The sequence below is a fragment of the Porites lutea genome, chromosome 5 (genome assembly GCF_958299795.1).
Source record: "Porites lutea chromosome 5, jaPorLute2.1, whole genome shotgun sequence".
Lineage (NCBI taxonomy): Eukaryota > Metazoa > Cnidaria > Anthozoa > Scleractinia > Poritidae > Porites > Porites lutea.
In genome coordinates this window covers 25,880,576-26,022,458 of record NC_133205.1, presented here as the reverse complement: position 1 = coordinate 26,022,458, position 141,883 = coordinate 25,880,576, and the positions used below count along the sequence as shown (strand labels likewise).

Sequence of the window (141,883 nt, the reverse complement as noted above, 5' to 3'; positions counted from 1 at the left end):
ATTGTCGCTTTCATTACCCATTACTCTGAATTCCTTGGAGAGTTGTAGGTCTGAATTCGAGCTCTACATATAACCATAGTCATTATCTTGATTTTCAACCTTCACCGCTTGCAACACCACTTTAATCAGTACTGTGTACTTATGGAACACTGTCACGGAGAATGAAAAAACCCAATAAACTATTTTATTTATTTATTTTCTTTCACCATAAAGAAAATAAGTAGAAGGAAAACAAATGGAAGAAGTTAGGTAAAAGTGACCTCATGCTGTCTCGGAAAATTTCTACAAATAGTACTTTACTGCTTTCCTTTCATTGATTCACCTGGAAACTACATGTATCCCTTTGGTGTTGCACCTTTAACAACCCTTACAGAAAGAATTACCCTGACAATGCAGTTGTAACTGTTTTAAGTGGTACTTCTTTTGCTGTATGTAACTATTAAATTATTTATTTTTCATGCTACACAGTGGCCTGTAAATAAATCCCCGCCATCCACAAGCCAGTCCAGTCTCACGCTGGGTCTGATGCTTGACTCTGATCATGCGCAATCCATCCTTGACACAGGGCCCCAAGCTGACAGTTTAGAGGTTAGTGGGTTTTGTTTGTGTGTTTGTTTGTTTGTTTGTTTGTTTGCTGAATAACATCGCTTCCTTTGGTAATAATATCGCATGATATGGAAGTAGTTGAACAGTGATGAAAAATAAAACTGATCATTTTGTAGTGGGGTCTTTGTTTTTCTTAAGTGGAAAACTACTTTTTAACCAGACCGTCGAACAACGTCAACCTGACTTTCTTCTGATTAAAATCGTACTTTTGAGAATCAATGCTTATTTCCCGCTTTTTATTTTTCTATTCGTTCGTTCTTTTCCTAGGCGAAGTCTTTCCGTGCGTTTTGGGGCGAGAAGTCAGATTTGCGGCGATTTCAGGACGGTTCGATTCTCGAGGCTGTTGTGTGGCCTTGTAACAGTATTGCAGAAAGAAGAGTCATCTGTGAAAGGATTATTAAGCATCTTCTACACAGGTGAGGTCTTACAGCTACGTTGAAGTCGCAGCAATTACAAAGACTAGCCGGAAGTCAGGTGTTGCCTTTTATGGCACGCTTTTTAAAATACTCCTCGTAACTCTCCGTGTCTGGCATATTGACATATTTGTATGATGAAGGTTTTTGTCATTTAAAAGGTATCGCACCCGGCTTGACATAATTGTCGGAACATCTCTTTAGATAATCAGTGGAATTGATATTGCCCGAAGAGCCTTTATTTGTTCGCTCATGTAGTGAACTTTGAACGAGAGGAAGTACTGGAAGGTTTTCTAAGACAAACTCTCACGGTCTAACATTTGGTTTTTGACCTGTAATAGAATCCATGAAAAGACTAGCACAATCAAACCCCGCTTTACAGACACCCGCTTCACGAACACCTCATTATTACGGACAGTTTGCTTTGTCCCTGGGGAAAGAGAGCCCTTACATTTTCTCTAAATTCAACCCGCTTAATACGGACACTTTCTACGGCCCCCTCAGTGTCTGTATTAACGAAGGTTTGACTGTAACATCATCCTTATACGCTTCTTGTCACTTTTGTCACTTTGGAATTAACCCTAACTTATATCTCAAACCCAAAATAAAACTCATTTCCTAGAAATCTTCACAATTCGTGGTTTATTACGGTTTATTTCGATAAGACACTTGATTTTCTTCTTTCTTGTGTTCACGTATTAACAAAAACCATTTCATCCTTCCAGACATGGCGGAGTTGATCCAAAATCACTGACTTATGTAGCAAATCAGCTGGACTGTGTGCTACAGACCGCTGACTCCAGAAACAGTGGCACGGGTGATGAGCATGCTCAGAAGGTGATCCAGGTGTACGACGCATTATGTAAACAAATCCGTGCGTTGGATTTGCCACTCAATGTTAACACGCTTCAGGGAATAAGTCCTGTTTTCAGGGGTGCAGAGGTATGGAAAAAAATTTCTTCAATCTATAATGCAAGTGTCAGATTAATTATTTTTCTGTAGTACCATTAAAAAGAGATTTGAGATTACTTCGTGTCAGCGTTGACAAAACGTCAAATGATTGAAACCTTAGGATGTAATGTTATTGGTTTAGCGAAGGGGAAGGCAAATGCAGGCCGCGTTTGATTGGTTTAGTGGACGAAGACAACGTTCGCAAGCGTGTCCGATAGCTTTGCCCAAAGCCTTCCGCTACAATCGAACCTCCACTAACGGTCACCTCTCCACATTGGCCACCTCTCTACAATGGCCACTTCCTTGCGGACAGTCCATACATTGACTCAACGGCCACTTCCTTTTGTCTCCATGGTTGAGAGGTTCAACTGTAGTAAAAAGCGAAAGAGTATTCAGTTCTCTGCGCGCTTTCTTCTTCTCCCTGTCCTGTCTTCTAGTGGCATAATAGCGGGCCTATACGGGGGATAAAGCGCAAAGCGAACGGATTTCGAGCTTAATAGTTATGGTGTTTTTGACGTCAATCAAGCAGTTATCTAGTGTTTGGGGTATCGGGCGGGTATCCCCCGCGGGGGGGGGGGGGGGGGGTACTCCCATACATTACCTATACGGGTATGTGCCGCCCAACGGGGTCGTGATTTTGAAGCTCCTGATTTAGTACAGGGTATCCATTTCAGAGGCGTTTTCTAGAACGGGGTATAATATTTCGAACGCACGAAAGCTCCAGTTTTGTAAGCAGTCATTTGAAATTATTCAAGGACAGATTGCTTTTATTGTGTTTTAGCGTGCAGGGCGGGCGTATTTTGGCGCGAGCCGCGAGCGCTGACTCCGCCATCTTGGATAAATAGGCGCGCGGAAGTCTGGAACGAGTCCATAATGTACCCGAGGGAGATGGAGACGGGCTCAAAAGAAAGGGACGGGGGAGAAGAAGGAAAATCGTTAGCTTACGAGCGTGATTTTGCGTCATAATTAACCGCATTGTATCCACATGCACAGGAAACGTACTCCGGATGATTATAAAGAAGCATTTATTTGATGTATAAGTCGAACAAATAAAGAAATATCTTTTTAAAAAAACAGGGCTATTTCAATTTACAAACTTTCTAGAACGGGGTAGAAAAAATTGGCCCATTTCTAGAACGGGGTATCAATTTTAGGGGAAATGTTTTTAGAACGGGGTGCCAATTTGGAGTCCCGGGCCAAAATTTTAACGACACTCGTAAAGCGCAGAAGAAGTTATAAGGTGCGTATAACTGTCTATATATAAACACTTGGAGAGTTTTCCAAACACGAGTTCACAAATCTTTCATTGGAAACCTTGCCAGACACTCTTTCTCTCTCTTTGACCGGAATAAGACTAGCAGAACGATGGACGATTACAGAAATTCGCCGACAATCAAATTCTGTGCTGACTTATTCCCTGCTCACCAGGGCGGATAAAGGTTGGGCGGTGAAACGAGCGCTCCGCTCTTCATTTAATGTGTGATGCGGAGTAGGACTGGCACGAGCGCTCTTTCCGCGCTTCCGGTGCGCTTGAAGGCCGGCGAAATTTTCCTCTTTGCGAACCGGAAATCCCATTTTCTTTCTGTAATTTCAGGCTACAATGTTAAAAAAATAAATTCGTTTCATAACAATATCAATAAACAGTTCCATATGTTTGTGTCTGTACGTCTATAAGTCAAACTTGTTGGTCGTATAATGCCAAAATTTGAGTTTAATTTGAAAGTGTTGAATACCTCCTCCTTCCACTGAATATCACCTAATCGTCTTTCGCCGTTTCGTTTGCAAAAGCTTAACACTTCTTAACCTCAATTTTTACATATGTTAAAGGGGGATAAATTTTATATAACATAACAAAAAATTAGATTGATATATATTGATATAGTGGCGTTGTACTTCTTCAAACTTTGCTTCTCAGGAGCAACGCTCCATGGCGATTCGCGCAATGCGTTGCAAATCCGGCAACCGCATGTAAACAAAATTTATTGAGGTTAGTTGTAAGATTTTTTCTCCGTTTTTCTCTCTAAAACAAAACAAGGTAAACAATAAAAACTGAGGGGAAACTAATTTTGAAGTTTCGAAGAAACAGAAACACGTATGAGATGTTTTTTTCAAAATTAAAAAGAAGGATGATGGTTTCACCTTGTACAAGCTGCACGCATTTATAAAATACACGTCATCTAGTCAGTGAAACACGATCTGCTGTCTTTTAGTTTTGCCATGGATGAGATTTTCCTTCGTGTTTTAGACAGTACTTAGTTGTTTTTGTTTTGGAATAACATCGACATTGGCGAGTAGCAGAACGAAAATATAATTCAGTGGTAGAGTCATGGAAAAAATAAAAGAAACCTTTTGAAAGAGATGTTTGTCTACTCCAACTAAACTTCCCGCAAAAAATAGCAACATTTGCCTCTCGGAGACAGCGTACCAGCACAAAGGAACGAGGAAGAAGTGCAAGAAAACAAATCAAGCCGCCATAATTCAATGACAGCGGCAGTGTGTAATGTACAAACCACATCGCAAGCCCTGACCGAAGTCGAAAACAGGCGACATTTCTAAGCAGAGCACCAGTCCACTGCATCACACCTTTTTGCTCGGACGCGCTCGTTTCACCGCCCAACCTTTATCCGCCCTGCTGCTCACAGATGTCCTTCCGCTATAAAATTTAAAATAAGACTAGAATGCGCGGGTGTGAATTGATCAAACGTCCTTTTAATTTCTAAGGCCTTCCGGCAAATAAAATGAACTGAATGTAAAAAGTGAAAGAGAAATAGCGAAAAATTCAACTTCTATTTAAATCTTTTCTTATGGTTTAGAATAAACTATTCTCGAAACAGAGAATGTTTTGATCAAAGCTGTGTAAATCGAGCTGAAACTGTGCATGGAACCTTGCGTTTCCTGTATTTATCTCACCGATTGTATGGAATATGTGTGAAAATCTTCCTTATGAATCGGTATATTTCAAAGAGCTACACAACGAGCAAGAATGCTATTGACCGACAATATACAGAGCGGGGGCAGCTGTAGTGTCAACTATTGCCATAGGCGTACGGGCCGGGGGGGCGAGGGGGGCTGCAGCCCCCCCAAAGTTCGGGCAACTCAGATTTTTTGGGCAGCACGAGAAAATTTGGGCAAAGCCAGTTTTTAAAGACGTCTCCATGTTTTTAGTATTATTTTGAAGAGATAAATATATTCTATTTTAACCTGAAGTCGGCGTAATAATCCAGTTACATTGACACGAGAGTGTCTGCCTAACACGTGACGAGTTTCTGGTTGTAAGAGAAAGGTATCATATGCTGATTTTTTTTATTGTTGGGCACTGTACTGCAGTGGGCTATTTCCACTCGTGAATTTATTAGAATAAACTTCCGCTTAACTTTCTAGAATCATCTCCGCTCGTAGAACAGTGTATGGCAGATAGCATCAGCAATGGGTCTTAAAGCGAAGAAGTGGCTGACTAATTCTCAGTTTGAATTGCGAGAAGAGTCTTGATTTTTTTAAAAATTCTATCGAGCGGTTTAAAAATTACTCAATAATTTGTTAAAGTAGACTGAAATGTTTACAAAACCGCTAAAAAGAGTGCCATGATACATACTAATCAAATCCTTCTTTGTAGCAATTGGCCGGAGCTATCTCCATGATCTATCACCCACGTTTTTGAAAAGATTGAAACTACTATGAGGTGAAATTGCATGTCAAAAGTGCATCGTTTTCTACAGATAACGGCCAAACATCAAGATTTTCCTTTTTTTACCGTATTTCCAACGATAAAAACTTTATCCCAAAATATCTCGATAACGCTCTTACAGATTCCATTTTAACGTCACGAACATCGAGGCGACTATTGGAGAAAAAAGCTCCTGTGATCGATTTTAGAAGAACAGTTCCCAGAGAGAAATATTGCTGCAAGTATAATAGGAAATGGCTTCATTTCGTTGCTATAACAACTCCGACGTCATTGCAACCCTGATCACAACAAATTTTCATCTTTATCTAATACACCTGTGGTGGTAACTTTTCAAAATGTTTGTTTATGGCGACGTAATTTATGCTCAAACTTGGCAGGTGTTGACCCTGAAAAACTGTATGGAGCCATTTTCATATGCCAGTACGGCCTATCTTGTTGCATCAGCCCTCGTTTCTGTTCGACTGTTTTGTAAAAATTTGGGCAACTTGCTAAATTTTTTGGGCAAATGGTTTACCGCCCCCCCTGGCAAAAAATAGCCCGTACGCCTATGACTATTGCTAGTAATAAATCCCAGCCCGGGCAAATGCTACGGTTAAGAATCCACCCAACGGTTCAGATGAGAAAAATATCCCTTATCCATCAATTTTCTGGCAAAGTTGAAACTTTTTATTTTTACACTGAAAACGTGACTTCGTTTTCAGCTTTTAAAAAGAACACCAACTTGTCATCCAATTAAAAAAATGCATACATTGAATCCGATGAATAAAACTGCAGCCGGATACCCGCGTGCGTTTAAGACGCTCAATAGTGAAACTGTTAACCTTTTCTAAAACAAAAGACCCTTGGACCAATACGGCCCTGTTCAGTGGTATGTTTCCGTTTGGTCCAAATAAAGAAGAACCACCACTACTAAAAACACAGAGTTTTAAGAGAACGTAGCGTCGTTAAAATGACAAACTAATATATGACAAAAGACAGAATTGGTCACTATGAACCGCTAATTAAGAATAAATGTTTCAATCCATTTGAAATTGTCCAAATATAAGAAAAACAATAAAGCAGTCTTGAAAGCAAATTACAAACCAAGATATTAAAGAAATAACAACTGCAATGACTACAAGCTTAATCAAGATTATTATCATCATTATTAAATACACTAACGGAAAGAAAAATAGTCTTGCTTAAGCCTTCCTTGCCTGCAGACGGAGACACAGTTATTGGTTATTCAGTCAATAGATAAGAAACACTTGTTAAGGCAAAACCACGACGACAAACCAGTGAGGATCAGCCGGATCTTTTATAGTCATGTTTAGTAGACCTGGATCAGTAAAATTTGGAGTACCAAATTTTAAAATTAAAACAGTAAACTGATCCTTAAGAGTGATAGAAAAGATAAAGAAAGAAAACAATCTTCCTGCTGTAAGGATCGGTTTACTGTTTTAATTTTAAAATTTAGTAAACAGATCACCTGCCCAAGTCTGCCCATATCGTTTATAAGCGACCGCATTTATCAAACCAATAAGGTGGTTGTCATTTCGTTGTTTTATATTCGGACTGAGGGTTCGTGCATTGAACGGCTATCTTAAGATACTTAATCAAACAAAGAAATTTTCTCCTAAATTCAACAATCGGCATACTCAGCTTCTTAGGTTAGGTTTAGCTCGTAGAAACAACAGAAAAATAACTGAACAGGATACGCTAGTAGTTCAAAGACCACTGACCAGTATGTAGTAAAATCATGCAGTTCTAAACGTGACAGTCATTCTGTTTAGCTCAGAACCAATTAAAAACATCCTGTTGTCATAATCTCTTTAATTACTTTTAGTAACTGTTTATAAAGGCTTACAGTTCCTGTGTTGTTTCCAAAAGCAATTACTAAAATTAGAAGGAATTCTTTCCATACATATTAAACCGAGTGTAGTTCCTTTGCAACAAATGTAAAGACATGGCAAACTCAACTGAATATGAAAACAGCACAAGTGCGACTGAAGTAACATCATGGAATGCTTTTTCAACGAGCATGGCAATTCTTGCAGGCCTCAATATTTTTCTTGCTATCACCGCATCTCTTGGCAACGCTCTGATCCTGATTGCTCTTCATAAAGTGACGTCCATTTATCCACCAACAAAACTGTTATTTCGATGCCTGGCAGTCACCGATCTCTTAGTTGGACTTATCTCTCAACCACTGTATGTTACTATTCACTTTCCCCGGTTCACAACTTGGACTGTGAATGTCGCAATTCCGCGTGCAGACCCTTTTTTCTTTGCTCTGCTTCCTGCAGTATCACTCCTTACATCAGCCGCCATCAGTGTGGACAGACTTCTTGCCCTGTTTTTAGGGCTGAGATATAGATACACTGTAACATTAAGGCGAGTTTGGGTGGTCATAGTTTGTTTTTGGTTGATTAGTGCTCTTCAAGCTACAGGTACTATAATCTTTGAATATCCAAAACTACCTAAAATGGCCTTTTGGTTATTCTGTGCTCTATTAACACTTTCCTTGTTAGTCTCAGTATTCTCTTACGCGAAGATATTTAGAACCCTTCGTTATCGACAAGTTCAGGTTCATCACAATACTCAACAAGGACAGCGGCCAAATGGAGGAGGGAATCAATTGAACATAGCTCGATACAAGAAGACAGTGTACAGCGTAGCATGGGTGCAGTTAGCTTTATTTATTTGCTATTTTCCATATACCGTATTAGGGTTTTTAAGGTTGTTTGATAAACTAAACAATTCGACCGAAATAGCTATCCTTTGGGAATCATTTGTAACTCTCGTTTACTTAAATTCTTCTTTAAACCCAGCGCTTTATTGTTGGAGGATTAGAGATGTGAGACAAGAAATGAAGAACATGATCCGCAAGATTTTCCACTGCTTTTAAAATTTTAATTGCTATAAAAAAAAGGAACTGTTAAAGTGAGCTCATTTTACTGCGGAAGTCAGAGCCTTTATATCTTTTGAGACCCATACAAAGTTAGAAAATATCTCGAGTAATTAAAACAGAAATTAAACGGGATGATTTGTTTATTTATGACATTCATGAGCAGACTACTCCATTTTGTTTCGAAAACTGATAGTTTTATCATGTTAGATGCAAAACTTTTGAAACCTCGATCTTTAATGTAAACGGCAACAGCTTACCGGGCCCGTTAATTATCGGGACTTTCGAGAAACGAGCCCCAGGGCGGGTGTATTTTGGCGCGAGCCACGAGCGCTGACTCCGCCATCTTGGATAAATAGGCGTGCGGAAGTCTGGAACGAGTCCATAATGTATCCGAGGGAGATGGAGACGGGCTCAAAAGAAAGGGACGGGGGAGGAGAAGGAAAATCGTTAGCTTACGAGCGTGGTTCCGTGCGATTGTATCCACATGCACAGGAAACGTACTCCGGATGATTATGAAGAAGCATTTATTTGATGTATAAGTCTAACAAATAAAGAAATATCTTTTTAAAAAAAACAGGGCTATTTCAATTTACAAACTTTCTAGAACGGAGTATAAAAAACGGGGTGCCAATTTGGAGTCCCGGGCGGCACATACCCACCCAAAAAAATACCCAAGTGCTAGAGCCTCCAGCGCAACCCGGTTAAGCCTGCGAGAGAAATTTTTCCCGCCCCACAGCTCGCTCTGTCGGCTCCGCCGCCAAAATACTTTCCGGATACCCCAAACAAATGAGCCTGCTCACAGGCTAGTAGTAGCATACAACGAGTATTTTAGTGGGAAAACGTGTAATGCATCCTTTGGACCCCTTAGCTCCTCTGAGGGAACGCTCCTGTCTCTGGCTACCTTGGCTGGTTTATCTGTTTTGACGTTACTGATATAAAGTGTGCTCAGTACTAGATTTCATGCTTGAAGAATAATTGCACGTTTATCTGTTTTTGATTTAGGTAATTCCTCCAATTCCTTGCTTCAAAAACAGCAAAATAAAACCATTTTCAGATGAGGGAAAGTTAGCGGATAATGTACTTGTTCCCTCGGAAACTAAAAACACTTTTTGGTGTCCAGCAATAGAAGGTAAAAAAAGGCGTTGCAGTGTGTTTTGGAGTTCCTTATCGTACCTACAGAACGTAAGTGCTTTACAGTACGAGTTGTCGATAGTCTGCCTAGCTCACGGAATTCTTTTTGCTTGCGTGGTTGCACAATAGCCACTGTTTGCCAACGCTGCCTGGGAGGGAACGGCATTTTCGTCACGCGGCTTACGTCACTTGAGAGCTAAATTGTACCGTCAGGTACAGCACTGCAGCGGGAGCAGTTTGTTGTTAGTGACCACCCGTGGTACTTGGAAAAAGTACTCGTTAACAGGGCTCGAAACAATTTTTATTCCAGCTTGTCCTTTGGGCAAGCAGCCCTCTAGTTTGCTTGCCTGGGCCACTTTTTGCCCGTCTTAGTTAATGATTTTGTTAGAGGATGACTCGCCTTGACCATTGCCCATTGGGCAAGTAAGCTTTAAAAGTTATTTCCAGCACATGAAAATCTTCTTGTCCAGGACTGCGGAAAGCATCTTTTCGAGCCCTGGGTAATTGAAATTATTGTCGATTTGACAGGGTTATAAACCGAGCAGTCACTGAGAGCAACTGGTCGCTTGCAACAGAAGCCCAAAGATAGCTGCGGAATTGCTGTGACAAATCTTAGCTGACGGAAATTTCCCGATTGACCATCTTTAGGCCAATGACACAGTGTAGCACTGCAAACTACTTTTGACACTCAGAGGATGAAATGCCTCGTGGAATAAAAATTTCTTGAAAAACAACCTCAACTTGAAATTGATTGAAAACTAACCTCATATCACAGTAGTATTTTATCGCTTTGTGAGGGTAAAGAAGCCTCTTAGTCTACAGACAAACACTTTTGTAATTGCTCTTCCTAACAGTTGTATTACAGTTCGAGACAAGTGGTAAATGGCCTGATGATGTGACGGCTATCCAGCATATAAAAGCTGCCTTTCACATCAGAATAGCCGAATTACTTAAGACAGAGTACTCATTGGTAACTGCTGTATCACCTAAACACGTGGATGTGCATAAGGTTAGCAAGTAATGATTTTGATGATGATGATGACAATCGATGACGATGATGGTCATGCGCGGTGCTGAACAACACATTTTCCTTCTTTGTGGCTGGGCTTGTTAGTCAAACAATATCCCAAGCAAGGCTTCTGGAAAGGACATCCCTTGTAGCTAGTATGATCTCTTATTTATTCGTTTCCCTTGCCTCCTCTGATAAACCTGATCTAAGAAACCTTGTGATTATGTGCCGATTAATCCCCCTTCCCTTACCTGTCTTGTCGTCGTAAGCTAGCGCGAAGTTGTTGATTGTCACTGGCTCGTGTTAATGTCGCACATTTGTGTATCCTTTTTCTTTTTTTTTTTTTCGTAAGGATGGGTTTGTATTCAGAATAAAGATAATGCATTACAGAGAAATGGTGCTGCTGCAGCAAAGTGCCGCCACTAAAGATGGTAAAGCACAAGACGACAAGGCAGCTAAAGAACTTGAAAGAGAAATAATACATCTACCAATCTTAACAAGTACACTCCATGGGTACGTAAATAATGTGCTATTTTTCTGACGATGAGTTCATAATGAGATGAATGTCGAATTCTCTTGTTGCTCTCCTTTTTTGAAAACCATCTGGAAACCAGTTTTAATGTTAATTAATCACTACGTGTTTCCAGTGCTGCTATTGGTCCAGTCAGGAAAATGGAAATCAAGTATCTTCTTATGATTGTACCCTTTTTTCGCGCTTGACACTTGTTACATGTTTTCCCGCGCTTTACTTACATACATATACATACAACGTTTTTTATATGCGATGAAAGTCAAAGCTTACAGCTTGTGTGGTCTCACTTCTTATTTTCCCGCGTTTTTTAGCGGCCGTTTTTTGCGGGTGGCATCTGTTGAAGTAGACCTTGTAGGTTTTATTTTCCCAAGCCAGACTAGGTGAAGTTCTCAAGGGACTTTGCCTTCTGTCTTTAGTTATGCACGAATATGCACGTGGATAGCGCGACTTTTGTAGAATACAGTTCCCAGAGGTAGCATCACATGGTCTGTAATGAGGAAACAAAACACACAAGCTAAAAAGATGTATTCAGCAAAATTTTGAGTACCTTTAGTTTCATTTGATTTTTGTTTTGTTTTTCACGCTTTAGCAATTTTTGACAAGATCGTATTTCACTGACGCAAATTTTTAACCGCTTACCTTAACCTTTCTCTTTCAGTATAGAACAACAGTTCACTGCATTTAGTGGAACGGTGCGCTTGGCCAAACGATGGGTTTCTGCTCAACTGCTATATGATCACGTGACTGAAGAATGTATCGAATTACTTGTGGCTTCCCTGTTTCTCTCTCCAGCCCCTTTCACTTCTCCAAGGTAACATACCAAATTTAACGAAACGGCAAATTTAGTGTGGTGATGTTTATTATGGCAGTTGGGTACTCTTTAAGTAATCGTCCAACAGAAAATAACTCCCTCCTTTATTTTCTTGGTCAAGTTTGCGATTTTCTGTAAAACTGTCAAAAGTGAAACCAAAACCAATCGTGCCTCGCTTGCACCCCGATTTTCTCGCGCTTAGCGCCGTCTACTCGTATTTGGTTCACGATTTGATTTATTCACCAGATGGTTATTGGTTCTCGTCATTGGCTCTTTGAATATAATTATGCTGACTTGGGATTAACAATAATGCTGTGTTTGAAACCGCCTCCTCACACAATTTATAAAATCCTTTTTTGCAGATCTCCTCTCGTTGGTTTTCTCCGATTCCTTCACCTTCTTTACTCTACTGACTGGCATTCCATTCCTATCGTCCTGAATTTCAATAACGACATCTCCGGTAAGTAAATCTTAGGTTTCTCTCATCAAATATATATATTTTTTACAGAATTTCCGTGAAAAAAGTATCTTATGTCTGCATTCATTGACATTGATCAGTTTTGTTCTCTGTGCTCAGCGGAAGAATACCAGGAAATAACCTCAAAGTTCTCAAATAACAGAGCACAGCTGCCGACTTTATTTATTGCAACTCCTAAAGACAAGTTTACTTCCTTGTGGACCAAGGATAAACCTACCACGCAGGTTTGTTTTTAAATCTTTCAGTTACCAAATAATTATACCGCTTTACCTTTCCTGGTAAGAGCTGATTGTTCTGTTTGTTATATCCATTTTGAAATCACTGGTGATCCCTGCAATCTGTTTGGCTCCAAGTAGTGTGATTTACTCACAAATCGCACCATATTTTTTGCTCTGAAATCACATCTGTTCTAAATGGAATTATATCTGTTCTAAATCGCAGTATTTTTGCACCATATCACATTATTTCTGTTTCAAATACCAAATGAGATGTAAGAGCCTTTTTGTGTCCACTTTTCAACAAACCGGCTACTACAGCAATAAAATGTTGGTGTTGACTGAATTGTACGGTTTCAAAATGGCTGTAGTAAAGTGGTAATTTAACTTTGTGTCGTGCAATTTTGGCCTGAAATCATACTTGTGATTTCAAATCGAATTCGCGCTGTGCGCTCGTCCCATTTTAAAATTACGCGCATGATTTCAGACCAAATTACACTCCACTCAGTTCAATTACCGTGATGTATTCTGCATAATACTGTTTTCTTGAAAAGTTAGTGATTCATATCAGTTTTCTCTGTTTTTGTTGTTGTTGTTGTTGTTGTTTATGATTTTTTTTCTTTTCCCAAGTTTTGTTCTCTCTTTTTTTTTTGTACAGATTCTTAACAGACTTTCCTTGCTGGCAAGGGAATCTCACTCGCTTTTGAAACAACAGATTGAAACATGTGCGCAGCAGACGACAGACTTTAAGGTAGGAAACGCATGGTACCCGTAAATTTCTACTGGGTCGAGACGGAGTTACGCGGGCTCATTTTCCGAACAGCGGCTAGTAATAAAGCCTACGTGAACGATGAGAGTCGGCTGTACTCGCAAGCCATGTCACTAAAACACTTGAACTTAAATTATAATCACTGAACCACTGATATTGTTATATTACTTCTCATATTGTTGTATTCATATTTTAGCAAATCTTCCGTCCTCCATTGGATCACTATGACGTCATCATTCACCTGCACAGCCGCCTCCTTCCTCGTGGAAACCAGGCGCTCGATCGCTTGAAACCGGTGACGGAACAAGCCTCTTTATCGCGTCACTCAGTTTTACTTCCGGTCGTGAACTTCGACCCTGTTCAGTTGTATATTAGAGAACTCAAGGTGAGCAATTAGTTTCTGATGGAGAACTAACCGAGTGACGTATGGGGTAATGTCGCCTCCGTTTAAGTTTCCAATTACAAATTTTTTACAGGAGACGCCGGAATAAGGTTCAGGCGCGGTCACTGAGCTCACTGAAATGTCAAAAATGTTTATTCTTCCTGATCAGCAAAGTACTCGTGTCAAGCCATTATTGAAATCACAACTTTCATTCTTGTAAAATATTGAATATCAATGTTACTAGGAAGGTGCTGTAGAGTTCTCTATATAAATATGGTCATACTTAGGTTTTATCCGCACATTTCAATGACAGAACTACGTTGCATGTCTTCTTAAGACAAAGGCTAAAACCTCAAAAAGTACCTCGACTCTTTTTTTTTTTTCGTTAATATGAAAGTTTAGATATAGATTTAGAAATCTCCAAAGGATGGGGCTCTATAATACGTTGGTTTCTGAGAAATGGAAGTTCAAATCTCTTCGATAGGGGCGCCATTTTGAGACGTCATATTGGATTCATACACGCACATTCTGGGACAGATTGCCTGTATACAGTATCCTTCTACCTGAAACAGCTGCACAGAATTTAGGGAAAGAAAGAGTTGAATGCCAAAAAAAACAGCTTTTGAAAACCCTCAGACGCCTGACCTTTTTCAATTTACTGTATTATTTTCGTTTTTCAGGAAGCCTTTTCGGACATCGCCCTCTTCTTTTATGATGTATTTGGAGGAGACTTTGTTGGAGTTATATGGAAGCCCCACAGTTTTGTTCCAGCTCAGTTTAAGGTATTAACTACACTAAGTTACTTTAGTATGTCGAACGCCATCTACATTTCATGAGTAGTGATGCAGGGACAAATATTGTTCCCCAGTTGTAGCCAACATGGGAAATAAGAGACGTGTGAAAACTTAAGTGAGTTAAGTCCGTGAAAAGTTCGACGTCTGGCTCAGCTAGGTTCGTCTGAATGAGTTTGGATCGTCCAACACGTTCTCTCCGTCTGCTTCAGACGGATAGAACATCTGAAGATCGTCTCCGGGACAAACATCGATGTTCACACGCGATATACTAAACTACTAAATCAAAAATTCGTATGATAGTGTATATTAAGCCTTTTTCGGTAGTTCTGATTCATTTGATTGGTTCGACGCGTCCCAAGTTCGACGTCTGACCTAACAGACGATCTTAACTTACTTCATGTCGACCTGAAATAGAGTTCGGTTCGTCTCATGAAAAGTTCGACGTTTGGCCTAGGCCTTAGGCTGCAAAAGACAGATGGTATAAAAAGAAATATAACAACTATAGTCGAAGCTCTCGTAAACGACAACCTCAGAAATTCGAAAAAGTGGTCGTAACTAGAGCTGGTCGCTTGCGAGAATGAGCTCTCGTGAGCGACTGCATGGCATGGTAAAACAATAGAGGATGGTCGCTCACGAGAGCTTCAGAAACTCATTAATAATTCATAAAGAAAAAAGAAAAAAATAATGTTTAATGAGTGTTTTTATATCTGATATAGACACGGCTAAACTTTGCTTCCAATTTTTTGATTGATATGAATAAGACTGTGAGGGATAGCTTACGAGCGCTTAAAAACAAAGGAAAAGTCCAGCTGGGTAATCCCAAAAGTGGTCGCCGTCGCCCATGGGAGCGGTCGCTTACGAGAGCTTTTCATTACAAAGTTTAAAGTTTAAGCCGCAGTTCAAACGGGCTTTCGCAAAGGTGTTCGTGACTAGAGCTCGGTCGCTTATGAGAGTGGTCGCAAGGAGAGCTTCGACTGTAAAAGGGTGAATAAAATAGAACTGTGTTCTGATGGTCTATTTTCTTGTCCTTGAATTTCACCAGGTGCTGCACGCTCAGTACAAAATGCCTTTAGACAACGCCAAATCAAGTGAAAAGGTTAGTAACAATTTATAATATGTTTAACGTAAACGACTACAAGTATGTGATTCTTATCAATAAAGGTTGGGTGATAAAGTAACCAAAACCTGTGATTGAATCCGACCGGTGATACTGATAAGAACGACAGACTTGTAGTTTATGCATGCAAGTCGTTAAGTGTTTACTCTTTCTTTGGCGCTATATAACTGAAGTACTACCGTAAAATTCCGCTGATGATAATCTCGGCGGCCTTGAGGGGCTTATATACGGAGGTTCTTATTGTAGGAGGGCGATTTTACGTTTCAAAATCTGCCAGGTTCATACGAATTGAAAAGGAGATTTGTATCAGCAATTTTGCAATGTGCAAACGATTATATTGGGGCATCGACGTCAAACCCAACAGCAAGAACTTTACAAAAACTAAAATTCTTTACATATTATAAATGACAACGCAAATGAGTAACCACTAATGGTGTCTGCAACACCATGAAGTACCCCGTAAAATTTAATCCCGTTGATAAATTTCATAAGGTGTGTCAAAGTTCATAGAAATCGATTACTCCTAGTAGTAGTTCCTATAGGTATTCCGATTTAGTGTGGCTTATTTTGTTGGTATATTTGCGGTTAATTGCCAAGTATAAGGCACTGGGGGTTATACAAAGGGGTCAATTTTCGGAATTTTACGGCGCTTATGGGATACTTTGAAAATTAAGGTCCTTAGTGTTGATAGTTTTCCTTCATTCGTGCAAAGGTGGTAATTTGTTTATTTTGTCTTGTTGTATTTATTTCAGTCCAAACATGTTCCCAGTTTGGTCGTTCCTAATGTATCAGCGGTCTTAACAGATTTTCAGACTATTGGAGAGGGTCTGGTAAAGAAGATTGAAGTGGTGAATGCGTGAATGGAGCGGCAGCCAGATCTACATACGTACAGTCAATTATAGAGAAAGATGCTAATAATAACTTTATTTCAAATAAAGCGATTAGACTGTTTTAACCTGTGATGATTGTAGTTTTCCCCTTCCTGTTTGATACTGTATGAACAGTTTTGTCCTCTAAAAATCCCGGCACATTTTGAGCAGTTACTTGACATGTTACTTTTTTCTAGTCTTAGGGTCCCAATAAAACTCCTCTTGTTTCGGAAAAGCGTCCGATTTGCTCCCCGTACAGATCCAAGTCCAATAAAGAGCAAGTGTTTTTTTTGTTGTTGTTGTTGTTTTTTTTTTTTTGCGACATGAACAACGAATTATTGCGATGCTTCCCGTGTTCCTCCGCCTATTAGGTGTTCTCTCGCGCGAGCTACTTTTGGATTTCTCGTGATTCTGGATTCTTCCTTCCTCCTTCTCTTTCCAACGAGTGTCATCTGTTCCTTTTCCTCTTGGGCAAGAGCTTTAGAAAACAAGGGTTTTTTTTAAGTTTTTGAAAAAGATTCATAGGAGTGGGGAAAATGCCTAGGGAGGGGAGAGGGTACTCTCGGGTAGTGGCGTTCGTCGGCGTTCGTGAGTTCGTGGGCTAATTAGAAGTACTGGGTCCAAGTTGGGCGCCATCTTGGATACTTAACGTTGTCCCACGCTGTACGTTATCCGTTTTTCACCTCCAGTGAAAGTATTTGAAAATGAGCAAAAAACAAACACCTAGTGACTTTTTAAAGCAAATCATAGGCCGTCCTGTAGTGGTAAAACTTAATAATGGCGTCGACTATCGAGGTAAGCAACAGCTTTCTGCTTGTGAGTGAAAAGCATGTGTATGAACGTTTGTTCGAAACTCGAACGTTTTGCATGAAATGGTCCTTTTACAGATCCAGAAAGTAAGGGAAATGGAATTTGTGTTGTGGAATCTTGTACCAGCCTGTACCTCTTTTTTACTCTACCCAGTAAAATGATGTAAAGTCTATCCTCCAAGTTTAATTATGCTGTCCCTAACAAACCTGGCACTGATACACATGATTCTTGGGTTAGAATGGGCTATTACATTTTAATATCCGTATCCCCCCCCCGTCCGGTTGAGGACCTACCTTTTCTTCTTACCCCTGAAGACTAAATAAAATTGCATTTAATTCCCGAAAACTTCCAAAGAATAGTGGTCCTTACTCCTATCCCTGAAGAATTTCATGAAAATGAAATCTCTACCGCCAAAGAATTCCATATTTTCTTACTTTACCCCTAAAGAAATCCTCAGTTTTTACAACTTACCCCTGAAGAATTCCATGGTTCCTCAACCAGGGGGGACGGGTATTAAATGCAATAGCCTGATAGACGTGGGGTTTTACTGATGCTGCAATCCCGGCCCCCAGTCCTCTCAAAGCAGCATAGTATACACTGTACCTACCAACTCTTTCTAGATCTGAGTCTCACAGTTGGAGATAGAATCTCATGCTAGCTCAACTTGTGGACAATGGTAGTGAGTTTGAAACAAAGGAAAATATAATATTTTTTGAACCAAGGATAAAATTTAACCGCAACATATACATAAACTGCTGTTTAAAGAAGGCCAAACATTGAATTCGGAGTCTATTTTTTCTGCATTTGTTTTACTTTCAACTAACTTTTAGGTATCATGAACCCTTCCATGGCGAAAAGCTGCAACAAGTATTTCTGTTTAGGAACTTATGCCTCAGCAGATTGAGTTGTCCAAGGGGTAACTGATCAGCAAATTGGTTGCCCCCTTGATATTTTTGGTTGCCCCAGACAACCAGACAACCATTAATTTCAAACCCTAGCACAAGGTTTGGACAATTCATCAACACTTATCTTCAGCTTAAAAGTGTGAAGCATCAGTCACTAGACACGTGGCAGCCTTTGTTTGAAGTTGTTTAAGAGTGTGTGCTGCATTAAAATTTGCCTTGTATCAGTGGTGTATTGTCACCATGATTCTTGAATGATGGTCATGATGATAATAATGATGATGTTGATGATGATATTCATCAGGCATCTGTTTTACTTGTCCTTTTAGGGGTGTTAGCCTGCCTTGATGGTTACATGAACATCGCTCTTGAACAAACAGAAGAGTATGCAAATGGCCAGGTGAAAAAGCCCTCTTTTCTGTTCTGGTCGGAAATTTTTGGTTAATGTTTTGTGCGGATCAGTTAGATTAGTGACAAAATTGGTCAGTAATAAATTTTACTATTGTTGATATTGATTTTTCAAGAATTTTTGGAGCCAATTGCAATAAATAGACAGGATGTGACGCTTTTTATTTTGCATTGTTTATGATATTAAAAATAAAAACTATAAACTTGTGGTATTTAAAATTTTTATCATCATTTAAAGAGACCACAGAAAATCTAAGAAAACTTCTATTTTTCTAAAAAAGAAAAAAAGGAAAGGCATTTAAGCTTAGGAAGGTACTTTTTTGGCCAAACTTTGTATGTATCAGATAAAAAGGAACAAACTCATCTTGAAAAAAAAAACTTCACCTCCATTAGTGAAATAAATTTCATCTGTGAATTTATTTTTAGCTGAAGAACAAGTATGGAGATGCTTTCTTAAGAGGAAACAATGGTATGTTGTACTTTCAGTGTCAACCTTTTGTTACAGGACTGGAAAAATATAGAACCATAGCACAACAAAAAGAGTTGTGCGTAGATGCACATAATTGCAGGGGTGTCACTAAGATAGTAGGCTGATTTAGCGACAAAACGGGAACGTCATTTGATGACGGTGCACACAAATCAAACAACTGGTTTGACCAATGGCCGAGTGGCAAATTGGGAACTGGAAGTCAAGTTTAGTACGTTCCTGCTCTGTTGCTAAATCAGCCTAGTATGGATACTTGAAGACAAAGAAAATATCATTCAATATCATTATCACTGGAGCAAGAGTGTTTGTGTTTTTGTGTGATTTTCAACACAAGTCAGGATTATTATCTTATATGCAAAGTTGAGTAAGAATTCTTTCTGGCTTAGGACAATGCTCGTTGCAAGTTGCCATGATGTTTTTCTCCTTTCTGTTACAGTGTTATATATCAGCACACAAAAAACAGGCCGGAGATAGAAGGAAAATTGAAGAGAACACGTCATCCACTTTAAAGAACTGCAATCTGTTACATAGCCTTTTGTAAATATCTCTTCTTTTGTAGTTTCCTTTTGAACAGTATCAGTAAGCTGCTGTATTGTATGCTTTACAAATAAATTCCTAAAAAGCCAAAGGCATCCTTTGTCTTCCGTGGGTGATCTACAGGGACTGAGATCTTATTACCAGTGTATAAGAAAAGCCCAGGAGGTGGGGAATCCCATATAAAAGTGAGGAAATGTTAATCGTCTCGCTTTGCAGTGTAAATTGCAGATTTTGGTCCCACATAGAGTGTTTAGGATGGAAAGTCGTTATATTTGCCCATTCAGGTATTGTTCCGTATTGTACATGAAGAAGTTTACAAAAAATGCCCTGACACTGACCACACAAAAATCTCCCTTAGGGTCGGTTTAAGCTTGAGCCATACCCACCTTGGTCTCCCTTTGGGGTTTCATTTGAATTTTCTGACAAGCATCGCCCTCACTTTTATATGAGAGTCACCCGCCCCCTCTGGGAAAGAAAGTGATTTATCCTCATTGAGAGCCCTGCCTGTAAACATTGTGAGAATGTATATTGAGATACCAAATCAGTTCCAGTTATCTATCTCTATTTTCATGTGTTTGCAATGTTCTTTTATCTGCATGTATCAAATTAAATGCCCTTCCCCTACCCCAAATAGAGTGCCCTCCCAGCCTCCTTCAAATTTTAATCTGTCTTAACGCACAACGCATTTTTGGTGATTAATGATTTTTTTATTACTTTGATTTCAATATCATCATTCTGGCCCCTCTCGAGTAAGACATTCTGTCGATCCTGGAATAAGCACCTGGGCCGTTTACCAACAGAGTTTTCGGGATGCGAGATTTCCCTTATTTGAGGGCCGGGATTCTGGATTTTAAAGCAAAATGGGTCGAAAATCGGGATTGAGAGTACCGTAAATCTTGCTTCCCCTCAAAAGGGGGGGGGGGGCGGGTATTAGAGGGTGGGGGGCTTAATGAAGGATTTACAGCATGCTCGGGATGCAGGATGCCGAAAAGGAAATATCGGAGCGAAAATTTTGGTCAGGATGATGGGATAATTGAAAAGCCCTATTGGGTACCGTCATCTAAGGGTGCTTGTTCATTACAATATTTATGCCCTCTCCTAGGGCGCTTGGTTAGTTTGGCCAAGAGGCTGGGGAGGGTTTAAGCTGGCTTTTTCTTATCCTAAATGAGTGAGGTCCAGCTTTCGCGCAGTTTTATCTGTCACTATACAAACTGACACCAAAAAACCGCCAGCTACTCAGGCTATAAGCTCAGTCTCCAGTCGTGGGTGTCTCGATGCACCCGCGATTCACCCGCGGTACTACACTAAGCCTACGCAGACTAGAGCACCTTCGATTTTTCGGCATGCATACACATTGCAGTCCCCTCCCCCCTCACAGTGTTGTTGAAAAGCGCAGAAAGCTTCAGCGATTTTCAACTTTGTGAAGCGGGAGGCGGGGGAAATCGACAAGCGTTCCAACTTTTTTCTAACTATTTTATCCGGGGTTAACGTTCAATAGGTGCCAAAAGTCAACCACATCCCGGGCCACGGCCCGGGCCACGTCCCCAGTAGTGGGGAGAAGCGTTGCGTGACGAGTGACGACCCTAATAACGGCTGCGAAGGAGACTACGTCCCCAGGGACTTCTCTCCTGCCGCCGCCATATTGGAAAACGAGGGGCGCTTTCCATTTAGTCAAAATTTCCGGGATTTCCGGTTCGGCGGTAAATGGAACACGTTTCGTCGGTTCGTCCCACTGGAAAATTCCCAGAAAAAGTGGAAAATCTAAAAAGGTGGTCCCGTTTTCCCGGTTAGAATTTCCGAACGGAATGTCGTTTTCCATTTACGTTTCTCGTAGTTTGTACCAGTTCCAGGTCCACGGTCGGGCACCGCCACGTACCGGGGTTTACCAATCGGAAATTCCACTTTTGCTACCACCGAAATTTCCGGGTTTTTTTCCAAAATGGAAAGCGCCCGAGAAGACCCTGGGGAAGATAGGTCCCTCCAGCAGGCTTGGTTACCCGTCTACTGATAGAAACCGAGAGAAGCCGAGAGAAACCGAATGCAAAAACACATGTTGAAACGTCAATACGAATCTTTCCGATAATGAGAAGAGCACTTCCGGCTAGCCAAATTAGGTCATAATCGTAGTGTTTGGGTCTATTTAGTAGACAGGCGCAGTGAAAGTTTCTTAGCGGATGTTGCTCACCGATGGGGAAGGAGTCTATAAGGTTTCGGGGGAAGAAGATGCGATGGCCATTGTTTTAAGTCCAAAGAGTTTGTATAACCTTATATCTCAGACAGAGCCAAGCGACAACAGGCTTCTAGTACATGTAAAATTGACAGATTCGTGCTTGCGAGCGCTCGAAGAATATCAATCAGCCGAGGTATGGTTCAACGAGTTCGATATTCTCTCTCACAAGCATGGCTTTGATTCTCCTCATAAGTGTGAAGCGTAAGGCATTATTTCAGAAGCAGTTCGTTTGCTAGATTTTTACTTATTGTCTCTATTGTCTTATTTCTTTCACTGTAACAGGTCTCGCCAAGAAGAAAACCTACCATTCAATTTTCTGGATATCAAGGAGTGAGTTTTTGGTTGATTTTGTGTCATGCCCCCTTCTAATTCTTCTTTAGATTTTCAATTTTTTATTTGTTCCTGGTATCGCCGGTTAATAAAAAGTGAGCCAGGTTGAAAATGAATAAATCATAGCACCAGATGTTAAATCAGGCATGATAAGAGACAGCCGGCAGAACGCAAATGCAGTATAACTTACTTTGTTTTCAAAACCCTTTGCCATAATATTTTCTTTCTCTTGCGCAAATGCTTCCTCATTTTCTATCCTGCTCTTCTCAACCGAGACTCGGTTCTTTTTTGCCCATACTAAAATTTGTGTTCATTTGTTTTTCCCGTTTTTAAAGTTTTGATATGTAGCATAATCGTTTTGAAACAATGAAAATGATTTAGTCAATTGCGTGATGATCGAGCCCCTTTGAGTATCTTTCAAAAGTTGGTTGTAAATTTATCGATTGATTTTAAACCAAAACCTTGTACAAAATGAAAATATGGTCTCGGTTATAAGGGTTTTTGTTCAAATCGAATTCTTGTGACCATATCGAACAAAAGCTTAACTCGTTATTTCCTGATCTCTTTATATGCAGATGAGTCAGCTCTTTAGGTAGTCAATCTTTTCTAAATTTCCAAAATGACTTGATCAGACTCTCTGTTTATTGTTGAATAATTCGCATCAATGATGTTATTAGTCACATTTTTAAAATGCTTGGATGCGCAGTTTGTGCTATAGAAGCCCCTGTTTTTATCACGTATGCAATATCTGAGTTTATCGTACTTGGTACAAAAATATAAAATTCAACTAACATCTGTGAAAAATTCTTTAATTTGTTTATTGGCATTGTTTGCCAGCCTCCAGTTGATCATTTCTAGAAATATTTCCTATTTCTTAGGGACAGTTACAGTGTAAACATTCATGTATGTTGTATTCTAACCAGTATATGTATTTATAGCCAGTCAAGGGTCCACATTCCTTTAAAAGTACATGTTACGATGGATTAGTAACTTTTACTCGGGAACCCTTAAATACATGTCGTGTCGCAAAGGCCGCAAAAAACCTCTGCAAAATTATTGTACATTGAATCTGTCAAACACGAGGCACATTGTTCTTTAAAAAATGATGGTGGTTTTTAATTCAAACCATTCTTGAATCGTTTCTCTTTCTGTGAAAACTAACTTGGAATATGAACCAGAGATAAAAACAAGTGCCTGTTAAATAAACTTGTGTTCCTGTAAGGTAATCGGAACTCAACTCCTAAAAATGACCACCCAGGCATGCTTTCAGCTGAACCAGCAAAAGAAACAAAACATATGAAATGTTAGACTTTGACTCTATTCTGATTAGGGGATCCATTTTCAGTCAAATGCTTAGCTCTTTTCTGAACAAGGTCAAGTGCCGAGATTTATGCTATGCAGCGGATCAAACCTCCTAGCAATGGATTTGACATGTTTCCTTAAATGCTATTGACTGCCATCTTTGCTAAACTGTGAGATTACCTCTTGTAGTTAAAAATTGGGATGGTTACCATACTCAATAGTTATTGGGCAATCAAATTTAACACACCATAGTCCACATTTCCAAGTACAGGAAGTTCTTGCGAAGTTCCATGATGAATAATGATTAATAGGTATCTCGTTATTCCCTTCAGTCAGTATCAATACCGCTGAAAGGAGATGAAAACACTGCAAAATTTGAACTTGATTGCTCTGTGCTGCAGTCACCAAGGCAGCAGGGTGGTATGGACTGCGTCCAGCAACCTAGTGGCAGTAAGGACATCAGAACTGTTGGGACAGTCACACACAAGATCAACGTTAGAGCTACTGATGATAGTTATCAGATGACACAACAGAGGATGAAAGAGGTTGAGGAAGAAAGAAAAGGTGTCAGGTAGAAACTCACAGAATTGTACAATGCACTCATGTGCTTAGTAGCTATAACTTATCTTCAAACTTACTCCACATGTGCTAAGCTTAAGACAGAAAGTAGACTTTCACAGTCTCCTATTTTTTTGTAAGATCATCAGGATCAATCACTTACCGGTAGGGGTGGCCATCTTGGTTTCATGTGTACTGAGGGAGCTGGCATTGTGCCTTAAAGCGGTAAGGTATTTTTCCCACCCCCTTAGTAGATTTAACGCTCATCCAAGATGGCAGCCAGTAATGCAAAGCTCTTGATCTCCATGATGTTACAGAAAAATAGGGGACTGTGAACAATCTAGACAGAAAGCAAATTCATAGTTTTTTTACCCAGTGCAGACATGTTGTTTCAGCCCAGCTTGTTATATCTTGCTTGTAGCTAGCCACAAAATGTTCTGAGCCAAAATAGCTTGTAATAATCAGACTAGGGTGCTGAATTTGTTTTGAACTCTGCGTGTTGTTAATAACACTTCTTGTCCATTGTCTGTTGCAGCACAAAAGTGATCAATATGCCAAAGAAAGGTACAGTTTTTTAATCATTTCCAGCAAATGCCCATCATGTTAAGTGTACTAACTACTTCCTAGTCCTAACTACTTCCCAGTCAATGACATGATTCCACGCACCATTGTTTATAAAATGCTCTGTTTCAGGGTGTGCATGGTGGGTGACATGCTGATGGTTAGCTCCAGCAACATCTTGTCTTAGTTTTGATCATCACATCATTGGGCAGTTTCATTTAGCCTCTGACTTGTCCTTCTTTTACCCTCCTTAAGTCAGTTTCTAGGAGATGTAAAAGAACTCATGTTGGCATTAAAAAAAATGGTAACATTGTGCTAGCTGTGGTTTATTATTTGCCACTTGCAGTAAAATTTGTGATGTTTGTATTGCTGCCTGGATGGGAGATTCGGTGTGTATGATTCAGTTAGTTCTTCCTTCCTTGGCAGTAACAACAAAAAACAAAATAACATTCTTGATGTGCAGATGCAAATCTTTTAACAAAATTGAATTTACAAGTATTTGGTGAGATTACATCAAGCACAGAAATAAGTCGATTGAAAGATTTTTCAAGATACAAGTACTCGCTGCACTGAAACATGTTAGTTATTATTTATCTATTTATTAATCAGAACTCCTAAATATAGATTGGAATGAAGTAACAACATGTTTTCTGCCAATGACTTTTTCAGGCAGTAAAAAGGTGATAAAGGGCTTATCAATACACAAACCTCAAAACAGTGTAAACTCTACTGTAAGGAGGCAAATAAAGTCTGTCAGTGTAGGAGTTAAAGTTTCATCAAGTGGACCTAGTAAATCTCTCAGGTGCTTATAATATTTCAATTCAAAAACTCATTAATAATTCATAAAGAAAAAACTAAAGAACTTAATGTGTAATGAGTGTCTTTAAATCTGATAAAGACACGGCTAAACTTTGTGTCCAATTTTTTGGATCAAAATAACCCCAAATCTAAATATTAGTGCAAGAGTGAGTTGATCTATGTTTTAGATTTTGAAGTCATTCAAAAAACTCGCAGTTGTGTATTATCAGGTTTTAAAACTCGAGGCTTCAATACACTCCTGCTCATTTTTAAAAAAGTAATTACACGATTTGTACGGGCCTGGAATTACTCCTTGAAAAACTGCTAGGTCCTTGAAAACTCCTTGAATTTGCAGAGGCGGTGCTTCAATTTTTTTAAAAAACTGAATGCTGTAGACTACAACAAAATAAGTTCATTTTGACATCAAAAGATTGAAAGTACTGCTGAGAAATGCATTTGAAGTCTCAAACGACAAAAAGCTTTCTATACCTTGGCAATTCATTATTTCTTATTCAAAGTATTTAAGCAACCACACCTTTATCGGAGTGTCCCAAGTGTATTCTTCAGCTCCTCTCTAAGCAAAGAAAATCATGAGGGAAATATAGCTTGAAGGAGCTTGAAGCGTGAAATTTATTTGACTCTGAAAAAGCTCTTATCCTTTGGTTTTAGGATGTTATTATCGCTTATGGGTACATTGGTTTGTTGGCATGACTGTGTAAAATATGTAATATTTGTGACAATAAAAATGCGAGTAACTGTGAAAATGAACTCCTTGAATTTTTTTATTTAGTCCTGAAAATTCCTTGAGTAAAAGTTAATGAATCCTGTATGAACCCTAAATAATAAAAAATGAGTTCTTATTTAATTACGTAGTGATACCCAACGGTCCTTGATGCTTAAATTTCACCTCAAGTTTTTAAACCTGATAATACATGACTGCGAGTTTTTTGAATGGTTTCAAAATCTCTCATATAGATCAACTCATTCTTGCACTAACATTTAGATTTGGGGTTATTTTGGTCTAAAAAATAAATTGGACGTAAATTAAAGTTTAGCCACGTCTTTATGAGATATGTTAAAGATGCTTGTTTACCATCAATTTCTTTTGTTTTTTATGAATTATTAAAGAGTTTTTAGAATTTATTATTTTAAAGCAAATACAGTTGAAATAATATTATTATTTTAAAAACTCTTTCTGCATCCTATTGGTAAATCAGCAACATGTTGCTATCCTCAAAGCAAAGCAACAACAAGGAAACTATCAGAAATTACAACCTCCATGTGTTCTTTTCGACACCGACTCAATGACTGATGAGTTCATTGCAGATTAGCAAATTAAATTCCAAGACTTTACAGGCTCTCATTTCCCCCAACCAATCTGTTAAAGCAGCTGTTTTGATATTTACAAGCAATTTTGTGATTATTTTGTTAATCCTAAAATTGCCTTATTAGTTCAACTGTGGAAAGTGTAACCAAAGCTGAAGTGACTCACTCTAAGTTATTTATTTTTGTCTTAACAGGGAAAGAGTAATTCATTTATTAGCAGTTAAACCTTACAAGAAACTAGAATTAATATCTAGATTGACTAAAGGTAAGAAATATACATATACCGATCATTTTCTGGCTTCCTCAAATTGCCCTTGAGAGCCACTGAAGAAGCCAAAGAAACAATGTGTACATAATACCTGAATTTTAGTCTGGATTTGTTTTAATTTAATTTAATTTTGCTTCAATTTCTTGTATTTTTGATACAATCTCATGCGAAAACAATACATTTTTATAATTAAAAATGCAATGGCCAGCATTTTTAAAAGCTCCTGTTTTTATCTTGCAGATGGTGTGAATTTACAGAAAGATAAGAATTCATTGACTGTATTATTACAACAAGTAAGTGAAAAGAGACATGATTTTTATGTTATACAAAATAATACTGACAGTGGTCATTAGCCATTCTTCTCACTGGGATATGAAGTAAATTAGCTCCTGTAAAATTGGAAACCACTCATACAGCATTTAAAAGCTGCCATGTATTGTGATTGTCCCAGAACCCAAGGACCCCCCACTCCTTCTACCCACTCTTTGCCCCCAGCTACACATATGTTCTCGATAGTGAGGATAGAGTATTTATTCGATTAACCGCCCTGGGCGCTTATTCAATTTTTGGACCTTGTGAGTGGGCACTCATTTGAGGTAGGTGCTTATTTGAGGCTGGGCGTTTATTAACTTTTTCTGCCTTTAGGATGGGCACTTATTCGAGGTGGGCGGTAATTGGAGGTTGGGTGCTTATTCGAATAAATACAGTACAAGTACTAAACATTAACTAATCATTTTTACTCCCTCCTTTTTGTAACTAATATATTAATTTTGCATATAGAGCATGTAAATAGAGGATATTACATGGTGGCGGGAAGATATGAATTTTATTTTAGAGTGGCAAAACAATATTTTACGAACGAGCGCAGCAAGTGAGTAAAATATTGTTTATGCCACAAGAAAATAAAATTCATATCTTCAAGCCGCCATGTAATGTTCTTTTTATTATATAGACAAAATGACATTGATAAAATAATAGAGGGAAATTACCAAAATTACGTCATCGATAAACTCACGTGTGAGATTATGGAAAATAAACCACTTGGGTACAGGATGTAGATTTTATGAATTTTACGAGTGGTATATTTTCCAGTAAAACACTCATGTCTATATAATAAATAGGAATAAAATTTTGACCTTTATACAATGTCATCTAGTTCAGCTGATAACCTTAACTTGCTTTGTGTGATAATTAAATATTATTTTAACCTCATGAACTGTTCATTTGCAGGTTGCTGTTATGACTGACAACCAATATAGATTATTAAAACATTTATATTCTGAAGTTCAGGTAATTGACAATAACAGCCCCTCACCATCATTAAGATTATTTCAGTCTTTACTGGTATATAACTTCATTCTCTCATACACCATATTGATCACCATCGGCATGGCTGAGGTGATCATTCAAAATTGACCCTGAATACTTTATTGAAGATAGCTTTGTATAGTGCGAGGTTGTTTTGCCACCAACAAAAACTGGTATAAGATTTATGGTTGTGGCCTTGCAGTCTACAATAAACACTGAAAGCAATATTAAAAGAAAAGAGAACACAGATAATTTTTGTTAGATAGTGATAATTATATCACCAACCTTTTGTTTAGGTTGAAACATGGCCAGGCTATAGTGAAATGGATAGACAAGCTTTGCGCAGGTGAGAATCAAACAAGAGACAGTTGGAACCTTGTATAAGTAATTTGCAGAGAGTAGATTTGAAAGAAGTTATTAAGATTTGGTCAAGTTGGAACACGTTTGATATCAAGATTGACTGTGTAATAGTCACAATATCCACTTCCAAGACTAGTAACCCTAGAAAATGTCCTGTTTCAAAATAATTAATGATGTCATCCGAGCCAGCTCCTTTTGATAGACAATCTACTGTAACATTTAAGGGTATGGTTGAAAGCTACGCTATACTTGCTTTTCTTGTTAGCAAATCTGGCTTTGAGCTTTGCTTTGTTGCACAGTCAACTCTTTCTAATACAGACTGGCACTATGTGTCCATCTTACAGAGATGTCTGTCGTGTACAGGGTCAAACTAAAAGACCAAGGATAGGCACCCTGGGGGGACTCAGCATATGAAAGCAGTGGGGATGCTCGTCGTTTTGCTTAGGGGTATAAATTTCGGATTTTGGTCTCACTTAGGGTGTTCTGGGCAAAACACCATCATATTTAGCCTTGAAGGTCTCGTTTAGGGTTGCACACAAAAAATATAAAAATATTTATTTCATATGTATATTTTTAATTCGCTTTATTTATTCCATTCATATAATCCAAGATTTCTCATTTGTCTGTGTTTTAATATGGTCTCTTTTAGGGGTCAAAAAAGGCTTGGGCCACGCCCAGATTGGTCTCCTTTAGGGGTTTAATTCAAAATTTCTGACAAGCATCCCCACCCCTTTCATATGCAGAGTCCCCCCCCCCCCCCCCCGGGGCAGGGACTAACTGTAGGTGTCCATTCTAGCAAGGTGGTCGTCTTATAAAGTTGTCTGTTTAGAGAGAGTTGACTGTATCATAATATGTAAATGCTTATTATTTTTCATCTACTTCTACAGAAAAATGAAAGTAGAAATGAATGATAACCCTGTAGTAACTTCAACATCTTCTCCACCCAAAAATACTCAGGTACTTGCATGTTAGACCTACATTAATAGATACTTAAAATGACTTGTACAATGTAAATAGAAAATGATTATGAGCACAGTGTGGCTTGTCATCACAACAAAAGTTACATTTAATTGCTTTTGAATACCATGTGGAGAAAAATTGAAAAACCTTTTAATAAACACAGATTTTTCCAGTAGAGCCTGTAAAAAAATGATAATGCTATCAAATCATTATTATCATAATTTGTGGTCATTATCATTAACAGCGATATTTTTGTATGGTCCAAACCAAAAGTTTATTAACTTTTGTGGGCAATTTAAGGTGCATAGTATGACTGTGTACTTGTCCTACATTATACGTAAAATATTTAACAATTATTGGACGAGGTTGAGCAAAATATTGTGATTTGTCTGTGGCGAGCAGATCAATTATTTGCCAAAGCCGAAGGCTGAGACAAATAATAATTGATCTGCAAGACAGTGACAAATCACAATATTTTGCGATAACTGAGTTCATTATTGTTTTATCATTTGATCACCAAGTATTATAGGTATTTTACTTCAGATTTAAAATTAAGAAAAGTAGTGCCTTTATTTGTGCCACCATTGTTTGAAAACAAAACAAATTAATATTACTATTATTAAAGTAAGCAATAACTCAATTCTCCACCCTTTTCAATCTTCAATAATAATGATAGTAGTAATGATAATAATCATAACAAACTAATCATAATAAAATCATAATATTTTTCAGACAACCAAGCAACCAAGCAAAAGAGTCTGTTCTAGTGAATCTGACAGATCTTCAAAGAGGCAGCGTGTTGCTCATATAAACAAAAACAACAACATTGTAATGAAAGAGTCTATTAGCAAAGATTCTCCCATTGCAACTCCCAAGACGAGCCCTGACAGCCAAACTGAGGACCAGTCATACCCTGCAGTGAAAAAAGAAGTAGTAGATTCAAGTACAACAGCAAATCTTGGTGAGTATGGCGTGAATGACTTAATGGATGCCCAGGGCAATCTATATAATTTTGGGAGCTCAAGTGGGGGTGTTAAATGGAAAAAAAGGTGTTTGAAAGAGGGAGGCATTTAATTTCACAACTGTAACAAACTCCATCAAACTAATTAATATGCTTTCTGCGAACATATCACTACAGTATGTAAATAGCAGAGTATCCATTCTTTCCATTGATAAGCCAAGGCCGTTTACAGATCTATGTTGGTGTCTTTTAAGCTCAACTTCAATGTCAGAATTCTTACTTTGAACTTGTCATTGAACTAGGTGCAATGTGCAAACTCTTGTTAATCAAACAAGAAACTGAATGAAATGAATGAGTTTGGTATAATGTGTAGTTCCAAGAAATTTCTATAAATTTCTAACCCTAACCCCTATGGAGGGCACTTCAGCTTTAGACCCCCCCCCCCTTAACCCCTCTGGAACTTCCACGAGCCAATAACGACTATCTATCATGGCTTAGGCCGTGAAAAAAGCATTCAACTGGCCATAAATAAAAGATTGTCGATGAAAACAATATTTATTAACATATTATAGTTCTTGTCTTAAAAAATCGTTAACAGTAAATTAACTGAAAGCTTGCTTAACAGAGGAGCTGGTAGTTTTTAATAACGCGCCAATCTTACTCGGGACCCCAGGAAAAAAGACGTTGAGAGGCCAACCCCCACCTCCTCAGAAATTGCCTCCTTTGGGACCCCCCTCCCGTTGTATTTTCTGTTGCCCTCCATGTAAGGGGTATTGATACAATGTATTTTCTGGAACTACTCAATAATTATTTTGCTATTTCCTTGTATTTTGGAGCAATTGTCATGCGGGAAGTCTACTAGAGAGGGGGCATCTATTAGAGAGGAGTGTCTAATTCCAGTTTTGGACGGGCATTGGAGGGGCATTTATCACACAAGAGGCATTTATTTGAGAGAATCAGAGCCAGAGTCCCATGGGATAATCAGGATGAAGCATTCCATTATCAGATAATTTTGATGTTTCCAATCAATCCATTCAATTTCAAACACTGTGTCCATCCTATTCACTTGTTGCCTTTGTTTTGTGTTTTGTTTTTTAAAACAGAAAACTCAATTAATGGTGTAAATAGTTTGGAATCTCCTGAATTCATGAGGTAAGATGGCTTCATGCAAAGCAGGGCTTGAAAAAAACTTGAATTTCAGCTTTGTCGGCTCTCACACTTTGCTTGCGCGGGGCTACTTCTTGCTCATCGTAGTTGATGATTTAGAGCTTGCTAATAGAAGACTTGCTTGGATCCTTGCCTATTGGGCAAGTGAGCTGTAAAAGATACTTGCCCAGTTAGAAATTCTATGTTCTGGACAACCTGACAAGACTTTTATTTAGCCCTGCGAGGTGTTTCTTCTTTTAGATAATACCACTAAAATCCAGCCTTTATTTTTACTTTAGCAAACTCTTCCTTTAGCATGGAAAGTCATAGCCTTACCATTCAACTCTTTGTTGTTTTTCAGGAAATACAAGCCGATAACAACGTATGAACAGCGTTGCTCATATAAAAGAGACTTTCAGGCGGAGTATAGGGTATATGAAGGGCTGAAAGAGAAGATGGATTCTGTTTCTACAAAGTTTACTGAACTTCAAAATAAACGACAGCAGTTCCCTGAGGGAAGTGAGAAAAGAAAGGTAGGTTTAGATAAATGAATAGTCAAGGAAAAGCAAGCAGATCTGTTTTAAGGGCAACTGGTCACTCAAGGAAGATCGTTATTATTTTTTCTTATCAAAAAATAAGATGACAGTGTGTTACGTTACTCGCCGTATTTTGAGCTTTCAAATTTTGGTCGATTCCAAGTAAGTTCTTCTGCAAAGATTACCATCATAGACTGCTATTGTGAATCGTGAGATGTCATTCCCTCCATTGTGTTAACTGGCAAAAAGCTCAAATAGGCAGAAAGTTTGACATGGCTGCCACCTTTTCTTTTCTTTTTGTAAATGAAATTTCTAAATAAAGGTGGTCGGACAAAAAAATCAGATATTGCCACAACCTTGCCATCCCCAAACTTTGTGGTGCACCAAGCTTCCCCTTGCAGGACATTTTACATCACATATAATCCAAAATGGGTGCATATCAGTAAGGGAAGAATTTCATTGAGATTGGATGGACCTTAAAAGCTCAGAGAATGGTTGACTACTAAACACAATATCAATGGAAAATATCAATATCAATGGATTGGAAAAATAATGCTTACATTGGAAAAATAAGGCTCTTTCTAAAGTGACCTTTCCTTTAGTAGGATTAATAGACTGGAGTATATCACACATCTGTCAATCCTAAAATATTTTTGTAACATCCAATCCAAACTTATCCTTTCTCTGCCCAAAACACCTGCATCATCTGGTCATTAGTCCTTAAATTTTATATGCTTCAAACCTAATTTCAAAACCTTGCCTGCTAAAAAAACCCTTTTTGGAGCTTCCTTTGCTCTGTACACTGTACTTAGTTGGCTGTGGGAGCTCGTTACAACCTAGGGCTGCAAGGAGTTATGTCTCAGTGAAATTACCCTGATTCTTTTTTTAGGATACTGATGACGAAATTGTCCAGCTCTACCAAAAAATTCAGAAGGTAAGCATCACAGTCTTTTCACTTACCTGTGTTAACATACCTGACTTGCATAATCTTGAACCAAACAATAAGGAGGGGGGTACTCTCCCCTCATATGGGCTATACGAGTAGGTGCTGCTCAGGAGGGCCTTCTCTGACTCTACACCGTACTTAGACGAATCCAAGACAGTCTTGGATTGTGGATTCCGGATTCCAGGTACTTGATCCCAGTCTTTATCAGTAAAACCGGATTGTGGATTCAAATCGTTAGCAGGATTCCGGATTCCTTGAGCTGTACTTCGGAATCCAAAGCCCAGGATTACGGATTCCACAAGCAAAATTTTCCCCAATTCCGGAATCCCAATTCCCTTGTATGGGCGAAACTATTTACAGTGTTTCAAATCTGGTGATGTTTGAGTCGGCTTGCAGGAGACATCAAGCTACTGATATTAACGAAGAATAATAGTGATTCAGCTCTTGGAAACCATAAGTCAGTTTCTTTCCTTAATGGTTCTAAACTATAGTGTTTTTACTGCTAGGATACTATGTGGCAACAGACAAAGAAACAGTGCAAAGAGCTGCACACTAAACTGACCTACATCAAAGGACTTATTGCTGCCTATGACAAGAGCATTGCAAGCACGTGACATCCAGCTGATTGCCATGTGAACACCCGTGAACACCGCCATCAGACCCAATCCATTGCCATCCTCCAAGGAGTCAGTCAAGGAAAAGGCATTCTTTTAATCATATCCCAACCTCTTTTCCATGGTTTAACGGGATAATGGGAAGCCTGGAGACTAGCTTAGTTGCGTAGAGTTCACGTTTCCCCGGATCAATGAAAAGGCTGTTAATATTGTCTGCTGGTGAAAGAGAGTGCATGCACTGATTGGACAAAAAGGGGATATCTGAGTTTCCCAAACCGTCACTTTCAAAGTGGGGCCAAGTCCGAAACCTTTCTTGTTAGAATGAAATAAAGGCATAGAGCGCTGACCATTTGTATGAGAAACGTGGAAATTCCGGTGAAAATTTACTGAATTTGAATGGTTCATCCCGGTGGACATTTTCTGGAAAGAAGGGCAAAGGAGTTACCTTTTTTTCCCGTTTTTACCGAAACGACCGAAATTTTTTGTATCATTTGTCGGGAAACTTTCATCTAAATTTCCGTAGAAATGGTAAGTGCTCATAGTTTCATACTTTAAAAAAATGCCCTTACGCTCCCTTTGAAAGTGTGGGTTATTTGGGCAGCTCAGAAATAGGCCTTGCCTCAAAATTGTTGCTATCGTTATTCAAACGTGTGCATCACCTTCTAAAGGAAAATCAACCAACCGTTGCTCATTAAAAGCCCCGTTTGCGCGAGCAAATTTTACAATAAAAACTTGTTCGTGTCAGCTGGATAGCTTGACATGTTCTTTTTCCTTGTCTAAATAAAAGAAACTTGCTTGTGTAAACGAGGCTCAAGTGAGAATTCCCTTTGTTGGGAACTCAGTAGCAATGATCCCTCTTACGTGGGGAATAAACAACAGAGAAAGTTATAATTAAATTAAAGTATCCTGGTAAATTGTTGCTATTGCAAGATAGATAAATTTTATAAGTTTCTTTACTTCATCTCTGTGTGTACTACAGGAACACAACTGGTCCTCTTTTTGCGCTTAAACCTTAAAAATGTTGTTGAAATGCATAGGCAAACAGCCTACTTTCCTTGGTCTTCATTTCTTTGTTCTTTTTGCCGGTATAATAAGTAACTTTTCCTAGTTAAGATTAAATTAAAGGTTTAATTGTAACGTGTGTTCTTTTTTAATATCTAAAATATCAGAGGCATTCGGCTAATGTGAAAATTACGCTGTAATAAAGGCGACGAAAGAGTAGATACGAGTACAGTCCCACTGTTCCACCTCTTAGCTGTTCCCAATGGCTAGTACAAGGATTAAAATTATGACGACGGTGGGCGTCACTTCTTACTCGCGCGTAGGGTCTTGGGGAAGACTCGAACGCTCTGATTTTGTCGTTCTACTTACCGGTTCTCAGCGCTTTACCGACGTCGAGGAATGAGTGGAGAAATGCCGGTGGACGCTTCATTTAGCTAAGCTCCTTGAGTTGCGAGGTTCTTTCTTTATAATTCCTTTATATTCAGGTGTTGAGGCATCCACAGATACTTCCGCCGTTCTTTTTGGTCTGACTGCTCATACATTTCCAGAAATCTTGTATTCGTCAGCGGAAAAGTTAGTTCGACCTAAAACCCGAGAGGTTTTAAACAGGACCCGAAAGACGTCAACGGTCGTTTAGATCTCTGAACAGAACAGAACTATTTCTTCATGATCGAAGACTGATTCAGAGTCATCACTTAGAATGTTGCCACGCCGGTTTAGATACGCGCTATTTGATCTTTTTCAAATTTTCTTTTGTTGTTAACTGTGGACTGAAAAAATAAACGTTAATATGATGACATTCGTCTGGATTGAAATGACGTGCTGCTGTTCAAACAACCCAACGAACCAATGAATCATTAGGAACTACTTCATCTGTTCAAACTACATTTCGATCAGACGTAATCGCCGACGATAAAGAGAAACACACGAGAAAGATTTTTGCAAAATGGCGTAAGACCACTAACCCACTGTAGCTGTCCTCGGTATGCAAAAAACTGAAAGTACTTGGCGAGCGGAAGAAGGCTCTGTTTCTTGTTTGCCATTGGCAGTTCAAAACGATTCCTCTTCTCCGTCGGTGAAGCTGTACGGTAAGAGAGAGAGAGGTGCTAACCAATAAGGTTTACCGTATTTTGCGATAAAACTGTGGCCACGGTGTCTGAGAGGTTAAGTTTTAAAAAACTGAGCCTTTCAGGTATTTAATTCGTGATATCATACATACCCCAGTAATAGGATTTTAATATGTGGGCCTTTTAAGAAACGCAATAACAACTCTTGTTGAATAAACACCGGGTCTGAATAATCTGCACTGTGCAGGGCTATGAATAAACGAATAAATACCCGGGGCGTTAAATTGGTAAAATACTATTTTCTCAAAGGCTGTTTAAAAAGGACGTTAGATTCTCATTGGTTTAACCCACGATTTCTATTCCGAGAAGGAGAGACAAGTTATAGGGGCACGGGCCTATATTGTAAATGAATTGCCGTCAGTAGGGCTTTGTACACATCTCGATTCCCTCTATGTACCTTATTGACACCCCTCTGACAGACCCAGTGAAACCCTACTCAGTGTTTAGCCTTCCCGATACCCGGTGAAAAGTTTGCTTCTGCCTGGCTGATTTTTTTCTCAGCCGGTCACTTTCTATCATGACTTCTACAAGACCAGTGTATCGGCGTTGTTCATAATTGTTCAAAAGAAGCAAATAATATAAAACATTATTATCATTGATAAAAAGAAAATACGAAGGGTACAGGTAATCATTCTCACAGAAAAAAAAGTGTAAATCGTTTAGTTCGTCTTCAGTTTTCATACCGGTAAAGATGCGGTTTTATGGGAAGTACCCAAGTAAGAAAACCCCATTGGAAAATAAGCCAACCCAGTGACGTTTTCTTCGAGAACCCAGTGAGGATATAGATTCCACTGGGTCTGTTACAAAGGGGTCTCTCGCGGGTCCTTCATTTCGCTTTTTTCGCGATTGTAAACAAATCGCGAAAATTAAAGACCCGTGAATAAGAATCCTGACCTTCCTTCTTGCATATTTTCCTACGCGAAATACTGTCTCGCGAAAAGCATTCAAAGAGAGCGCGAAAATGATGATCAAGGCTTACTCTGCTTCCAGACTCACAGGCCTTCTGCACGTGCAGCACACCTTTTGGTAAGTTTCTAAGCTTTTCAGGGTTGCCACTGCACAACAACGACCGTGAAATTTCCTGTGCCGGCATGGTTACTCTCGTGAATCAAGAGTGATAGGTTTCATCGGAGATCATTACTGACAGGAGTAAAAAAGTGTTGCCTTTTTAGACCACATTATAATGAAAATAGCGCCAGTACAAATAAAGTAACAATGTTTATCCCCGCAAAGTTTGCCCAGTACGAGTAAGATGCTGGTTGAAAACTCCATTGCTCTTGTACCCTTCACTCACCCTTTATTCTTACATCTGGTTTCCCATGTCATTAAGATTGGGGATCTCGTTGTTTCCTGATGGCTGCAAATTTTACCACCTTAAAACATTGATTGTTCATATTTTCCTATACATGTTCATGTTACACGAGACATTTAACTTTTGAACAGGTTCTGTGGTATTCAGTGCGGTTTCCAGCTAAATAAAGAAAATTCCCCAAAAGAGGAATCAGTCTGGTCCTTTTTGCGTTTTTGACGAGTTTTTTTGTTTGCGGTTTTGCGATAATAGGCTACATTGCTCACCTTCGATCCCCTTCTAAAAAAAACGAAGTAAGAAGAAGAAGACCGCCTGGTGGTCCAGGCCTGATCGCTATTAAACTCACTTTTTATATCTAAACTGTTTCAATTTCCTTTTTCTTCTCAATACTGTAAAACAGGCAATTTCGTACAAAAGTCCTAGAATTGTTCCTTCAAATAGCGTTCACTATTAAACTGAAAAAAGCTAATGGTGTCGGGTTAATCATCCACCCCCTCTCGTGTGCATTGTCATTTGATTGGACGAATTACAGTAATAATAAACAATGCAAAATCGTCACAGCCTCTCAAACTGTCTCCAGGCAAGGATAAGTGCCTTCTCCGACTATCAACAATACTCTCGCGGAGCGGAGATATTGAGTTTTCCGAGAAGTGAGGAACCGTTTCTTGTTGGAAATTTGAAGAAACATCATCAGCGATGACTGCGCTACGAGACCGCACGGAGAGTAACATCAAGTACGAGCCGGCAAGTATGTGAACAGTTTTGATTTGCCTTCCATAGCTTATGCATGGGGACTGAGTATTTAGGGATCGATCCCCCTGCTTCGCTCAAGGAAGGCTGTCATTATTTCTTTGATTTCCACTTGCAACTAGAATACCTTACCTCAAACCATGTATAAGGAGGTATTTCTTGCCAGATTTTGGAAATGGATAGGAGAATATTTACACGGCAGATGATTTAATACCGTCACAAATTAAATAAGCAATCTGGGCGCGTCTACCGTATATGCGTAAACCGCTTCTGATCGGTCAACAAAGAGGATATTTCTACCGGCGCAACTACCAGATTGCTATTGGTTTTCTAATGGAGACCGTACAGCGACAATGTACAACTACAGTTTTCCCGCAGTACCACAGGAACCGTGTGCCAGTTACTTTATTCTTTCAGCTTTATTTGTAATAACCGATGGAGTTTATGAATCAAACCCTTAATATTTAAAAAAATACAAATACAAGAGCAAGCTAAAAAGATATGACAGGTTGAAAAACAGATCACATGACATCCATTGAATAGGTTCTTCGCCTTATTTGTTTTCACTAAATACTGCTAGTCTCCAGCTAAATTTACGTCCAAAAATCTTATCAGTCGATTCCATAGCAATTCCGCGCTGGTGGAAAACCATTTTATAGGACATCATGTCAGAGGTGTTTTAAGCTGACCGTCGTTGATTCATTACATATCACAGATCCCTTTTCGATCCTTGTTTGCAAAGCAACCTTGAAATGACAATAATCCGGCCAGGTGTTTGCTTTTTGTCTAGTTTCAATTTTTTTTCAGTTTTAATTGTGGTATTTTTGCGTGGCTTTTTTTTTTCTTAATCCCTTATCTGTTTAAAAGTCAATCTTATAAAAAAAAAATCGCCCTTATTTCCGTTCCCGGTACCGGGTTGTACAACTAGCGTTACTACTGTTACTACTGTTCTTCTCCGCCTTAAAGCCGAGATAATCTGGTGAATATCAAAAGTTGTAAACAAGTTAGGTTTCAAAGCAACTTCTAGCCTGTGAACAGGCTCTCTGTTTGGGGAAAAATAGCAAGAAAAGGGAAGGGAAAGGGGGGCTTTCCCCTCTCCCTAGTTTGCCGCTTGACCAAAGGCCTATTCACAGGCTAAGCAACTTCTCGCCTTTCCTATGTACATTTTCAGTACATCAGTCAGGCTCAGTGTACCTTTTACCCGGGGGGGTACTCCCATATATGGGCTATATAGGTACGTGCCGCTACCCTGCGAGCAGAGGCCCTTCGATCTTCCTCTTCCCGACTTATCTAGGAAGATCGAAGGGCCTCTGCTCGCAGGGTACGTGCCGCGGAATAGGGTATGTTTTTTAAGGTTCTCGGTAAATAGGGTATCTTTTTTTACCCTTTTGCTTCTGTGTCCCTGGTGTGGTCCTTAGATAGGGTAGCTTAATTGTATTATCTAATACTGGAGTGTGAAAACGCCCGCCTAAACGAACGGTTTTTTTTAAATTGATTTAAGTATTTACAAAATGATTTTGCAACAAAGGTTCAGAATAGCCGTTAAGCGGGTAAATACACGTAACGCCTCTTCAAGCCACATGTTTGTTTTTTCCTTGAATAGGGTGTCATTTTTCGGCTTTGGGCCTTAAAAAGGGTATCAGTTTTCGCTTTCTTAGTCCTTAAATAGGGTTAGGGTTCAGGAACCTTCGCCGCACACCCCTATCCAAAATTCGCGGGAGTACCCCCCCGGGACCTTTTACCAGTCCTCCTTTACTTAAAAAATCCGCCTAGTTATCTCAGCCAGAGTGATTGCAAACCTCGATGTCAAATTGGGGGACGGTTCGCGTGCTTGCAAAGAAAATTGCTCGCAGTCTATTTTACCGGTGATCTATGAAAAACCGGTTATTGCGCTAAGTGACCTAAACATTTTCAGTACCGTAATTCATTCCTCTCTTTGAAATTAAGATTAATATATTTGGCTATAATTTTACAACTATTAATATTGTTAGTGCATTTTATTGTTCAATAAGCTCTCTAATCATGAAACCTCGTCTTCGGGCTTTTGAGGCCAGAGGAACTGGCTGAAAAGCTCCAAAATGTTCCTGCGGGATCTCTAAAGATCCATAACGCGCAGTTGGACGAATAACTCCTTGCGCATCAGCTTGTTGGGGCTGAATTGAACTCGCAATACGCGGAGGAATAGCGCTCAGGTGGGCGGGCTGCAATTGAACGAAGCTCTGAATGTGTTGGTTCACTTCGTCAACGCCAATGCAAGAACTCCGTAAGACCCTTCTTACACAATGTTTACACAGTCAACTTCGCCAGCAGCTGAATCCCTAGCAAAACTTCATTCAGGCGGTCGATTCTTAAAAATCCCGTACTTTCGTGGCCCCATATCTCCATCAAAAGCTAGCGATGATTTCTTCCTGAACTCCTTTCGGTCTAAATCTAAATGAAATGAAATCTGCATGTTTTTAATCATGGCAGTCATATATACTAGATCATTGAGGTCTGTTAGTAATGAACTTTTAATGCAACCTAGATCGTATACCAAGACCTACGGAGATAGAGCATTCGCTGTTCATGCACCAAGAGAATGGAACTTAATACCCTATGAAATTCGGAAGTCCAACACCATCTCGAGTTTTAAAAGATCACTTAAGACGTACTTGTTTACTAAATTCAGTAATAACGGATCATTGTTTTTATAGATTTGTATATATTGCGTTAGTTTTAATTTTTCCCTTTTTTTATCATTATGAATATGGTTACGTTTAATAGTTGCTTTAGTTTTAATTTTTTCGTTTTTTACCCATTGTAAATATAATAGGATATGGTTGTAAAGTTGTAAATATTTTTCAATAATGACTGTAAAGCGACTTGAACATAGGATAAGAGCGCTATAGAAATAAAGTTATTATTATTATTATTATTATTATTATTATATTAAATGAATTCTTTCCTGTTTTTCCAAAAAGAAAGAAAAAAAATATTACGAAGCACTTTTTTTCTCTTTCAGCTGAAGAAGACGAGGAACAAACAGGAAACTGTTGCTCAAACACTAAGGTTCTCTATTTTACACCTTTTGTCCTTGTTTGACACCCATGTATTAACAGAAATGTTATCTTTTTTTCAGCATTGGTTCCAAAAATTTCCCAAAGCAACATGGCCAATTCTGTTGACAGAATTTGGAGAACGCTTCTCTTATTATGGCATCAAGAGTGAGTAACCCAATATTACTTTGTCTTCGTAAGCTTCATGATTCAGATTACATTGTACACAACGGGGAGTAAACTTAATAGTCTAGAAGTAGTGCCTTACTTCAGGGACGCTGGAGTGGCGTGGGGCCCGGGGGGAGCTTAGCACACCTCCCCCTTAATTTTCCCGAAAATATAAAGACTTTTTTAGGGAAAGGTTTCCTCTGCCTACCCATTTTACCCCCCAATTCGGACATGGGTGCTGCGCCCTAGAGACTGTTAGCTGTTGCCTACATCACAACCTGCGGGTCAGTCAAACGCCCAGACCAGGAGAGGGTGAAACTTCCTGGGACGAATGTATTACAGTTTAGTAGTTTTAATGTAATAAATAAAGGATGAATATCGGATTAGCCATATAAACATATAATGGACAAGTATATTTGTCTGCGAATTAAATGGCATATTTCTTTGGTAGCTGTGTTGGTGCTGTATTTAACAAAAGACCTGATGTTCAACAAGCCCGAAGGAAAGAGCATATATCACGCGTTTAGTATGACAAGTTACTTTACAGGAGTGATTGGAGCAATGGTTGCTGACAGCTGGCTTGGAAAGTACAAGTGAGTACAACTGCAGAGCAATTATAGGAATCTAAGATAACGTACAGCAGTTCTTTCTTGGTTGGTATATATAAATTGGATGACCTAGTGTTTGCACTTCGGACAGTGATACTCTAAGATATTTTTTAAACGTCGATTTATTGTAACCTTCAGTCAATTTTCAGAAGTGCACAAAAGTAAGGAACAGTTCCAGATTCTCATTACACAATGAGTATTCAGTGATGATTAATACAATAGTATCAAAACGATCCCCGCACTACTCCCCCGGGGCGGACCCGAGAGAGCAGCGGAAATCCAGCCTATTAATAGAGAGGTTAAACATAGCGTTAATTACGTCAAACGACAAACGCGAATTTGTACCACGTGACCAAGTTTCCCCTTTACTTGTCGTTCACTGTTCATTATTTCTACACGTAAATTAATACTTTCGCGCAATTTTTTATCCATAAGAATGGTTTTGAGCTGTTTTCATCTGCTCACTGTTCTATTTTGAGAAATTTGACGTTTGCCGTTTGCCGTATACGTGTGGCTTCACGAGCTTGGTAATCGATAGTCAAAAGTTATGAATTTCATCACCTTCTCCACTGATCACTATATGAGTGGCCGTTCTTCCAACTGCCGGACCAGGAAGGCGATTGCACTTCCGAGATCCAATTTTATTGTATTAATAAATAGCCACTAAGAAAGTGAGCGACCTTCCATGCATGCTTACATAAAATGGAAATAAGTGGCACGCCCACAGAAAGTGCGGTGGAACACTCGATCGTGATCTTCCATAAAAACATTTGTCTCCTCGCGCCTCTTTCGCTGAAAATGGCCGACTCCTAACAGGCGAAGCCTTCGCCTACTTAAAACATAATATAACTTGCAACGTTCGTCTAATGAGCTTTTTCTTTCTTTTTTAATGTTAGAACTATTGCCTATACCCTGTTTCTTTATTCCGTGTCGGAAATCCTCCTGACTCTAACTAGTGTTGACTCCATTGGTCAGCGAAATCCGTAAGTATTTCTTCAGTACTCAAACAACAACAACTTTAGCCTGCGAGCAAGCTCTCCTATTTGGGCCAGCGAAGTGAGCCTCACTCGCCCAAATAGGAGAGCTTGCTCGCAGGCTACAACAACTTTAATTGTACCCAACAGAATACAATAATGTCTTATGATAAACAAAATAAATTAACACAAATTTAAAGGAGCACCGGAATTTTTTTCTTTTTTCCTGCTAAGTGAATCGCCATTCGTTTCTCCATTTACTCGTCCATTTTCCCTTTGTTAGGCATGGTCATCCTTCCTTTAGTTAAAAGAGAACTTTAGATTTGAGGACGAGGATGACTGGAAGTACGAGATTTAACTGACTTTTTATTTGGCGTATTCTCGAAAAATATTCAACCCGGAAAACTTCATTGTACTATTTTTCACCGGAAAAATAAGTGCGGTTATTTTTTAGTCCCTTCCAGGTCGCAAAAAAAGAAAAAAAACTTCTAAAATTTGATAACTTGTTCCCGCCACTGAGACAATCTTGCTAAAACTCGTAGTAGAATGACGAGGGCTATCACGTTTTCCCGGCAAAATGACCCTGGTTCACGCGTGAGCAATACTCAGTATTGAGAAAATCTCGTGCTCGTAGTCGTTCTCGTCTCAGAATCTAAAGCTCTCTAAAAGCCGGGGGAAGCGTGACTAACTAGACTAAGGCATCGGTTTCGGTGTTTCGTAAGGTAGTCCCCGAGTTCAACTCCTTGGCCATGTTTGTAAAAAGCTACTAGTTTGCCCCTTGTCAGTTCGGGAACCATGTCATTTTTCGTTAAGATTAATCGTTTGTGATTATTGAGTAGAACGCCTGTAAACAAGCTGCAATCAAAGTTAAGTGCACCAGTTCCATGATAAACAAAGTTTTTCTTTCCTCTTCCTTTTCATCTTTCCTACTGTTTAACTTTCCTTTCGGCATTTATTCATTTACTCAGTGTAGATATGAAGGTACCCAAGTTCCTTTTTACTTGCGACAACATTTCTCATTTGAATTATCCTTAAGGATAGGGCCTCTGATATCCTTGTTTGCCATGGCTATTGCATGCGGTAACATCAAGCCTTGCCTCGCTGCCTTTGGTGGTGATCAGTTCCGCAAAGATCAGGTTAGTCCATTATGACTGATTAAGGTGACTGTTCGTTGAGCTTAAAGAGAGGAGAAAAGGAAAAGTTAAAGACTGCCTTTGTAGGTATTTTCTAGCAGACGCTTATTGGACAATCACAAGCAAAGATACCTAAATATGCAACTGTAGGGTTGCGAGGGCGGATTCTCTATTTTAATAAAACTTGCAAGTTCTTTAGACCGCCGTGATCCGCGCGTCTTTCTCGCAAACTAAGAACAAGATCAGGTCAGTTATGCTAACATTAGCATCTGAGGAAAAGAGTGTATTCGGTCGAAGCTCTCACTCGCCTTTCTTTCAACAGGAACACTTGTTAGAGCTGTTTTTCGCCATGTTCTATGCTTCAGTGAACGTTGGAGCAGTACTCTGCATGTGGTTTATTCCTATGGTTAGAAGTGAGTATGTTCAATCAGTTTTATTTCAGTCCTTATTTGCAAGAATTCACCATGGCTGTTAATGTAGATTACACGTGAAAAAAGGCCGCGTTGGAATCCGAGATATAGCCACTTAGAATAGACTGTTTAGAAACTCTTCAGGGAAAAAATTGATTGACCTCTTCGTGCCACACACGAACTCGAAAAAAGAGCCCCCTCGATTGGAATGTTCACTCAACGTCTTGTATCAGTTACCCCTTGATATGGAGACTTCCACCTTGCTATAAGGGTTTAAGCCCTGCGTCGCAGGCGTTTGAAAGGGAAGGGAAAGGGAGATTTTGGGTGCTAGAGAAACGCGAGGGGCGCGCGAGTTTCCCTCCCCCCTCCCTCCTCGCGCGCCCCTCGCGTTTCCCTCGCGCCCAAAACCCCCTTTCCCTTCCCTTTCAAACGCCTGCCACGCAGGTTATTAGTGTTTGTGTGTTTGTGGATGAGTGACAGCGAACAAGCACTTGATTTCAAATGCGCGTGTCCAGGAGGTGGCCTCTCATTGTTAGTTCCTCTCTCTGTGAAAGTACTTAGCAACCATTGTCTCCTTTTTTTCTTCGTAGCGGATATACAATGTTTTGGCAGGGATTGTTACCCAGCGGTGTTTGGAATTAACACAGTTCTCATCATTATGGCTACTTGTAAGTTGAGAGTTAAAATGTCATATCCCCACGAGTGAGGGAGAAAGAAACTGTCCATCCGCGACTGACTCACAAGACGCTATTCTGGCAAGACCCATATCATACATCAATCTGCTAAGTGGCTGTGTTTACCATGTTCTCTCCATAGTTCAGAATAGTACACTCTCCCGGTTATCAGGTGGTCATGGCTACGGATCTCATTGCGCACCCAACCTTTTTCTCTCTCCTATACGCTCGTGACATGAACACTGCATTCCCGACTTCTTAAAGTTCCATCCTCAAGTTTCATTCGGTTAACCAGGTTATATTTGCTCCCCGAGTCTCTCTGAACGTGAGTAATGCTTGTGAAATCCCCATTAGACGAATGTATCTCACTCGTTTTTTCTTTTCTTCTCACGCATATTATAACCGAACGCTTCACAATAAACGCGTACAAGACACCGCACGTTCAAAATTGTTCGGATTTAAGAGAGTCGTGGCCTGTTCTAGCGTCTTATATAACTAATCTTTCGTGTTTCTTTTGTAACAGTGTCTATGGTTGGAGGAAAAAGATGGTACACCCTTAAGGATCCAGCTGGCAATGTCATGATACGAGTCTTTAAAATCATTTGGGTAAGACGTTCAACGAATTAAGCTCTTGGAATTTGAAAACCTTTCCACTTTTACGCCCTATTGCCCGTGTAAATAATATTACTGTTTCGTTAAGACTGAAAAAAGTTAAGGGGTGATTAAGAGATTAGTTGTCGGCAATAGTCCTTCCCTTCCGTCCTTTCATAGTCATCACTCACAGAGTTTTCGCAATAAGCCCTGACTCGCTAGTCGAAAACCTGCATTCAACATGTAACCGTAGATGAACAAAGTTGATTAATCTAGGTATTAATTAATTTATTTACATATTCATTCATTTTATTTCATTTTATTTTGTTGCTGTGCCACACCCAGACCTTTAAAATGATGCATAGTACACAAAATAGAGTGGGTAAGGAAATGGAACGTTATATCCTACAGAAGCCCCTTATATTCCTTCATTCCGTAGGATTTGAGTCTTATTGTGATAACCTTGCCTTTTTATCGCTTCCTTCAGCACGCACTATCCAACAAAGTTAGAGGTTCAGGACCTGCTCAATGTAATCACTGGTTAGACAACGCCACTGATGAATACGAGGTACACAGACTCAGCCTTTGAGCTGCATCCTTTCAAAAGCCCCACATGAAGATGCTGCATGCGACGAATCACAAGAAATGCAAGGAGTCAGTCAAAACACAAAGGAAAAACTAGCTTCCTACCCGAGGAGAACCTAGTGTGAGCGGCGAGCAAAGCGGAGAGCGAGGGCGTATCTTTTTATGTTCACGTATGACCTTACGATCTTGCGAGTTGTTTTACATTTATAGAGAGCTGGCCACGCCCCTGAAACAAAGAATAGCTTAGCACGGAAATGCGCACCCGCCACCGCTGGCAGATTGTTGCTTATGCCGCTACACTTGCGTATAAAACACCCTTCGACACTTAAGAAGGAGAGTAACTAATACAAAGGATATCATTGATACTTTTTAGCAAAAGGAAATCAACGACATCAAGCTTCTTCTCCGTGTGCTTAAAATGTACATTCCTCTTCCAGTGTTCTGGGCCCTTTTCCATCAGCAGGTAAATATCTAAAAGTGAATAAATTGTCTCTGATAACTAAGGTAATAATGTCCGTAGCAACCATCTTTCTTTTACAGCCAAATCATCAGTTACAATGAATCCGGAGGGGACTGTGGGCGGAGATGCACGTTGTCTTGCTTAGATGTGCAAATTTCAATTCCGCAAATATTTTTACCCTCAGAGGTATCGCTTGAAAATGTGCGTGAAATTATAAAAAAGAAGAAGAAGAGATAAAGAGAAAAAAAAAGCGTTCAGGGATAAATTCTCATCGAAACTGAAATTACTAGAGCTCGAACGTGGCTGTGACGTCTGGTTTAAAATGTTACCCATCCCTCACAAAAAAGTGCTTCATGGCTGAAGATTATAGTTTCTTTTTTGTTTATTTGCAACATTTCTTTTCTATTCTCCGAAAATTACTTTAAGCTGAAGTTGAACCTATTTTACCCCTTAAAATGAAAGGAAAATTTCTTGGAGAGAAAAAGCTCTTTTTAGTTCAAATGATCAAAACGCCAAGTGCTTTTCCTTTCTTTTAGGGTTCAAGCTGGACTCTTCAAGCTGAGCAAATGGACGGGGATTTGGTGAGATATTTATTTATCTAGCAGTCTGTTTCATTCCCTTTGCGCCTTATCATTTCAGTGACCATACCATAAGTCTACAAAGTGTGTTTGTTTTTTGTTAGGGTGGATTTACTTTGCGATCGGATCAAATTCAAGTGAGTATAAGATTGGCTGAATACATAATTTATCAGCGAAATCAATCAGTTAAGAATTCACTCAACACATAATCTCTAGTGCGGTTCTTGAAGCTAATTCTTTCTTTTTTTCTCTCTCTCAGGCGTTGAATCCAATTCTTGTCCTCATTCTTATCCCGCTGTATGATGGTGTTATCTATCCCATTTTTGAGCGCTGCCAAATGCCTCTCAGGTATTTATAAATTATTAAAAATCGAAATTGATTCAGTATAATGAATGATTACCTCCAAGATCGAATGGAAAACGCGATGAACGGGCCAGCGAACGGAAATTGCCCTTTCTTTAACAAAGTTATTTTTCCGCGTTTACCGCGGCACTGAACAAGGTGGTCATAGCTAGAGCTGGTCGTTGTTAAGTTGGGAAATTTTATTGAGAATTTTGTTGGACAAAACGGGTCTGTTGAGGGAATATGGTCGTTCCAGCATTACGTAATGGTTCAAAGAACTCGGAGGAGTGTATTATCAGGTTAAAAACTCGAGGCGAAGCCGAGAGTTTTTACACTTCGGCCTTATGATACACGACTGCGATTTTTTTGAACAGCTTCAAAATGTCTAATATAGATCAACTCATTCTTGCACTAATATTTAGATTTGGGGTTATTTTGGCCTAAAAAATCGGACGTAAAGTTCAGCTGTGTCTTTATCAAATATGAAGACATTCATTAAACATTTAAAATTTCTTTTGTTTTTTCTTTATGAATTATCAATGAGTCTTTGAACATGTCATGCAGAAAGTAAGGCTACGACTGTGTTATATTTATCAGGACCCAATAATTTTACCATATTATTAATTAATTTCTGTGAAATTCTCTATTTCAGTGCCCTGAAAAAAATGACTGGAGGCTTAATACTAGCTGCGATTTCTTTTGTTATTTGTGCTTTTGTCCAGATTCAGATCCAGGTATTGTACGTTTCTCCCAGTGAAGGTAGTGAAGATTTATCGGCCTTCATTTGCTTGATTGCTATCTCAAATTAGGAAACGTCCTTCAAACATAAACTGTATTAGGAGTTCTTAGATTGTCCCATGGCTTTATCAGTCGCGCTAAATAGCGGATAGAGGTGATAATGACTGTCTTTGATGAAGGAAAACGTTTTGCCAGATAATCTACAGCGAAAAAAGACAAATAAAGTGTGTGAATGAAGTGAGATATTGTTAGTCAATGTCTCCAGACTTTTAAACTACGGTCGAAGTTCTTAGTTTGCCTGGTTTATTCGTGATAGTTCAAGACAATAAAGGTTAAAGTAGGGTTTCTGCTGATAGCTGACGTTTTGCGAGTCAATCTACAGGAAAACGAGACAACTTCATCATAAATGAAGTGACATAATGTTAGTTTATGTTACTTACTAACAGCATTTCTGTCCATTTTGACTCATAACTCTCACTGTGGTTACGTGGATGCATGACTCAGTGCCGAGACTCTCAGGCTCAAACCGTGAACTTTTTTTCAGACTATTGGTCAGGGACCTGCATTGCCAGCCGTCAGCCACACCAAGCTGGAATTCATCAACGGCGCTCCATGCCCGGTGTCCATCGATCGACAGTCTTTCTTCATGGTCGACCTCAAATATGGCGAGGTTTGTTCGATAAAACGTTTTAGTCTTTTTATTAATGAGAATGGCTTTGGCTCAGTATCAAAGTTGTTTTTCGATTTTACTGATTTCCTACATTGATATATTACTACGTAGTGAACGATGAAATATCATCTTTCATTTATAGAGTCACATTCAGTTTCAATTTCAGTTTGCTGATAACGGTGTTAGCTCCAGACACGTTCTTGAGTGCTTTACGACAATCAAAATATTCTCTAGTTAGATGTTACGGGAATATTCTCCTCTCGTTGTTATTTTGTGAGCAGATTATTTAATTATACACTTCAAGGAGTCGTTCTTTTTTCCTCAAAGAAAAATAAGCAGATGTTCGGGAAAATTAGCCCGCACTCATCCCCCCGAAAAAGCGGGAAGATCAAAGACCGGACACGGGAGACTGCGAAAAACTAGCCGAAAGGTGATGTTACACGGGCAACACAGCGTTGCAATGTGGGAACAATGTTGTAACCATTCGAAACAATGTTGGAACGTTGTGTTGCGCTAAAAATCGCCGTTGCGAATCGTCTCGTATAACATCACCTAAATCAGTAAGGCACAAGTGCAAAATCAATGCGGCAAAAAAACGAAGCAGGAAGGAGCAAGAGGGAGGGTTTCGTCTTGCTCATGGACATTTTCCATAGAAAGAGGGAGAATTTAATTTATTTAATTGTATTTCGCAACGCAGAGATCTTCCATCTTTGTCGGTCAGTCGGGCTTGGTGAACTTCACAATCACTGCTAACGGAGAGAAGTGCAAGGCTCTGGAGAAACGTGTTAGTTTACAGTTGGAGGACGAGAGTGTTTTTAGTGCTGTGGTACGAATCGAAAACAATGAGATTATCCTAAACAAGGTATAAATCAGAACTAATGTGTTGTGTTGTTCACCCGTATGTTTTCTTTTTTTTTCATTTTTTTTTTAAATCATGGGATAGCCTGCCTCATTTCGTTTTTGTTTTGTCAAATCGTTTAGGAGCGCGAACCTAGAAGTATGAGATATAATCGTATTGAATGTTATTTTTCTTGAACGGCTTCAAAATCTCTGATATAGATCAACTCATTCTTGCGCTGATATTTAGATTTGGGGTTATTTAAAAAAATGGATGGCCTGCCTCATTTCGTTTTTGTTTTGTCAAATCGTTTAGAGGCCGAACCAAGTAGCATTATATATAACCGTATTGAATGTTTTTATTTCTTTTTACCTTTTATAGTTTGGAATGAAACTACCAGATATTGACATAAACAAAGCCGAGACTCGAGTAAGGTGTGTGTCATTTACGCCTTTGCGCAAGAATGTAACTAGTTTTTGCTGTATACCGTAAACCTTTTGTAAGCTCCCCCCTTTGCAGGGGAAGAAAGTTATTAAGCCCCCCTCCCCCTCCCCCACCCTTATTCTTCACTACCAAATTTATAAATGGATAGATTGTAGTAATTGATCAATATTGTAGCACCTCTGATTCACGTGCTGGAAGTTCAGATTTTTCTTCTACTGCATGATCTCCAACTTCATTTGCTTGAGTTTTTCCATTTTGCTTTCTGGTTCTATATGGAGAATTGATACCATTTCCTGGTCAGTTTTTGAAAAAGCGACATAGTTCCCCGTTTTGCGAAATTAAATACCCCCCTCTTCCTCCCCCCCCCCCCCCCTCCTCCCCACCATCTTAAATAAGCCCCCTCCTCAAACGTGCTTTAAGGATTTACGGTAATAATGTTGTTTTTATGAATACGAACAGTTATGCGCACAAAACAAATTTTATTATAAAAACACAGCATCTTTAAATAATACCATGTAAAAATAACGTTGGACCGTAATTATTTATTGGTTTAGTTGAGGACGGTAATGCCAAAACATGGCCTTTCTTACTCCAGCTGTGGAAGGAAATTTAGTTTTCTTTTGTTCTTTAAGTTCGTTTTTACTTTTTGTTGTCAGAGTGATTTATTCCCGTGGAGATAAGCTGCCTGAGAGAGTGGACGTGGAGCTTAAGTCGGTGATCGATAAAGTGGAACCAATTGTTATCAAAAATGTCGGGTTCGATAATTCATCCTACACCCTGATAGCAACTGGCGAGTAAGTAAAATATTGAAAGAAAGATTTCCGTTTTTTATTAATTAAAGAAGCTGTCTAGCCATAACGTCAGTCCCTTACAAGCCCTGGGACGAGATTTGTCTGGCCTTGAGTTCGTTTGAAACGTGGACTTTCACATCCGTCGAATTTAACCTTCATGACCAAAATCTATTGTTCTTGCTCTTTTGCACTGGATTCGGCAGCATATGTAAATTTGGAAGTTTCAGACGGACCTTAGCAACGCTAGAAGTCTTACAAGCTTGTATAGTTGGTTTTGAAGACCTGTTCGTAAGAAATGGTGATCAACTTTGTTTACCTGTTTTGATTTGATTTTTTCCACAGATATTATCTAAATACTATTATGGAGGCTGAAAACGGTACCAAGTACCAAGCAATGGTGAGAAAAAAACTACTCTTGATTATACTTTCAGCAAAGAATCTTCTCAGTGAATGAGAAAGAGCAAACACAGTAGATCAACAGTAGATCATGGTACTCCTGGCTTGAGTACTATTTCAGGCAATCAACTTTTTATGACAAACGCCTGTTTTTCTTCTTGCAAAAGTTAGGATCGATGGTACCCCGCGGGTGCCAGAAGCTCTTTATGCGCGGTTTCCGGTTTATAGTGACCCGCTCGTAGCTTCGGCCTACGGCCGACAGCGAAGCATCCAGCCGCACCCGAGGAAAAATCTTCTGGTATATATACCCAGGATAGATTGATGGCAGAGTCTCCAAGGTTTTACTTATTTTTCAAGGATCCGAGATTATTTGAATTTGACCGCACAAAGATTTGTGTAACAATATTTTGTCAGTCGGTATTAGACTACTCTGGTCTACTCTTGACGCAAAGGTTTTAAAGCCAAGTCTAACCCTTGTTTTGATTTTTTCTTTCTTTTTTTTTCATGACTAACGCTCAGAATTGTTTAATTACGTCTTCAAGGAGCAGAAAAAGAAAATAAAGTTTGGCAACTTTGGTGGCTACACCGTGGTTATACATCCTCCAGAAAATGACCCCAATTCCACGAAGGTAATTTGAGTTACGTGAAAAATTTTCTGCTATACAAGGATTTTAATGACGACTTATGATCTTGTCTCCGTTCTTTTAGTTCGAGACATCGATGTACGAGGATGCCCCTGGAACGGCTGTGTCTCGCCTATTGCAGGTTCCTCAGTACGTAGTACTGACCGCAGCTGAGGTGATGTTCTCCGTCACTGGTTTGGGATTTGCCTACTCACAGGTGGGCTTTAAATTAAAAAAGTTAATTTTACTTGCAACTTATACTGTAGTAGCAGGTGATGATCGAAAACAAGATAAATCAACTGCGAAGACTCTGAAAAACGTTCTAATAATCGCGGGATGACGATTATCTGTGGTGTCCCACGCAGAATTAGGTAAAATTAAAGATGTGACGACTTCCTTGGTAAAAGCTAGAACAACCTTAGAAAGCTAGAACTGTCCAAATAAGGGTAGAACGGACAGATGGAGTTCTTTCATAAGATGAATTACAGCCCCGCCCACCTCTTGTGGAGGCTCGTCTAAAGAATCAGGAATAGCAAATCGAAGGCACTTTGCCATCTGATCAAATTCGAGGTTCTATTTTGTACCATGTGACGTGCTTGTGAGTTTGAAAGGGAAACCTCCCTCGGATATTTGAGGATTTCTACAAAGAAAGAGTAGATGCCTGTCATGAAGGGCGGACTTAAGCTTGCTGAACTCATATTTGTAGGCTCCCTCAAGCATGAAGTCTGTTCTGCAGTCCTTCTGGCTGTTAACTGTTGCTTTTGGTGATCTTATCGTCGTCATTTTAGCCTCGGTCATGCCTGCTTTAGGAGTGGTAAGTAACTTGATTTTCGCCATGCAATGAACTCCCTAGAATTCCCATTCGAGTCTTTCGCTACCTAATACTAAACTCCTTCCCCTCATAAGTACACTATTTACAAGACTACCCAACCTTACGCGTTTCGTAAGACGTATTAAGCGAAAACAGATCAAACGATGACACAACGTTTTAACAGGAGACGAAACAGGACATGCATCCCAGTTGACATCAACTGTCCAATTTCCCACTGAATTTATCAAAGATGGACCACACTACCGGGTCTACGTCTGCCTGACTTCTTCAAACAGCAGTGTGGGTTCTTTTATGCCCCGTAAGAGTCGAGTCTGAACGGTGAAAGTCCTGTGAGAAGGCGCCTTCAGTTTTTCGTCCTCATCCGAATGATCAGAATGTCTTTGAACCATTTGCAGATGTCAGGGTAAATTATTTCAAGGCCCTGAGTGTTGGCAAGGCTGGGAATCATCAACCTTACAATCGAGCCCGGGCCGGGCCTATTGGCAACCTCGTTCCTAGGGAATTTCCGTTAGAAAAAAATCCCGCCCCTCCCATAATAGCCTTGGGAACGAGATTGGCCTGTTGCGCTAAAACCTGGTACCCAGCCAATAAAGCTCAGTTTAATACTAGGTAACCTTCGTTCAAAACAGCTTCTATATGACACGTGACTCACCTTCACACTTGAAATGTTATCGACGATATGATCTAAAGGGGGAAACAAAAACAAATTACTAAGGTACCGCAACATGACACCATAATATCTGTTTTGTTTTTGTTTGGTTATTACAGGAAAAAGAGATGTTTCTGTATGGCGGTTTAATGGGAGTCATCGCCATTATTTTTGGTATCATGTCGTACTTCTATAAGTACGTTACGCCTGAGGAACTTGGAGAAGTCGATAAAGACGAGGAAAAGGAAAATCTTGAACTGAACGGAATTCCACTTGAAGATCGTTCAGACAACACCAAAGTATAATCCAGTCTCGCTGAGGACCAAAGATTGCTTCGCGTTTTCTTTTTTTAAAAAAGTGATATGTACAACTCCTTTCGCGTCCTCGTTCGGATAAAAACGTTTTTTATACACTTCCATAGCATACCTTTTTACTAATGTTGAAAAACGAAAATGATTTCACTGGATCGATAATTGAGCACCTTTCGTCAAACTTCAAGGCGTGTTTAAAACGTGGTGGGGCGACCTTATCGGCAATATAAATAGCCCAACACTGTTTTGTTCAAAGACACTTCGCCATATCCGTCTTGATGCGAGGTAAAAAGAGTCCACGAAGCGTCTCCTACACAGCAGTTCCCTGTGTCGTCAAGCAGCGTTCCTCCCTCCTCGTTCCTGGTTACGTGCCGACACAAAGAACGGCTGTGAAACAGACTATGTACCCTAAGGCCACAATTTTGCGTAAAAAGAGAGAATTATCATACCAGTGAAAATATTTTGTCCCTATTTCCTCGAACAAAAAACATGCAAGCGAATTCAAGAGAGGACTGCCGTCAAAACAGTGTTGGGCTATTTATATTGCCGATAGGGTCGCCCCTCCACGTTAAAACGTTGTGTCTATTAGCACCGGTCCGGGGTGCAAGGTATATACATTCACTATTGTAATATAATCAAAAAAAAGTGTAATTTGAAGCAAAAAACAAGTGCATGTTCTAAACCTTTTTGTTACAATTTATATGTATATTGTCTAAGATGTAGCTTACAATAATTGCTTTTCTATCATGAGAACGAACGTTTAGTTTTTTGGTAGCACCGTGCTTTTATCACATGTAAACCATAAAGTCCCACTGTCAGTAGTAGACCGAAAACACGATATTTTGTGCTGATAATAATTTTAAATCTTACACTCAGACACTTTTGTACCTTTAGAACTCGATTATGACGCTGGAAATTGGTAAATAAATAATAGTTTTTTTGAATATTGTTGATTACTTAGAGGTGGTTAGTACCTGATTTCGCGGGAAAACCATTTGTGGCATCGCAAAATGTCGGGGTTTTTTTTCCAAGCCATATAAATTGCAGTCAAAAAGTTTCCTTTCTATGGTCAGAATTTGTCTCTAGACATCATGAGGCATTTTTTCTCATGACCATCCATATCTTCCCTTTTAGACGGTTTTCGGCCGATTAGTGCGGGTTTAGGTAAAATTAATTTTGCAACACCATAGGCATATTTTCCTGCTAATCAGATGTTTTAGTTTCTTGCGCATGCGCGTAAACTAAAATGTGGTCCCATTTTTTGCTAACCTATTTCGATATTTCTCTCTCCCTCTCTTTTTTTCTCTTTTCCTTCCTTTTTACAGCCAGTTTTTTTGCCCACTCTGTCTTCTGTATTTCGCATGGAATTGTGACTGGCTAACCCTCAGGAAATGGATAAATTTCATCTGCAAAGAGCATCAGATGAATAGCAAATTGCCAGTGGATTTCCATAAAATGTTACTAGGTTTTTTGTAACTCTGTCAGGATTGGTCAAAATTTGCAAAATGAGATCCATCCTGGCTGATTTCGCTCCTTATCAACTTAGTGGCTTAAACTGAAGACTGAATGAGTCCAGAAAGGATAATATGCATCGTTCCATACGAGAGAGGGTTCCATATGGAGAGAAGACGACCAGAAGAGCCGTCAAGGGGTTAAGATCTCTACTTTCGTCATCCTCGGAGACCCAGGGGCAGATAGTGGGGGCGAGGGAAAGTCTAAACAGGCGGGAAAATATGGCACAAAAGAAAAGTAAAGAACGGCCAGAAGAGCTCTTCTGGCCGTTCTTTACTTTTCTTTTGTGCCATATCTTTCCGCCTGTTTAGACTTTCCCTCGCCCCCACTATCTGCCCCTGGGTCTCCAAGGATGTACTATCGTGAACAGGACTAAAAAACAATTTTCCTGGCAATAATGCACCATCAAACTACTTGCTCGGTGTTGAAGAGACTTGTAAAATTTACAATTTATTTTTAAATTTAATTTGTCGAAATCTTATTCTTATTGTTCTTTCGTGTTTTGCTTTAATCCGCCAATGGACCATTTATTTGACAAACTAAAACAAAGTAATTTATTTAGTTTGAATTCATTTTGATTGGCTCGGTGGTTGAAGGTCAAATATGTTAAACAAGCAAATGATAGTCTAAACAAATCATAAAGCTTGGGAAATTTTTCAGTAACTAGAACGGGCTCGGAACGGGTTTTGAAATCTTTGTTCCGTTAGTTTTCCGGGAGATATTCCTAGGGGCTTGTAGTCCGCGCGGTTGTGAATACACATTGGAAATCGAGGATGAGAAAACCGAAACAAAGATATCGTACAACACTCATCCTAGCGACAGCCATCACGTTAGTCGGCATAGCCTGCTTAATAACGGGTGTCGTTTTGCTTGTAAAGAGAAATAATTCCGTCAATTGTGAGACAACGGAAGGTAGCGAAAAGGAAAAGAGCCCCGACAAGAAGGTGGAAAGATGCGCTTTCTCCGTTGAAGCAAAGCGGTGTGGCCTGGATGTATTTCTGCAAAAGGTTTTCGACACAACCTATGAATTACATCCGTTTTTAATCTCAACCAAGCCCAAAGTGAGTGCAGAAGAAGTTAAGATGAAGTATAAAGCGTATGATCCAAGTCCTTCCAACCTTAAGCACGTAACAGACACGGCAAAAAGCCTTCTTGAAGAGCTTACAAGAAAGGAAATCAACGAGAAAAAGCTCAACTTGAGAGAAAGAAAAGCTTTGACGCAATTGAGGCATTTCTTAAAACATGTTTTTGGAACGCCATTTGACGGGAATTACTACTTTGGTGACTTTCTTTTGGGGCCGAATGTGTTCTGCTGGCAGCACATATGCAGTGTTGGGAGCTCATTGCAGCAAAGCCTGGGTTTTTTCAAACCTGCCGACGCAAGTGGATTGGAAGTTCTCATCGAGAAGTTAGCAGAAGTAGATAAGACATTCAAGACTTACACCGATAACTTAAAATACGGGGTAAAGGCGGGAATGGTGCGTAGCGAGGAAGAATGCCTAGCAGGTCTTGATGCAATAAAAAGGCAATTTTTTAGCATTTCAGTTGACGGACCTGAAGGTTTGTAAATATATTTCACGTTTTGCAGATCATATTAATCAGAGCATAATTCTTTCGTTTCTAACTAGTTTTATTCGCTTGTTGGTCAGCTTTTTTAGCCTTCACCCGATTTAAAGCCGCCATAATATACTCCGAGCTTCTGTTTCGTTTTTAAAGTGAGTTAAATATCCCAACTCTGAAAGAAAAGTAATTCCGTTCAGATGGAAAAGGGTCTTTTTGTTGATTATTCAAATGTAGAATTTTTTTCAAGATACTGAAACAAATTTATGAGGATTATAATGTCACGTTTAGTGAAATAAAACTGTCATAAGAGGTCCATTATATCAGAACGCTGTATCATTAAACACGTTTAATTAGTTTTATTACAATCTAGAAAAATCAGCTTCACGTTTAAATCTTTGGTTAAAAAATTTTCTATTCATCACCGACAATGCATTTTGAGTGGACTACAGTGCACTGCACGGTTTTATTTCTTTATCAGTGTGTTTCTTCTTCGCGTGTTCAAAACTTCACAAACCAAAATAAAACTATCGGGCAGTTCGCTTTAGAGCAGTCTTTATCATTATAAATATTTAAACAAGTAAACGAAAGCAAAGTATTAATCATTTGAGAAAATATTATCAAAGGGCAGTATAAAAAAGAAAATAATAAGCACCGTAATAAGCGCTAACAAAAGACCAGGAAAAAAAAACAACTTTCATTTTGTCAGGCTATAATTTCTTACTCGACCCTGGTAAAATTGTATATTATGTAAGAAAAACTGTAGAAAAGAATAACTCGCTTGACCGCACTTTTGTAAGATTTGAATATAATTCAGTTCTTTTTATCGATTATCTCCAAGAGGATAAGGTCTATAATTACCTCTATGCTTAATTCAACCAAGGATTTTATTTCAAAACCCGTCAGTGGTGAAGGAAGTCATTTTGTACTGTTTAAAAAACTCACAGGAGTGTATTATCAGGTTTAAAAACTCGAGGCTAAGCCAAGAGTTTTTACCCCTCAGCCTGATAATACACCACTGCAAGTTTTTGAGCAGCTTCCGGCAAAATCTGTGATATAGATCCACTCATTCTTGCTCTTATATTTAGATTTGTGGTTATTTTGGTCTAAAAAATTGGGGTAAAGTTTAGCCGTGTCTTTATCAGATGTAAAGACACTCATTAAACTTTAATCAGGGGCACCCAACGGCAATTTTCGGGAAAATATCTGTTCGGAAGACGATTTGAGATCTAGAATTTTCGAGAGCCTTTTCCTGGCTAAAATTTTCGAGAAGGTAAGTTTTTATCCCTATAATTTTCGGATCACTAGACTTTCAGCTAGGAAATCCGAACAGATGAAAAGTTTTTAGGGGATAAAAATATGCCTATATCTACCCTTTGAATACTAAAATACGTTCAACAATGCTATGTTAAGTGGTTTTGAACTATATCCTCGTTGGGTGCCCTGTTTAATTTGTTTTGTTTTCTCTTTATGAATTATTAATGAGTTAAAGTACCCCAAAACCCCGACGAACAGTCCTCTCAGTTAACAGTTTTGCTCGTGCCATAGTATATCTACCACAAAAAATTGAAAATGGTCTGTTACAGCTTACGGTCTTCGTTTTTTAAAATGAGAGACTATAACTGGCTGAAAAATATGGCATTGTCGATGCATGGTATGTTGAACAATCAAAGCAGTTACTTAGGCGCAGATCATTAAAAAAAACGTGACCGTTTTCTGTCAACGTCATAACGTACAGGCTTCATTTGTTCGCTCTCTCCGTCCTTCCCAAGAAGGGTAGGACAAAGCGCGGGCTCATTTCCGCAACAGTGGCTGGTAGTCGATCCTACATAACTTACATTCTTTTGTAATCGAAGGTCTGACCGTTTTTCTTAAAGCAACGACTTTTCGTAAATCCACACCCGGTTAAATGCACCACAGAAGGCCCTTTCAATAACGTTGGTTTTGTCCCAAGTTTTGTCTCTGCCATTCACCTGAAGCCTTAAAACATGCTTAAATTCCTTATATCAAGGCACACACATATTCTCAACAGGTGCAGAAACAGACATCTGTTAGTTCTCACTGCATGTATAATGAGCGCATCTCGGAAACATGCCTGCGTTCTACCAGTCCCAGAGTTCCTGGTAATCGGGGTCGATTATGATCCTTTGCGGTCTTCTGCCAAACATTTGGGCAGCGTGGTGCAAAATCTTGCAGTTTGACGGGATTGCGCGCAGGAAGCGCTTGTCGCCCCTCCCACCTCCCCTTGTGGCGGTGACCACATCAGCCTTGCTGCATACCTTTTCCTAGGCAGTCGCAGATTCCTCCCGAAACTTAGTCTACCATGATGCGACAAAGATGTGCAGTTAGGATAAATTACTACTTTATGCTTTAAACTTCTGTATTTTCAATTGAATCAAGTCTGTTGCGCGTTCTCTTAATGACGCAGGTGTTTTCAACGAGTCATTCATGCAACACATTTTAAGACCAGACTTTCTAGGCATGCTGGAACACAATACAGAAGAGACGGACAAGTGGAAAACAAGGCACCAAGGGAAGACACCTTCTCAATCTCTCCGCGAGAGCATCCTGGATCATGTCGGGGGGCAAATTTACACCTTTTTAAGGTAACGTTTAGTCTCAGTTCTGGACTTTTTGTAGGTCAGTGTAGCTAGCCAAACCTCTGCCATTTAAAAAGCAGGTAGATAATCCATATTGACCGATCAGAGTTCTAAGCAACTGCACCTTGCAGGGGAAAACAAGTACGAGCAAGTTGCAGTCGGTTTCTCATTATCTTGGCGCCTGATTGGTTGGGTAGGTGGCGGGAAAGTTTGAGCCAATCACGGGTAAGCTAGTTTTCATACTGTATTATTGTACAGATCAATTGTACACTTTCGCTTTCTGCACTTGCGGCACTGATTGAAAGACGTGTGACAAATTACCACTCCTACTTGCTATCAGGTACCTGGAAGAAGACCACATTCAGTATTGCGTACCTAGCAGTGTTTCAAGTGGCCTGTCGTCTCTTCCAGTCTCCTATGTGTATGTCAACGGAAGTGCAAACATTTCGCAGACAACCACAAAAGTGCTACCGTTTGGTCAGCCATTAAATGGATCCAAGGCTTACATGGAGCTTCTTTCGTTTTTTACCACGACAAACAGTACCCCGGATGAGGTGTACAACCTTGGTTATGATATGCTTCGTAAGCTATACCCAGAGGTAACACATTATTATCGAGAACTTTGTGCGGTTACTTTAAGCCTTTCGCTTTGTCTACATCTATCATGAGTCATTTCTAAACAACACCAAGCGCGCGTTAACTTCAAGAGACAGCAGGGGACGTTGACCCTGGCGATGTGTGTGCATGGGTTGTGAGGGGAATGAGACTGTTGTCCACAGTAGTGGGTACGCAGCCGTTTTGTGGGCCTGAGCCTAATCTGAACCGCGCTAAACTATAATACCACAACATGATCTAAACTTGACCAAGCAACACTGCTGCGCCACAAAAATGTTGGTTTCGCGTCCATTAGCTGGGTAGTAGCTACTTAAGCGCATAGTACGTATAAATTGCCTTAACCATTATTATTAATTCTCAGGCACTCGAAGTAGCCCACGAACTCACTGATCCAAACAACACCGACCTCGCCGCAAAGGATGAATTTATGAAGATTTTGAACGATTCAAACATGTTCTTCAATGAAAAGTCGTTCCCTAAAAACGAGTCCGACAAGAATGCTTTTAAGCTATGCAGCTCTGCTGAAAAGGCTGAGAAATTTTGTCCAAAACGTTGGCTGGCCATTCAAGAGTGGTTTAAAGAGACAAGAGAGGTAATTGAAACAAGTATGAATACTCCACAGGAAAATCAGATAGTGTAGTAACCATGGAAACAAAATATCTCGGTATCACTTGATAACAAGTATGATGTATTATATGAAGGTACTCTCACATCCAATTACAGGTTATGAGCATGCTAGATCCCAAAACGTCACAGATGTTCTACTTCACCGGAGAGAAAAACACAGCTCCAAACTGTCCAGTAGAACTGATGCCGAATTTCAACCCTTCTGCAGGCGTTCCTAGTTATCTGGGAAGCGATAAAGCCTGTAGTAGAAATGCCATATACAAAATTCCTTTCTTTCTGGAATGGCTTGGGCCTCGTTATATGCAGTGGAGTGTCAACGCTCACGAAGCAAGGCCTGGGCACCACACGCAGGTGAGCTCTATGTCTTCCCCGGATCCGGGTACCTGACGTACGTGGGATCATTCTGATTTTCAAGTGAATTTTTCCGCCTTTATCATCATGATCTTGTTCTAGCGATGCAACACATAATAATACGCAGTCTTCCGGGGTGACTTAGGAGAACTTTTATGTAACCATCTCATTCTCAAAGGTGAAAAAATTCAAGAAACTAGGTGGGTTGTGCTAAAAGAGACGAAACTTTGGCTAATAGACCGACAAACGTGACATCTTCCTGTCCTTCCTTATGAGACACACCTATGAGTAAAAGAAAAAAGTGCCGTCACTTTACGTTCTGTATACACCAGAGCTTATGATCGTGAGACTGAACTGATCTTTTCTGGTTGCAAACCAGAAAAGATCTGCAGACACTTCACACGGTAATACAAACCATGTACTAAAACGTTTTGCACAAAGTGTCGCTTCAGGGGAAGATAAGTAGTTTGCATCAGAGGGCTAAAAAGTGGAAGAGCAAGCAATATATATGAGATAGATGTTCTTGTAAAGAACTGGTCAGTAACGAGCCTTCCACTTAAATCTTCTTTTTCCGAACATCTTGCATAGCTACCGTGTTTGTCGATTTTATCAGGTACAGGGTCTTACAGAGCACTTTCAAGACACATGCGGAGGAGTAATTGGCTGGTTGTCGTCAGTGACGTCATACACAGCATTTATCGAGGGCTGGGCGTTATATGCGGAGAACCCTCTTATTGCTTATGATACTGACACCTACAAAGGCGAGCCGCTTTACAAATATGGCATGCTGAAGTCCCAGGTACAGCTAACAATTCATTAATGTAAATCTTTTCAAACCGATCATACCTCCTCTAGTTACTTATGGTCATGCAAATAAAGCTCGTTGTTGTTGTAAAATACTTTCAAGACCTAAGAAAGTCATTAGTGGCCTAAAAGCATTTTGTTGTTGTTTCACAGCTATGGCGGGCACTTCGCTTGATTGTAGACACTGGATTACACAACAAGGGCATGACACGTGAGGAATCATTGAGGTTGTTCCAGGAATACTTGTGGGATAACAGCGATGTCGCTATAAAAGAAGTGACAAGGTATCAGAGTGTACCAGGACAAGCGACATCTTACATGATTGGCCAATTGCACATCATGAAATTAAGAGAATACGCGAAGAAAAAACTGGGAAAGGAGTTCAATTTGAAAGACTTTCACTTTCAGGTGTTGTTCCAAGGATCTGCACCACTGAGTTTTCTGCAGCAAAGCATTGAGGAATATGTAGATTGTACGCTTAATAAGAACAAGGAGGGTTGTGATGAAGTTCTTGACCCGCTCTTTAAAGATTCTCAAGATAATGTTAGCAAAAACGATGAGATAGATACAATTGATTCGACACAAAGAGAACTGTACTTTTAGACTCCTTCGAACCCTTCTGCAAAGCTATCAAAATCAAGAATAAATTTAGCCTGAGAAAACAGCCGACATTTTGCGATGCCCCCACTGATTTCCCCTGAGGATAACGAGAGCAGAAAATTCCATACTGTTGACGTGCCCCACCCCGGTCTGGGTAATACATGCTTCTAATTGGTTCGTTGAGGTAAATTTCCCTCGAGGCATCCTCTATTTTCTCAGCCTATAGAACAAACTGTTCAATGTCATTTATGACTAGTCCCAGGCCCTTAGATAGTAAAACAAGACCTGGTGGACGTAAAATTCTGTTCCACGAATATGCTGCAAAACTAGTCAATCCCGAAAATCCCTTCGTTCCTCACGAAATCCGTACTTTGGCACAGGACCGCAAAGCTTGGAAGAGCATGGAGGTCGACTGTTGGCACCATCGGGAACATCAGCGCCTCAGCCGAGCAGGGAGAGAGATAGTCGCGACATAGGAGAGAGACCGCCCCCCTTGCATGCATCTCGTCGCCCATTTCAAATGCCGCGTTTGCATTTTTCTCTAACCGTTTTTCGCATCTATTTGAGAAATCGAAACAGGCTTATATTTACAAATTATAAAAGTTGTTGCACTTTTAGTAGGCTGCTGATGTTAATCTGTTTACGCTACGCTACGAGTAACACCATTGCAAGGATGCTTCACCCTCGGCAGAGAGACGAAACTGGAGACGGCAGAAAAAGTCTTCATACCTTTACAACATTGGTGTATATGCTTTATTAGATTATGTTGAATAAGTGTAAGAAAAGGGAGAAGCTCGTTGAGGGAATGCATCTTCCTTGATTTTAAAAATTAATTTCAGTTTTAAAAATTTATTTAAATTTTTAGAATTTCTTTATTTTTAAACATTTTCCTTTATTACTTAGTATTCTGATGCATCCTAAGTTAAGAAAGATGACTTAACAATAAACCTCCTAGCAATGATTGAAAATAATCCCGAAATCCTTTAGTAAAAAAACTACTCAAATTTTCCTCCGTTAGTTTCCGCCCTGGGAACTCTTGTGTTTGAAATCTTAATTGATCTTCGGTAACCAAAACAACTCACAAAGAAATTACTTTAAAAATTAAAGGCTACAAGAGAATAACATAGTCACAAAAACACCTTTTGTTTTCGAAAAACTTAATTTTACAATGTAACAAGGGAAACCATTTAAAACTATTCATTTGTTCTGTGTTTGGCTGTGTTTAATAAAAGGAATGGAAACAAATCAGTCCATTGGACCATTGGGGGCTGTTTCTTCCTAAGGCTCTTTTAAAGTAGAACTTAAATAATTAAAACTACTGGTGGGCCGCAGTAAAAGAAAAATAAAGAAATGGATGTCTTTTAAGCTGGGCCAATTTTAAATCTCGTGGAGAGGGGGGGGGGGGGGTACTGCTGGGAATTCTTGGTGGAGGTGTGCCGCCCGGTTCTCCAAATCCTGACTTTATTTTAGACCAAAAAATGTCATTTATCACACCCGTTTTCAGACCTGGCCTCTAAGAAATTACATCACCATGATCATTACTTAGATTAGAACACCAACGAAAAAGGTTTCTTCAAATCCATTTCTTTCTCACTCATTTGGATTCGTTTATAAACTCATCCTGTAGTTTCCTCAAAAACCATACCCGATTCCAGATCAAAATGGACAAAGTCTATAACCGTTTTCAGACGAAAATAGCACAAAAACCCTACCCTTTGGGGCTGCGGCAGATACCTATATGGTTCATATGAGGAGTACCCCCCCGGTTTTTAAATCAACCTCTATTCAGCCGGTGTATTCCAAGTACGATCCGAATTTGGGTCACCAGTAACATGAACTCAGTTTTTATGTGCGGTTTCTGGTCATCACCATATGCCGTAGTAATAGTGGTGATAATTCAGTTCTGTTTAGCTAGTATCCTCTTTACTTGTCAGGGTTATCAATAAACACAGTCTGCCTGCGTGCCTAATTACCATTACTGTTACGCAGGTAGTACTATTGAGAAAAAAAATAATGATAGGCGCTAAGCTAAATTCAGTTTTCAGTATGTGCGCGTTAATATTAATAGCAAAAAAGTGAACGAATTTACTTTCAACCAAGCTAAATTGTACTTCCGCTCTCGGTTCAGCCGTTGCATCTGTAGTTCATTCTTGGGTCTCTCTCCTGCCTATTATAGTAATTACTAAGTATTGCCGTTGTGCAGTATTATGAAAAAAATATAATAAATGGCTTTTGAACTAACTTAACTGTAGTCAGTGTGTTTTTAGTCCTATCCAATCAACAGCTCAATAAGCCTCGTATATTGTTCTCGCCAATGTTCACTGCATACACCAGTCTCCCAGTCCATCCCCACTCAGTCTTTCTGAGAGAAGATGAACTGCACCTGCAACTTCGAAAACAATTAACATTCAGATCCTTTAATTACATGGACGGTTGCGTCGCTGCCGAAACACATAATCCTTACCAAGCACACATTTTTCATTGCAGTTTCTAATTACAAACCGCCTCCAAGACGGTAAATATTCCCGAGAACTGCTTGTTAATACTCGACGCCAATAAAACATTGGCACTCTTTGTTGGCTGGTCAAAATATCACACCGACAGTAAGTAGCGGGTAAGTACACACCGATGCAGTAAGTGATAAATGCTAATCCGCCGGTGTTCAATCGTCGGTTTTAAAAACACAAAACTGAATCGAATTCGATGTTTCAAGATCGTGCCCAGTACGCACCACTGCGGAGAAGAAACATTTACGACTCTTCAGTCTTCAATAACATCTCCACGTAAAAATTCATTTTTTTCTCTTTTATTAGCTGTTCGGGAAAAGTAGAAGGGTTCTCTTAAATAATAACTAACGAATTCTCCAAGTGAATTCTGGTGAAAGAATCATATTGTCTGTTTTACCTCTCGAATTGCGGATTGATTTGTTCTCTCATTTTAAGAAATTAACTCTACTATCAAAAATGTTAAATTATGATTTTGAATAAGAGTGACCGTTGATTGGCCTTAAAATCAGTCAGAGTAATTTTATCCCTAAAAGTAACGTTTTGTAGCTATGGAAACGCTAACGAATTAGACAGATCACCCTAAGGTTATCCCAAGTTGCACTTGGCAAATTTTTATCCTTAAAAGATTAACATGCCGGATTGTCTGCTATACAAGAACCCGAAGACAGCAGTACTGAATTTAGCCGGTTGGTGATGATACAATATCCTTCCATCGCTGTAATCGTCAATATTCGATATACGTACTAACAACGTTCAAAACGTTTTGTGCATTTCCGTCTCTTATTTGCATAAAAATCCGACAAGTATCTGCAAAAAGATTAAGCAGATTTTATCCATCTGTTAAGAGGTCTGCCTTTGGGCGACATGAAATACAGTAATGAAATGAATGCTTTCAGAATAAGGCTGTCACGAATTGTGGCTAAATATCTGTGCGGTTTTTCACCCTTACTTATTCGAATTACAAGTGGTCCTTTGAGGAATTTCACAACACCAGTGATTGTTAAATAGTAAAAGCAACTGAATAGGAGCATAAGATTGCATGCTCCGTCTGGTCTGAGAGACTGGGTGATTATGCAATCAGGATTCGAATCAGTATTTATGGGTGTGTCTGGGGAAAATACCAGAGGAACAAGGTTGGTTCTGAAGTATGGAACAACAGACAAAAACTGCCAAGACTATGAGAAAATACGTTCAAAGGCAATCCTCATTTCACAGTTTTACAATCCTCATTATTGCCTGAATTGCTGGTTTACTTTGGTGAATCATAATTCCGGTAGAGTGTACGTCAAACAAGTATAGAGTCAGTATAGACTGGCTACTTAAAAATGCCTGGTAATATTTAGTGTTCTCCATCAATCAGTATGCACGGAGAACTGTAGTTTAGTAATAACCGATCTTTCTTTTGGTTATAAACGAAAACCTGAGTGTGTAATGAACATGGAAAGGTTCTCCATTCTCCCAACGCTCCAGATAGGTTTATGACGTTGGTAACCCATGCCTCCAAATCCTACAAAGACGTTTCTCTGGCTCATCAAATCCCTGGCAGAGGATCACAGCTCTTATTAAATCAGTCATGTCAAAGCCCGAAACAATATAATTTGAAATATACAAATACAAATACAAAGGATGGAAGTTAATAGAGTTGTAACTCGGAGTTTCACGCACTAAGAGACGATCAGACTAAAAATTCTGAAAACAGATTTTGGTGAAATATTTTCAAGTATATAAAAAAACAGACTTCAAGTGTGTTTAGGACAGTCAAAGACAGTAGTATAAACTAAGGCGCCACCCACCTATCCATTTTTGTTTGAAAACAAAGATTTTTTTCTCCGTTTTCATAAAACTCTGCGTCTACACTTTGCGTCAGTTTTTAAATTGTTTCTGCCCGTCCATACGAAACAATGGTGACTCAATCTCGTACCTCGAGTCTTCGTCCCTTACTGCGCATACTGGCTTGACGATACCGCTGGTCAAGGGGAACGAAGACGCTGGGAACGAGGGTGATGGTGACTGAAAATGGTACCATATGGGATCATGCGCATTTACTAGTATCTAACACCGCGACTTAATCGAGAGTACAGCAAAACGGAGTTTTCATGAAAAGATGCGTTTTCGGTAATTGTTTTCACCGGATACCGTAATGTGGAGGCGGCCTTATGCGGTTCGTGTTTTCGGCGAAGAAATACCTGAGTCTTTGACACTTGTTCAGTGTAAATGCGCCCTTAAGGATGTGGCTAAATTAGGAAACATGTGCTGCGGAAGGAAGAACGTTTTAAACTTGATTAAATAGGGTTTTCTCGCTGGGGGAAAGCAATATCTGCGTCCGCAACATCTGTTTCTCATGCGGCTAAGGATCTGCGACTGGGTTCGAATACCTGTGTTGGCCATGTCGGATCAGTTGGCTTGAATTTAGTGTTTCAAGTCTTATTACTTTCTACTACGTAAGACTATGGCTGCAGGGGTCATAAGCATCTCTCTTATGTTTCATTTACATTTCACATATAAGACTATTTCACAAATCATTTTTAAATAATTTACTTCGTTGCCGTGATCTGCCATCGGATCGTTACGTTAATAATCGAAGAGTACAAAGATCGTTAAGGTGAATTGTTTTAAAGCAAAAGCGTGAATGAACAGAACTAATATCGACGTTAATTAACGAGTTTTGATTTTCATTCAAAAGGTAAAAAGAAAATTGCGTCTCTTTAAATGTGTCCATCACCTGCTTACAATTATCACCGCCATAAGAAAAACTGCGTAATTTTCTTCTCCCTATGCAAAGATTCATAAAGCAACAATGAAAAGCCTCGAGAAAGTTGTAATTAAACTTAAAATGAAATAGAATCTGAAGGAAAAAAAATCAGTGGTGCATTAAGTGAAAGAACAAGCTGAATGCGCTTTTCCCAAGAGAGGAAAAGGAGAGAGGAGAGTCTCACTTGTGTGGCACGTGAGTGAGAAAGGCACAGGAAAAATCAAGCAGCTCAGCCAGTCGGTCTCGCTCGATTCTCTACTTTACAAGATTGTTAATCCCGCCATAGGAGCTCGTTTAATTAATTTTTTTATTACCTTGGTCAGGAGGAGAGTAAGTGCAAAATGAAAAAGTCAATACGAAACTAAAGCGACATGACATCCGTTTTTGCAGTATACGTGCTAAGTATTGTCTGTTGAAAAGTCTTGTTGAAAAGTCTTGAAAAACGGCCCTACCATAGTTAAATCGCAAAAAGATCGAAATGGGATCCTGATGCACCTTTTGAGCCTCTGTAATCTCGATAATCTGGAACAACAGCAAAATTTGGGAGAACGACGGTTTTTTCTTACTACCTCCAATTACCATACTGACTTGACATTTGCATTGTAAAAATCAGATTCCGTGCTCACATCTCGTATTTGTTCGACGACAAAACAGTGAAAATTTTAACCACCCCCTTCCGCTTTTTGATAAACTTGTCTCATGAGAGCTTTATTAGGTGCCAAAGCCCAAAAAGAACAACTTTTTTTGTCTTGAATATGTCCGAGCGTGAAGAAACTAGGCTGGTTAAGTGTTACAAAAGTAAACAACTACAACTAAGGATTTTCATTTGCATTTCAAACAATGCCATCTCAGCTCAATCAAAAGAAATTCTGGTAAATAAATCTTTTCAATGAGAGCCAGGGGCCTTTGTTTGCCGTCGCCACAGCAACAGCTCTTAAGGAACGACCAGGTGGTGACGTCTTGATAATAATTATATCCACCGGACGGTCGTATTTGATAAAAAAGGTAAATGTTATTGCCGTTACAGTAGTCTGTATGTTGTATTGTTTAATTCAGGTGCGATAACAACGCGTCGAGCTTGATGTCCTGAAGGCTAAAACCAACAAAACACAGCGTGAGACGACCGAGTGACCAGATTGCCTGTGTCGGCTGTATATTAACTCACTTGCTGCACAACACAGACCGGACACTAGCTAGCAATGCGGAGACATTATGTTGTTTTATAATTATGATAACTTCAAGTTCAGAAGCCGGGATACACGACACAGGGCCGCCAATGGCAAATTTATCGAAGGTTACGTTTCGTTTCGTGCCAGTTATCGATCCAGTAAATCAGGCTGACTGTGTACTTTTTGTCCCGGGTTTGAATTTAACAGAGTAAAAGCTACAGTTGTAGCTTGTGCCGTTGTCATTAACGATGGTTTACCACTTCACCAATTACTCTAGAGGATACGTCGTTGAATTTGAGCCACCGTGCTTCAAAAGCTGGCTTCTATTGCCAGCAGAAAACTTATGGAGCGAAGGCCTTCGTGGATTTTTGTATACAGTGGCCATGCTGTACTTATTCTTAGGGATCGCGATAATAGCAGATATATTTATGAGCTGCATAGAAGTAATAACAAGTAAAAAACGAAAAGTGACACGCTACGATCCAGAGAAGCAGGAGCGAGTTGAGATTGAAGTTTTTGTGTGGAACGAAACTGTGGCCAATCTAACTCTTATGGCGTTAGGTTCTTCAGCCCCTGAAATTCTGCTGGCTGTGGTAGAGACGGCGCAAAATCTAGGTAATGAACCCGACGCAACACAAGAGGATAAGGACGGTCTTGGTACATTTACGATAATTGGTTCTGCTTCATTTAATCTCCTTCTTATCACAGCGATTTGCGTGGTAAGTGTCCCGAGTGGGACAGTTAAAAAGATCCGCGAATTTGGTGTATTTATTGTGACCTCTGCTTGGTCTCTCTTCGCCTATGTCTGGCTACTAGTTGTTCTTAAGTGGAGTTCTCCGGACGAGATCGAACTATGGGAAGCATTTGTTACTTTGAGCTTTTTTCCTCTTCTTGTCGTCACGTCATGGTGTCAGGATAACGGTTGGTGGTGCAGGAGAGGACGAATCTTGAGCGTCGAGGCTCCTGAGGTGAGTACATTCAAACAATTGTAATTAAACCGCATTGTCTTTGTCAATTAGTAAACACGGGTCAACTCAGTTGTTAGGATTGATTGGGGGAAAAATCCAGTTTATTTCCTACGTGCCTAAAAGCATCGCTGCAAAGAACAAGGGTTGTTGTGTAGCTGGAGCAGCGCACGTGCCCTGGTGATCATTTGAATAAAATCATTTGCAAAGCTATCTACTTTCTAATGTATCTATTATGTAAACATCTTCTCTTGTGTGCATTAAGAATTTTGTTCAAAAGATGCCTTTTACTCACAATGTTTCAAATTGCAGGAAATACCTGAAGCAGAAAGGTCGTAGGTTTAACGGTTTCTGGGTGAAGTTAGTTCCGCTATACAACTATCGCAACCAAGATTTTAAGTTTTCCGTGATCTAAGCCTCACAAAGTATTTTACCGATAAATGTTTTGTAAATGTTTGTGTTAATTTGCAAGCGTAAAATCCTTGAATTTCTATCCCATCAAGTATCTTGTCAAGGCACGACTAAGAAATTAAAATCTGTTCACTTTGTGCATAGTTTTGACATTTTTTCCGCCCGTAGCATCGCCAATACAGCCCTCTTTCCTAGCTCCTCGCCGCTAGGAACGTTTCTTCATTTTCTTGGGAAGAGTCTGTCAGCCGCAAAAAGTCCCTAGCGGACTGAGTTGCCTGACTGTCAAACCAACTTAATACACGGCGAGCTGTATCTTCAGTAATTACAGAGAGGAAAAGGAGAATTGCCAAAAAATATAACATTGACTACTGACATTAATTAAAATCTTGACTAACGAACACATCATTGACGGGTTTGTTGTCTACTGCTGTTACACTGTTACACAACCTCGCCCGGGAACACAATACTCTTTGTTATAAATTTTTTCCTGGAGCTGATACAGAAATTTTAAAATCTATGGCAAATTACCATATTACCTGCCTATTTTAGCTGTCGACCTTCTATATTGCCGGTCTATCTTTCTACATTTTCGAAGACAATAGGGCACTGGTAACAGAGGCAAACTTTTGAATTTGTTTTCAAGTGCTACATAAAAAATTTATAGAGTGCAAAACCAATTTCTACTTCATGCTTATGAACCAGTTCAGTCCTTAACTTTTAATAACTTGAACCGATCAGTATTCTTGCTTCCACATATATTTTTCTATGAAATTTATCCGTCGGTTGCCTGTAATCGTCAAAATGGTTTGTAAGAACTTAAACTTATCAGGAACGAAACGACAACCTAGCGGGATACGGAGTGTTTTTAAGATTGAAATGAGGAAATCCGCTCTTACGCTAACGAATTCACTGACAAAGTTTCTGGCGAGTTTCTTCATTAAAAGTACAACCAATGCTGGGTGTAACCTTTGAGGTCTACTGCATCCTGTTCAGACTGTCATATATCAAATTTCGGCAGATTTTTATTTTCACTGGACATGGAGTAAGAGAGTTGAGAAGTCAGGGATGACAGATGCTTGCTTGAATAATATGAAGCTTACATTTTGAAATTACCCGTAAGCGATAAGTTTCATTATTATACACAACCTCGTTCCCAGGTTCTATTAATACACTGTACTCATTATCTGTTTTCTCATTGGCTAAGAGCCTACAGCTACAGTAATTTTGGAAATCAGCGTAACCTGAAGATAACTTAGTTATAGGTTACGCACGCAATGCATGATTTCCAACAACAATATCAATTCAGGTTCCTTGCGACGGTGTGTTGTCGTTATTTTCTTCAAACCTACGTATAATAGATTCGGTTTTCGTGATATCCTAAATAATCAAGGTCTCGGTAAGTGTTTTAAGCCTCGGCCTTCGGCCTGGCCGATAACACTTACCTCGACCTTGATCATTCTGGATATCACAAAAAACCTTATCCAATAATTGTTTAAAATTTACAGAAATATGAAAGGAAGAAAAAACAGCAACAACAACGTGAAAACGTCACCAAAAAGGTTTTTCACCTGCTCTGGCGAAGGCATTTAGGTCACTTAGTATAAATGTCAAGCGCCAAATCAAGGAGGACGTTAACAAAGCAAACCCTCCCTGAATAGGGGGGAAGGACTGGACCTACCGGCAATTTATAACTCTCTTGCGCAAATCCGTAACTTTTCGTTGTCTCTTCATAACGCTGAGGAAGTCTGAGTGATACGCACGAAATATTCGTTTTGTTTTCTTAATTTTTGCTCTGAGTTTTGAAATTTTCTGCACTCAACGAGAATGATTTTTCTATCAGAAATCTCTTGCGCCGTAAATGAAACCCGCATTTTTCTTGAGGTTCAGTTTCAATCCAAGCACTCGGAACTTCCGGCCATATCGACAATGTCGAGTGAATGGCTTCTTGAAAGGAGCAATATGCCTTGACAAGAACCACGGATTTTCCAACCCCTTTCCCAGGGTTCTTGCGGATTTTCAGGGACAACATCAATGTTCAATGTTCTGGAATTTCTACTAATAATTTCCATGTATTCCAAAACGTCATGGGGAAACCGCAAATTCCGGTTGGAAAATTGAAATCAAATTGTTAGCGCCATTCTATTCCCTCGGGAGATGCAGTTGTCTAGTTTACTTCCAGAAGTCTATTCAGCTGATTTGCCTAGACTTTGTACATGTTTGTAGTGGAAACTTTTCCTTCAAGGTCATATTTAATTCTTAAATGCTTATGCATGAGATTTCCAACGGGATGCCTCGTGTATGACACCTTTGGAAGATTTCTCGATTTGATACGTCTTTTAAGGCGGTAGATGGCATTATTAATTTGAATTTGGGGAAATTTTTGTGCTCGGTTCTGTCAAATTTAATACGGCTAGCTAGCCCGCGTAGCTGGCGGTGTTTTTGGTGAGTTGTTCCTTTTGTGGCTCCTTAAGTAAGAGATACAGCGGCGCGAAAGCTGAACAGTGGTCAAACTCGAAAACGATGGGGGAGGGGGCGAGGGGCAGTGGGAAAAACCGGCGGTTTTTCTCTCTCTACCCTCACCCCTCCTCCATCGTTTTCTAGTTGGACCTAGAATGTCTAAAGTCCCCTATTTTTTCGTGAGATCGTTGAGATATAGCGCGTCTTACCGTTAATGACGACCATCTTGATTTTCAGATGTACCGAGGGGGCGAACGTCGGGGATTATAGCTCTAGGGGGAGGGGGGCGAGAAAAATAGAAATATATTTTTCTCGCTTTCTCCCCAACAGCCCCCCGCCCCCTAAGTAGTTTTAACACTCATGCAAGATGGCAGCCGGTAACGCAAAGCTCTCGATCTCGACGATCCTACGGAAAAATAGAGGACTGTGAACAGTCAACGGGGCCTTAGGCCCCGTTCATACTGAGATCGCTTAAATGAGATCGATCTGAGATCGATCGAGGCTGCTTTAAATAGGGGCTAAAAACGAAGGAAATCACACCATGACCAGAAAAACCATGATGTGTACTGTATCGGTGAATTTGCTTTTTTTAAACGTCTTATTTATCTACTTAAAATATTAAACCATGGCTAACGATGACTTGAATGTCGGTCAAGGTTTTTAAGACACTTATTGGAGGCTACCTAAATGTGCAAACGTCTTGACCCTTTTTTTAACCCTCAATCGCTAAAATTGACCTAAAATTTATCAAGTTGGACAGTTTGCTTGTCCTACCCACAGAAGAAAGGGATGAACAATTCAAACCGCGGTCTATATGGTGTAAGGACTTCGTTTAAATGACAGGCTCTCTAGTTTTACAGTAAATAAGCTAATGCTAAAATAAAAATTCAAAATCACGTAATAAGTTAGCACTAGCAAAATTGATTCTTACCTGTTAAGACCTTGGCGCGAAAGATTTGTACAGGCCGCCAAAATATGGCGGGAATCAGCGCCTGCTTCAAAGAGCTGACGCTGGTCAGAAGTGCGGCTCAAGTCCGCCATGTTTGTTATGTTGCTCGAACACGCGGTTGAAAAAAGTTGAAAATGACTCGTAAAAACAGGAACGTCTTGGACGAAGTATGGTCCAGAAGGAAGCGAAAATGTAATATGTAATTGTTGTTAATGTGCTTTTGCATTTAGACTTGGTTTTGAAGTTTTCTGCACGAAAACACAAAGCAGCTTCTACCTTAAAGTATGATTGCCTTCTTAAAAAAAATTAAAAAGTTTGAAATTGTCTTTTCTTTTTTCTTCAGGTTCGCGTTGTGGGACTTGCAGAACCGGGGAGCCCTACGATCATGCATCGCTCCATGGAACTTAGGGCTTTGGAACAGCAAAGATTCAGGTGAATGCTGAAAAAGGTTGTTATATTTATGTGATCACAATACTGTGTGCGCGCAGCGTTATGGAGTCCTTTGAGTAAGCTGAAATGATAAGTTTTGTTATTTGTATCGGTCAAGTCGAAGCTTCTACATCTTCCCCGGGCGTTATAATTTTTTTATTTATCAGCGTTCAAATTTGCCCCTCCCCGAGCCAGAAAGTCGTTCAAAAGCCCCATCACAGATCCATGATCAAACTCGTACCCAGATGCTGAAGGCGTGATCTAGTCAAGTAAGACAATTCAATTTTTTTGATTGAGAACTCAAACTGTTTAGATAGTGGTGTGATTGTTTTCAGCTGCCCTCGTTATGTATGGCATGTACAATTCATTCTTTACAAGGTCTCAAGTTTTTTTCTAAAAAAGCTTTTTGCTAAGCAGTTTATTCCATCTTACTATGAACTGCAAAACCTTTTTTATATTAGGCCATCCCCTTTTTTTATCGTTTAGCGTCGAATGCGTTTCCTGATGTTGGGTCAGTCGGTCGGATTGAAAAAAAAAAAACGTAAAAAAAAATCACAAGAAGTCTCGAAATAGATAGGAGGCCCTGGTACCAGAGGATGACGTTAAAAGTTAACATTCACATATTTGGATGAACAAAATGCACAATATACTGTAAAAATTGTTCCTGTTTTTGTTCCTGTTTTTCCCTCTGCTGTTACTACTACTCATTTTTCAGATTAAAATAATTATTTCAAGAGAAAAATGGTTTAACTACATCATTACTTTTTTTTTGGAAATTGCCAAAAATTTGGGTTGGTTGGACAACGCTAAATGCAGAAAAAAGGAGGATGGCCTTACAGTCAAACCCTGTTATGGACACAAAGTGTCCGTATTAATGGGCAAATAACAGGACTAGGCAATGTAATAATGAGGTGTGCACATTAAACAGCTGTCCATTAAAGTGGGATTTGACCGTATCTCAAAAAGGATTTTTCAAAACTTTTTCCCGGTTTTAAGACAAAGGCTTCTCAAATAACAAGGAAAAAAGATAATTTTGTCTTGTACAAATTGATGCATACTAGAGAAATTAAGAGTCCTGGTTATGACCAATGGCAAACATCAGATTCAAGTTGAGAATTCCTCAGAATAGAAAATAAGCAGATGAAAACTGTCTGGAACAATTCTTACAGATAAAACTGGTGTGATACTGCTTATTTTGGAGTTGAAGTAATAAACTCAGTAAATGACAAAATATAGGGAAAACTTGGTCACGTAGTACAAATTTGCATTGATGTTTGGCATAAATGTAACTCTTAATCTCTCTACTGCTTTGAGCATGCGCTACTATAATTAACTGCCATGTTGAATTTGATAATGTTTTCAAAACAAAAAGCTAGTGACCTTTATAATTTTCATAACAAATATGTGTATCGCTAAGCCTCGCAGGGTACAGGTGAAGGAAAGCAGTACATGTAGGAATAAAGGGAATCAAACCAAGAGAAAAAGAAATGTACGTGATTAAGAAAACTAATAAATAAAAAAGAAAAGCAGATCAGCCAAAAGTGAAACCTATTGGTCACCTAATCCTCGGGCAGACTCCTGGACCACTGTGCCACGCCAGCATATATACACATAGCACTGTGCCACGTCAGCATTATACACAAAGCACTTGTAAGAATATTGTCGGTATTTAAAACATTTTGCCATGGAATTCTGCAGGTAAAGTTATCCTTAAACTGTTGGAGGTGGCTGGTTGTATGTGAAGTAAGCTGTTATTTTAAAGTCAGTGATCTGTTTTTGTCTCTTAACAGTGATGATGACTTAGCTGGAAGCAAGGAAACAATTAGGTAATTTGTGTAAATATTCTGTCAGATGTGGACACTGTAGGATATGTAATAATTTTCCGGCATTTATATATGCCATTTATTTTTACTCTTTCCCTTTTTAGTGATGATATATTTTGGTTTTCTTTCTTAAAGACTGAAGCAGGTGTAGAGCTAATGCCAATAAATACTGACATCTTGACACCTAATAAATTGAGAGTTTTCACTTGGATTCACCTTTGTCAGAGTTTCGTGGATTTCAAAATGATAGCCCCAGAGAAAGCTTCAATGTATTGTGCATTTTTCAAGTTAAGTTTGATTTATGGTGCTAAAAAAATATTTTGTTTTCCATTGCTGTCAACAGAAAAGTTGTGAACATGTGGAAAGGCTCAAACCCTGACCGTAATGCCAATAAAACAACAGCAGATGTAGTCCTAGCTTTGAAGCAGTATAAGCAGATCACTCAGCAACCTCAAAACAGTGCTTCAACCAGAGCACGGTATGATGCTTTTTTAAATAAATTTATGGAAAGATTTCCCCCTTATTTTAGGTTTTGGGCGAATTTTGCCTTTTTAATTGGTTTATGTAAAGGGGTCATTGTTTACTTAACAATATTATTCCTTAATTTGTTTTTAGTTTTCGCCATGCTGCATTGCGTAGTGTAACGCGAAAGAAGCAGGGAAACTTCACAGTACGCCAAGAACCAGAGAAAGATCAAGATCAGCAGCAATTGAATCTTCTTTCCATGTCTTTCTATGGATCAAAGCTTCTAACAGGAGGTAATGTATTACAATTATGTTGGATACAAGTTTTTACCAGCTTCAAGGGAGAAATAGTTACCAGTAGATCTAACCCTCGTGTTTAATTCATTCCCTCATTTCTGGACAGAAGGTGGGAAATTTTGTCGAAAAACTCCTTTTAAAGCTGGCAGTAGTCAGGCTGTTTCAGCCAAATCGAACCAACCTAAACTACCCAAATTGCTGTTTATAAGTCAAGCTCTTGGCTACATTCTGTCCCTGATTCTAAAAATCAGATTTGGAAGTTCAGGCATGCACAGAAAGCAAAAAATGTGGTAGTCCCTTCTATTGGGAACACTTTATAATATTAATTTAATTGGATGCATGTTCCCCTACTAGAAACCATAGGAAGAAAAGAAGTATCTTAGGTCTGACTCTAATTAATAATTAATTATTGAGTTTTTACCCAAACAGATGAAAAATGTTTCAGCTTCAGTGCATCTTCATATTCTGTTGTGAAAAGTGCCAAGAAATTAACAGTGGAAGTTCAACTCAGTCAAAGGATGCCCAGGTTTGCATGTCATTCTTGAGTAAGTAATAACTTAAAGTCAAGAAACCTTTGCAGTATGAAATGTGACAGTTTTGTCATCCATAGTTCATTTTCTTTACGCTCTTTGCTCAGATCACTTTTTAGTGTCAAACAGTTCCACTCTTTTTGCCTGGTCTAACTATTTTGTTTTGATTTGGAACTAACAGACTTAACTTCGTTTTACAGGTCACCAGCTGTTTCATGCCTGGTCTAACTATTTTGTTTTTAAGTGGAACTAACAGACTTAACTTCGTTTTACAGGTCACCCGCTGTTTCACGTAAACAACTCCCATTACCAGCTCCATATGACCCAAGAACACCAATCACTCAAGAAAATAAGAATCAACTTTCCATACCGGTTTGTAGATGTTTGAATTATTAGTAATATACTTACATGTACAGTGTACAATGTTATGTCTGTATGGCTTGTTGATTACATTACGTTTTAGTCTCTTCATTGACTAAGACTAAGACTAAGACTGTGAGTGATGATTTTGCTTAGAAATTCAAATTCTAATTACTTCAAAGGCCCAGTTCAGATGCCATACTTCACATGAACTTAGTTCATTGAATCTGATTGGGCTTATGTGAAGTAGGGAATCTGAGGTGGGCCTAAGCTCTAATTTGGCTCATTGACTAGTTTCAATGTTAAGCTCAGTAAGAATGTACATACTTCAAAATAATAATCTGAATATAATAACATTTAATTTAATTTGAAAAAAAATTCCGCTCCTTCTTCACCAGGGTCCATCACTGCTCTATTATTTTAGTTCCAATATTTTATGTCAAACTCAAATACATTTCTATTCATGTAAAGTACAATATAAAGTCAAAAATTAATGTTTTGAAGGAAAGTAATGGTGGGCCCTTATCAACTCCTAAACTTGGAAGGATGATACCATCGAGGGACAGTGCTTATAACACAGGAGATACAGCCTCTCAAGCAACTCTTAACAGTGATACCATGGGCAGTGACTCAGCACAAGCTTCCAGTATTGACTTTTCTGTTGATTATGAGACTCGTGATGGCTCTGCAAGAAATGGAAAGGACTATAACAGTTTGAAAGGGACACTGGTGAGTAATCATAGAGAAAGTACATTTTCCTCTGTTTCAAGACCTTTTTGAGAGTTAAATAGTTCATTAATTTGTGAAATAATGTGATTTAAGTATGTGTACTAATATTTGTACAGCACAAGTAGGTATTGTCAAGAGGAATTATGTAATGAAAGATAAATTAAAAATAACAACAACAAAATTAATCATGTCGCAAAGACGATCTTCTTTAAGTCATTTAAACTTTATTGTTTAGAAGTTAAAACAGTCACATCTAGAAATAATTATTATCATTAATATTAATTGCTTTATTTTGCAGACATTTAAACCAGGAGATACTAAAAAGGCATTGACAATAACTCTAATTCACCATGAAGGATATACACAGGAGAAAGACTTTTATGTGTTGTTGAAAAATCCAGTGGGAAAAGCAGAACTAGGAGAACCTAACCTGGCCAGGATCACAATAATTGATGATGATGGTAATGATCTCGATCTCTGTGAAAAGTACAGTGTAACAGGGCTGCAAAGAACGGTCAGTCGGTCATCGGACATTGGCTGACCAAAATTTGCTAATGTCCGACAAAATCCCACCTGTGTTTGGACATTATGTCTGGAGAATTCGTAAATCATTTTAGGGTAATGAAGAACAAAAATCTACCTTGGGTAAATCTGTGTTAGGACAATCTCAAAGTCACAAAACAACATTGACTTTGTCAGCTTGCCATGAAGGCAAGAAGGTGCAGTTATGTTTTTCCTTGTATAAGGCAGCGGCTATTGCTTCACTTTTTTGCCGGAGGTGGCAAAACACCTTCTAAAAATGCCACATCTTCATGAGTACTGTTACGTTTTTTGTGAATGGCCTGTGAATGCAATAACCTTTGCAAAATGAAAAATACTAGCAGTTAATAACATGAAAACTGAGCGTCAGTCATTTCATTGCAGACAAAAGCTGTGTATTATTCGCCGTTAAGTGTATGAGAAGTAATCAGAACACAGTCAAAATGTACATGATAACATCATATACGAACTTTTGGAAAGATTTTGTGGTTGAGCCCAAACGGCAACTTTTGGAGTTATCTTAATCATCTATGTAATATTGTAGTCATTTGGAACAACCAGATGATTGCGAATATGGATCCCTGAGTTAGTTTTGATAATCTAAGCATACAGTCAGCTTTAGCTGTCACATACTTAAAATGGTCAGACCAGGTCAAGTCCTTCTTGACATAAACACCGAGATATGAACTGGTGTATTACGTTATGGCTGTCTACAGTATTATTATGTTAGGGCTAAAACCTGCTTGGTTGTGTTTTGTTTTGTAGAACCTGGGGAATTTTCATTTGAACAAGCATGCTATTTTGCTAACGTGGTATCTGGAGATGTAACATGTAGTATCATTAGAAAGAAAGGCTGTGATGGAACTGTTACATTGACCTACAACACAATGTGGGTTTGAGTATACTTCTTATTATTTAAATAATTTTCTACATGTTATACTACTACATGAGAAATTTCTGCAATTTGATTGGCTTAGGGCAGTGGTATTTCAGCTTAATTTGAAATACCTACATGTGAAAATTACAAACCTTTTGCGGGTAGTAGTATAAACAAATAATAGCATAATTTGTACGTGATATTTGGCATAAATACCACTCGTGATATTTCAAAATTGTCTCAAATTTCACTCGCCTACCGGCTCGTGAAATTACGTATAACAATTTTGAAATATCACCCGTGGTATTTATGCCAAATACCACTACTAATCATGCCATTACCTATACTTATAGAACCCTTTTATTAAACTCATGCATTTTTGGTTTTTAGGAATGGTACTGGCTCAGGTGGTTCTGCAGATGACTTGAATGAGAAAAAGTGTGACTTTGAGCATGCATTGGAGGGGAAGTTAGTCTTCCAACATGGAGAGACATCAAAACAGCTTATCATAAGAGTCAACCCTGATTGTCAGGTAGGATGTGTCTGCAATGTACATTTAGATCAGCCTTTGTAGTTTAATACCATCAGGCAACATGTTACAACTCGCTTTGACTCTGAAGGTGACTACTACAAAGGTTGTTGAAACGTGAGTTACTGTCAACCACAGTCCTTAATTCAGGACTATTAATTTTCACCCAGTTGATTATGCTCCACCAACTTATGATTGATTTACTTGACAAAAATTTTCCACTTCACATTGCAATAGTTGCTATAGAACTGATATTAATAGAAGAATTCAGTAGCTTAGTGAACTAATTAGGGTTCAATAGTTTGCTTTTTTATTATCTGACCAGTGAATACATCATGTAATCAACTTAAGAATTCCAGCTCTTTGCGAGGATATTTTAGGGATGAGTCTGTATTGTGTTAATAGCTGCAATGTACGGTTTTATATTTTTATTGTATTGTGCTCTAATTTTTAGATCATGATAACAATAAACTGCCAATGTCACTCTACAGTTTTGCAAATTTTTTTTTTTTTTTAGCAAGTCGGTTTTCTCACTTAATAAAAATTAGGCTCTTTCACTGATTCGTTCATTCACACTTTGTGGGATGTCTTATTTGTATAATAAATTGCAAAATATAATTTTCTAAGCTACCTGTGTTTTTCCCTTCACTTTTACGTTATTGAGTGAGTTATTTCTACAGATTCCAATCCATATTAATTTTTTCAATATTTCAGAATAAAAACTTCATTGTATTGTTGAGTAATCTAAGTCCAGGAGCCAAACTTGGGAAGAAAAGTGCTGCAGTTGTTAACATAACCAATGGTAAGCTTGTTGAAAAAGATGCCCAGGCAGCCTGTGTTCCCTCATGGGCAATATCATTATTTGCCACTCACAGGAAAGAGGGCATGGTACATTTTTTATCAGTTAACTTGTGTAAAAGCCAGAATCTTGATTTCTTTTGGATTGGACCTGACACAATAGACATATGAATAGATTTACAGTTAGTGTTGCGGTTGTTGTTGTGCCTCATCAAAATCTGACTCCCATTATCTAATGTACATTAAATGGCTTAAATTCTATTGCATTTCACACAATATCTTGACTGAACACCTATTGGCTTAATATACTATAACAAGACAATCAAACATAAGTTTCTTTAGTTTGGAGGGCCATTGGTGACTCGCAATGTAAATAATGCATCAGTGTTTCTTTTTCCCCTTCTTTATAATTAAAGTAAAGAAGCAGGTTACCTTTGGGTGGAGCCTTCCCTCATGTCTATCCCTGAGTAACGGCTGGTAGAAACAGTGTCATCAGCAACAAAACTATCAGCATTGTTACATTTTATAATAGAGAGGAGAAGTTGTCTGGTCACGTTGCCATGATGGTAGCAAAATTTCCGGATGACAACAAACCAAAAACGTCACTTAAAAAGTGAATTCGCACTGTTTTGAACTCCATTGATCTTATTTAATTTCATTTAATTTGTAAAATGTTGGCGAAATTGTCACAGGTTGAATCCCAAAGGACCGTATAGAAAAAGAAAATTTTTGTGCTGTGTTCACCAACTCTGTAAAGTGGGTGCATGAATTTAGGAAGTTTGTCACAGACTTGCAACGATGGCAAAGAAATGTACAAAAAAGCGTGATACACGTGCAAAGTTGTTGCTTTGCTAATATAAACCAATTGCTTTTTTGCCGTTCCCATTGCTGTCGCCGTCATTGTTGCTTAAGCTTCCCATTGTTGTGATCCAGAAATGTTGCTACCATGGTAACGTGTTGTCACACTTCTCCTCTCCATTTGTAAATGATGGTTGATTTAACTTCCAGAATTGGCCCCAAATCCTTTATGTAAAATATTGTTGTTTCAGATGTGGATAATATTGTTGAGAGAGTAGCAAATATAATGACAGCAGAAGATGAGCACAGCTTGACGAAGAGTTGGCGATCACAATTTGAAGAGTATGTTGAAAGCTCTGTTAAGGGTCCATTAATATTAAGTGCTGCTCCAATGCAACTGTTTGTTTCAGTGGAAACTGAGTAAATATGGTGATCTGGTCTTGCTTAAAATGTTCTGTATTACATTTATTTAGAATATAAAATCTGTGGGAAATTGTCTTTGAAGTTGAGGACAGGGAGTAAGGAAGGGGTCTAAAGCTTCAAAACGCTGTTGTTGTTATTAAGGAAATTGCTCCAAATAAAATGATGAACACTAACAGTTTGTTCCTTCCTCATGGGGATGTATTTCTCTTGTTAGTCAGGAAACATTTTGCACATTAATCAGCAAAATGTGCAATCATGTACTTGAACTGATTCATAATTCAATTTTTGGAGAATTGGTAAAAGTGAAGAAGAGCTCCCCTAAAATTATGTTTGCCAACTGTCAGTAAACTGTCTGCCGACAGTGGTAAATAAGACAGATGTAAGTCTTAATAAACCTTGATTAATTCAAGATCACTCATCTTGGGTAAGTAAAATGAAAAAGTCACACCTGTACTTACCTGCCTACCCTTTTTCTCACAGTAAAGTTGACATGTCTTTTATTCGTCAAAAGTAATAATTATTGTTTTGTCCTTTGTCTCTCATTGACCTGACAGGTCCAGTCAAAATTGGACTTTATGTATCTGACAGCTGTCAGTTCAATGTTGTCTGCTTTTTCTCAGGTCTATCATGTTCTTTCCCCCTCTTTTTGTTACTCTCTTCATCTCCCCTCTGCATGGCTGCATTGCATTTAGAGTGAAATTTATTCTTAGTTTTTGACTGCATGTTTATTATTGTGAAAAGGGCTATAGTTATTCAAGGAGAAGAGGATGAAGATGGAAAACAAGAGCCACTTAGTACTATGGACTTTGTGCTTCATTTTCTGACATTCTTTTGGAAAGTTCTTTTTGCCTTTGTTCCTCCAAGGTAACTTAAATATTACAATATTTATTATATTTCCTGTAGTGTTATATAACTATTAGGTGATCTTGACAAAAAGAATTGTCAGTCCTCTCTGAATTCTAATAATAATAATAATAATAATAATAATGATAATAATAATAGCGGAGCTCTCGCGCGCGAAGCGCGCAGCGGAGCACCATGGGTAAAGAAATGTGGTAAACTACCCATCCGAGAAAATTTGGTAATCACGTGACCGTACACCGACCGCCCGCCCGCCCGACCGTCAGTCCGCACCACAGGCATACCAATGTAAAATAATTCAATCAACAGGTATGGCAACCCAAATGCAACTCAAGGTTTTATTTGGAAAGAATTCGCATGGCCGCCCCGACTTTTAGGAAGAAAAAGACAACAACAAAGTCGTGTTTTTTTCGCCGTTATTCCAGAGAAAGAGCTAGAGCGAGTGATTAAAAATAAAGAGACGAATTTTGTAGGAAGAAAAACATGAAAATTCAAAGCGGATGTGTGGCAATGAGAAATGCTGGCGGCCAGCAAGGTGTAAATAAGCGGCAGTGAAAAATAAAAGCGACATGAACACAGGAGACAAAATGTTGAGTAAGCACATACGACAATTCCTCCATAAAAATAATGTGTAACTAGAAAGTTTGACGTTTTAGTCCTACAAAACAGCGCTGTAGTTGTGCAAAACAACGGCAACTGAAAGACAAAAAAGCGTGCTGCACGTGCAAATTTGTTTTTTTGCTAATTAGAAAAAAAGTGTGCTGCACGTGCAATTTGTTTTTTTTACTAATTAGATCTATTGATCTTGATGCCATTTTCATTGCCCTCCCCGTTTAGCATTACAAGATTTAATTTTTTTTGTTTACAAGTATTATTGACCTGAGCTTCGCTTTTAGCCGTGGCTAAATCTATATATTAATAATAATAATAGGCTTTATTTAAAGAGGGTAAAACACTTAACAGTAGTCCTAAGACACTGATGACTCTGTGGCCCTCAAAACAAATTACAAATATAGATTCTACAACTAAAAACTATAAAATATACTATTTTCAAAGATAATTTAGGATAAAATATAATAGAGAATTTCTAAAAAGACATTCTGACTAAGATAGATAAAAACAACATAAAACGTATATACAATTACAGTCTAAGGAGCATCGCAGCCTTTTGTTCAGCTAGAAAGGATTTAAAAACGTTATGCTTAAAACTTCTGAAAAGCAACTTTCAAGCAGCTCTTCTCCAAGATGAATCTTGAAAATGTGAATTAAGAAATTTCTCCCCTTGTTCTCAAGTCATGCTTGACTCTTTCTCCCTTGTACTGCTATGCAAATGATCAGACTTCAAGATGCATCACCCTACATGTATGTTATTTTCATCATTTTCATACTAAAAACCAAAAAAGTGGACTTTATTAGTGTTAAGAAAATGCTACATCAATCTTTTTATCCAAGTGCTGGTAGAATACGTTTTATAACAGCCATGAATGGTTTTCCTTTTTCACAGAAACTTTCTTGGGGGATGGCCAGCCTTTATCATTTCCTTGTTGTTCATTGCAGGTCTTACTGCTTTAGTGGAACAGGTACACATAAACTGTATTATCTTGGCCAAAAGATGTTTCTTCTGTAATAAAAAATAAATGTATTCATTAACTTTGGGCACTTTATTCACAAGCTAACAAGTCTTGCATTTTATTTTTCAGCTTGGTAAGCTTCTTGGTTGTGTAGTAGGGCTCAAGAACAGTGTTACTGGGATCACAATTATTGCAATTGGAACCAGCTTACCAGATACCTTTGCCAGTCGCAGTGCTGCTTTACATGACATCGGAGCAGATGCTTCTATTGGCAACATCACAGGTCAGTCCATCAATTTGCTGTGAAACCCATCAATGAAGGCTTGTAGTGCATTTAGTGGTGTGCCTTTCATCAATTTAGTAGACTTGAAAGTAAATGAAAACTTGACGCTTAATACAACCTTGATAAGGAATCGTAAAAATGCTGACATAGCAATCTGACAAACTGATCTTTCACATCCATAATTATCTTGATTACTGCTGCCATGTGAAAATCTTCAATTGTTTGTTTACTACAAACAAAACAGGTTGTTAAACAGGTTGTGTCATCAGTATTTGTTAATGTCAATAAAATCCTTCCTTTGTATAATGGCCTCACTCAAGCAAGGGAAGTCTACTCTTAAAAGACAGTCACCTGAAAGCAGTGTCAGGTGTGGTGGGCATGTTGTGATTGTTTTGAACAGAATGACAATAATAATTGTGTTTATTTACACATGTTCATTTCGTTGCTCTCAGCTAGACTAAAAATGCAAAACTAAGTTCTTCCTGGTCTTTTAATAGAGGTAACCATCACCCCTAAGATGGCATTGATAAGTAGAGGCTAATAATAATAATTGTAAACAATAATATTGTTTACAGCGATTTGCTGACAACTTTTTGGGGTTCTAGCAATTTGCCTCTAAACAAAGGGGAACCAATTTTTTTATCAACATAGGTTTGACTGTAACCCAATTATGTTTTCTTTCCTGAGAGGTAATTATGTCCTATTTCACAGGGAGTAACAGTGTGAATGTGTTTCTTGGTCTTGGATTGCCTTGGGTTATATCCACTTGTTACCATGCAGTGAAGAAAACCAAGTATATTGTGTACAGTGGAAACCTAACCTTCTCTGTTGTGATCTTCTCATCGTTTGGACTGGTCTGTATTTTGACCCTTGTCATAAGAAGATGGGTAAGTTCTCCTGCCAAAAAATATTTCGTATTTCCCATTCTCTTTGTAAACATTCTTGTTTAAAACTGAAAGGTTTGAACGTGGGAGTCATTTCATAAGTGGGTTGAGTATGATTGTCGAGGTGAACATAGTCCTGAATAGGACTGTTGTTGTTGACAGTGTCCAGTCATTCCCTGGACAACTGATAATTTGAGTAACAATAAACAACTATTTAACTGTGACAATAGATGGATCCAAACACACCAATGATATTACAAGTCTTCATAGCCAATAACATCACAGCTTAACTGATAGATGACCAATAAAATCACGACTTAATTGACCAATCAGGTCAATAACCAGGGTTTGATACCATCAACTGACATGATACAACTCACTTTGACTCTGAAGATGACTCCTACACAGGTTGTCTAAAATGTCAGTCAACAAAAAGAGTCCTATTCAGGACTACGTTCACCCGAATAATCATACTCAACCTACTTATTTCTGGTTTAGTGAGGTGAACTTCTGAAGTGAACCTTTATCTTGTTTTAACTATTAGTGTAAACAACTACATGTAAAGTAAAGCTTTCAGAAAAATGTTAGCAAATTATTAAGTTTGTACTTACTTTAGTGTAGCATTTCCCCTAGAGCAGTTCCCATGTTTTTATCCCATTAATTAAGCTCCTTTTCCTTTTCCCTGCTGTAAATTTGTTCTATTTATTATTATTATTTAAATAAACTTAGTCGACTGATTGTGGTCATTCATTAATAACAGATTGTTGCTACACATTACTGATTTAATGATAATTATGATAATTTCTTAGGTAATCAAAGGAGAACTTGGTGGCTCAGCAACATCAAAGTGCTTAACAGGCTTATTCTTGGTGTTCCTGTGGTGTAGTAACATTGTGCTGTCCTCACTTATGGCTTATGGAATATTGCCAGTGACATTTTGACACCATCGCATATGAGTATGCTAGCTCAGGTCTAAGCTCCATTACCAGCTGGTGTTTGGGAAATGAGCCCATGCTCCTCCCTTGACATGATCAACCACCCATGCTTCCAGCTGTCTCTTCTTGGGGAGGACCAAGAAAGCGGTGGAAATTGAGCCTCGCTCACATCACAAGGCTAAAAGGGTTTAAAGAAATTAGTTTTGTAATTTCTTGAAACCTTTTAAGCCTTGTAAAATAATAGTATTTTAATCTCCACCAAATATTATGGACGTCATAGGTTATTTATTCTGAAAAAATGTTTAAATGAAAATCATGATGTTTTCCAGTCTTCCCATAACCAGTAGTGATACAGCCTCTTTCCTGATTGCTGATTGTATAAGATGGTAGTTTTAAAAAATTTTTTGTCTACCAGGCGTTGATGTTTTAGTGCAATCAAAGTCATGAAGTGGACTACCGTAAATGACGTAATAAATGCCTATTTCCAAAAATATTAATGCCTCTTATCTAATAAACAGCCCCTCTACGTTGTTAAAATTGTATTAGACACCCTTCTCTAATAAATGCCCCCTGTCTAATAGAAACCCCCTTGAAAATTTCTCCAAAATACTAGGAAATGGCAAAAAAGAGTAAAGTCAATCAATTTATTCATTTCATTGCTTGATAAATAACAGTATGTCTTGTTCAATTTTAGTTCAAAGTAAGAATAGTGCTCTTTGATCCTCTGATATACACCAATTTTAATTGATGTAAATTTACATATTTTAAAATACATAATTTACTATACAGTAATCTACTTTTTAAAATGCTTAAGCATTGAAAACGAGTGTCAAACTATGGCGTGGAAATATTATCAATTGATGGACTGAATTTTGTCGAAAGCATGCTGTATAAGTTTTGTTCAGCTGTTTTGATGAGTTTGTTAAAATTACGTGAGTAAACCCCTCTCTCAAATAAACTCCTCCTACCTTTTAAATGCCCTTGCGTGGACCCCTAAAATTAATATTAAGACACCCCTGGTGTTTATTAGGTCATTTACGGTATTACCATAAGACAAACAGTCAAGCTACCTTTTCAAGACCAGATAGAGGTTTTGGCTCAGCACTCTGTCTTACCATCTGCGTAGTTTATGAGGCTGTGATATGTTATTATTTTAGTAAAGAGGACCTAAATGCTGTTTATGGCAAGAACTTTATTAGGCTGTTTAGGGCTTTAAGGTGGAAACCAAAAATAAAATAATGTTATGTTAAATAAGAATTTGCAGTTTTAGTGTGGTTTAGAGTTTGTAAATTGAGCTATAACAAAACAGCTGAACCATATGTTACCATTTTGAAGTCTTTCTGAGTTTAAAAGTTCAGGAAGACGTTACCCAGTGAAATTCTAGAGGAAAAATGGAACGTTTTTATATGATTGTACAGTTATAGAGAAAAGTTTTTGTTGTGATGTCTTTCAACTTACATTTTTTTAAAATATTTATATGGGGTATTTGAGGCAAATCTGAATCACTGACTTTTGCTGCCTTCAGGGGAGGTCCTCTTCTCACAGGCACAAAAGGCAGTGTGTGTGTGTTTTTGACTTACAATATATTCCGAGATGCACTTGGACAGTGCCCTATAATGTAGATTATATTAGTTATAATTCATTGTTACCTGTTCTGAGTTTGTACTGAGTAGTTTTCTTAGTTGTCTCAAAGTGTTTCACTGTTATAATACCAACGTGATTATAGACTGTAGCACAACAGGAACTCCAAAGGGACAGATCCGAGTGTCCACAACAAAGTGGTCCTCTTTCATCAATGAATTCTCTTTTTTCTTTATTATGCCTGCATTTCTACAGTCTTCTTATCAACCAATTCCCCCTTTTTACTCATTCCTGACTCACTAGGACATAACCACTGTTGCATGAATTGACAAAAGAACAAAGCACAGTTGTTAATGGTGCAAATTGATGTTTGCTTTTGCCTTAAACCTGATTCCGAATCTCTCTAACATGTGCACACTTTATACCAAATTGTAAATTTTAATAATATTGCTGCCTAACAATATTATTTCGAAGTTGAAATAATCAGCTTTTCAAAAGTGTGAGACGAACAAAAAAAATCTGAGTCCGCAACAGGATTCGAACCTATGACCTCCCGAACACTGGGCAGGTGCTCTATCCACTGAGCCACAGAGAACTCATGGAGAGCGAGGCCATACACTAGGTTTATTATAATATATTAATTTTGTAAAGTGTGATTAAATAGTTTATTTAAAGACATTGCAGTTTGAACATAATGAAAGACCAAATCAGTCTGTTTGACAAATGAAAGGATTAAAAATTAATTATTTATTGAATAAGCTAAAGGCATTTGAATAAAGCACAAAGAGTGCAGGATGTAAAGACTAGTTAAGAAGTTCCTATACTAGTTGTTGGTGATTTTTATGATGTGTAACTTCTATGAAGTCCTTTTTTCACAACTATTCTTTTCATATACATTAATTAATGCTACTAGTAGGTAAATCTTTGTAGAGATGCATCTGGAAAGCATATTGGGTTAGATGCTTCTGTCTGACATTAATGAGCCTTTACTTTCTTGTCAAACTTTTAATCATTATTTTAAAATTATATTGCTTACCAGGCTAATTGTTATGCTGGGTTAAAATTTTTGATAAAACGTAATTATGTTTTGTACCTCTCATTATTCTTAAGGGGTATTTTGGTTATATTTATCTAGCTTGTTTAGATTACTGTGATGATGAGATAACATTATCATAACCAAAAATTTGCTCTTTTATCCCATCGCCAGCATTGTTGAATAACATTGCAACTCTCGTAACAGGCTAGGGTGCAGCAATCCTTCCCTTCTATTTTATAGTTCATTTTGTATTATTTTTAAATCTTCAATGCTGCTGCCTAACACCTAGTGTAACTTAAGACAATTTTCCTTAAGAGAGAGAATAATAAATCATCATTAAAAATGGAGACTGATTATAGTGTTGTAAGCACAGCAGTTAGTGTGTAATTAGCTCTCAAAAATGTTTTCAGAGTGAGAAGAAAGTAGTAATAAATAATTATGGCCCAAAAATTGTGTTTCATTTTATCCATTACTGCTACAGGCACAGAAATGGTGCAAGTAGGAGACTGACAGTTCACTGAAAGATTAACACATGCTAAAGCACAGGACATGGAGTGTTCCTAAGTGAATTGTAGCACTTTTAGCTCAATATTTATCAATGTATGTTTACAATAGGCTCGTTTCTTGTTTGTCTCAAGATTGTCACTGATGATGACCAGCTGTGTGTGGTAATAGCAATGTGATTATTGTGAGACAAACAAATAAGTGTATCATTTAGGGCTCTTGTTCTAATCTGCAAAGATCCTCTCTTGTATGTGCGTTCTGATTCAGACCAAGGGTTTAGAAAAGGGATGCAGGGTCCATTGGAAGACATATGAAAGGGGTACATTTTTTGATAGAAGGTACACAAAAGGAAGGCCTTTTCTGTCAAAAAATCAGTGGCGGATCCAGACCCTGAGATAAGGGGGCGACCCGGTTGAAAAAAAAATTTTTTCAGCCCTTTGGGCCTCAGTTTGGACTAAAAATAAGGGGATCCACCACTGACAATAGTATACAAAAGCAAAAGGGTTTAGATCTAAGGGTGGAAACTCCTCCAAGGGGAGAGGGAAGCCAGATTGCTTTCAGTCTAAAACAAAACCACTGTGTCAAAACCAAGTCCTTTTGACAATAAGTTAGCCTTTTATTTACACTATGAAATAAACTTGCTGGATGTAAATTTCTGAGGATTAATATCAAATATAGTAGACATAAAAATAACTTACAAATATAAACTAGGGTAGATCTACAAATGGTTACAAAGATCTGTACGAGGTACTCACTGAAGATAAAATAATGTGGGTGATTGCGGATGGAGATTAATATCTGTCTTCTTATTGTTGGAAAATTGGTCCATAATAGGTTTGTAATTCATTTTGAAACTATAAGTATCTGACACAAAAGAATAATGGTACATTATAGCTATAACATTCATTCTGCATGAATGGCATTGATATTTAAATGACAGTTTACATCCTAAGCCTATTTGCATACACTTGAAAACTTCTCTAGGAAAAAGCCATTCACACGAAGGTTAGAATGTGTAAGTGTTATTACTCAGTGTAGATAACAGGATCTATAAACTATTGATTCAGTTTCTTCATATAAAAAATATACCATCCAAAGAACCAGATGTAAGTAATCGGTGATGAACGACATAATGAGTAATAGATGAGTAATCATTTGGTAATCAAGTTATTACTCATTGATTACACGCTATAATCAATGGGTAATTGATGACTAATCGATCATCAATGACATCGATTACTCACTGACGATAAATTGATACGTTCGATTACTCATCTCATACAATTTCTATCATTTTTTTCTCAACTTATTTGTCATCGATTAGTTACGTCTGGAAAGAAAAAAGTCAAGGAAAGTTGTTGCTACATTATTATGCCTCATCCTTCACAAGGCTCTTCAATAAATTATCATTGCCTGGGATGCTTTCCTAAGAGTTCTTCATAAAAAATATTGGAACTTATATAGAAATAACAAGACCAAAAGGCAATAATATGTGGAACAAATTTTTTGCACCATTATAACTAATATAGTACTTGGTGTGGTAGCATGAAAGAAAACAGCAGATATACTTGCCTCACTGTCTAACGTTATGAATACCTTTGTTACCTTGCGGCTGTCATGGACTTATTTTGAACACTTATCACATGACAAAGAAGGTAAGAACAGTTAAAGCTCCCTTAAGAGACACTCTCCTAAGCAGACAAAGCTACTAATGGCCACCTTGATAAAACCCTGTTTGACCCTCTGCATACAAAAACTATTTTACCTAAGCAGCCAGCTCCAGACACCTTTATCTGCTTTTAAAGGGTGCCTGCCTAGGGGGGCTTTGACTGCAACAAAAAAGCTAGTACAAAATAATTTGTTTAGAAAACAAAACCAAGAAAATCTCCTCTTATCTACAAACATGAACCTCGAGTTATAAAACTATCCATTTTGCACAGATCACAATGTTCAGGTGAGACAAAACAACCCTCATTTATTAATATAAACACCAATGAAATACCAGGTGAACTTTGTCCAAACACATGATAATTATCTGCACAATAGATCATCACTGCTGTGATAGCTAAATGATAAATCGTGCCTTTCACAGCGAAAAAGTATTTAAGTGAAATGGTTTGGTATTTCATTTGGGTGTTTATTTAATAAAATATAGCACATTACATGGCTGCTTGGAGATAAAAATATTTCTCTTCTTGGGTTGAAAAATGTTTCACCCCTTCACTTTAGAGAAATGTTGTATCTCCATGTGGCCATGTTTTATACCCTTAAAATATAAAACAGTTTTTGGCTGCTTAAATGGTGCAATCAACACGACCCCTGCCAGAAAAACCAAGAGATTTCAGGTTTTCGTCGGGAGACCGTGAGAAAAGACAAAAAACCGGGAGTGTCCCTGGAAACCAGGAGGGTTAGCAGGCCTGAATTTGTACGTGGATATTGGTGCTTAAAGAGTTCATTTACAACTCCTTAAATGATGACAATGAAACACTGATATTTACTGACTGAAAACTTACTCAAACTCTTGCTAGCCCACTGACATGATGGTCTTGGAGATAACAACAGTCGTAGGTAAAATAAACAGGACTAGAATAATGGTCATAAGCAATGGCTTGAATTTGGAGGCCTGTTCTGCTGTAGCCTGAGAAAACAGCTGACATTTCATGACACCACAAACAGTTTCCCTACGAAATGACGTCTGAGAAACAAGTGCAGAAATTCCATACTGATGAAGCGCGACCACCCAGATCCAAGAACAAAGGGCTTCTGATTGGCTGAAGCAAATTTCCTATGTGGCATGACCAATCAGAAGCACTACTCAGATCTGTATAGTGACATGTCATCAGTATGGAATTTCTGTGCTTGTTTCTCAGATGTCATTTCATGAGGAAACGGTAAATGGTTTGTGGCATCACGAAATGTAAGCTGTTTTCTGAGGCTAATCCTGCTGCATCCTATAACATGTACTATGCCCACTCAAAGATGTTTGGATGCCACACACTGCATACCCTCAAAAACAATATTATGGTAGACTCTTTCCTCCAGAAATCTCGTAATTTTTAATATTAAAAAAATTTATTAAAATTCTGTTATAAAAACTTTTTCATTTGAATCACTAGAGTAAGACAGTACCAGAAAAAAATGGGGTTCAGAGGTTGACTCTGAGAAGGCTTCACACTTCCTTCTCCTCTTAAACTCTTAAGAAATTTATTTGGCATTTATTTTTTGCAATAACTTATTGTTTTTCTTTTTAAAAGTTTGTTGAAGCATTTAAATATTAAATAAGTGACTTTCATTTGCAGGTCATACCTGCCATTTGCGTGTGAGGAAAGAGACCTTAAGCGACGTCGGTTAATCTCAAGCTAGGTTCTCCTTTAGTACACAAAAGAGTAAAAGGAGAATCTAGCAATTGATAAAAATTTACTTCAGGATATTTTCCAGGCATTATGTCACATATAATTTTTTGGTGACAAACATTAATTTTGAACTGGTAAAGCTAAACCACAGTTTCCAATACACTAGATACAAACATCTATCAGTGACCAGCCATAAGTTAAGGGTTTATTTGAAAACAAATTAAGTTACACACCCTTCTCTCCACAATTCCCACCTCCCCACTCTACATGAATACCCTCATGTGAAGATTGCTCCCACTGGACAAAAGGAAGACTTGGTGTGTGACACTTGTGGCACAACTAGTTTCTTTAACACAGAGTACATCCCACTCTGGTTACCTGTTGATTGAGTTTTCAATCTTTTTGATAGTCATTTTGTCCAGAGCACACAAGTCAAAATCCAGCGTAGTGTCTGTGAGTTCAAAGCGACCTGTTGCTTCTAAAATGTCCGCTACTCTTTGAAGCACACTTGAGTCTTTCAGTGTAGTAAGACGTCTGTAAAGTTGAATGAGTTCTGTTGATGGATTCTGCTGTCCATTGTTGCCTTGTTTAGTCTCTTTAAGCTTTGGTTTGGGGCTGAAATTGAATCATAAAAACATGTTCTTTAGAAAGAAAAATGATAGCCAATGCCAAACTTTTGACTTTCCATGATTCAAATGATCTGAAGCTTGCTGTCACTGGGGTTGAAGTGGTGAAAAGTTTTTTTTGGAGACTAGAAGAGCAATAGTTCCACTACTTAGCAAAAGAGAATGCATACCAAAAACCATACACCCATGTAGTTACAACAGGTCTACACTAGTTTTCAACATCACAACTTTCTCAAATTTCAAATCTTCACATTTATAGTTTTGCAGGGTGGCCATGATTTTCTAAATTTTAAGAAAATCTCTTAAATAGCAGCACATGCAGCCTTTGTACATCCTTCTCTGCACCAGCCCCCACCCCCCTTCCCCCCCCCCCCCCAACAAAAAGAACAAATTCACCATTTTTGGGGGGAGGACAGACAGATGTAGACAGGCTACAGCACACAGGGTCTTCGCTCAGTAAGGGAAAAAAAACTAAGTAAATGCATGTGCAAAATGATGAGTTTAATACCCAACAATATGTCAAATTTATACTGATGCTAAATGCAGAGTGTAGAATGAGAAAAAAATGATGCATACAATGGCAATTTTGAATTGTTTGTTCATCACGCTGCTGATCTTTGCTTTCACATATGTTAAAACCGTAATTTTGCATTTTATTTCTTTTAACCTTTCCTATATTACTTACTTTCTAAAATTTAATTCTTAGCTTTGTAATTTTGTCAGTAATTTTCATGCGTATTAAACTTGTGCACCTACTCGAGTTTTTCAGATAGAGCGAAGGTCCCCTAAAAGTAACAAAAGACTTCTTAACAGCCCTTTCCAACATTCCACTCCAGTTAGCACACATAAAGAAACAAGGTCCAGACTTGGGGGGACAGTTTCAAACAAATTACTGTATTTTGTCAACCCAAGTCTTGAGTTGGTGCCTTTGTTCACAGGAAAGCAGGAAAGGTCTATAAGAGAACACTCAAAGGATTAAGTAGAGAGCAAAAATGAATTTCACCTTTGTTTAACAGATGGTGACTTGGTGGTAGGGCTTTTCAACCCATTTTTTCTCCCATTTTTGGAAGTCTCTGATTTCTTTGTCTGTGTACTGCCTTTCACCTTGACTTTACTACTGTCTTTACTATCTTTACTCTGTGATGAATCATTTGGAGAAATAACTGAAGCACTTTTTTGTTTCTGTGTCTTTGCAGTGTGAGTTGAGCTGGACTGAAACGGGGTAAAAATATCAACCTCATCCTCATCGTCATCATCATCATCATCTCCTATTTCCGCTAATAGTGCATTCAGTGCAGTGTTTTTGGTGCCACTAGCGTTCCCTAACAAACTTGAACTAGAAGTGCTACTTGACCAGCTATCACCAGAACTACGGCGAAAAGTAATCTTTTCTACTTTCTTCTCCTCCTGTTTAACCTGTTTCAAATCTTCCTTGGGTGATTTTAGCTTGGCTTTCTTGGTTGATGTTGAGTCTGCAGTCTTTAAAAGTTTATTTGCACTTTCACCGGTGCCAACCTCTGATGAGGAGCGTCTGTTTTTCTTTTTGTCATTCCCAGCACTTTTTGAAGGCAATGATTTAATTTTTAACTTGACATCTTTCATCTCCTCTAGTTTGTCTTTGTTTTCATTCCCGGGCACTGGTAGCTCTAAAGGAATAAAACCAACAGGTTTGTTCTTTGTGGTTCCTTCATCAGTTTTCTTTTTCTTCTTTTTCACCGTAGGCTGTGGCGGAAGATCATCTGCACCAGATGTACTAGAAGATCTTTTTAGTCCTGGTGTAGTAACAGTTTCTTGCATTTTAACAGTCTTGTTACCTACAACTCCATCGTGCCTTTGTTTTTTTACTTTGTCAGGCTCTTGCAAAGAAGTTGCATGTTTTTGTGTATTATTTGTATCACTGATGTTGTTTGTTTCCTTGCCAGCATTTGTGTCCATGCTTTGTGGATGCGGTGTCCCTTTTCCTGGGGAGGAGGCACTAAAGGAACAACAAAAAATCATCAATTTATTGCAATTTTGAAAATATGCTTAAAGAGGTTATGTCTTGCTACTTGCCATCTTTTTGAAAAGCTAAAATATGTCTTCACATCAACCGTCTTCTAAACATAATGGTCCAGTTTTATTAGTGAAGAGGAATCCGGACGTTTCGTACCCACGGACGTTTCGTACCCAGACAATTGGTACCCAAAGTTGAGATGATTCGTACCCAACGCTAAGATGATTCGTACCCAAAGCTTAGATGATTCGTACCCAACTGCCTTTTTGATAATAAAACATTTTTAATCATATCTCTCTCAAAACAATCTCAAATAAACATTTATATAAATCAGGACTCGTTACCTACGCGCGAGTTAGATCAAATTATAACCACCGCTCACTTTCTTTGCGTAGACTCGTGACGCGTGAGCGGCGCCGATACTAAAGGAGGTGAGACTTTTCATTAACATACAACTCAAAAGGAAATGGTCCTTACACGAAATTAGCTTGTTCCCACTTTTCACGGCTGGGTCCAATTTATATGTCAATGTTTGAACTTGTCAAATCATAAACTTTACAAAGTTGTATTATGTTAGTTCATGCGCTTTTACGCGATCCATTTTGATAAGTCATGCGCTCTCACGCGAGTTAGATGAAATTAACCACCGCTCACTTTCTTTGTGTAGACTCGTGACGAGTGAGCGGCGCCGATACTAGAGGAGGTGAGATTTTAAACTATGAAAACACACTGTTTACAAAATTAAAACTTGGTTATTGCATGGGTACGAATCATCTAAGCTTTGGGTACGAATCATCTTAGTGTTGGGTACGAATCATCTCAACTTTGGGTACGAATCGTCTGGGTACGAAACGTCCGTGGGTACGAAACGTCCGGTAAGCAGTGAAGACTATATTTAGGTTTTGAACCCTTTAAGTACCAATATCCACATACAAATTCTCCAAACTGATCTCGATATATTTCCTTAAAGAATGAGTTGAGAGAATTTGATAAAAGATCAAAGCATTTTCTCTTAGGTGATCATTTTATTACTTCTCATAATCTTATCTCTTGATATTGTGTGGATATTGTTAGGAGAAAATTAATGTTGGTCACTATTGGGACTTAAAGGGTTAAGGATGGCAAGGATGGACATGGATTGAAACTTAAAAAGTTGGCCCAAATTTTATGCCTGCAAAAATCACCAAAATATTATTATGGTTAGTGCTATCCGATGAAATCTGTTTGATATCTTCTTCAAATCTCTAACAGAGACTTTTGTATGTGAGTTAAGGCACTAAGAAATGACTTCAGCACAGAATTGACCTAAAACAGTAATATCCTCTTGACTTTAAGCCTTTTAAATGTTGCACCTGCCATGAATATAATCAAGCCTGGTGCAAGATATTTCCCCATGCTCCTGTTTGCACACATTTGTCATTAAAATGTGGTAAAAACAAACAGAAAATGGCCCACTAGCAATTACACCCATGTGTTGTCAAAGTAAGTGGCCCGTCCAGGGATATTTTATTTAAAAAACGTCACCCACAAAGAAAAACCAAGCAGAGCAGCCGGCCAGTACTAATCAAGTAGGCAACGATTTTCACCGGCTGCTGGCTACTTTGGACAACCCTGTACAGCAACTTTCCTTTGAACAGATAAATATAAAAAAGGGTTCTTTTTAAATAACTTTTCCAAAAACTTCTCCAGTCCATAATTTCCCTTTTTGGTGCCTTCACTTGCTCAATCTAGAATTATCTTGTCCCAGTTGAACCAAATCTTCATCAAGGTTGCTTAAACTCCCGACTATAAAGTTCCTTGTGAGTACCTGTGAAGTCCATTTACTGTTCCCATGCAGGTAACAATACCTCCTCCTTTAACAAGTTTTTTCTTAAACTCCTCTGTGGGGTTCATAAATGTGAGTGCCTCGCTGCGAATATTATCAATTGGCGGAGAACCATACACAGGCAAAAACAGGTCATAATGAAATTTCAGTTTCCTTGGCTCCTCTTTGTTTTTAAAATAGACTTCAATTGGAAGATAAAAACTTCCATATCCTGCTTCTGCTACTCTGTATGGGGGCTCCTTCAAAACTGCAAAAACAACAATATTTTCATGTCAGCAGAGTCATTGCTAGTTTGAACAGGGAGGAATAAAAATAACACATCCAGAGATAACTGGTTTCTAGGAGTGCAGAGAAAATGGCATTTCTGAAACTCATGACTTAGAAAAACTGAAGGATACCATTAATGAAAATAAAAGTTACACTTTCGTTGAAACTGAATTGATAAAGAGTAACAGTTTAAAATCTGCTGTGGTTCACTTTTATCCTTGGTTCAAAAATTTTATTTTCCTTGTTTTTGGGTATGGTAATTTCTGATGTTAAGTCTGGAACAAAGAAAAGTAAAATTTGAACCAAGCATACAATTAGAGCATCACTCCAACAATTGTACTTGTAGCACTTCCAGACTTGTTTACTTCTAGGGTAAGCAACTGAAGCAAAAGCCCTCTTCCAACTGCTTCTTCCCGCCATTGTTTACAAGACATTTTCAGTTTATTTGCATTTTTATTCTTACTGTTCGATTTTAAACAAAATTCTAAAATTTCTGGGAGCAATGTATACAGCCACTGTTACACTTGAAGATCACATTTCTAACCAGATTATTGCTTACATAATAAGTATTATACTCTAATTAAAAAGACAGCTATGCAGTTGCTGAATTTGTTTAGTCGAACACCAAGCAGTAGTACATCCTTAATTTGCATAACATCACAACTCAATACCATTCGCGTATTAACTTTTCTGACACTTGGACTTACTGGCTCAATATAATATTACAGGGTTCATACAAAAAAATTTCAACTGTTTTTCAAGGACTTTTCAAGGACCACCTACTAGGAATATGATTTCACAGATTCTAATAAAAATACACATCCCCAGTCTATTCTAATAAGGCCTTGAGGCTTGAATTGTTTGCTTCACCAACTTCTCTACATTCTTCAGTTCACTTGTCTTAAATTGATAGTTAATTATTGAATAAAACATTGAGCACTTTGTGTAAATAACCTTTAAATTCTCTGAGCTATGATTCATATTCTGTCTTGGACAACCAAAAAGCATCAAAAACACTTTCAAGGCCACTACATTCCAAGCTGAAGACATTCAAGGAGTTTTCAAGGACTTGCATAAAAATTTAAGGATTTTCAAGGAAAAATGGAATTCAAGGACTTTTCAAGGACTTCCCATAAAATTCAAGGGCTTTTCAAGACTGTGTGAACCCTGTATTAGCCTGCATGACAGATGTAATCTAACCCAGGCTAGAAACTTCTGCAAAGCAATGCTGCGATCCTTACTCTTAATAAATAAATAAATAAATAAATAAATAAATAAATAATGATTTGGAGGTAGCACATCCACAAAGTAGTTCTTCGTCTACCTGATTCCTGGGCGAATTGGAATTTCGAAATGTTGGTTTTTGAGGAGAGGGGGGAAACTGGAGTACCCGGAGAAAAACCTCTCAGAGCAAAGGAGAGAACCAACAACAAACTCAACCCACATATGGCGTCGATGCCAGGATTTGAACCCGGGCAACACTGGTAGGAGGCGAGCGCTCTCACCACTGCACCATCCCTTGCTCCCCAACAGACTGCTCTAGGCCCCAACAGACTCAACAAATTACTGGAAGTGTGTTTTTAATTTCCCTTTAACCAGACTGGCAAATCAACCATAACTTTTTTAATAGGCCAACCATGAGGTGCACTCAAATCCTGGAACACAGCTGGGGGCCCAGACTAGGATTTCAGCATTGGCACGCAGACGGACTTAACCAGAGGTTTACTTTTATCTGCGACCTTGGCGATAAAGCATCTTTTGAATTCATAGATTTTAAAGCATAAAAAGAGTACCAAGAAAAAACTTCATTTATCCACTTGTAAATTGAGTACACTTCAACCTTGGAGACTCAGATGACATTTATTTCTAGTCAATTGTGGAGATCCATCAATCTTCAAAGCATCAAGGTATACTATTGTTTTACTACTGTTTACAAAGAATGGAAGGATCAAAGAAAGGATCAATGGAACAACCAAGGACTGACAATTCACCCCACCATTTCGGAAACTGGAATAATGCTATTCACATTAAAAATTATGTTGGAGGTTCCACATGGCAAGATTCTCACAACACTTGGAGCAAATGCATTCTGTCAACAATTATCCGTTTATCACAGACATAGCCTTTTGTACAGCTGCCCCCTCTCCTTAAACAAAATCAGGGCTCAAGAAAAGTGCCATCTGGTAGTCCGGGAGTTATTAATCTTGGTAATAGGACTGAGCGGAGTCCAATTCGGTCAATAATCATAGGAGTGATAAACAAAATCGGACAACTTGTCAAACGATTTGTTTAATCACGAGTATGATTACAGAACGAATTGGATGACACGAAGTTCTGTTACCAATTGATCATAACTATAACAAAATTTGTGATATATAAGGCTTTTTAAAATCGAAACACAAGAAATTCCGAGAGTTTTTGCTAGCAGTGAAAAAAAAAGCCCATTTAAACACACGTGTGATAGTGCATACTGTCCAATTACTTAGGCATGACGCATACTGTCCTATTACACTGTCCTATTAGAATGAAATCAGGACAGTTTGATAGTCAGTCAGATTTGAGAATTTTGTTATAGTTATGATTAGTAGATTTTCTTGCTGGGCAAGTAACTTTTAAAGCTTACCTGCCCAATGAGCAAGGGTTCAGGTAAGTCATCCTCCAACTAAATCATAAACTACAGATTAACACAAGCACATAGTTGCTGTGCAGGGCAAGCAAAATTTCACTGAGAGCTGCTTGCCCACAGGACAACCCGAAATTCAAGTATTTTTCGAGCCAGGAGTGATTACTTGAAAAGAGGGTTGGCTTTATCCATCACTTAGGTGACGGTTACAAGGCTAAGTTATACTAATTTAAGTTGATTTAAAGAACAACAAGATTTTGACAATGCAAAAAATGGCAACACAAGTAAATTTTTCATACATACATACTAGACCTGTTTAAATTTTGTATATAAAGAATATTTATAATGACCGTTGGCAAATACAGTATAGGCTTTTCAAACCAGTACAGACTGGTAGCATCAATCACGATCAACAGAACAGAATAATTATAATTGTTGCATCGTGATATTTTCCTAAAGGACTGTCTAAAGATTTTGTTTCAATGTTTTTAGATATGATATTTGCTTTTAAAAATGGACATCAACACATCAAGAAAAAAAGAGTCAAACGTAGTAATTATACTAGTCTCATTGATCTATTTTAAGGGAAATATTACTCCCCAAAAGTTGTAACTTGTTAAACAAACATCTACACAAGTAATTCACAATGTAATTTGCATGATGAATCCATCGCGATCTCGCTACCAAATGGATTTCTGCTGCAAAAAGCCAAGTTTTTTTCATGAAGATTACAAAATGTAGTGAATTTAGATTGAGAAGAAGTAAGGCTGATATTTCAGTGCTATGATATACAGGAAGGTTAAATGCATTAACGGTCACTTATCTCAGAAGGGCTTATCTTGGAAAATAAAAACACGTTGCGAGAATTGTCTGCAGATGATGAGGAAATAATGCTACCACAAAAGTGAACTTCTAGCAAATCTGTAGTTCAAGAAAAGTCTTTCGTGTTGTTTTCCAGGTAGGGAAATAAAAAACAAAAACCTTTCTGAGCAAATATTATAATAAAAGCACTCTGTTGTCAGTGTTTTATGTAGACAAGAAAAGGGATAGAGGACTAAGCTTAAGATTTTGTATTATGATCGAAGCACAGTGAGTGTTTCTATAACAAACATAATGTACTTTTTTCAACTTCACGGAATTTTAAGTGTCTAACTCACAGAAAATAAGAAGATCAAAATGAACGTGACCTTTTGGTGAAATGCAAATTATATCAAATGTTGGAACGATTTTCCTCCGCGTCAAAATGACAAGTCAAGAAATAAACCATCAACGTAAAACGCTGTGAAGTAGCTCTTAATCTTTTTTAGTTAGAGGAAAATTGGCCATTAAAGTGATCAACTGTGGTTAGAATGATATAGAAAACAAAGGAAATCTGTCGAATCACACCATAATAGTTCTACAAGTACATGAAAAATCTGAAAATCGGATTTATGTCGAAATGCTATCTATGTGTACCCGCTCCGACGAGAATTTGATTTTACACACGAGGGGAAGCAAATATTTTGCTCTTACCTCGTCTTGGCTTGGCAAAACTCCCATGTAAGTAGAAGACCACCTTGTCCACAAAGTGGGAAATATCACAGCTCTCCGGCCCTCGCACAAAAACAGTCCAGTCGTGTGTAAAGCCTTCAGGACTCTTCGTTTTTTTACAAGAAGCCTTGTGCCCAATTTCAATCTTAACTTCAACCTGCACGCTCTCCATTTTAGAGGCTATGCACCGAACACGTAAAATCTCAACACAATGGTAGCAATTTACGAGCTAGTGTGACGCCTTGAACGTCTGCACAGATCTAATTCATCGCAGAAACATCACTTAAAATTCCATGGATCTAAAAAACAGTCGCAGCCACTGGAAGGTTGCAAATTGTCTGATCAATGACAGTTTCTAATGCGCTTGCGTCCCAGTCTCACTCCAAATATGGTTCTGTTCCAAAAAGTTACAAACGGGGTACAGGACAGGGTTTCAGTCGTACCCATAATTTTGTTGTGAACCGAAATTGGAAAAGTTCATTTATTTTTCTATCTCCCAAGCTCACATACACAAGTGTTATTTTACTCTGAAGTAAACACCAAATTGACCAAATTAAATTCCAGCTGGGTTACCAAATTTTGCTTCTACACCGTTTTAAAAAAATCCTAACTTTAGAAGGCTCCTTTGCCCTTTTCCTTTGCCAGTAAAAATCTCTCATCAACTGCAGAATTGTCACTCCTAGACATGGCTGTCAACCTTCTATGTCATCAAATATTAAGAATTGATAGGGAAGGGATGATAGATGACATCAGATGTATATCGCATGTCATTTGCACAAAAAATGCTTGTTGACTCCAATTGATGTATCACAGTATGTGCCACATAAACAGTTTATATTTAGCCATATTATTGCTTAAATTACAATGGCATACTGGAGTTTACGAGGAAATGTTCTATGTTAACAGTAAAATAGCTGAAACAATGCAAAATATTTGAAATTTTGTGGTGGGAAAGTCAAGTCTACATTAGAAAAGGCAAACTTCAATATTTATACAAGAGATTTCAGACTTTGATCTAGAGACCAAGAGGTAGGGTCCAAAATCTCGAGTCCCCTGGATTATTCGGGAGAGTTGACGGCACTGCCTCGAGAACTAATATTTAGAGAATACTCCTTTGTACTAGCTCTCACTCCTCCCATCCCAATCCTTCACACTCAATTATTGGCCTAGTACCTCCATCCTTTTTGTCATGGACTTAAACTGGTTAAAGGTTGATTGGATTGAAGAAGTGTTTTGGGTGATCATGATAACAATATTTCTCATCTTCTTCTATTAACTCCCTCATGACAATTTCATTGTTTGCAATTAGGTGCTGGCTGGCTGGCTGGCTGGGATAAGAATTGAGTGGATCTTAAGAAAAGGTCTAGTTTGTTTGTTTTTTTGCACTAAATGCTTGGCTTTCACAATCTGACGTGTCAAACTTCTAGCAGTTTCATATGTGAAAGGCCTAGGAGAAATGAACAGACTAAAAGAAAATACCAGAGGGAATGGAAAGGGACAAAGAGGACAGAAAAAATATGGCAAATTATTGAAGTTGCCATATTTCCACCACTTGTTAATTATAACAGCCAAAAGAGGTCTTAACAGGTGAAGGGTGGCAAAAAACCTATCACACTTAATAACCTCCAAATTCAAGCCCTGAAAAAAGCAGGTACAGTATGGAATGGTGCGTTGTAGAAATAATAATTATTGCTACAATGGCATCAGTAGTGGAAATTTGGCTCTGGGAGTACTGCCATATATGGGCTGTATAGGTAAGTGCTGCAGAGAAGGGTATGGTTTCAAGCAGTTTAGTCCCTGTTGTAGGGTATAGAAAGCATAAAGTTTGGGTCTAGAATATAATACTCAATAGGAAATCCCAGGGGAGGGACTCCGCATATAAAAGGGGTGGGGATGCTCGTTATCTTGCTTAGGGGTGTAAATTTCGGATTTTGGTCTCTCTTAGGGTGTTCTGGGCAAAACACCATTATATTCAGCCATGAAGGTCTCGATTAGGGATGCACGCAAAAAATATAAATATATATATAATGTCTGTGTTTCAACATGGTCTCTTTTAGGGGTCAAAAAAGGCTTGGGCCACGCCCAGATTGTTCTCCTTTAGGGGTTTAATTCAAAATTTCCGACGAGCATCCACACGCCTTTCATATGAGGAGTCTCCCCCCACCCCCGGTAGGAAACTGATCAACTGGTTAAAAAATGCTAGTTTTAAATAAAGAAACTGGAAATTGACACTTACAAAAATGAAACCACAAATTTGAATTTAACCCAAAAGACAGTTAAGTGAAAAGGTGTCATACTTGAGCTTTATCAGCTCTAAAGGGTGATTTATTTTAAGGATAAAATAAAAGTCATGCTATACAAGTTTAGCCTCTTTTAGGGCTTTGATTTTTATTTTCCGTAATACACTTCCATCCCTTTCAGAATGCTTTGCCTCCCTGGTTGCATTTACTTCATAAAAATTGCCAAATTATAACTTGGCTGACTCCATCTTTCAAACCTCTTACACTTTGGCACTTTTACGTTTTTTCCTGACTTCAATGACTTTTTGCAAACTATTTTCCTCTACATCTCTGTAAACTTGCTTTTGTCCAATGACAAAGATATGTAAGCGCTCCAAATTTCTTGGCAACAAGTCCAATTTATTATCTCGTAAGTCAACATGACTCAAATTAGGCAAACTGTCAACTGAATTACTGCTCAAAGATTGAATTAAGTTTGACTGTAGACTCAGAAATTCAAGTTTGTTTAAGCCACGCAAAGCTTCAGGGAATTTACCAAATTGATTCTCTGAAAGATCCAAGTGCATCAAGTTTATGAGGCGATGAAAATTATCTGGTAAAGATGAAAGTTGATTATTGGCTAAGCTTAGCCATTTGAGAGCTGTTAACCTTGCAAAGTTTTCAGGCAAAGATTTGATGTTATTACAACCTGCACCGAGTTTCTCCAAATGCGGAAGGTTACAAATTTCCGGAGGCAACGACATTAGCTGAATATTGACGATCCAAAGTTCTTTGAGAAACACTAAATCACCAATTTCGGATGGTAAAAATCCTAGATTGTTGTGACTCAAGCATAAAATCCTCAAGTTTGCTAGCTGCCGAAATCCAGAAGGTATTAACGTCAGCTGGTTGTGATCAAGCGACAAAACTTGTAGATTTTTCAATGTTACAAGTTCCATTGGAGGCATGATGATCCTGTTGTCATTCAGCAACAAAGTTCTCACTTTAGCAAGCTCCTTCAGCGAGTCTGGGAGAACCGTTAGATCGCGATGACTTAGATTCAGAACCGTCCACTTGGAGTTTATAGCACTCACTAACATTTTATCCACCTCTTTTTGAGTTGTTTGGTACATTTAGTAAACCACCAACGATTCCAAGATCTTCCAAGATCCAAAGAAAATTTCAAAACAAAAAAGTTTTCCACCAAGGAGCAATCATGCGCATTCCAACTTTAGTGTCAGTGATAGTTATTGCAGGCTCAATATTTGAACTTAAAATGGCGGCGGAAGAGCGGCGCCACGGCGAGATAAAGAAAATTCCTTTCTCTGGAAATAGTACAAGCGTAAATATCGTTTGATGGAACCTGTCAGAAGGAAAAAGAGGTAAAGAAAATCTTCTCATTCATATAATTTAGCTTAAGTTCTTCTTTGAAGAAGTCCTTCGTTCTGTCCTCTTCTGTCCTTCTGAATTTAAATACAGTGGGTCCCGGTTAATGCGGAAACCAAGGGGATATGCCATATTGTCCCTATTATCAGGGTTTCCGTGTTAAGCGGGCTCTTCGAAAAAAACGTCACGGACACAAGATTTATTAATATTAGTCTTCAAACAGACAAAGAGGAAAAAGGGAAGGACCACAGACTGAGCATAATTAACCCCAAGGAAGTTAAACTTGTGTTGTAGTACAGCACTAGTAGGAGGCAACAAGGCTTTGTACAAGGGTCAAACACAGAAAGAAAGACGGGTCTTAAGCATGTCACGCTATTTTGATACTTTTTTTAGTGATAAAATCGTATTAACTTATGTAAATCTGTCATCTCTTTAACTGAGCACAATGTCTACAATAAGAGAAGTACATGATTGTGACAAGGAAAATAGATAGTGCGCCGGTAACAGTGTCCGTAAAGTGGAGTTAACTATATATGAAAGTTTGTGACTTGAGACACAAAAAGTGTCCGTTGTCTGTGCTAACTGGTGTACGTATTAAGCAAGTTAATTTTAGAGAAAATATATGAGCTTTTCATTAGGAAAAATGAAGCTGTCCCTTTTGCACCGGTGTACACATGTCTGTAGTGAGCGGGTGACCATAGAGCAGGCTTCCACTGTATTGGGCTAGATTACAAAATACCTGCTATACCTGTCCACTTACATTTAACGTCAAAAAGCTGCTACCGCAGTCCTGCAGTAGTCTAAATTTACATATTTTAATAAACGTTTAACTTCGTTCTTTATGCAATGACGCGAAACAAGCAGACTATACACATGTATACCTACCTCTTTGATCCAAAAATCCCAACCAAGCCAGTTTAAAATAAAGCAGCCATTTTACTAAACTTATCATGCACCATTCATTTGAAATCCTCGGAGGGGGCATTCACTTTTTATGCAAGTGAAAGCAAGTGAATGGTGAACTCCCCCGCCTCTATACGTAACAAGGGATGACAAATATGATCATTGTAGTGGTGAAAGAAAACATTGAGTCTGGAGCAGCTGTCACAACACTTGCAAACCCTCGATAGAAAAGATAAATGGATCATAATTTTATAAAGCCCTTTTCATAGCCTTTTGGTCAATGTATTGAACAACAAAAAGAAAGTAAGTTATAAAAAAGTGGTCCTCACTTTGGTATCAAGCTAGCCTGCAGTGCAGGCGTATTTTGGGCGGGCAAAAGCTTGTTTATGTTAGTGTTGTTGTATCCATCTTTGATTTTATGACAGAGGAAGATTGGGGAGAATAGAAATAATTGTAACCCTTGGGACTCGCCCCATTTCCTCCTCTCTTCAGGAGTTTCAACATGGTGCTTTTCTGAGCAAAAACATTCATGGGCCCGAAGAAAACATCTGCACTGCAGGCAATATGTAGCCAAGCAGCACAAAAGAATGCATAATTTAGCAAAGACCCTGATTTCCATCATATCCCCCACCTACCAAGGAACAAAAATGGAGTGAACATGAAGTGAAAGGCCCCTCATGCCCAGGGTGGTGTCTGAGGGTTTCAAATGACTGGAGCATCATTTAGCAAATTTAATTGGTAGGACTGCTTGTTAACATTCTTATTTAATGAGTAGGGGACCACCATGTCAACTGAAGGTAGTGTTTCTACTTGTAACCAGTTGTTCAGAAATTGCCAATTTTTCTGTTTTTTTGCTGTTAGACATAAAAGCCCTGATACAGTATTTTAAATTGGAAAGCTGAGAATGAAACAAATTTGCAAATCACAAAAAATTTTTTGAGCCAAAATAATTTATTCAATTGGAATGCTTGTGGGTAAATTTCATGTTTTATTTGGAAATTTAATTACCAGTGCCAAATAACTTGCAAGTATGCAAGAATAGCGTGCTCTTTACTAGTGCAGATATCAAAGGCCACAAAATGGTCAGTCAGTGTACCTTTGCAAGCACCAGGTGTTTAAGTTATTATTTTGTTTCAGAGGAGATCATTATTATTATTATTATTATTTTTATGTGTGCATTTCACCTCTTCGCTTTTGCTCTTATAAACCTACCGTATTTCAGCATTTGGCATTCAGTCCTTGCTTTTTCATTTTCAGAGTATGAGATTTAGCTTTCAATATTGATTTACTCTTTTGCCCTATCAATATGCTTTTGGCTTTTGAGTTTGCTCTGCTTATTGGCAGCAGATTGAGGCTCCAGGAGATGGACTCCTCTCTCTGCTAGGTGTAGGGAGTTTTATAGAATTCCACTGTGATTATAAAGATACAATAACCGACAATGTTGTTTAAACATTGTTATTTTAACCCCCATTTTCTTCTGCTTCTATCTAATTTTCGTTTCGTCACGTTCGACTTGTTTAGTCTGGCAAAGTGCCGGGATTTTAAAAGCTGACCAATATTTGGGTATAGGTGAGCCACTGAGGGTTTAAAACCCTGACCCTGTTTAGGACAAAAAAAATGCCCAAAATACATACCCTGTTTAAGACAACACCCTCAATTCTATTACCCTATTTAGGACAAAAGACATAAATGCAAACCATCTTTATTTAAAGCCAATTATTATTGACAATTGCCATAGAGCAAATTCACCTTATGGCCTTTAGTATACTTGGAGTACTAACAAAATGCATCTTGCAAATTAAATCAATCGTGCAGGCAATACCCTATTTACAGACTCGCACGAAATTATACACCCTGTCTAGGACAGACTCACACGAAATTATATGCCATGTTCAGGGTTCTATCTAGGGTATTTGAGGGGTAGAAGCTTCCCTCCCAAAATGCCCAGCTTCCCCCTCAAAAATATTGCTATAATTACAATATATAAGTAACTATATCGGAAACCCAGACCCGACGAGGTCAGTGCACACATTGTAACATTTCTCAAAATACACCAGATTGCATCTCAGCACATATTCATTTCAAAATTTTTCCGGGGGGCACATGCCCCGGGACCCCGCTAGGAAGCTCGTAGCCTTCGGCCACTCGGGACTTCTCCCTCAAAAGATAGAACCCTGTGTTGAGGACAGAGAGGTAAAAAACCATACCCTGTGCAGCAGTACATTTCCGTACTAGGCCAAATAAGGGAATATTCCCCCCGCCCCGCGGGTAAATACCGTAAAAAGTGTATCGTGATTCACGAACGGTTCTAGGCAAAACGTAGCCTGCGGAGTAAGCTTTTCTGCTCGAGTTACTGCGCGAAGGCTGGAACGAGAAATGCTTGCTACGCATGCTAGGCAAAAAGTGTCCATTTTTCAATAACTCGAGTACTGAATGCCTTTACTAAATGTTTTTAAGAACAAATTAAAAACATTTCTTTTTATTAGTTATGTTTTATAATTTTTAACGATCGGTAAAGAATTTTTTTTTAACATTTTAATATTTACCGTCGTCAGAGAAATTGTAACTGTAATTTTTTTATTTTAATCTTGGTGTTTTTACTATTATAAAGCGCCATGAGCTTTTAGGACATGTTACGCTTAATACTCTATCATTTATTATTTATTTATTTGCCTCTAGTCGACCTCGTGGTGCTTAGGGCTTACACCCAAAAAAATCTGAAACTTAACTCCGGTAATTACCATTATTGCTGATGCGAGTGCAAGAAGTCAACGGTTCAGTTCTGTCATTCCTTGCGAAATCAAAGCATTGAAATCCTTTATGCTGAAAGCAAAAGCAAATTCTACACAATGTAACACATGCTATAGGTTGCTGGATTGTAGTACAATGACAGCCACCCAGCAGAAAAGGTGACCGGTCTTGTAGCGAAACGACTTAAAACACCTTTGCTAAACTACTTATGACACGCTGGCGAAACGACCTAACACGTGGCGAACAGGACGTAGGCGAAACGACTGTAAACCGCTCACAAGCCAAATCAAAATGCCTAAAACAGCGTGTTGGTATTTGATAGGAAAACGTTGAAAAGTCAAGGTATAAGAAGAAAAAATCGGAAGGTTAAAATACTAGGCAGAATGGAGAGGTCGTAAAAACTTGATGGACAGGAGGGGGAATTCCACTTAACCTGAGGTGCACTGATAGAGTCCCATCTCATGCCTTCTTAAGAAAATTCGCTGGACGTGTTTCAACTTGCAACGTGTTATTATGCTGTTTAAGCTTTTTAATCGTTAAAAAAGAAAGAAAAACATTTTATAATAGGGAAAATGAAAAAGGCGCTCGTATATAAGCCGAAAAGCGGTGAGGCGAAAATCTCAACGGAAGAAAGAACAGAAGTTCCTATGAGCCGAAAGAATGTCCAAGGAGAATGGATTTTATTGCGACGCAAAAAATTGGGTATGTTCCTATCAATGTACCTAGTACGGATATATCCTTGTTTACGGGTATAGGTAAATTCTCATATCAAAATTCCACACTCAATCATCCAGGAAACAACAAGTTCATTAGCTCTTATCAGTACGAATGCGGTCGGTCGTGGGTTTTACTTACACCTTAAAGGGACCGTGTCACCTTTATTATTGAGAGTCACTCGAAAATCCACCACAAGCGTTGCATGAAAATATTTTATTTCTTTGAACTACAGAGCAAATAGGTGATACATCACATAACTGCGGTGATCTATCACGTGTTAGATATTTCTTCGGCAGTCTGAGGTCGTGTTCTGTCAGTTCTGTTGGGGGGGAAATACCCGTTTTTGGTTGGTTTGGTTGATCAACTTTTTTGTTGAAATGGTTGAAAACTATGGGTCACGTCCGCTGATCTTTATCGTTAATAATACGTGATTCAAATACACATATGGACATAAACATTATACATGTTACGTATTTGAAAAGAAGGACCGCGAGGTTAACTGAACTTTAAAAATATTAAAAAATTATAAAAAATGCGTGTAAAAATCATTATTGCAGGTAGAAAATGGTATTGTAAGAATGATATTTAAAATGAGAATATATATATTAAAATATGAGCTATTTTGTCAATAAATCTTCATCCATCTTTTAAAGCCTTTTTTAAATTTGTTAACGTTAATTTCGTCAGTGGAGAGATGGTTTGGCAAACTGTTTCAGTCTTTGACGATTCTCACAAAGAAGGAGTAGTTAAAGGAGTTAACTTTAGCTGATTTAGTTTGTATTTTGTATGGATGGTTGGCTCCAGTGTTTTTACCTCTACAACACTCGAAATAGTCATTGAAGTTTAGGCCATTAGGCCACTTGATCTTTATCAAGTTTTGCGTCATTTCCCTGCGAATTTCGTGCTTAAAACTGGCGAAGAGCTGGCGTAGGTCTCCCGAAAAACTTGCACGTATACAAACAACGACGGCGGTCTCAACTCTTTTTGAAATCTAAATATATTACTGTGCAAAGCTCCTACATGGGATATTTGTGAACAGGGAACGGTCAGGGCTTATTCAGTCATAGACGACAGTATGGCTTTTAATTGTCTTATACAGGAAGTATTCCGAATGTGAAGGGGCAGATGGTTCCTCTCTGGGACTCTGCGCGGAAAGAATGATGCTCTATAACAACTCTTACGCGCTAGGATTATCCTAAAGAAGAGTTCACCTTACTTTATTTATTTATTTATTTTTTTACAAAATAAATCGATAAATCGGATATTTCTTCCTCGAAATAAATAACATTTCGATTATTCACTCTCAGCTCAAAATTCATTTTTTCTACGGAAATATGCCGAACTCACATGGTGTCCAGCTCCCAGTTGGCTGAGCTCAAGCTAAGTTTGCACTAGTTTTTACTGGATTCATAAATGTTTCAGAATTTAATAATAATAATAAAGATAGTAATAATAATAATAATAATAATAATAATAATAATAATAATAATAATAATAATAATAAATGATCGAGAACCCCCCAGAAGGAGGAACTTAGATGTTAAGGACAGGGATCTAGAAATAGAGAAGGGTCAAGTAGGACTTCCCTAGACTCAACAGCTATAGATGCTTTATTGTCTTTATTTTATTTTTTTTAAACAGTTGAAAGAAACTTTTGAATTTTAGAGGCTGACAGTTTTTTTATTGAAATGAAATGTTTTTAATTCGAATAAATTTTTCTTAGTTAAATTAGCTCTTTCTAAGCTAAATTAAGTGCTTTTTAAATCGACAGGAATTGTAAATAGTGTTTTGAATGAATAGTTTTTTCTTTTTTTCAAGGAAATTAATTGTAAATAGGATTTTAATAGTTAGCATTGTTGTCAATAATTTTTTTTCATTATTTTTAATAATAATAATAATAATAATAATAATAATAATAATAATAATAATGGTTTATTCACAGTATATCCATAAACTAAAAATATGGCTCTTCACCTGTGACTAACTACTAAAACTACACTATCTATAACCCACTAATCTACTCTTCAATTGGTTATAAATTATCATCACTACAAAACTATGAACAGTGAAATGATAATGAAACGATTTATCTCATATATCAACCGAAAGCGTTAACAGGAAGCTAGGAGGCAAGCAAGTGACCTTCACTTGCGCCTTAATCAGGGCTGTCACAACCCCCCCACGTCATCAAATATTGAGAATTGATAGGGAAGAAATGATAGATGACGTCATATCACACGACAAATTACGTCATTTGGGCCAAAAATGCTCGTTGATTCCGATCGACCTATATAGCACATAAACAGTTCATATTCTTTAGCCACATTATTGCTTAAACGTTAACGTTCCCTCAGTGGCTGAAACAACGCAAAATATTTGAAATTTTATGGTCGGAAAGTCGAGTGCACAAGAAATAGCAATTTTGGCGATTATCCGGGAGATATCAGACTCTAATCTGGAGACCGGGAGATATGGTCCAAATAGAGTCCAAAATCTGCAGTCTTAAGTTTGACAAGGTCTGTCGTGCTACACAATTAACACACGCCTCTGGCAGGGCAGTACATTGAAACGTCGTGCCTATGCCGTTTAGGGCTAAATTCATAAATTTTCGAAAAGTGTTTTCAGAATTATATACTTTTTTCTGTCACCTACCGCTGACTTGATTTTACGTTGGCACGACGTCTCTATTAAAGTCATGCTTCTGTTGACGCCAATTACAATTTAAGTTCGGCACGGCAGAAGCACGACGTATGAGCTGTGTCTCAGACAAAGGCGAGAAATGCCATTTACTCAGCCATTGTTGCTGTCGAAAAATGAGATAGGAATTAAACCATTTCAGTGCCCCACCAGAAACTTCATAAAGCTCACGTTTCTCTAGTAATTACAAATGATCAATTAAAAGGCCTTTTTAATATCAAGAAAAACTTACCTTGTCAATTTTCCCGTATCCCTGTTTTAAAACCAATTGTCGCACAGTTAAATAAACCCTTTAAGTCCCAATGGTGTCCAACATCAATTTTCTCCCAACCATATCCATTGATTGTCAAGAGATTTGGTTATGAGAATTAATAAATTGATCACCTAAGAGAAAATGCTTTGATCTTTCATCAAATTCTCTCAACTTATTCTTTAACAAAATGTATAGAGATCAGTTTGGAGAATTTGTATGTGGATATTGGGGCTTAAAGGGTTAATGCTAAGAGAGTTGAATGAAGAGGGCAGAATCCTTACTGGATTTTTATAGAGAATAGAATTTTCCTTCACATGATGATATATACAATCAATTAGTAAGAATAAAATGGAACAGCAAACCCCCATCCCCCACCAAATCAAGGATGAAGCGCGCGTAAAAGCCAAAACGCGCCATTTTTCCATCCTTGATTTGGGGGGTCTAGATTTTCCATCTGTTTTGTCCAACAATGTAGCTTCCGGGAAACCTCTTTCTCGAGAAATACTCGTGCTATTGGCGCGATTGAAATCGAGTCTACAGTTTCCCTTGCCACGTCGATCGTTTTTTTTTTGTATACAGGTCGTATACGCTCATTCATCAATAAAGGCTCCAGTGGAAAGTAACAAAGTTAAATAATAAATATGAAATATTCGGATGGTGGAATTATACCAGAAGAAATTTTTAAGACCTTTCTAGGGATCTTATCCGGCAAGATCTCTTCTTGTCGACACGTTTACATGTGTAACTATATAGCGTGGTTAGTAGAAAAAAGACAGGCACGGATAAAAAATAAGGCTCTCAGTCCTGTCCTCGCTCGTTTTTTCTCACGCCTTCCTTTCTCTTGAGCCGTCACGACTAATAGTCAGACGCTGGAAGGAGCCATCTGGGATCAAATGAACAGAGAGAACTCCTCGAAACTACACTCAAACTACCCCGTGGCAGATAGTTGCGTGGATAATTAAAACAAAAACGAGAAAGCACCAACAAAGGCGCGGAAAAACGAGCAAATATTTGGTCGCACGTTTTATTGAAAACCCTAAAATCCGCTGCCTTTTTTGTCAGTTTTTGTAAAGCTGTAGGTTTTTCTGACTGTGTACTAGTACGTAAAATCTTCAGGATTATCCTTGTACGGGAGAATAAAAAGCGCTCGCTCTAAAAAGTCGGCTTTCATCAGTCTGCTTAGCATGCTAGAATTATCATTTAGCGATTGACACATTTTCATTAAGACATCGTGGCGATGTGTTTGCTTTGTTATAGTGGACAGTAACCTAAGCGACGCACATAAGCGATAATAATAAAATATGCCACCCAAACCTTAAGTGAGTTTTTCTGGTGTGGCAACCACCTGTCTATGGCGACCAGGCGAATACCATGCAGGCGTCCTTTTAGAACTACCCAATCAGGGAAAAGCCCATTTCGAAAGTGAAGTAACTTACTCTCGATCTCCGGTCGCCCATATTGGATTTTTAGAGCCTTTTACTGAAATGTTTTAGCGGATTGTAGCCTTTGAAATTTCCTTTTGGTCAGTTGAATTGGGTATCCGTCACTGCGGTAAGTTTTTTCATCAACAGTAATTTATCTAGGGTGCTTTTGATCAATTTAAACTTTAATGGCGTCAAGTTTGGGTTAAAAAATATCCGCTAAATTTAAATTTCACCCAGATACCATTTGGTTTTCTAATTTCTTCGATTTCTTTAAATTCGTTATTTCTCCGTGAATCATAAACTTCTTTTATTTGGATTCTTTAACTGAAAATGAGCGACCTATATATCGAGTAATAATATTAAAATAAATAAAATCTTCTGACTATCAAATGTAGATTTGAGTCACAGAAAGACTGAAATTTTACGGCTGAACCTTTGGTGTTGAATATCCAATATATTTAAGAAGAACATTAAAATATTGAACATGAAACTACAGTTACAAGAGACTCGTATAAATGTAAATAAATACGCGAGACTAGTGCAAAAAATGATTGCCATGTTTTCCGTGAATGTCGGGAATATCGCTGTTTTGTCTCAGCGGAAGTGCGTCACCGTTGTTTGATACAGGTGAAATCGACGGTGAAATCATATTCCACGGGGAGAGCGTGATTGCACACACACACAATGTGGTTAAGTGGGTTATTTCTTCCGCGTTGCTCTGTAAGTCTTATAATTGCGAAGTGCACGGGCCACTTTATAGTAAAAGGGGTTTTTATTCCAACATGAAACTTTCTCTACTCTCGGTAAAGGTTTTCTATCGAAAGAAACCGAAGTTTAAAGAGCGGCGAAATAGCAGCAAAAGTGAGTTGCGTTACGCGAGTTGTCACTACATAAATACTCCTTTTAATACTTGTAAATTATCTTGTTTATTTTTTCAATGCAGAAAGAAAAGAGGCTCGCTCCAAATCAAACCCGAATCTCCCTGCTGCAATGGACAACACATCTGGCACCGAGGGAGAAATCAACGAGTCTACGAGCTCGATGAGTTGTTCCATCAATGAATTCGAAACGTACGTATGCTTGCCAAAACTTTCTGGTATTAGTCATTTTATGCATGATTACACTTCATGTTTTTGCTCAATATTGGGTAATGCTCTGCTCTGGGTTTTATAAGATTTGCAGATGAAGTGAATGGTGAGATTCCCGAGGTAGACTTCAGAGGGAAAATAAGAAGGTTTGTCCAATTATTTCGCTGTTTGTTATTCACACTACCCGCCAATGTATCTCAAACATTTTTATTTTCGAAATGACTCGCGTGGAGAAATGGCTTTTGAAATGAAAAGCTGGTGATAGTGTAAAAGATTATCGATCCAGAGGAACAGAGGAAGTTTTAGCGTTTCAACATCATTTTCTGTTTGTCGTACTGCATCCCTCACAGCGTCATAATTTACGCTATGTTGAGCATTGTTATCAACAAGCGTGTCTTCTCTTTGTTCTTCCAGCGAAAAGTCCTTGTCAGACCTGGATGACACTTCAAGTGCACTCACTCAGGTACATTCCTTTCATTTGAGTAATTGAAGTTCTTTGTTGAAGTGTTTCTAGGAAAAGACTCTCTTTAACCGGAAGTTAAATATCAGCCAATGCGCTCGCGCGACGTTCGCGGCAAGCTGGTGGAGTGATCTTGACGTGTGATGAGCTCACGCATGAGCCTATTTGTGATAGGCTCCTGCAATGGGTCACGCGAGTATGCGGTCAGATTGAGACCGTACTTTGACCGACCGTAAATAAAAGCTTCGAAACCTCTTAAAGCTGTTTTCTTACTCGTGTTAATCTTCTGGGAAGGAGCGATCACGGAATGGAAGGGGACATTTTCTTGTAGCTTTCTTCTGGCTTGCTAAAAATGTTGTCGATCAAAGTTTCGCGCCTGGATGACTGTTAGTGCCCTCATACAAAACTTGCGGGATTATGCAAAACGAAGAAGAGAGTGAAAATCGGGGCAAGCGAACAAAAATGCGATTTTCCGTCAGATCAAAGACTAATAAAAACCTAGCTCGAAGAAAAATTTCATATCTACCTTGGATTTTTAATCCAATGTTGAAGGTTTATAATCAGGTAAGGTAGTTTCAAAACAAATATGTACAATTATGCAAAATCAATGCGTTGAAACAGGTGTCTAAATGTTTAAAACGTGTTAATGTGAATTAGTTGTCATAGTGAGATATACATCAGACACCGCTGGGGAATTTGTCGCGTATAGAATTTCAATAACCAAAATGTACCCTTTACATCTAAGACCCCCATCTTAAGGTCGTGCAAGGTGGTTCAAATTGTTGTTTTTCCTTTTTCATGCTAGGTTATAGTTATTTACAGAATCTTATTCTTGCATTAATGTTACTCTGATCATCAAATTTTGCTTCTTCACTTTTAAGTTTGTAATCCATAAAAGCTGAGTAAAAGGGATAACTAGTGTCGGTAGGCGGCCGGGCTGGCCTGCTGATTAAAAAGTCACCTCTTCAGTCCCCGGGCAAGATCAATACTCTGGGTCTTTAGTTACAAGGGAAGAAGATACTTCCTTTGCCAAAACGAATAGACCTCTCATGGCAAGGGTGGCTATGGACAAATGGTGGTCCCATCTTCAGTTAGAGGTGTAGAACAGTGTCTTTAATTAGTACCTACATGCTAAATACACTGACACTTTGATGAAAGGACAGACTTTAAGTAGTAGTAGAAAGTTATTCTCCATTGGCTTAGTCTTAATCTAAATCAGGAACAACCTTCATATTGTTTTACTTGGTTACCCTCTTCACTATGTGGCCAATCCATGGTGTAAAAAAAGTCACTTAATATTGTTTAATATAAATTAATTGTAGTTTAATTATAAATTATTGTTAGAATGCACTATAACAGACCATAAATGCTGAGAGAAAGTATGCCCTCCATATTAGTTGAGTCACCAATATTGGTCCTCGAAGTAACGGTTTTAACAATACATAATTAACCTGAAGACAAACTGTAACTAGGTAAGGGATAAAAGGACTCAAATTTACAAGCTCAAATTGAACTGTATATACAAGTTTAACTTTATATTCCCAGCGTCGTCAAATTAACACCTAGTTGAACACTGTTTAGTGGCTTAGTAACACATCAGTCTAAAATTGAATTTTAATTATGTGTTGTTCAACAACTTCCTGTTTTATCACAAACAACCTTCAAAATTTGAGGTATGATATGAGATTGGGGACTTAAATATCTTAAGTTATTTGCTGCTGCACACAACCTTTTCCCAGGGTTAACAATATAATAATATTTGCCTATCTTTGAAAAAACATTTGATGTGTTCTTATCACGTGAGGTTTTAGCTGAGACCTGATAGGTTGTTTTGGATCAGTTGTTCCTTATTTGCATGTGATTCATGACTTAGCATTTTTTAATTGTGTACTTTTACTAATAATAATTGCTCACAGCGTGACGTAATTTTATTGATTTTCTGCTTGATTTATTTCATTTATGGAATGTGGTTTACCACCAAGCAACATTTTTTGCAACTTGCCTTACCAAAGCTAAAAATGTGGTCATTATTTAGAGGGGTAGGGTAGCAGAAGATCAAGAAATGTCATGTTCAAATAATCCTTACTACTTGTCCACCTTCTCCTCACCTCCACACTCAGTTCCCGTCTTGTGTGCTTACCCACTCTTAAACTGTCCAGCTCCTTTTTTCGTTGCAAGAAAATTAGCAACCTTCCTTACCCTCTAGGTTTCCTACAGCTAATGTTTGGCAATGTTGTGTGCAGTTAAGTAGTACAATGTACTGTATTATGTACGAGACTACTACATCATGGGAAAGAAGCAGAAATCATTTTATGTCACACAAAATTGTAGTATAGAAACATTGTTATCAATATGTAAAACTATTTATGTGCTTCAGAAACTCTGGTACAGTGTAGGGTGACTTATTATATTCCAAATACTGGAACTAACTTCTTCTTTTTATAATGTCTGTGCCAAAAGAAAGAAATTATTGTTTTTACATTACCAGCACTAAGCATTTAAAATTTTGAAGACAAGTTCCACAACTTAATTGCCCATTTGTGTGACAGGGCCTTAAATGAAACTAACAGAAACTCACTCCTAAGACAAAATTTGTACAGTGGAAACTCTCCTAGCGGACAGACTCGTAAGCAGGCAGCTCTACTTACGGCCACCTTCACAAAACCCTATTTTTCTCAATTCCTATACAAACTCTGTATATTTACATTCCCGTAAGCAGCCAGCTCCAGTTATGGAAACCTTTTTCACATTCCGAGGATGTCCACTTACAAGAGCTCCACTGTAATCATTTAATGACCTAAGTTCAATAATTTTTCTTTAATCATTATTTTTGTTTCCTTTTTTTTGTACAGTCTCAAATAATAAAAGCTGACAGGACTCCAAACTTTTTCAAGGTGAGATTCTCCAATAATTCTCTAATTTTCCATTTAACTGTTACAGCAGTAGGACAAGCAAAACGTTGAATGCTGGAAATTTTCTCTGGAATGGGACATAATTATTGTTACCATGTATGCCCTTCATTGCCCATGCTGTTTTGGTTGTGTTAATGGCATGTTATTGTTAAACAAATGTAAGGACTTGTAAATATTACCAAACTGTTGTCTGAAATTAGACTGGATTACTATACTGCCAAGTTGCTTTGCTATAACTGGATATAGTGACTTTTCAGGTTCTTTATAGACAAGCTTTCCATTTTCTTTTGACTCCTGCTGCCTCCCTATGGCTACAGTTGAGCTCACAAGCATTCATTATTTTCATTGTCACCATTTCAAATTTTTAAATCATTTGTTGGGGAAAAATTAATCTGTTTCCAAGAGTGTTGTACGTTCATTCTTTTTCATATAAATTTCCTAGCTGCTTACTGACTGACAGCTCTCAGCTTTGAAAGGTCTATCTTTAGTGTGAAATGATTATTCCAAGAATTTCTCTTTTATTATTATAACTTATTTGGATTTCTAGTGTAAATTTTTTACGTCAGTGAGGAAAAATGTATCAAAAACCATTTCCATTTTAACAGTTCATACTTTAGAATTCTGACTGTACATGGCAAATCAGTGGACTCCAATGAGCATCATATAATTAGGCATTTTTATTGGTACAAAATTTAAACTATTGCATGAGAGTAATTTTGTTCATTTTAACTGTAGTTTACATTACAATCTTGCATACATAATTCAACATGGAAAACATTATTGCACTTAGAAAGCAGTTCTGGTAATCTATCATATACATGTATCTATTTATAACATACTGCCAATTATAGCTTTTCTTTGATGACAGGTTATTCAAGTAACATCTGTTTAAATATTTCTCATATTGCATAAATTTTTGTTATTCCAAAAATCTGGCAAGCTATTGCTAATTAAATGTTCAACTAAAAAAGATATTTATTTCTTTCTCTGTGTGTATCATGATTAAACTCTGGTGAATTGTTGCAACTGCTTGATAGAAGTACCACAAGAGTAATATAATCTGAATATTTACTGTAAGTATTTGGCCCTTCAAACCCCAACATAGTATCAATATACAAACTCTCTAGACTGATTCTCATACATTTCCTTAAAGTATTAGTTCAGAGAATTTGATAAAAGATCAAAGCATTTTTCCTTTGGTGATCATAGTTTTATTATTTCTCATAACTTTCTCTTGATAATGTATTAATATTACTAGGAGAAAATTGATGGTGGTCAGTGTTGGGACTTGAAGGGTTAGTAAATTATTAACACAAAATTAACACTAACAGGTGGGATTGGCACCAGAAAAATTGACATTTTTATTATGCTCATTCTGGACTTAATACTTTAGTAGATGCCATGTTCATTAAAACTTTACAGTATCAGTGATCCAGTGCATCTGGAAGTTAATGATTTCTCCACAATGATGTGTTGTGAGAAAGTTTGATGCTGTCTTATTAAAACGTTTTGCTTTGAGTTTTCATTGTGTCTCCTCAGTAATTTGCCTGGATGTAGTTTGCATATCAGTTGTTTATACAAAGGTATCATTTCTCAGTATATGTTTTTGACTCTACATGGAAACTCCATTGAAAGAACATAAAATGAAAGATCGCTGTTTTGTTTTTCACAGCTCATTTCTATTGTGTTTTCTCACAAGACAAACCATTTACTTTATGGACCTTTCTGATTCACCTCTCCACCTGCCCTATTTAGCTGACCAATCACATTGTGTTTTGCTCTCCCTGTGGTCTCCTGTAACTACACAGAGGTTTATTTTGAACTATGAATATATTATCTGCTGAGAAGTAATTTCAAAGGACTGGTCCTTCCTTTCAAGCGATTCAGCAGTATGTTCCTTGCATATTTTAACATGACAACCCTGAGCAAATTCAGGCAAATTCTTTAAGAGTCATGAGTCAAGGAAAAAGAAAATTAAGAAGACACAGTAGTGTTTTTGGGAGATCTAAGGATGATACCTTTAAAGCAACAAGCAAAGGAAGACGTAAAGGACAAATCTTACAGAACAGATGGGTAAAATTTCCCTGTTTACTTAGAACCACCTTAGATACTTGAAGTTAGAAATGTTGCCTCAATAAGTTGTGAGATTTTGACAAAATTGATTTTCTCATAGTCAAAATGTGATTCTTTCAGAATGAATTTTATTGCACCCAGAGTTGTATTTCTCAATAATCCAAATGCCCCTAAAAAGAAAAATAATAAATAAATGTACTGATTTTGTTGAGTGTCGCATGAAGTATGACATTATTACCAGCACCTGGTGGATCACACAGAGAATTTTGCTGTAACTGTAAAACTTAAAGGAAAGGAAGAGTGCCAGTGAAATGTAACACTGGAGTTGTATGAGAAGATCTCCAGTTATTGACTTTATACATTCCAATTGGAAATTACCTGACAGGGTTGAATGGTATGTTAATGAATATGTGTCACTTGCAAAATGTCTGATGTAGCTCTAATTCAGATGCCTTGTCACACTTTGGCTCAACTCATTCTCAGGATGGTTTGGATATCCCCCTGTTTGGATTGTAGCACCATTAATTATTTATTTACATGGAGAAAACCTGTATGAGTGGAAATACCTTCCAGTACGTTTTCTAACCCTTTTTAGTTTTTCACTGTTTTTTTTTCTCTCTTCTTTTAAAAAATGCATCCAGCATGCTATGAGTTTAATTTTTTAGTTATTTTTATGGTGCACAAAATTATTCAGTCGTGAGACACTGAGCATGAAGTATTTATGCACAATTTGTTGCAATAAATGCATTGTAGGTCTTGGATCCTTTTAATGCCTTAATTTTGTTTATATTTGCAGTTTGACCAGTAGGAACAGATTTACTTTTCATTTAGTTATAAGAAAATTAATTATTTGCCAAGTTTTTTCTTTTACACAGACCTGCAAAGTGTAACTAAATGCAATTCAGTGACTTTTAACGCCAACTCATGTAATGATTATTAATAATACCTCAGTACTCATTGTTAATTCTTATATTGAAGCTATTGAGCAGTAGTTCTACCTGTCGTTTCTTATGTAAACAACTTTTCTGCTTTGACGTATGATTCCACTGGCTTCTGAAAAATATTATTATTACTATTATTATTATTATTATTAATCTACTTGTCACTTCTTGTGTATTCAAGTTTTCTGTTTTCATTGGCACTTGCACATTCTTGAACACTTGCTTGAAACTTTACATTTCACAAAAATGTCAAGCTTCATACAGCAGCATAAATTAAATAAGTCTTAGTGAGGATAATTAAAAAAAAAAAAAGAAAAGAAAAGAAAAATTCTAATTGCCTCAAAGCAAACCAGTCTTGTGCAGGAAGAAGTTTTTTTTTCTTTATTTTTCTATTTCTTCATGACTATGACCAAAAAAATCATAATCTTCAAGTAATTTAGCTTGTCAGTTTTGTGAATGACAATCCTTTGAAATTGCATATGATAATTAAAGTCAAGCCACTGTTGTTTATTAACTCTTGCCTTTTAACCAACTCTTCTTTCTCAGTATATCTAGCACACATTAGAAAATAACCTGAATAGGCATATTGATTTCTAAGAAGATACAACTGTGAAAAAGAAAATTCAGCTCCTCATTTATCTGTTATTTTGCTCATGTGTTTCAGAGGTGGTAATAACCGATTTGAGATAATTTTTAGGTTGGTGGAGTTTGTTTTCAGAAAACGTGCTGTTTTAAATGTCAACATGCTCTTGTTCAAAACAAGAATGCATGAAATATTTTTTTTGAATCGCAGAATTAATTGTTCCATTGTGTTGAGAACTATTTTAGGGTGAAACTGTTGATGTGTCACATCACTTCATTAAAATGACAATGAGTTATCAGCAAACTGTCCCTGGTTTGCTTTAATCTTTTGACTTTTACTCCTTTGGAAGTGATCAATATCTATGTCTATTGTTGTAGTGGTTATATAGTGTATCACAAGTTCATACTGATAATATTCATATTGTTGCATAAATTTTGAAGTTAATTTCTGAATAGGCTTTTTTGAATACCCAGGATCTTTGTAACTGATGCCCATTGATGCCCTTGTCAGTTGGTTCTCTCATAATAATTACTCACATCAAAACATGCACTCAAATTATTAACTGAACACTAAATGCTTTTCTGACCTGCTGCTGTTATAACAAGTCTTAATTGTTTTTCTCTTTCTTCTTCAAGAAGACGGGTTGTTTAGTATGTTGATTTGTTGCGTCCACTGCAAGCAATTATTTATCGTTGGTGTGAAAAAAATGATAAAGGCAATTATAACTATTATTTTTAAAAAAAGTATAATGTTTCATGGGAGAGTCTAGGCAGGTCGTAATATTGTTTATTGTTCTGCAGATGATGTTTTTTTTTTCTGTGAAAGTATGCTAATATAAATGTTTGCGAAGTTTTTCTAGTAGAGCTTGCTTTAGCAGAGCTAGTTGAGCTTGCTTTAGCAGAGCGAGAGTCGAAAATTGCAAGCATTTATTTTTCTTTTCATTTATTTCGTGTGTGTGCACACCAAAAGGGGAATCATGGTTCCAGGTGTTCCTAGTGGAGACTGTGGAAACTGGGGATAAGAATCGCAACATGTCAGTGCTCCACACATATTTTGTGAAGAACTGAAGCTTACAGAAGCTTAGGAAAGATTGATGTGAAAGATGTCGAGCTAATTTCCGGAATGGGTCGGTCCATGAATTCTATCGCTTGAAAGCGCTGATTTCTTCAGAACAAGTGGATAGTTCAGTGGTTGAAAAAAAAGAATCTTTGTGAGCAAAACTTTGATGGTGACTAAAGGCTAACTGGTCAGATGTAGTCTTGTGATAAGCTTGCGGTTCATTTTCGGCAATGATTGAAATAACATGCCAAGTTCATCACGTTTTAGTTCTTTGGCAATGATGTAATTTCTCTCATATTGAGGCCTTTGGTTTTCGGGTATTTATGCACGCATACAGAAACAAATCGTCAAATCTGATATAAAAAGTATATATCCTGAAGAATACATGACTGTCGATAAAGTAGGCTGTGAGAAACTTTTAGCGGGGAAATCCTGTTTCTTGTAGAATTAATCGACTCCTCATTTCTTATATAATCCAAGCAAGCTTAACTTAACGCTATTAAAAAGCGTTTTTGTTATTATGAGAGAAACTTTGCTTTCTTTCTTTTTCCTTCTGAAATGTTCTTCATTTTCAATAAAAAGAGGCGAAAATAACAAAGTGTTTTTTTAAATACTTAGAGAGTGAATGGAACAAAGTGGAACATTAAGACCTACATTCAACAAATCATTATTCAAAGCTGCACAATAGTTTGCTAATTTGCGTATTTAACTGTCATGATCTTCTCTGCACTTAGTTTCAAGGGGAGGGGGCGGGGAGGGGGCAAACGATAGGTGAATTTTACATTTTAGACGGTTTGCTCCCCATGTCTAATAGTTTATATAATTTTTATAAGAACCTTCCTCAGTAGGAAAACCAGCAAATAAAAATATATAAGAACTTTTATTTAATGACTTCATGTGTCAAATGTGAAGAAAGAGGGTTTAGGGGTAGATATGTGAATAGCTAAAACTGAAATGTAGCATGTTTGCTGTGCTTTCACTTGCAGTCACTTCTTTCTACACGTTCTCCTTATGATGAGTTTCATCGTCTCTTTAAAACTGTCCCTATGGACCAATTTCCAATAAATGGTAAGCTAAAGTTCTTTTTGTTTTCATGATGGTCCTATTCTACATTCATTCCCGGGGGCGGGCACTCTGGGGCTCAAGTGACAGAGATGATTGCAGGAATTTTTTGGGTTTGAAGTTTTCGATTCCAGGATTTATTTGGGGAGGATAATTTGGCGAGTATCTTTTTGGGTGGCTTGATTCAAGAAGGGATTAAGAAGGTCATAGCTTCAACAGTGTTTTAATATTACTTATACAGTCAAACCCCTTCAATATGGACACCGAGAGGGCCATAGAAGGTGTCCATATTAATGGGGTGTCTGTTTTAAGCAGGTCGAATTTAGAGAAAGTGTAAGCGCTTCCTTTCCCCAGGGACAAAGCAAACTGTCTGTAATAATGAGGTGTCTATATTAAACAGGTGCCCGCTGTAAAGCACGGACACTGAGGGGCCATAGAAAATGTCAGTGTTAACAGAGTGTCCATTTAGAGAAAATTTAACAACTGTGTCGCTTAGTGGAGGTGGGTGCCCGGGATGTCCAGGGGCTTCCACAGCCAGCCCCTAGACAGAGTTATACCCCCATGGCTGGCAAACCAGCACCCTCCAACCATGAGCCCCCATGCCAATAGAACCAGGCACCTGTCACACTGATTTATCAGTGAAAAAATTAAGGGTGGGGGGGGATGGGGGTAAAGGAATGATCCAAAGGCTAAATGTAGAGAGTGGCCGCCAGGAAAATGTTGTACTGAGCACATGGAGGTGATGCAAGCAAGGCTGATCACGCTTGAGCCAAACGACTGACCGCTGACCATGCCCTTGCTCCTTGTTGTTAATTGTGTTAAATAAATTTAACGTCATGTTAGGGCTTTCTCTCCCTGGGGGCAAAGCAAACTCTCTGTAATAATGAGGTGTCCATATTAACCGTTTAAGTCCCAATATCCACATACAAATTTTCCAAACTGATCTCTATACATTTCCATAAACAATGTGTTGAGAGAATTTGGTAAAAGATCAAAGCTTTTTCTCATTGTTGATCATTTTATTAATTCTCATAACCTAGTCTCTTGACAAATTTTATTATGGATATTGTTAGGAGAAAATTGATGTTGGTCACCTTTGGCACTTAAAGGGTTAAGTGAGTGTCTGTAAAGCGGGGTTTGGCTGTGTTAAGAAAAATCCAAGTGGAAAAATAACCTAGACTGATCAGGTATCCTGTTCAGGATGATGCAGAAACCATTGCATCATATTCTTTTTTATTGCTTTGATTCATAAAACCAACCTTTCATTTTCGTTGTTAGATTTCACCTGTGCTTTAAGTCGTGAAATTTTGCTCCAAGGAAGAATCTATGTTAGCCAAGGATGGGTTTGCTTCTATTCAAATATATTTGGCTGGGAAACACAGGTATGGACCTTTGTCTTTGTCATGTCCTTATTGGTCCGCATGGGCCACAATCTAGTGTTATTTATTTATTATTTTGATCAAATTGTTTTTTTTTTTCAAGCCGTCTCTTAAAATACAATTTTAATGTGGATGTGTCTGTTTAATGTCATTTTTTTGGCTTATTCAATTTAACTACAGGTAACGATTGACTGTAAAAAGATCCAGTCCATCACAAGAGAGAAAACTGCCTATGTTGTGCCCAATGCTATACTGATATGTACTGATGAAGAAAAGGTAAATTTTTGAGACAAGAAAATATGTAAATAAAAATGTGAACTGCCTCCTTCAACTTTGCACTTTTCATGCATATTATACCAGCATGTGGTTCTGACTTTTGATGGTGTGGATGAAATCGTAACTTAAAACCTCTTCAGATTAGCACTTTCACTTTGTACTACTGCATTAATGTCTTCACGATCTTTAGATCAGTACATTTTGGGATTTTTCTTTAGTTTGAGCTTTTGAGAGGTTATTACTATCAACACTCCACCCCCCTTACACTGTTGTTAACTACAGTACAGTCACTGAGAGAAATTTTATTTTTGGAAAATGCACGACGTTATTTAGTTCATTGGTAACAGTGTTTCCAGTATATTTCTTTTCAAAGTGACAATCATGTGCAATCATAGCAAACATCTCATATTCCTAAAATAACATGATGCTAATTTCAAACCACAGAATTTTAATAAGTGGAGTATGATATCTATCCTTTGTGTCATGTTTAAATTTTTAAGTTTAAAATAACAAAATTTTTTCAATTAAAACTACATGTTATTGTCTTAGATATAAGACCAGTCAAAATGTTACATGTAATGGCATATTTAATTATGATGGGTCACAAACAATAATAATTTTTATGCAGTCTAACAGTTTAAAACATATTGCTGATAATAATAATTTTGGATTACAGCACTTCTTCTCTTCATTCTTGTCGAGGGAAACTGTATACAAGCTTCTTGTTCAAGTTTGGGATGAAGTGAAAAACAAACAACAGGTTAGTATTAATGATAATAATAATAATAATAATAAAGAAATTTAAGAAGATTAATAACTACTCGGACCTGGGAGTAGAAATTGCTAGAGTATCGAACATGTTGAGAGAAGTAGTTCCTGTGGTGATTGGTGCCCTTGGCTCCATTCCTAAGAATTTGTATCGCCACCTTGAAAGTCTTGGGATTAAAGTGCATGTCTCGATGATGCAGGAATCAGCATTGCTTGGTACAGCTAATATCCAGCGAAAGGTGCTTCTTTCTGAGGTCATTGACTTGATAGACAGAACACTTTATGTCAAGAGCTCCAGTACCAATTAATGTTGAGGATAATGATGATGATGATGATGATGATGATGATGCTGATAATAATACTCCAAAATTTAAATTCATACTTGGCTCAGAGGCTTGCAGTAATAAAGCAATGGTATCAACTTGTGTTTCAGGGATTCTTTTGTTTTATTTCCTAAAGCCTGAAAATCAAGTATGAATAATATGTATTTTAATTTATCAAAATTGAGCCAGCCAAATGTAGGTATACTCCATGAATTGGGCTGAAAGACCTTGCTGATTATATTATTATCCTAAAAGATGAAAAACAACCCTAAAGCAAAATAATTTTGTTGAGTGATGTGTGTGTAATGTTTAGCATTAAAACAATTGAACAATTAAATATTATTTAAACATTTCTCAGTACCATGTTTGACAGAAAATTGAAGATGCAGGCAACAAAGTAAATACAGTGTGGTTAAAATTAAAGGTTATTAATTTTAAGCAATAGAAAACGTTTTCCTTGTTTGCATAGCCTGATATAAACACGAGAGGGGTTGGGAGAATTCGAGACAGTTATGCAAACCCGAGACGAAGTCGAGGGTTTGCATAGCTGTCGAACATTCTCCCAACGCCTCGAGTGTTTATATCAGGCTATGCAAACACAGGAAAAAAAGTTTTCTATTGCTTTTATAAAATAAATTTCCCGAGAAAAAACGCAAAACTCTTTGCATGGCACTGATTAAAGGAGAAATTCTTACCAGTCGCAAAGTCTTGTCCACGAAGTCTTGTACGCGTAATCAGTTCTTGTTTTGCAAAAAGATGCTTTCCAAAATGCGGACTTTTCTCGCTTAAAATGTTATCTTAAGCGAAAAAAAATTGACACACTTTCTTTGTAACGATTTTCCAAGTTTCAGCCGATGAAGGAATAGGTAAATAAAGTGAACTTGTCGAGTTTTGAACTTGAAAACTTTTTCAAATTCGTGCTTGCGTGATTAGCGCGGGAAAAGCCAAGCAACTTGACGCCACAACCATGTTTACATACTCTCATGCAAACGCTCCTCTCAGCCAATCAGAGCGCGCGTACTACCTTAGTTATTTTATAAAGATCATCTCATATTGGTATTTCTGTAATAAAGCAGTATGTAAATGTTAAGTGCATGTTTTTCATTTTTTTTAACCAAATTAGAAGTCAGATACATCAAAAGAAGAAATTCAGGTGAATATCATCAAATTATGACAGCACTATAAACATAATAATAAATTTTGGTTAATCAAATCCTTTTTTTTTTGTTTCACTTCCCAATGGATGCAACATCCCAATTTGTTTTAATCTAATCTTTTCATTGAACCTTTTAAACCCTAATGTCAAAATTTAAATTCTCATTTGTTGCCTTTATAATCTTCCCAATTCCCAATTCCAGAAAGTTTGTAAACATGGCTTTGTGTGAAATGTTAAACAAAAAGTGGCAAATGTCGTTATTACTTTACATATTATTAAAATGTGACTGTAAAATTTTCTAAGAACTAACAAAATCATCTAACGCTCAGTAATTTAATATTATTAGGCCCTGTACACTACAAGAAAAAATGGAGTCTGCTATTTGCAAAAAATGTGAAAATTTGGGACTTGTTTGCACCTGAGACACAAGAAAGTTTTCCTGTAACCAAAATGTCACTTAAAGGACTATAATATATTATTGGTCACATTCACGAAATAAGATGACCCGATGAAGGATAGCTGTCAAGGAACAAAGGATTTTGAAGCAAAAAAAAATTGTAGGGCTCCAAATCTTCTCGATGCCAGTTTTGAAGTTTGGTGACATTTGAGAAAATTTTGGTAGGTGAAAAAAATTGTTTGCCCTAGAAATGGCTTCCCATTTTTTGCAAAACAAATGAAATTTTGCATGGTGCAAACAGGGCCTTAATGGCAAAAAGCTGGGCATGATATATGTGGTTGGTAGAATTATTTGCCAATTTTATTACTACCAAACCCAAAGGGAAACAAAAATAACAAAAACCATGACTACAAACAAGCAAACAAGCAAATTTTATTTAACACGTTCAATGACTCCCTTCCAATGCAAATGCCAAATTCAACTCAAAGCAAACTTCTTCTATTGGTAATTTACTGCAAAAGAAATACTTGTATACTTCCAAGAACATCGTAACGACACCTAATTTAGATGAATTTTTACGTAAGCTTTTTGAACAATATCACATTGAAAATTGTGGCAAACAATATTAAATATGTGTGGCAACTGACAGGTTTTTTATCCTGCAATACTTTTTGTTTTTATTGTAATTTGTTTTGTTAGTTACTGACTTAGTTATTTATTTATTCTTTTAATTTGTGCTGTGTATTAATGTTGTTAATTTGTTGTCAATAAAAAAATAAAAAATGAATGAAATAAATAAATAAACCCCAACTACTTAAGGTGTAGATGTTTTCAAACTTGTAAGGTAATCAAAAGAGTACAGCGATTGAAAGCCAAGAAAGGAAGTGTTAAATTAACTTTCATCACCAGCTTCAAACGTCATGTCTCTTGTCTTTTCTGGTCTGCACTATATAAAATAGCTGATTGTAATGAGTTTGCATATTTTATAGATGAATGGCTCATGTCCAGATGACCAGCAAACACAGGGCATAGATGGTGAACCTGATGCTAGAGAGGATGATGGTGAAAATGATGGTAATTTTTAATTATTAATCTCTCACTTGCTTATTGGCTCCTGTACAAACCACTTTAGCAATACATGCATCATAGAGTACTAAAGTGATGACGTCATAAAAATGAAATTTCTGAAATTATGGGATTGGTCCGGATATTCTGAAAGAACAATGTCCAAGAGGCCTACTTGCCAAAAATGAGCATTTGGGGGTAAATTGTCTCTGAGATCGTAGCCCAGTTATGCTTACAAAACTCCATACAAACCCTTCTAAATTTTTTTGGGGTCGACCCAAAAAAAATTTAGAAGGGTTTGTATGGAGTTTTCTGAGTATAACTGGGCTACGATCTCAGAGACAATTTGCCCCCAAATGCTCATTTTTGGCAAGTAGGCCTCTTGGACATTGTTCTTTCAGAATATCCGGACCAATCCCATAATTTCAGAAATTTCATTTTTATGACGTCACACTTTAGTACTCTATTAAACTAGCTTGAAGTCAAATGCCTACAAATTATGTCAGCAGCAAACAGCAAATGTCAGATTCAATTTGAGAAACTCTCTCAAACTAGAAAATGAACAGTTTAAAACAGCTCAAGGCAATTTTTATGGATAAATCTAACATGAATCCACTGATTTCCATGAAGTTATAATGAATGGAAAATGACAAGTAAAGGGAAAACTTGGTCTCTTGGTACAAATTCACGTTTTCCATTTGCCATAAACGTGTCTCTTAATCTCTCTATTGACAAAAATACAAAAAAATTAGCCCACGAAAACAGCCATCTCTCCTTGCTCCAAGGCAAGAGATGTTTTACAGGAGTGACATCTGCACCTCAACAACAGAAATTCCCTAGTGGCGAAGAGCAAGGAGTGATGGCTGTATTTGCAGGCTACCAAAAAAAGAGCATAAGCTGAACATGACCCATGACCCATTTTGTTCTCGTGGGAACAGTACAGGCAATTCCCAGTAGGCAAGCAAGTTCTATCTCCAGTTTTTCTACATCTGGCACCTTTCTGTTTGAACATGACATTGTCAAGAGTTAGGTTTCTTTGACAGATAAAATTTCCTCAGTCACCACAATTTCTTTTGAGATTTCATTGATGTACATATGGGCCCATTCTAACATTGGTTTGACAGGTTTTAATCAAATTTTATTGTCAGTGTCTGATCGGTTTGGTGTCAGCAGTGAATAAACTTTGCTGAACTTATTACTTCCAGAATGTAATGAGGAGCACTTAAGCTGCTCTGCGGAACATGGAGAAAACACATCAGGATGCGTTGAGTGTCAACAGGCTAGACAAACACCAACAGACAAGTTAACATATGATGAGACAGACATGGTGTTAAATACATCATCTCTCCCTGATAAAGACCAGCAGAACCCCTCGGAATCCTCGAGAATTTCTGGCTGTGGTAATAAAATAAGATATTATACTATAAAATTAATGTGCAGATGAGTCATAATATTTGGAATACTGATACCTGTGGGAGGGTGGGTCCCAATAGGTTTTTTAGGATCTGGGATATGTCTTTTATATGCCCAGGATGTGGAATTTTTTTAGAGGAAAGGGAGAGAACAATTTGGAACTCTTCTATGGATGGGATGGGATTTCATTTTGCCAGTTTAGCAATGTGGATAATATGCGGAAGAGCATTTTGCACATTTGGCTCAAAAATTCAACATAGGCTTTTTTCTCCAACCCTTCAATATTGTTTTAATCCAGAACACCATTATTAATGTCAGGAATCATTTATAAATCATTGTTATTCTTTGTAGAATAAATTTTTCTGACAAAGAATAAGAACTGATGGTATGATTTACTTGATAAACTATATTATTGAGACCTTGCTTTTGAACTGAATTTATTTTTGTGTTTCAGCTGGTATTGCAATGTTCCTAGCTTCAGTCGCTGAGACTGTGTATTCATATTTGCAAGTCAGTTTTAGATTAGTTCAAAGGTGAGTCATGCCAGATGTAATTGCCAGAATTAAAAAGGTGGTGGACAAAACACTGACCCCCAGTCCATGGACTGCCCATATGCAGGGGCGTAGCTCCCATATGCACATACGCCCGTGCGTACATGTAGAGCTGAAATTCTGGAAAAATACACATATAATATATGTTTTATTTTCTGAAAAAGTATTTTTTATGATCAAATCGGGATGACTGATACATTTTTTGTTAGGTGTGTTTTGTTTTCTTTGTTTTACGTCAGCTGTGAGTGATAAATTATATTACACCGAAGATGAGACATTTTTTGCCAGAGCAAATATCCTTATGCTAAATGAAAAAATGTGTTTACTAAACAGTACTTTTGTCTTTAATTAATGTTTAGGCTTTCAAGAGAACAGCCATTTTATATAGTAACTTCTATTATGTAAGTATCTACCTGGACAAGTGAATTTTGTAGTACTCACTGAAAGAAAATAAATAATGAAGGCCAAAGTTTTCTTGTCAGATGCCATTTAAACAGATCAACCACAAGTGAAATTTTGTTACATATTAGTGGACATGACAAAGAAATTTAAAAGCTGACGTTTTGAACTCTAGCTTTTTGCTTACCCTTTCCTTTGCTTGCCTTTTGCTTCTGTAACTCATTCTCTAGCCCTTGAAATGCAAGCTCTCAAATATTGCAAGCATCAATCAAGCTCTCTTTTTGAGCTCTGTTAAAAGCATTAGTAGTGACTTTTTGTGCATACAGACATCATCAAAGTAAACTTGCCCGGTGGGGTTTGCCTTCAACCTGGAATCCGAAGTCTGGAAAAAACCCACGCTGAACGCTGAAATGACTCTCAAGTGTAGTGATTAGGGTTAGGAAACCGAGTGAACCTTTCAGGTCAGTTAACCCAGTATAATGACCCGAAATGGACCTATTCCCTCAGTTTCCTAACCCTAATCACTAAACTTCCGTCATTCAACATTCAGCGTGGGTTTTTTCCAGATTCTGTGTTTTAGGCAAACCCTGCGTGGTAAGGTAACTAGAGGGGTAGAAAAGATTTGCCTCTATGATCACGGAATACTCAGTTGCCCCATAGAAGTTGCTCTTGCCTATGTCCTCTTGGTTTGCTTTGCTTGCCAATTACAGCTGAGATCCCTAGCACACAGTTAATGGCCCAAAAATATAACTTACATCTCCTTGGTTAATATTCCTAGGGAATACCCCATGCTGTCTGCCAGCTGGGTGTTAACTGACATCTTCTTGTAATCTGATCATTTGTGTTGCTCAGTCGCTTCATTTGCTGTTTCAATTCCCTCCCTCCCAACCTTGGGGCTTCTCTCGAGTCCTCAGGGCCTTGGTTCCTTCATTGAAGATGCCCAAACAGATTCACTGTCTTGTTGTTCACTAAGGTGTGTGGGGGACACAAGGGATTAATATTTTAGGGAGTAAAAACTAAACTTCACCCGTATTATCTCCTCCTTTGAAACAACAACACCACCGCCTGAGTATTTTCTAAAAGTTATTTTTTTCTGTTGGGCAGTTTAGTCTCTTTTAATTGCCATTCTTAGGACTTTGAGGTTCCAAATAATGATGTTGCTGTTGAAAATTATCCTCTTCTTAGCTATGCTCTGTTGTACTTGGTGTACTTAATATTTTAATCACCTTTTGTCATTTCAGGATACTCTGTTTGATGATGTGTAGTTTTTTCCTGTTGCATCGTATCTCTTTACTGGAACCAAAGATCATGGCAAAAACAGCACATCCCCCTGAAAAAATTCTCCTGTGAGTTCATCATTCTGTTCTAAAGAAAAATCTCACATGGGTTTTAATTGAACATTGGTTTCATTTTTATAAAGTCAAGGAGCATTGTGTACATGTATAATAGACAGATTCAGGTTTAGTTTAGTATTTGAAATACCTTGCGCAATATTTTCAGAGGCCCACCGTCTCACAGAAGTAAACAGAAGTAAAATTGTTTCATCCAAATTTAGCCTAAGAATACATCCATATCTCTTTTCTCCTTTCCACAGTGGGTAATGTTTCATGAGAGCTCTGGTAATGTCCCAGTAACAGGGAACAATGGGAGGCAGCAAAGCTAATCCAAATCCATTAAAGATCTTTTTAACAAAATATTTTCATTAATTAATTATTGTCATGATTTTTATTATTTTTACCCTTTAATTTGTATTAAAGTTAGCTTTTTTTTCCAGTCATCAGTCTATGTATCAACTTTGGAAGCTCCGTCAGGAAGTTTTTGATGCAGAGGTTCTCAGGTAGGGTTTAAAGTCTCTTTGTAGGCTACCAGAGATAATGACAAGCCAAGTTTTATTTACAGAAAGTACAATATTCAAAGTTGATGACTTTTACTAATGCCTTTTCTTCTTTTACAGATTTAAAACAATAGTAGCTGCCAATTTAAACGCTATAGCACAGGTACAATTTTACTGTAATTTTGCCTATTTATTTAAGGGTATGTTGAATTAAAGGCCCCACAAAAAAGGGTATATAAACAAATAGTGAGTGGATGTGATTTTTAAGATACCTTTATGTTATCTGTTAGTGGCACTTTGTCTACCACACTGCAGATCATGTTCAAGTCATGGTCCTTTCTCTTGCAGGTGCGAAAAACACTTAAGATGTTGGAAGACGATCTAGGAGCTCATATAAGTAGAAATTGCACCTTACTAGATGACAATTTGTGTGTTCAAATTTAAAAAAATATTTTAGAATTAATTGCTTGTGGAAACACCATGTTCAAAATGACTTAATATCCAATTTCACTCAAAATATTCATTTCTTACTGTAAGACTGCATGTTTGCCTAGCAACAGTGTGAAAACTGCAGGCTCAGATTTATTTGACTTACTTCATTCTCTGGCAAGTACTGTACAAAGATTTTATTCCTTGACGATGAGTAGTGTTGGATCAGAATAAGGTGAGAGTGACACCCACCGATGATCACCCCCTCCCCCTTCCCATGCATGCATTACTCCTCCTTGCACTATCTCTGAGAAAATAAGAGACAACTTTCACAGCCTTGAAATTGTTTCTATCACTGTATTATTATATCTTTCAAAAAGAAAAAAAAATACTTCTGATAATAGAAACTGCTTCAATTGAAAATCACTGTGGTTTAACAATCAAGGAAGCAACAGTGGCGCTCTTTAAAAGAGCAGACGTATTTATTTCCGTAATTTTATACACATATATTTAATCAACATGAACGTATTTTGTATTTAAAATTGAAACAAACTCTTAAATATAATTTGTATTTGTCAATGTATATAATTTGATACAATACCTAAAAATTAATGCCAAGTCTTCAAGTTTTTGGTCAATTTGTTAAAATAGAGTGTTGTTAAAACAATATTAATTAACCTAAGAAAGTATTTCACTGAGAAATGGTAATGCTGGCGTTAGCATCTCTTAGTGGAAGCAACCATGCTGTCTAAGCATTATCCTTTCACTTAATTTGTCATGACATAGTTGCAAGTGTTACTTTTTCATAATTTAGTATTTTATTACATATTTAGGTACATGTACATTGCAGTCTCATATTGAGTTAAATTTGCCCATATTAATTTCAAGGTTTCCTAGCAGGTCATTAGAATTTAGGACAGTAAGGAATATAAAGCAGCTTAGCAGATTTATGATTTGATGAACAGACCAGGTGCATGCTGGTGGTGGCTTAGCCTCCCACGCAAATGTTCTTAGGCCTGCCCCATGAACATGTTAGAGGAACAAGTGACAAACCCCTAAGAACGTCTGCTAGGGAGGCTAGTGGCGGCTCTGCTGCCAAAACTTTTTCCCCAAGATCGCACAAGTGAGCTTGCTCACAGGCTAACCAGATAGCTGTCTCAACATGAAAAATATTCCAGCCTGGTTCGAATAAACGCCTGTTGACTCTGCCACAAAGAGTGGCACACAGAAACCTGTCCAATATGTGACAACCCACTTTTAAGATCAGTGCGGTGCAGCCTTGCTCTTTGGCAGGAACTGCTCCAAAATCTTTGTTCTAAATTGAACAAAGGCCCCATGCAATATCATGGTTTTGGTGCCTGCGCAAGAGCTATCGGGTGTAATGTAGACAGCCTTATGGTAAAGGTCTTTGTTAGTAACTAGAAGAGAATGCTTTAAAGCACTTTAGAATTTAAAATTGTCTAGGGTGTTATTTGTAAACATAAATGAAAATCATTAGAATGATTGTTTGTATAATGTGTAAGAGCAGATTTTTTATGGGCAGGAAATAGTCTCAGATTGAAATGTACACTTTTATGAATAGGAAGGAAAGTTAAAATTAAAATTATTGTTTAGTAAACCACAGTTATGTTGTGACTTGTCTGTAGTGTTTGCTCTCAAATAGCCTTTTTCTGAGTTGCCCTAGTAAGGCCTGGGCCAGGTTGTTCAAACCTGGGTTAAGATAACCCAGAGTTAGGGTTAGAGCTTAAAAAGCAAATCTTTGCCTACAATTTAATGATTCAATACTCTGAAAAGAAATAATTATAGAGAAAATTATCTGAGAGAGTGGTTTTGATGAAAATAGAAAGAAACCTGGGTTAAAATTTAGCCCCAGGTTAGCGCTAATTTGAACAACTGGGCCCTGATCACAACTATTCATATGAAATGAACACTAGAACTCAGCTCTCAAAAAGAAAGGGGGGTGGTGGTGGCGGAGATTCTTTGTCATCTGAAAGTGTTAATAAAGAACACACCCACTCAAGTAATGGATTAATTTGTGGAAAGATACATCAAGAACATTTGAGTGGGCTGAAATATACCCTGCTCTTAACCTCACCATCATGAAGCGACCTGGCATTTGAATAGTTTACTTCTTTTTTTGAAGAGTATTTTAATTTGAAAAACGGGTGGGTAAGGGCGTAAATACCGTAAAATTCCGAAAATAAGCCCCTCCATGTATAAGCCCCTCCAAATACAAGCCCCCCAAACCGGTAACGCAAAAAACCCTCTGTTAAATTGCCCATCCAAATATAAGCCCCCTCCCCCCCCGGGGGGCTTGTGCTTGGAAAATTGTCCTCAAATACAAAGTAAAAGAAGGAAAAACGGTAAATTTCTTTCCAACTATAAGGCTAGCCCAATCGATTTTGAAACGCAAATTTCCCTCCGTAGATAAGCCCCTCCCTATATAAGGCCCTCAAAAAGGACCTTTGAAAAATATAAGCCCCGGGGCTTATTTTCGGAATTTTACGGTATATAAAATAGATACAATGACGTTATTTGAACACATTTACATTTGCAACAATGTCAAGACAGCAGAGGGGAAGTTCTGTATAGGATGCAATGCGGGACTCTTCAAGATCTACATTGTGCGCTCATGTATGCATCCACTGTCTTTACAGGAGTGATCGAGGGTCTGCTAATATGTCTCCCTAGGAAACTCAGTCAAGGGCTTCAACTAAATCCAGTGTAAAACAACAGTTACTCATGTCTTTACATAGCCACATCTGATCGATCACTCCCTGTGGTTGGGGTGTATCCTTGAGAAATGTCTCCTACAAAATTAGAATGGGAAACCATGACAGGTGGTTTTATTAGCAGGCTAACTGAAAAGTCGAAGGGCTGGCCTGAAAGCTGGCCTGCGTTACTTCTGTTACAAAGTTTTGGAAAGGAAACCACAGTTCTGAAGGAAATTCTTCTTTCAAAATTTTAAGTGAGTAACCTGGCAAAACCTTTTTAACAAATTAACAAGTTAAGAAAGAATAAATGTAACGACAAACAAAAATTTTAAATTGCATTATGCAATGACAATCTTTATTCTTTTTCACCTTTAAAAATTAAAAAAAATAACCACAACTCCAACCATCAGCCAATACATTAGAGTGTTACTATGTGACACAAATAATTCAAGCTCTGACAAACCTAATGTATTTATTTTATATCCCAGAAGATCAAAAGAATGCAGTGATTATGCAACATTGTATCCAGAAAACGACTTTTTTCAGCCTCCTTATTAGCAATGAGCAAACTTATTATTGATAATAATATATTATTAACTCTACTAAGGACTAATGGACAACAAAGAGGACAAAATTAAAATCTCCTTGTAAAGAAAAAAAAAGTAAAAAAGCATCTACTTAAATGAGACTCAAATTGACCTTGTAACAAAAATTAATACCTTAAACTTAAAAAAATTGAGCTATTTACATCTTTTTTCCTGTTAACTTAGGGAGTTCAGCCATTTGAATTACATATCAGACAACTGTGTCTCCAATAGAGTAGTATAATATGGTTATAGGGTTGTCCCATTCCATTACCCCAAATAACATTCAGGTGAATCACCTTGGGGTAAGGGAACCCCACCTGGGGCCAATATTGAAGTATTTAACCTTTAAGCCTCAAAATAAGAGGAGGACCATTCCAGTAAGCAGCCATCTCCAGTTATGGATACTTCTTCTGCTTTCCAAGAGCATCCATGACTTACAAGAGATTTGACTGTTATCCAGTAAACAGTTTGAAAACAAGAAAGATGTCATGAATGCTGTGGCTTCTGGGTTTTGCAGGATTGTTGATGACAGTGGCATTATTTTAGGAAGCCATGCAGAAGTCTACGTCAGAATCAAAGTTAAAAGAAAATGTAGTACGTCAAAAACCAGCGAGTATTTTAATACCATCAAAGGAAGAGTATTACTGACTGGATTTCATTGATTTCAATGAAGACTTCTGTCAAGCTAAGCAAAACATCAGCCATGGTCAACTACAACAATTTTGTTCAGTATCACCCTACTGGAAAATCACTGTTTTTACTTAAATAACTCCCCATTCATACATAGTAGTTAATACAGCAACTGCATTTTAGAAAAGCAAAAAATTAGTATTAAGAACATTTATTGCATTCCCAGACTGAATATCATAATATCATCTATAAATGCAGAACCTTGTAGAGAATGTTACTAACGTTACTGTCATTCTGAAACATTTCACAAAATTTAGCTCTTCAACAGTATATTATATAACAACAAAAATGTTTCAGCACAGTGACATCATATTATTATATAACAGACAATAAGAATAGTACCTTGACTACAATGAATAAGTGCTATGTACAATTTAAAGTAAAAGGTAATATTTTACCTACAGTCCATGTATCAACTTCTTTACATTTAATACAAAAGTGCAATATTGAAGACAAGATGAAAGGAAATCCCCTTCCATAAAGACAGCTGTCATGTCTACCCCGGGGTTATATGCTTCTGAACCCCCAATAGGAAAGGCAAATTACCTTACATTATAATATTAAAAACAATCCATAATCTAGCCCACCGGAGAAATCACTACACCATGAATACTTTCTTTGCGTATTAAAATCTACGAAAAACTATCAAAAACAAAAAAAATGGCTGAATCCCAAGCTACCTCTAAGAATATTGTATTACCAGTAAATTAAATTATTCTAGATTTAATCATAATATTATGTACAAAGTGCCATATTTACCATCTCCCACCAAATACCAGGCCCAAGTTGCTTTAACAAATCAGTAACATAAAACCCTCGTCCATATGAAGGAACTACAGCTGGTAAAAATTTAATAATGTTGAACATTCACTCAGAGATTTGGTTATGTTTATCCACAATGACCATAAAAATATCACAAAATAATACCCCAATAAATTGTGGATCCAGCACCTGGGCCCAGGTATTTACTGGTCTGCTAACACCAAATGTTTCTACTATACTAGAGATAAATTTGATAATCTTTAGAGCATGCAAACCTTACATACTGGATTATTTAAAATAATGCATAAATTTCAATCTTTTTAAATAAATATATAACAAGGTAGCTTAAGCCACTGCTGCAAGAGGCCTGCCTCTGCCAAGACCGTGATGGAACCCTTTGGTGCCATCAGGTCCCTTGGGAAGTCGTTCCACTCCCTCCAACTGGATCATTCTGTGTCGCGGGCTAGAGGACTCAACGAGCGGACTCGTGTGTTGCGAATGGCTAAGATTTGGTGACGCAAACTTACGACGCTGAGACCATGGGCTGTTTGGAGCACTACTGCTGCCTTCTTTTACACCAGTGTTTGCCATCTTCCTGGACATCTCTGGACTACTCTGAGGTGACCGCCAGTTACCAGCACTGCTGCGAGGACTGGGGCTGTTGCTGACAGGAGATGTACTCCTATCTGGGGTATAGCTTCCCCCACTGTTTTGTCGACGTCGGCAGCTGCTGAATGATGAGTAGGAATTATCAGTATCGGAGGAACACGAGCTTGAGAAGTTATCATCAGAATTTTTTCCCATCAGTTCCTGTACTCGTTTGTTCTTCTTTCTATTCCGACGTTTCTTTGAGGATTCGTCGTGTTCCTCGTCAGAATCTCGCACAACATCGTTTCCTCTGTCCTTTGATTTTGACTTGGACTTCGATTTTTCCTTTTTGGGTCCTTGCTTGCCAAGTTCAACCACTTTCATACCGCCCTCTTTTGACATATCACTGCAGGCTCGAGCTGCCGCAGCCATGGTTTCAAACGCCACAACAGCACAAGTCTCCGTCTCTAGTTCTGGATGTTTGGAAAAATAGGACCTCAGATCGTCTGGAATCGTTTTCCCTGGGCGAACGATGCGGATTAACTCAATCTCACCACATTTTGAAAACATTTCGCTCACGCTTTCCATTGAAGCATTCTCAAGTCCCGTTACCACAACGGTTCGGCCAGGATTGCGTTCGAGAAGTTCAGCTGGCAGGGCAGTATTCCTTCGAACTTTCGTCTTTTCTGAATTCAACGAAAGCTCCTTTGACTTTTCCAGGGCTTGAGCAACGACTCTGTAATCTTTAGTTAGGGTCTTCACTTTCTTGAAAGACGTTATAAGCTTTAAATTGACATATCCTTCTTTGTTTCGACGGACATGCTTCAGAAGAAAGGCATCTTTAGCCAGATTATCGTCGCTTAAATAAAATTCGACTTGGGTGACGATTTTGTCAGAGAGTTCTTCACTGGGAGGTTGAAAAGGTTCAGTTCCATCTTTTACATCGTTGTCGGAGTGAGAATCAATAGGAGAGTGGGTATATTTGCGATCTACTTCATCTTCTGAAGGCGATGATCCCGCTACGTCGTGATCCGAACATGCGGTGAATTCTTCGCCATTTATCAACAGCTTAGGTGATGCCTCGACAGCGACAGTTACGGCGACTGCTACATCGACAGACTCTTCTTTCTGATCGTTAGCCATCTTAAGAAATTAAATTTACACACAGATGGCCCGTCAGATCCGACGAATCTTATATGCCTCGCTTTCTCGCACGAAACTTCTAACATAAATTATTTCCGGCGTCAATTTTATACGGCTCACGTGGCTAAATGACGCAATACGACAACTATATCTGACATTTCCGGTAATTCTGGAAAGCCAGTCGAAACGAATCATACAGTTATTTTTGTCGTTAAAGACATCTACAACTATAATTATAGTTTGCTTCCTCCTAATCTGAATCGACTATAACATGTTCAGTTAGTCTAACAGATATTCCGCGAATTTGATCATGAGGAAATATCGAACGAACGTGACATCATACACGACTGCGCTGCATATTACACGTAGCGGAAAATGATTTCGAACACGTTTCTTTCGCTATCGTTCGACTGTCATCCAAGGTCAGCAGAAATTGCTTCATTACACTTTCAAGAAAAAGAAACTGGGAAATGTGTTGTTTCTTCCTAAAATAGA

General features: G+C 38.0%; 11 protein-coding genes across 20 annotated transcripts in view; 8 read left to right on the top strand and 3 right to left on the bottom strand.

The window, feature by feature from the left end:
- LOC140937385 (nucleolar protein 6-like) overlaps positions 1–16,781 on the top strand; it is a 49,829-nt gene extending 33,048 nt beyond the window's left edge. The window contains exons 13-26 of one of the 2 annotated variants that reach the window (XM_073386940.1): positions 469–588; positions 874–1,022; positions 1,745–1,961; positions 9,548–9,674; positions 10,531–10,685; positions 11,038–11,198; positions 11,876–12,028; positions 12,391–12,488; positions 12,606–12,730; positions 13,380–13,472; positions 13,687–13,875; positions 14,553–14,654; positions 15,709–15,762; positions 16,536–16,781. In XM_073386940.1, the coding sequence (XP_073243041.1) occupies positions 469–588; positions 874–1,022; positions 1,745–1,961; positions 9,548–9,674; positions 10,531–10,685; positions 11,038–11,198; positions 11,876–12,028; positions 12,391–12,488; positions 12,606–12,730; positions 13,380–13,472; positions 13,687–13,875; positions 14,553–14,654; positions 15,709–15,762; positions 16,536–16,643 (1,851 nt within the window). In that variant the 3' untranslated portion in view covers positions 16,644–16,781. The remainder of the gene's footprint in view (positions 1–468; positions 589–873; positions 1,023–1,744; positions 1,962–9,547; positions 9,675–10,530; positions 10,686–11,037; positions 11,199–11,875; positions 12,029–12,390; positions 12,489–12,605; positions 12,731–13,379; positions 13,473–13,686; positions 13,876–14,552; positions 14,655–15,708; positions 15,763–16,535) is intronic. The other variant, XM_073386941.1, reaches the window with a different exon arrangement.
- Positions 7,548–8,542, top strand: LOC140937387 (histamine H2 receptor-like). Its single transcript, XM_073386942.1, has one exon. The coding sequence runs from the start codon at positions 7,601–7,603 to the stop codon at positions 8,540–8,542; it is 942 nt and encodes a 313-aa protein (XP_073243043.1). The 5' UTR covers positions 7,548–7,600.
- A 499-nt stretch (positions 16,782–17,280) lies between the features above and the next one.
- On the top strand, positions 17,281–19,887 carry LOC140937388 (U6 snRNA-associated Sm-like protein LSm6). Its single transcript, XM_073386943.1, has 4 exons — positions 17,281–17,447; positions 18,694–18,764; positions 19,199–19,241; positions 19,696–19,887. Exons 1-4 carry the CDS (start codon positions 17,357–17,359, stop codon positions 19,731–19,733), a joined length of 243 nt encoding a protein of 80 aa, XP_073243044.1. The 5' UTR covers positions 17,281–17,356; the 3' UTR covers positions 19,734–19,887.
- A 2,069-nt stretch (positions 19,888–21,956) lies between these two features.
- On the top strand, positions 21,957–35,137 carry LOC140936680 (RNA polymerase II elongation factor ELL2-like). 2 transcript variants are annotated; one of them, XM_073386169.1, is made up of 15 exons: positions 21,957–22,159; positions 22,309–22,356; positions 23,991–24,229; positions 24,752–24,780; positions 25,447–25,579; positions 27,096–27,166; positions 27,410–27,462; positions 28,400–28,459; positions 28,774–28,823; positions 29,725–29,794; positions 30,530–30,758; positions 31,862–31,910; positions 32,266–32,437; positions 33,330–33,374; positions 33,893–35,137. In XM_073386169.1, the coding sequence occupies exons 1-15, from the start codon at positions 21,971–21,973 to the stop codon at positions 33,998–34,000; spliced, it is 1,545 nt and encodes a 514-aa protein (XP_073242270.1). In that variant the 5' UTR covers positions 21,957–21,970; the 3' UTR covers positions 34,001–35,137. The 2 variants fall into 2 exon arrangements, with proteins under 2 accessions (XP_073242270.1, XP_073242271.1); XM_073386170.1 differs by lacking the exon at positions 28,400–28,459.
- A 2,916-nt stretch (positions 35,138–38,053) lies between these two features.
- On the top strand, positions 38,054–54,945 carry LOC140937060 (solute carrier family 15 member 2-like). The gene is made up of 24 exons (XM_073386591.1): positions 38,054–38,186; positions 41,190–41,236; positions 41,307–41,391; positions 41,843–41,984; positions 42,896–42,982; positions 44,010–44,109; positions 44,429–44,519; positions 45,107–45,184; positions 45,714–45,796; positions 46,269–46,349; positions 46,740–46,829; positions 47,363–47,407; positions 47,509–47,541; positions 47,664–47,752; positions 48,399–48,480; positions 49,029–49,154; positions 49,852–50,016; positions 50,374–50,426; positions 51,093–51,230; positions 51,570–51,624; positions 52,166–52,252; positions 52,332–52,463; positions 52,953–53,060; positions 53,847–54,945. Exons 1-24 carry the CDS (start codon positions 38,135–38,137, stop codon positions 54,030–54,032), a joined length of 2,235 nt encoding a protein of 744 aa, XP_073242692.1. The 5' UTR covers positions 38,054–38,134; the 3' UTR covers positions 54,033–54,945.
- Positions 54,946–56,262: 1,317 nt separating this feature from the next.
- LOC140938145 (uncharacterized) lies at positions 56,263–62,940 on the top strand. Its single transcript, XM_073387670.1, has 7 exons — positions 56,263–57,110; positions 59,539–59,716; positions 60,051–60,309; positions 60,687–60,917; positions 61,049–61,303; positions 61,917–62,102; positions 62,261–62,940. The coding sequence occupies exons 1-7, from the start codon at positions 56,324–56,326 to the stop codon at positions 62,708–62,710; spliced, it is 2,346 nt and encodes a 781-aa protein (XP_073243771.1). The 5' UTR covers positions 56,263–56,323; the 3' UTR covers positions 62,711–62,940.
- Positions 62,941–68,952: 6,012 nt separating this feature from the next.
- Positions 68,953–87,746, top strand: LOC140937571 (sodium/calcium exchanger 2-like). Its single transcript, XM_073387126.1, has 18 exons — positions 68,953–70,103; positions 74,261–74,349; positions 76,137–76,172; positions 76,513–76,647; positions 76,785–76,927; positions 77,360–77,456; positions 77,736–77,832; positions 78,325–78,549; positions 78,848–79,010; positions 79,855–79,978; positions 80,357–80,498; positions 81,210–81,297; positions 82,343–82,433; positions 83,256–83,378; positions 84,880–84,955; positions 85,076–85,229; positions 85,941–86,116; positions 86,923–87,746. The coding sequence occupies exons 1-18, from the start codon at positions 69,384–69,386 to the stop codon at positions 87,052–87,054; spliced, it is 2,811 nt and encodes a 936-aa protein (XP_073243227.1). The 5' UTR covers positions 68,953–69,383; the 3' UTR covers positions 87,055–87,746.
- Positions 87,747–92,981: 5,235 nt separating this feature from the next.
- LOC140936494 (uncharacterized) lies at positions 92,982–102,728 on the bottom strand. The gene is made up of 4 exons (XM_073385972.1): positions 102,369–102,728; positions 97,949–98,213; positions 95,152–96,123; positions 92,982–94,137 (listed from the first exon to the last, which is right to left on the bottom strand). The coding sequence occupies exons 1-4, from the start codon at positions 102,556–102,558 to the stop codon at positions 93,897–93,899; spliced, it is 1,668 nt and encodes a 555-aa protein (XP_073242073.1). The 5' UTR covers positions 102,559–102,728; the 3' UTR covers positions 92,982–93,896.
- Positions 102,729–104,864: 2,136 nt separating this feature from the next.
- On the bottom strand, positions 104,865–105,857 carry LOC140936476 (uncharacterized). The gene has a single exon (XM_073385955.1). The coding sequence runs from the start codon at positions 105,736–105,738 to the stop codon at positions 104,887–104,889; it is 852 nt and encodes a 283-aa protein (XP_073242056.1). The 5' UTR covers positions 105,739–105,857; the 3' UTR covers positions 104,865–104,886.
- A 17-nt stretch (positions 105,858–105,874) lies between these two features.
- Positions 105,875–136,527, top strand: LOC140936474 (uncharacterized). 8 transcript variants are annotated; one of them, XM_073385950.1, is made up of 18 exons: positions 105,875–105,987; positions 115,680–115,806; positions 115,911–115,970; positions 116,239–116,287; positions 119,137–119,178; positions 124,839–124,920; positions 126,193–126,296; positions 126,474–126,569; positions 127,246–127,329; positions 128,784–128,813; positions 130,203–130,287; positions 131,484–131,678; positions 132,146–132,224; positions 132,602–132,643; positions 133,883–133,987; positions 134,416–134,478; positions 134,596–134,638; positions 134,824–136,527. In XM_073385950.1, exons 2-18 carry the CDS (start codon positions 115,727–115,729, stop codon positions 134,917–134,919), a joined length of 1,335 nt encoding a protein of 444 aa, XP_073242051.1. In that variant the 5' UTR covers positions 105,875–105,987; positions 115,680–115,726; the 3' UTR covers positions 134,920–136,527. The 8 variants fall into 8 exon arrangements, with proteins under 8 accessions (XP_073242051.1, XP_073242054.1, XP_073242052.1 ...); XM_073385951.1 differs by lacking the exon at positions 105,875–105,987 and adding an exon at positions 114,666–114,863; XM_073385947.1 differs by lacking the exon at positions 105,875–105,987 and adding an exon at positions 115,437–115,597.
- A 3,457-nt stretch (positions 136,528–139,984) lies between these two features.
- Positions 139,985–141,492, bottom strand: LOC140936365 (la-related protein 6-like). The gene has a single exon (XM_073385830.1). The coding sequence runs from the start codon at positions 141,386–141,388 to the stop codon at positions 140,003–140,005; it is 1,386 nt and encodes a 461-aa protein (XP_073241931.1). The 5' UTR covers positions 141,389–141,492; the 3' UTR covers positions 139,985–140,002.
- Between the last annotated feature and the right edge of the window lie 391 nt (positions 141,493–141,883).

Bases quoted from the DNA above. Each gene is read 5' to 3' on its own strand.
- LOC140936474 (XM_073385947.1), top strand. From the start codon at position 115,519: ATGAAACTTTCTCTACTCTCGGTAAAGGTTTTCTATCGAAAGAAACCG. The intron at 119,179-124,838 runs GTGAGATTCTCC...TTTCACTTGCAG, and splicing joins GGACTCCAAACTTTTTCAAG to TCACTTCTTTCTACACGTTC. The intron at 133,988-134,415 runs GTGAGTTCATCA...TTTTTTTTCCAG, and splicing joins CCCCCTGAAAAAATTCTCCT to TCATCAGTCTATGTATCAAC.
- LOC140936680 (XM_073386169.1), top strand. From the start codon at position 21,971: ATGTTGCTCACCGATGGGGAAGGAGTCTATAAGGTTTCGGGGGAAGAA. The intron at 27,463-28,399 runs GTAAGTGAAAAG...GTTCATTTGCAG, and splicing joins TGACTGTATTATTACAACAA to GTTGCTGTTATGACTGACAA. The intron at 30,759-31,861 runs GTGAGTATGGCG...TTTTTAAAACAG, and splicing joins AAGTACAACAGCAAATCTTG to AAAACTCAATTAATGGTGTA.
- LOC140937387 (XM_073386942.1), top strand. From the start codon at position 7,601: ATGGCAAACTCAACTGAATATGAAAACAGCACAAGTGCGACTGAAGTA.
- LOC140937388 (XM_073386943.1), top strand. From the start codon at position 17,357: ATGAGCAAAAAACAAACACCTAGTGACTTTTTAAAGCAAATCATAGGC. The intron at 18,765-19,198 runs GTGAAAAAGCCC...ATTTATTTTTAG, and splicing joins AAGAGTATGCAAATGGCCAG to CTGAAGAACAAGTATGGAGA. The intron at 19,242-19,695 runs GTATGTTGTACT...TTTCTGTTACAG, and splicing joins TTTCTTAAGAGGAAACAATG to TGTTATATATCAGCACACAA.
- LOC140938145 (XM_073387670.1), top strand. From the start codon at position 56,324: ATGAGAAAACCGAAACAAAGATATCGTACAACACTCATCCTAGCGACA. The intron at 57,111-59,538 runs GTTTGTAAATAT...TTAATGACGCAG, and splicing joins TTCAGTTGACGGACCTGAAG to GTGTTTTCAACGAGTCATTC. The intron at 61,304-61,916 runs GTGAGCTCTATG...CGATTTTATCAG, and splicing joins GGCCTGGGCACCACACGCAG to GTACAGGGTCTTACAGAGCA.
- LOC140937060 (XM_073386591.1), top strand. From the start codon at position 38,135: ATGACTGCGCTACGAGACCGCACGGAGAGTAACATCAAGTACGAGCCG. The intron at 50,427-51,092 runs GTGTGTGTCATT...TTTTGTTGTCAG, and splicing joins AAAGCCGAGACTCGAGTAAG to AGTGATTTATTCCCGTGGAG. The intron at 51,231-51,569 runs GTAAGTAAAATA...TTTTTTCCACAG, and splicing joins ACCCTGATAGCAACTGGCGA to ATATTATCTAAATACTATTA.
- LOC140937571 (XM_073387126.1), top strand. From the start codon at position 69,384: ATGGTTTACCACTTCACCAATTACTCTAGAGGATACGTCGTTGAATTT. The intron at 70,104-74,260 runs GTGAGTACATTC...TTTTTTCTTCAG, and splicing joins TGAGCGTCGAGGCTCCTGAG to GTTCGCGTTGTGGGACTTGC. The intron at 74,350-76,136 runs GTGAATGCTGAA...GTCTCTTAACAG, and splicing joins TTGGAACAGCAAAGATTCAG to TGATGATGACTTAGCTGGAA.
- LOC140936494 (XM_073385972.1), bottom strand. From the start codon at position 102,558: ATGGAGAGCGTGCAGGTTGAAGTTAAGATTGAAATTGGGCACAAGGCT. The intron at 98,214-102,368 runs GTAAGAGCAAAA...TTGTTTTTGCAG, and splicing joins TTTTGCCAAGCCAAGACGAG to TTTTGAAGGAGCCCCCATAC. The intron at 94,138-95,151 runs GTGAAATTCATT...ATTCAATTTCAG, and splicing joins TCACCATCTGTTAAACAAAG to CCCCAAACCAAAGCTTAAAG.
- LOC140936365 (XM_073385830.1), bottom strand. From the start codon at position 141,388: ATGGCTAACGATCAGAAAGAAGAGTCTGTCGATGTAGCAGTCGCCGTA.
- LOC140936476 (XM_073385955.1), bottom strand. From the start codon at position 105,738: ATGTACCAAACAACTCAAAAAGAGGTGGATAAAATGTTAGTGAGTGCT.